The sequence below is a fragment of the Trachemys scripta genome, chromosome 14 (genome assembly GCF_013100865.1).
Source record: "Trachemys scripta elegans isolate TJP31775 chromosome 14, CAS_Tse_1.0, whole genome shotgun sequence".
Lineage (NCBI taxonomy): Eukaryota > Metazoa > Chordata > Testudines > Emydidae > Trachemys > Trachemys scripta.
Window position 1 is genome coordinate 12,104,917 of NC_048311.1, and position 108,667 is coordinate 12,213,583.

The 108,667-nt window shown below is 47.5% G+C and overlaps 2 protein-coding genes across 9 annotated transcripts; both read right to left on the reverse strand.

Moving 5' to 3' along the window:
- Positions 1–16,677: 16,677 nt before the first annotated feature.
- Positions 16,678–99,334, reverse strand: LOC117887331 (bMERB domain-containing protein 1-like). Of its 6 annotated transcripts, none has more exons than XR_004648163.1 (7): positions 99,233–99,334; positions 59,067–59,184; positions 29,766–29,839; positions 25,594–25,708; positions 19,388–19,461; positions 18,393–18,592; positions 16,678–16,911 (listed from the first exon to the last, which is right to left on the reverse strand). XR_004648163.1 is itself a non-coding variant. In XM_034789837.1 (7 exons), the coding sequence occupies exons 1-6, from the start codon at positions 99,327–99,329 to the stop codon at positions 18,474–18,476; spliced, it is 597 nt and encodes a 198-aa protein (XP_034645728.1). In that variant the 5' UTR covers positions 99,330–99,334; the 3' UTR covers positions 16,678–16,911; positions 18,434–18,473. The 6 variants fall into 6 exon arrangements, 5 of the variants coding, with proteins under 5 accessions (XP_034645728.1, XP_034645727.1, XP_034645730.1 ...); XM_034789837.1 differs by having other exon boundaries at positions 18,434–18,592; XM_034789836.1 differs by having other exon boundaries at positions 16,678–16,914; positions 18,434–18,592.
- Positions 93,505–99,319, reverse strand: MFSD6L (major facilitator superfamily domain containing 6 like). 3 transcript variants are annotated; one of them, XM_034789832.1, is made up of 3 exons: positions 99,094–99,153; positions 98,343–98,417; positions 93,505–96,176 (listed from the first exon to the last, which is right to left on the reverse strand). In XM_034789832.1, the coding sequence occupies exon 3, from the start codon at positions 96,144–96,146 to the stop codon at positions 94,179–94,181; it is 1,968 nt and encodes a 655-aa protein (XP_034645723.1). In that variant the 5' UTR covers positions 96,147–96,176; positions 98,343–98,417; positions 99,094–99,153; the 3' UTR covers positions 93,505–94,178. The 3 variants fall into 3 exon arrangements, with proteins under 3 accessions (XP_034645723.1, XP_034645725.1, XP_034645724.1); XM_034789834.1 differs by lacking the exons at positions 98,343–98,417; positions 99,094–99,153 and adding an exon at positions 99,233–99,319; XM_034789833.1 differs by lacking the exon at positions 98,343–98,417 and having other exon boundaries at positions 99,094–99,216.
- Positions 99,335–108,667: the final 9,333 nt, after the last annotated feature.

The window sequence follows — 108,667 nt, forward strand, 5'->3', positions numbered from 1 at the left end:
TGTGAATTCGGAGGTTTGATGAATGCCAGGGGAAAATTTACAGCATAGCGGGTGAGGGATTGAACCCTTCAGAAATAGTCTACACCGCATACAGCCAATTTGTGTAACTCTACTCACTGGTGCCTGTGGTTTTCTTTGTACAGAATCCCGTCCTGTACACCAAACCTCCTACCCCCCCCCCCATCCTAGTGACTAAGAAGGGTGAACTGGTTAAGGTAGGTGAACCTAATACTCAGCCATTCTGCCACCAGCTTTAACTACCATTTTTCACAGTGGTTCTCAAACCTTTGTACTGGTTACTCCTTTCATACAGCAAACCTCTGAGTGTGACCTTCCCCCGCCCTCTTTTTTTATATTTAACACTATTATAAATGCTGGAGGTGAAGCAGGGTTTGGAGCTGGAGGCTGACAGCTCTTCTAGAAAAGCATCCAGCCTGGATGTGAAGACTACAAGAGATGGAGAATCTGCTATAATGGCTCACTGTCGTCATGCCGGGGTTCCCTCAGTCGGCCTGGCACCTTGCTGGGGGAGTGGCTGGGAGTGACTCTGAGAGACAGGCCAAAATCCAAAAGACTCTGTACAGCGTGTTTGGGGTGATGGTAAGGAGCCCACACACCAGGGCTGGAGACTGACTAGATGCTTGGAGAGCAAAGGGAGAAAGAGCTGGGGGTGGAACCCTGTAGGTGGGATTTGAAAATACAATGAGCACTGTGAATGTTTGCTCTTGCCATATCTGAGACCGTAAATATGTGAATAAACTCGACTAGGAATACGATATCCCGAGTGCGGTTTGGCACCTCCCTACAAGGCAATAACTCATCCCAGAAGTACAACTCCTCTTCAGCCATCAGCACAAGGGCAATAATTACTCCTCAACTACTGCATGTGGAGAGAGAATATTCTGTCCTCTGAAAACTTAACATCTGAGAGGCCCTGTACTCATTCTGATATAGTACCATTGCTCTGGGAGGTGAACGGCAGTTTTCAATTCACACACATTTTCCATCATTAAGTTAGTTCTGCTTCAGTTGGTTCTCTCTTCTGTAAAGTGGGGATAACTTCACCTGGGCTTGGGAGCCTTCATTCATTAATGGTTGTAAAGAGCCTTGGGATGCTTCAAGAGAAGTGCTACCATAAGACACAAAGAATAGCTAGACCCCGCCTGAAATAGCTTCCTCAATCTAAACAAGACAGACACAGAGTAGGTAGGCAGTTTTGAGGATACAAGAAGAAAGGGGCATTCAATTAAATGCAGAGGTGAGGAATTCAAAGCAGCTAAAAGGAGATACTTTTTCACACAGTGCTGTAATTACTTTAGACTGTGGAACTCATTGCCACAGGAAATCATGGAGACCAAGAATCTAACAAGATTGAAAAGGGGGCTGGATCATTATCAAGAAGATCCAGAGTTGTTAAAATTAATGACAACACACATTTTGGAAGGGTTAGTAAACCTTGCCCTTCAAGGCATGATCCGATCTCATTTAGAGACCAGGATGAGACCTGTGCAGCAGTAGAGTATCCCACATCTGCTACTGCAGGAATCTTACATTTTCTTCTGAAGCATCTGGCACTGGCGACCATCACAGACAGGACACTAGGCTAGATGGGCCTGGGGTGTGATCCAGTCTGGCAATTGCTATGTTCCTATGTAGAAGCATATCACTGTGATTTCTATTCTAAAAATTATTATTCATGTTCCTGTTAACTCACTTATTATAATGTGTTAGGGAAGCCCCAATAGAAATCAGGGACTCACCATTCTAGGTGCTGCAGATACTCTTAGGAAAAGCCAGTCCCTGCCCCAAGGAGCCTACAGGCTAAACATACAAGAGGTGAGAGGAGTAGGCAGGGACACGGGCACAAAGAGGGGATGCAAACCTGCTCAAGGACACACAGCAGGTAAATGGCAAAGGCCTGGTCTCCCGACTCCTAGCCTAGTTCCCTATTCACTGGAGCACATGGCCTCCCTCTGTGCCGTGAACAGCCTAGAAGAAGTGAGTGATTAGGAGGGATTTTAATGAAGTCAGGCTGTGGGCAGGGGGGAGGGGAGACGGACATGAGTACAGCAGACAACCTGGGCACAGAGGAGGATGTGGTGGAAGGTGTGAGCGGAGACCCAACATACTAGGGCAACAAATGGGAGGCTGTCTATTGACTTCAGCAGGATTTGGATTGGGCCCTAGGCTGGGGCTGTGAAGGCAGAGCTGTGCCTGGCCTCATAGGTCATGGGGGGCCATGTAGGCACAGAATCCCCTGCAGGAAATAATGTGTTGTGGCCATGCAATAGTAGTAATCTCTAGCGCTTCTCCTCAGTAGATTCCAGGCCTCATTTTCTGTGTAAACCCCTTCCCCCCCCCAACACACTCACACCCACCCACCCCGTCTCCTGAGGAGGCGGAGAGGTCAGGGCGGTGATGAGAGACTCAGTAGCTGTGAAGCACTTTAAGCCAAGGAAATCTGATTGCCTTTGTAATGAGATTCACTGTGCAGCGTTCATTTTCATTTTGATGGAGTGACTCACTTATCGGCCCAGAGACACGCAGCCCTGGGGCTGGCCTTCATGGTGAGTCTGGAAATGCTCACTGGCTTGAGAGTTTCCTAAGGAGACAACAACAGGTACAAACTGGCAGAGCTGCATTAAAGACCCTGGAGCGTTCCTGATGTCTTGGTCCGCTAGAGCCAAACACACAGAAAGGAGAGCAATGGCCATGACTGGGTCTCTCTGAGACCCTCCCACGCCCCAGGGCCAGGTGTTCTGGGGGTGCTGTTGGCTCAGAAATGTAGCATTGCAGAATTAGCAACAACAATAGAGCTCCAATCTGCTGTCCGCCCGCCCGCCTCCTGGCTCATCCACGCTGCCGGAGATGGCATCGGGCATGTGTGTCACTGCCTGTGTCCCTACATCCTGTCAGGGCACTGACATTTCCAAAGGGACTGGGCACATTTGCATTTGGCAGGGGAAAGGCAGCCAGGTGACTCAGCCATTCCCCCTTGGAGGCTCCAAGGGCACATTGCTACAGATAACAGGGAAAGGATGGATGCTGATCAGCAAATAACAGAACAGGAATGATTCTGAGCCCCTGAGCTCGTGGCTCAATGTCTAACGTGTCTGAGTCAGTGACTGAGGCTGTCCTCCAGGGACTGGGCCTAGAGAAAGGGACGGAGCACATGCCCCTCAGCACATTGGGTGCTGCTGCTCTGTTTTGGAGGCTGGCACTTGTTTCGGTGCCTAAAGCCTGAGCTCTTCTGAAATTCTGACCCTGATTGCAGGTGTCGAGTGCTTGAAAATCTCCCCTGAGCTCTTTTGGAAAGCTGGCTCCCGGCTGTCACTGTGACCGACGAGAACTCTCCTTAAGGTCTAGTGGGAAAAGCCTGTGGTTTGGGACCTAACGACCAGCATTTGAGTCCTAGCTTCTGTGTGTGTTCATTGGGCAGCAATTGTGTCTGTTCTCGTTAGCGCCTGGATTCTTGTCAGCCTCTGGAAGGGCTATTCTGTCCCAAAGACTAAGGCTACGTGCTCACTACGGGGGGTGGCGGGGGGGGGGGGGGTCGATTTAAGATACGCAAATAGCGTAGCTGAATTCGACATATCGGAGCCGACTTACCCTGCTGTGAGGACGGCGGCAAATCAACCTCCGCAGCTCCCCCATCGACAGCACTTACTCCTACCTCCGCTGGTGGAGTAGAAGCATCGACTCGAGGATCGATTGTCGCATTCCCCCGAGACGCAATAATTTGATCCCCGAGAGATCGATTTCTACCCGTCGATTCAGGCGGGTAGTGTAGACCTGCCCTAATGCACAGTGGAGTTGCCGCAGGGTAATTTACAAGCCGCTGACAAGCATGTGATGTGTCAGAGCAAAGCATTCTCCTCATTTCTGTGTAATATTAGGGTTACCATACGTCCTCTTTTTCCCAGACATGTCCGGCTTTTCGGCAGTCAAATCCCCGTCCGGGGGGAATTGCCAAAAAGCGGAACATGTCCGGGAAAATGGCGGCTCTGTTTAAGAGCCCGGCTGCCTGAACGCTACCGGCTTCGGGCAGCCCCGTGCCTGGAGACCCTGCGCCGCCGGAGCCCGGGAGGGGAAGTGCCCGGCTGGGGGCGCAGGGTCTCCAGGCACGGGGCTGCCCGAAGCCGGTAGCTCTCGGGCAGCCGGGCTCTTAAACAGAGCCTCCAGCGGCTGGGGCTCTGTGTAACTGACACTGTGTCGCCTAGGGCGCGAAACTTCCTTGCACCGGCCCTGCCTGCATGCCACAAGAGCACATGTACTGTTTCTTTAACAGTGTAGTGGGAAGCCAGGCAGGAGAGGGACTCAGGAAGGCCCTAGGCAAGCTGAGATGGAAGGCCCTGTGCTGACCTTAGCTGGGTGAGTTAATACAGTGCATGCCAAGATACCAACCCCAATCCCCTCCAAGGGGCCAAGCAAAAGGCTGACCAAGCAGCACAACAAATAATGGCCCCCCAATGAGAACAGAGAAGAAAAAAAAAAAAAGGCCGAGCAGTGCAGCAATAAGGTCCCTGCCTGCCTGCTTCTAGGACTGGCCCTGGTACATGCTTGAGAACACTAGATGGAACTAGTGAGGGGAAGGGGAAGAGAAAGCAAGATGGTGGCGCTGTTTGTTTCAATACGGAATCCATTTTAATTGTCCAAACTGCTTGTTCTTTCCACTCAGAACATGAGCGAGGAAAGGGCCATTGGCAAACTGGATTTGCCTTAGAAAAGAAGGCAGATCCTAAAGAAGACCGCCATATTGATCTTTGCTCCTGTCTTAGAATATGTCTACACTGCAATCAGAGATGGGATTGCAGCTTGGGTGAGCATACCTTTGCTAGCTTTAATCTAGCTAGCACAGCTCAAAAGAGCAGTGAAGACGTAGTGGCGCAGACCTGGGCTAGGGTTCTGGGTGGGCTGGTACAGCATGTGCCACTGCATCGTCACTGCTCTTTTTAGCTAGCTAGGTACTGTAAACTAGCTACAGTAGCCAGATTAAAACTAGCACAGGTAGGCCTACCCAAGCTCCCATCGCACCTCCCACTGCGGTGCAGACATACCCTTAGTGCTCTGCTGAGAGATCTGTCACTCAGAAGGCATTTCCTTGTAGCTTTTCTATACCTTAGCCCTAGTCTCATCACACGACTTTTATGGAAGCTTGCAGAGGAGCTCATACTCTGGATTTTTGTCATCTGCTTTCAAATTCAAGAGTAAATTTGAAGGAGGCTGGGCAGTGTGGTTGCCCATAGCAACAGCAGCCTCCGGAGTTGGATGAGTCTCCGGCATTGGTAGGCACCCATCAGTTCCCCCAGCCTGCTGCCGTCTTTCTCATTGTCGAGAACTTTCCCTTTTGTTTTGTAAGCCTTGCAGAAAGAAATCCGGGTGGTGATTTGCAGCTGACATCAGCCAGTGAGAGGAGAGAAAGGAGTGACTGCAAGGGTCTGACATTGATGGCTGTCGTTTTTGATATTGCCTTGAGGTAATTCTTGGGGAATCTTCTGCTTGGTTTTCCCTTTTTCCTCCCTCTGGCTGCAGGGAGCCCTTTACACTGGATTTTTCTGAGGGGTTGTGTAGTTAGCCTCTGGTATGCTGTTCGGTGGCACTTTTGGATTCCAGTGAAAACCAGGAATTTCTCCATTTCCACTGATGGAGGTACCTGTCTGAGGAACCTTAAGTCTGGGCAGATCATTGTGACATTGAAGGGCTGGGTCAGAAGCCATCCCTTCCAGTTCCACTTTCCACAGGTGTTTTAGGGAAAAAGTCTACACACAGGAATGCTTGTGGGACATATTAAGCAAATGTTTGCCAATAGATATATGCTAGGCATAGAATCCACCACGTTAATAGGTACTACATGCACGGTGTTAATATAACATGCATTATATATTAGTGTTGGGAAGTGACAAGTAACTGAATGTATTATGCTCTCCACACAGTTCTGTTCACCCACGTCAAGTATCCCACAACACTTTGCAAAGCTGAAGTCAGCTTTGGCAGTAGAAACTGGGAAACTTGTCAAAGGCAAAACACATTAATGTTCTGCCTTGGTGCAAGCCGGGGTGGTACCTTCACCGACCAGTACCTGGAATGCTGGTATCCAAAACAAAGATAAGGAAGGTACAGAACAGTATGTTAAGGAAGTGGTGGGAGCTGGTGGGTTGGATTTTAGTCACATGTAAAGAGTTTTGTAGCTTGTAAAATCATCCTATAAATACTCCTGGCTGAAATGCATCGCTCTGAAGCACACCTGTGTAAGGTGACCACACTGTGAGGATTGGCTTCCCTGAAGGAAGCTGTGCATGTTTTCTTTTTGTCTTGTACTGTTTTGTCTTTAGACTACGTTTGGTTATTTGGTCTCTTGACAAGTTGTGAGTGTAGTCAAACAATTGGCTACCCCCATATAATCAGTACAAATATAAGAGAATATTTCCCCAAATCGTGGCACCTAATTCTTATTTACCCTTATGCACTCATGGAACAGAGGCCCAGATGCTCAACGGCGACTAAATCCCTTTGAGGATCTGGGCCATAAACAATGCTATGACTACTGCAAGCCAACATGACTTATACTGCAGCTTCTCCAGGCTGAATCCTTGCAGTGAGCAGCCCACGAATCACCTGGAGGCCAAGAACGACTTGACAAATGCAGCAAATAAATGAGCAGGACCTGCAAATTGCTCATGGGCAGCTGAAGAAGGAAAAGAGGAGAAAGTAAGTCAGGGAATAAATTATTTGCTTTGGATCGTTCACTCTGCTTTATCATCCGCATGGGGCCACCTTCGACTCCTACCAGCCTAGGAGGGATTTGTGCCTGACCATTTTACTTGCTTCTAGGTTCTCCAGAGTGGACAGGATGGATTTGTCTAGCTGTGGATTAGTTCTGGCTTTAAAAAAGGGACGGAGCTGTTTAGCACCTCTAGGATTTCCTTACCTTTATCACTACTTTCCTCCCCAAAAGAAAAGGGAAGAACTACTTCCCTTGGGAAGACAAGCACCTGCCTGTGATAGGGCTCTGAGGACTCACTCATCTGACATAGCTGTCAGTAACCTCTGCCTGAATTGAATTGCCTGGGTCATTAGGGAAGGCGGTCGCTGGCTGCTCCAACCTGGGCTGGGGCAGGAAATCAGGGAGCCATAAAAAGCTGTTAGTTCTTATGGCTTCCCCTTTCCCCCTCTCCGGGGCTGCCCAGGGTGGCTGTGGGGGAGGGGAGCCATCCTGTGCCAGTGACTGCCCTAGACTCAGGCAGAGCCAGCTGAGCCCTTCCCATCCTAGCAGGGAAGCAGAAGATGTTCTCTCATCCCTCCCTGATATAGAAAGCAGCTAGTTGGGGAGCTTCTCTGACCCTAAAGTTCCCCTCCATAGCTCAGAGAGGCTGCATAACAGGGGTATTATCTCACCCAATATGCCCCGCCCATCCCCACTTCCTTCCTCCCCCATGCACTGGCCTGAGGGAGGAGCATGGAGCTGTGAAGCTTGCCACGAACGGGTGTGTACCCCAAACTCCTACTGCCCACTGCCCTGTTCAGCAGAGACAACTCAGGTCTGCTGCCTGGGAGACCCCCAGAGGACGCAGCAGGACTGACCCCCCTCAAGCAAGATCTGATTGTTGATTGCCATGAAGATGTAATTCCTGGAATGTTTCCTACCAGCGGTTCCTATTTCTGGTGCTGAGTGAAAACAAAGGCTTTAGGCAGCATGATTCATTTAGCCATGGGAAATGAATTGTGGGCTAAGATTACTTAATCAGGCACCTAAATTAAGGATCTATGCTGCTGCGTATAATAAACAGCTGTGGGTTTTAATTGCCTGCCCCCTCCTTGGGAAAATGCAGGGGTTTTACAGATTTCTTTCTTTTGGCAGTGAGACAAGGTGGTTAAAGAACTGGAATAAACCTATAGTTTGTTTTGTCTTATGTTAACAAAAAATCCCCAATATTTTGAAGTGTTGCATTCTGGTTAAAGCTGGAATCTGTCAACATCTCTTCTGAAGCATCCTATTATTCCATCAGCTGTGGGCTTTAACTCATCCAATACAGTCTACACAACTCTCACCTCTGTTATTATCTAGGATTGCTGCTGAGAGCTAGTGAAGTGACCTTACATGTTTCACAGCAATGTTTTTGTGTATTAGTCTATAGTGTAATGAACTAGCTAGTGAGTATGTGGTGCACCCTCACCCTCTCTACCAGCTGTATCAGAATTGCTTGACTGTGTGTCATAGCCCCTGTGACACAAGCAGTGACTCTCCTCTAGCTCATGTGGTAGAGGCTTGTGCTGATAGAGCAGCAGGATGTGGATTCTATCTCCGGTGACACCATCAAATGCTGTGTGGCCACGATGGGAAACATAGCAACATCCATAAAGCACTGATGGCTGGATTTGCTACAGCGTCTATCATGGGGATTAGAGGCCCATTTGAAAGACTAGCCGCACTGAGTGTTTGCTATATGCTACATGTTTATTGGTAAACAGCTGTACAGAAGAGTTCAGACATCTGTGTTTATAACCACCTGATGGTATGGAGCTACGCTGGTGAGCCACAAGTCCACGACACTACTATCGGCTGCGGGAGAGGGGGCATGCCATCTGGTCTCTTGTGCGAACTACAGTGAGGTTGGTGAAGAAATACAGCAGCCCAATGATAATACTGTGTCTGCTACCAATCACTCTCCCTGGCCTGGCCTACATGTGTCCGAGCTCTGGAAATGGCTCTCATTTGGGATCCAGGAGGTCCCTCTGTCCCATATTAAACCTCTTCCTAAGAAGTAGGATATGGAGGTTCTGGGCTGGGGAAGGAGGATCAAAAATTATTTTTACAGTGTTAAGTTGAATTTCCTGCTGGTGGCAGGTGCTGGCTGGACAGCCCTACAGTTTGAAGACCTCTGTTGATCCGCACAATGGAGATAGCATGGGCAGGAGCAATTTATGTCCCCCACTGCCCCACCCTCCATTCTTCTTGCCCCCCAGTATGCCTCAACGCCAACCTGGAGGGACCAGAATTAACCTTCTCATTCTTTCTGGCCTCTCTCATACTACTGCTACCAAGGTGGCCAGCTGGTCCCACTCAGGTAGCCTTCATGGTGCAGATACCGGTCCACTGTGGAATGAGTTAAGAACCTACCCTTTCATTGACCTGGAACCATGGACTGTCAGTTGGCAATGACTTTCTTTGTCTACTAGCCTGGGCTGGATTGCATAAACTATAGATACAAAGTTCTCTATCCGGTTATCAATGACCTGAGCCATCTGGTCCCTAAAATCAATGTATTGCCATTGAAGAAGAAACTTTCACACTTCACTGAATGTTTGCTTTTTATTTTGACATCAATAAACTGTCCCCATTAGGTTATTTATCTAGAGCTTTTGGGAGCAGGGTCCAATGTGTGATCTGGAGAGAGAGCAAAGTCTATCAAAAATCTGCATTGGCAACAAAGTGAAATGAGCTTTAGACTTGGTGGAGAGTGGACATGGTGGAGAGTGCATTCTCCATCTCTGTTTTCTCAGGTACCATCATCTTTAAGTGGAAGGGACAGATCCTCAGCTGGAATATAGTGGTGTAGCCTCACTGACGTCAATGGCGCTACACTGATTTATGTCAGTTAAGAACATGGTCCAGTGTTTTAAGCTGAAATAATTGCAGAGCCCAAGAACAGCTAATTGATTTTCACTGATATCAGACATAGAAGCCCTGCATGGAACGTTGAATGTTGAGACGATATCTGCTCTCAGTTTAGTCCCAAAAGTTTTTAATATGTTTGAAGTTGTTGGCTCTGTAAGAAACGACTCCCCCATGTTTATCATTGCAGCTCCTAGCAACACATATGCCGTGGCAAAATGATTATACCCAGGCAAATGTATCATAGAGGGCTGGATTCTCCACCCTGTTTGGGCGCTGCTTGGGCACAATGGAGGGGTGGTGGGCCAAGATATTGGTCAGAACTCTCTGAGGCCATGTCATCGGGCCCCAGCATAACACACAGCTGTTGACGAGCACTTCCAACTTAGATCACTGGCATAAGGGCTCTCAGTCACTGTATACCTGCGGAGGATCAGGCATTGCAGAGATCTAGCTGCCATCCCTCCCCGCTACGCTCTCTCTCTCCCCTTATGCAGAGGGCCGGGGGGTGTTAGTACAGGAGCAGGGCTGCTTCCTCCAGCTTTCTGCCAGGGAGAGCTCCCCTGTGCAGGGGAGTCTCTGCTGATCATTCCTGGTTAGTTTAAGACCCCTTTGCATGGCAGGAGTGGACCGGTGAATCCGGCCCATACGATGTGCAGTGCAATCGGATCCTGGATAGCAGATGGAGTATTTGGCCACAGGAACTTCAGTGAATGGCTCAGTACCAGGACCCAAGGTGACGGCTCCGTTTCTTAGAGCACTGGGAAATTTTCCCAGTCCCCCATAGGAAAAAAAACTAGCCTTTGTGACGCTTAACACAGGAGGGTCTCACGCCTGTCTATGGTGGGACCCACATCTAACTAGAGACATTGTCTCTTGCAAAACTCCCTCCCATTCGCTATCAGAAAGAACACCTGTCCTCTCATTCGCTATCATGGGGCCATCTCCCCTCCCACCAGCTACCACAAGGATTACCTGCCTTCCTATTGGCCATTGCAGGGCCCACATTCCTTCCCATTCGCTATCATAAAGAACACTTCGCCTCTCATTCGCTATCATGAAGACCTCCTCTCTCATTGGCTATCACAGGGACCACCTACCTTCCTATTCCCCACTGAAGGGCCCATATCCCCACCCATTGGCTTTTGTATACGATCTCTTGGACACCTTCAGCCATTGTGCACATGGCACAGTAGTCTTAGGGGAGTGTTTAATGTATTCATTGCTGTCTTTCATGCCATGTGGCACCTCGAACAAGAGGGAGGCACCCCCACCGCAGGACCAGCCAGCTCTCCAGGGCCCACTAGCAAGCACACAGGGCGCAGTGGTGAGCCGCAAGCCCCAGATTGGGAACCACTGACATAGCACAAGAGGTATTCAAATGACCTTGGTTCCTGTAGGGTCTGAATAGTAGATCACCCCTAATGCAGTTAAGGCTGCCAACCCTACAGGATTGCCCTGGCGTCTCCAGGAATTAAAGCTCAATCTTTAATTAAAGATTATGTCATATGGTGAAACCTCCAGGAGTAGGTCCAACTGAAATTGGCAACCCTAAATGCAGTGAAGGGTGGTTCTCAGCTTGAGTGTTACTGACACAATTGATCTTGCATGGGAATTGTGGGACACACAGTGAGTGACTGGTGCTTGGCATGGAGAACTGGAAGGCGGTAGCTTTCTGCTGGGTATGCTACTAGTTCCAATCAGCACTCATGAAAGCTGCTGAGCCAGATACGTGCCCTGCCCCTGGTGCTCCAGAACTCAGAGGTGCCTGCGTGCAGGGCCAGCTCTGGCTTTTTTGCTGCCCCAGGCAAAAAAGCCTCCCGCCACACCCTGCCCCCGGCGGGGAGCGCCGCAGGGGAGGGCGCCGAGCCGGGCCGCGGCTCCGCTCTCCCCGCCCGACCGGAGCGCCGGGGGAGGGCGGTGAGCCCAGTCGTGGCCCTGCTCTCGGGCCGGAGCGCCGCGCCGCCCCCCCTCCAGGTGCCGCCCCAAGCACATGCTTGGTGGGCTGGTGCCTGGAGCCGGCCCTGCCTGCGTGTGCCTAGCGCTCCCGTCACCGGTATCAATGCTGAGACGGCGATGTGAGCTTTCCAGCAAGACCGCCTGCTCTCCACGCTTGCCATTCTGAGGCCTAGCTGTGTGCTGGGTTGTTATTGTAATAGTAGTTAAAGATCCTCACATTAAAACCCTAACACTCAAGTCCTTGACAGTACTTCCTACAACTGCTCAGTGAGGTAGGGCAGGGTTATGGGTTAGGTGTTACCACCCTGTTCTCTATGGCTTTGCATAGCCTGATCCAGGCCCAACACGGGCATGATGCAGCTATTGTCTGGGGGCTGCACACAAGGCTTACAGTGGGCCAGGCCGGGTCTCCAGCCCCTCTAAAATATTAGACAGCTCGGAGGTGGGGCAGAGGAGGCCAGTTTCCCAGCTGACTACTGAGCAGCGCCCCCCCCAGGGTCAGATGGGGAGTGTGGGGTCGGGCAGTGCTACAGGTTATGTCTGCACTAGCTGGGGGGTGTCTCCACACTCACGGATACATACTCTTGCTAGCTCCATGAACTTCATGCTTTGGTGCCTCAGCACCTTCTGCTTTGTCAATCCATGCCCCTGCACTTCTCCGCCACTGCCCTTCAGGCTTGACCAATGGCCTCCCTGCTAGCCAGTCCTGGGCATGGCATCCGCACAGCTCTGCCAATGCACCTCAGTGACCCTCAGCACCCCCTGCTACCCTAATCCAGGCCGCCACATAGCTCTGCCAATGCACCTCAAGCCCAACTCACAGCAACCCTGGCCACTGCATTAATGATCCGTCATACAGCTCTGCCAAAGGGCTCGGTCTGAGCTCGAGCACCCTGGCTCACGCCCTGAGACTCGGGTCCAGACACCCAGCAGCTCCCATTGCTCTTAAAAATGCTTGGCCCCAGGAAGAGGTTGAAGCAGATTAAAATAGGAGGCAGGGCTCATTGGTGCTGGTGGCTGCCACCCTCTGTGTGACGGGAGCTGTGTTATCAGCTGATGATGGGCAGGAGCAAGAGCAGATAATGGGGAGCTCAGTCCCCGCTTCCCCCACGCACCCCTCCCAAGTCAGCCAAGCAAAAGTGTAAGTGCCCTGTGCAGGGCTTGGGGGAGGGGCATCCCCAGCAGCTCCACCCCCTCGCCTATAAACGGCACTATTTAGACATGCTGAGGACAGAGAATGCAAGATCAACAAATCAAAATGGAGAAGCCGGGGCTTCTTGTCCTGGAGAAAATGTAAACCCTCGAGGCAATTTCCTGCATCTGAGGTGATTTCAAGACTATTTCAAAAGAAAAAAATTCTGCAAAGGAAAGTGAGCAAAGGGACTTGAGCTGACATTTAACTGTGACAGCTGGAGGCTTGCTCTGTACTCCTGCGCTATCAGCAAATGTGCCCCAGAGTCATGCAGGGCAGCGGCCAGAGGATGACACCAGAGCAGGTCCCCACTGGCCTGTCTGTATGGATGCTGGGAGCCCAGCCTTAGCTGCCATCTCAAATCCCTACACAGCCACATCCCCTGGCAGCTCTGTGGGTAGGGCTGTCAGATTTTGGCACCAGGCTTCCCAGATATGTGTATTTGTTTGGGTTTAAATAGAGGCACAGAAAAACAGGGTGCTCCTTTATGCTAGATCATGCTACACCATTAGTTCAAATTACTCTACACAGCCCAACCAGCAATATATTGCCCTCCTCTCCACACCCAAACATAGTACAACCACAGGAAGAAAACACTGATTATGAAACAGATCAAAATCCCCCCAGCCTCCACCCAATCCAGCCACCTCAGCCCTCCTCAGATGCCTGCTCAAAGAGCCAGACAGCACCGGGGGCCCTGAGAGGCCACACATTTGGGACATTTCAGACCAGGTTTGGGTGTGAGCAGCAAGTTGAATGTTTCTTACAGAAACTGCCCTCCCTTGGCAACCAAGGGCCAACGGCTCAAGCAGCTCTACTGATCCCAACTGCAGCATTATGGCATGGGGAGCGGAGCGGTCTCTCAGGTCCCAGTCATTTAGGGCTTTACAGATCAAAACCAACACCTAAATTCAAGAAGGTGTATGACAGGAGAGTAGCCCGGGGCCCATTGGCCACCGCACTCCAGGGATCAGAGAGCAGCTGGGAAGCAGCAATGGAAAAGTCAGATCGGGCCTGGATACTGTAGGTCATGGCCGGCGGAGATGTTATCTTAGTTTGCTACAGCCTGGGCCATAACTCATTGAGTCCAGAGTCACGGCAGCTCGGCGACAGAGTGTTGTATACTCTAGAAAGTGCCAAGCTGCCATTGGAGCAGGCACTAATCTATGTTAATGAACAAGCCAATAAGTAATTAATGCAGGCACTAGGCTGAGACTGCTGAACTCATCTCCTAGGTGAGCCTGTATTTTCTGGCTGCAGACACAGGCAAAACACTGAATGAACCAGCTGAAGAGGAATTTAATCAAGACGGAAAAGCCAGTGGGGCGCCTGCTGGCAAGGTGAGAAAGCAGGGCTGATTAACTGACATGCCAGGGACTCAGAGCTGGTTCTGGAAGGGATGGTGGGGGATTCCCATCTGGGCGGGGCACAGTTGGGATAAAAATGGCACCAAGTGCATGGAGCAGGAAGTGAATGGAGGCTAGTAGTGGTATCTGACCACACAGGCTCCTCAGCTCAGTGTAATACACCCCACCAGCCAGCCTGCAATTGACACACTGACAGGCAAAACCAGATAGGAACTTCAGTGCGTTGCCAGGAAGGCTTTGCTGCAGAGCTGCAGGGCCAGCCTGTCAGTCAAAGCGCTCCTAGGCCACCGTGTGCATGGGAGAGGATGCTCCGAAACGTCTGCCAGAGAAAACCTTTGCCAGTACGAACGGCAGAACATGGGCAGGGTAGAAATGCCCTGAGTAAAGCTCAAACCTCCACTAGCAGCGCTGGGCGGAGCAATGCGGCCCCAGCCTTGCAGGACACATGGCCAGAAAAGGAGGAGGGCATCTGTCCTGCTGAGCTACTACAATAATGGCTCTGGCTGGGATGGCAGCACATTGGCGCAGGATAGGAAGCGTTAAAATGAGCCCTGGATTAACCCTGTGCAGCTCCAGACTTTCTGACCCTCTCCGATGTTTCCAGGTCATCTAAGTTCTTTGTCCAAAGCTGGGATCGGCAACCTTTGGCACGCGGCCCGCCAGGGTAATTCCCATGGCGGGCCGGGCCAGTTTGTTTACCAGCCGCATCCTCAGGTTCAGCCAATCGCTGCAGGAAGCGGCAAGGGGCGAGGGATGTGCTGGCCGTGGCTTCCCGCAACCCCCATTGGCCTGGAGCGGCGAACCGCGGCCAGTGGGAGCTGCGATCGGCCGAACCTGCAGACGCGGCAGGTAAACAAACCGACTCAGCCCACCGGGGGGTTTACCCTGGCGAGCCGCGTCCCAAACGTTGCCAATCCCTGGTCCAAAGGGTGAGTCAATGAAAAGAATCAACACGGGTTCCTAGCCATAGGGCAGCCGGGGCAGCCAGCTACCAGGCAGAAGAATCCCAAGGTAGACTGGCACAAGTGGGTGCTACATCTGGGCCAAATTCTCCTCTCAGTCACCCCACTGATTCCCATAGGGCTGTGCCAGTGTAGCCGAGGGCAGCAGCTGAGCCACCGAGGTTGTCAGTAGGAGTTTCTTGCTGTGCCTTTCCCATCCCTCTCTCCCCCCAGGCGCTTTCTAGTTGTTTTTCACTCTGCTCTTCACCCTGTTTTTCTCTCCTTCCTCTCTGTTCCGTCACCTTTTCTCCTCCCTGGATCACAGACCCAGTAACACTTGGGTTGAGACAGAACCCACAGTGCTCCACTGAGTTTGAAACCAGTTTGCACCACCCCAGTTTGAACACAGCGGGGCCATACTCAGGACGTAAGCTGTTGAGAACATGGGTGGTGTGGCATAGTAGACAGAGCAGCGCACTGGGAGTCCGGACACCTGTTTTCTATTCCCAGCTCTATTGCTAGGTCTCCTTGTGCAAGTCAGTTCCTGCCTCAGTTTCCCCACCCCTAAAATGGGGCTAATGATTCTGACCTCCTTTGTAAATCACTGAGAGCTGCTGAGGAAAAGCTCTGTATAAAAGCTAGGTATTATTATATTATCATTCAAACCCATATGGACATCCCTCCTGGACTTGAACTCTGACCTTTCTCAGAGCATTACCCAAAACCAGGACTACAGGTTTGGCATGGCGGAAACAATGTCCCAGATACCAAGATCTTCCTGAGTCCGTGACTTACCTTTGTGTCTGTGGCTTTAATAAACTCACCCCATAGCAGCAGCTCCTGCCCCGTGGGGCTGGGCCTGGCTCTCTGCTAGGAGGCTTGTGACCAGGCTCATGGGTTGCAGCACCGCTCAGGTTTGGCCCGGCTGCCTCTCCATTATCATGATGGAGGCGTGGCCAGGTCAAACCCGAACAACGCTGAGACCACCAAGTCTCAATGCCCAGTGTGGGGAGCAGGGCCCAGCCCCATGGGACAGGAGCCACCACTGACTGAGGGATAAAGGTGGGGTGGGCTCACTCTCCATCCTAGGGTGACCAGATGTCCCATTTTTATAGGGAAAGTCCCATTTTTGGGGACTTTTTCTTATATAGGCACCTTTACCCCCTGTCCCGTTTTTTCACACTTACTATCTGGTCACCCTACTCCATCCCCAACTCCACCCAGGACCCCTCCTCCTCATTTGTCATGGCAATTTTTATCAAAAATCACAAACCAGTGACTTTTATAACTTTACCATGCCTGATTTGTGATTTCTGATAAAAGATGCCATGACAAATCTGAAGCCCTACCCATAACCACAAAGCCTGTGACAATAAAACAGAGTGCAGATATTTATAAAATCTAGGCTTTCCTAGAACGTGTCCTTTGGAGGCAGCCCATAGAGCAAAAGAGCTGGGAAATGGTATGAAGCTAGAGGCATGCTTGACACCCAGCCACAGCATCACAGCATTTCAGGTGGGTGGGGAGGGGCCCGATGGTCACTGAATGTAAACTTTCCAAGGCCTTTTTTGATCCAGTTCAGTTAAGAAAAACAAACAAACCCACTTCAGTTGCACCTGATCTGCTGCTGTAAAAGCCCCGTCCATACTGAGATCAGATGGAATTTGTTTTTAATGTCATGAAGGCAACTCCCACTTAAGTGGCATCAAGAAAACAGGCCAACGTCCAAGCTTGCACCGGCCTGCTTGGAAATGTCCTTCTGTCTTTGTGCTGCTGTGGGAAGCATGAGCAATGAAGGGAGATTGAAGCTGTCAGGAACCACAGACTCTGCCTGGAGGCCTGCTGGGAAAGGAACAGAGAGAGCAAATGGATGTGACACAGGAATCAAACCATCACCCGCACACGCGGCTCTAGAGCTGTCCTCATGCGCTTTCCCTGGCTCAGTGACTGTTCATCATTCACAGTGGCAATTCGCAGTTCTTCATAAGGACAGCAACTACTCATTGGGCCAGGGAATGCGAGCGAGAATGACGGGACAGCCTGGTGTCTAGGGATCGATGTGACATGGGAGTGGCTCAGGCTAGCTACCCGAGTCCAAGCCCACCTGACCCCCTGGATCTGAGCTCAGGTGGCTAGCCCGAGGGCCCCGATCCTGATCAGAGCTTCTGGGCTCTTCCTAAACACAAATAATCAAAGTTTGAAGATACGGTGTTTGGACAGGACTAGTCTCCTTGGCGTATCAATCTCTTGACAGCATCAGTAGGAATTATGCATATACATACCCTGGGGTAGAGCAGTGTTACAGAGCATTGCCTTTATTCTGTCCTTAAGAAACTCCGATTGTTTGTAAAATAAGGTCTCTAACACCTTGCAGTTGTGCACTCTGTTGTTGCCAATGCTAGGTAATTCCTGTAGATTTTGGTGGCTTATATGTAACCTGCTAATGAGAGCAAGATGGGAGGGACAGGGCTAGAGTGCTTTTTGGGCTGGACAGAAAGATTTACTGGATAGAAAGTCTGGCTGATTTCTCAAGCTTTCAGCATGTAGGTGAAAAAGACAGAGGGCCAGATACATCTGTGCTGTAATGCCATCTAACTCAGTTACACCACGCACGAGATGAATTTAGATCCTTCCTTTCATAGGTGCTGGATCTAGCACCTCCTGGCTTGAAGTGGTTTCTATTATATCCAGGGTTTACAGTTTGGTTCAATGGGTCTCAGTGCCCCCAATATACAAATTGTTCCAGCAGCCAAGCTTTCTTTACATGCAAATAAGTCGAGTGGCATCTAAGCAGGGGGAGGTGAGAGTGTACTGAAGAGGAATGGTCAGGCCAGCACAGGCCTTCCCTTGTTTAGCTGGTCGGGGATTTTTCCATCAGAAACTGCCAAGTTGTCAACACCACAACTTTTTGTGAGACGGTTTTGATGAAGTTTTTTAATTTGAAAATTTTGGGGGGGTGGAGGGGGAAATTTGGAAATTGTTGAAACGTTTCATTTCAAATCTGTAAAATTCTGGTTGGTGTTTAGAAATGCAAGCTAATGTAAGTTAAAAAAATATTTTCATTCTGAAATTTTAAGCTATAGTTTTAAAAAGTTTTTTAAAAAAAAGAAATGTTTTGATCGATCCAAAAGTGGCTTTTCCCCCCCACACACTTTTGGTTTGCAAAAAATCTAGAGATTTTGCTTTTTGGTTCCTGATTCAGGACAGGAATATTTGTTGAGCTCTCAAAATATTTCAACAGGCAGCAAACCCATTTCCTGCCCTATGGTGCTCCCCAGAGAATGACGGAAAGGGCGGGACCATGAGGAAATCTTGCTTGCCTCATGGTTGGCTTCTCTGAGAGCAGGGAGGTCTATGTTACCCATGATCTTGTCCTGTGCAGAGGAGGCCTGGGAGAGAGTCTACATAATGGAACAGGTGAAACCGCAGCATTCCTTGAGCAGGGTGAGGCCTGTTTTGGTCACGTACGGTGTGGAGGTTTGCTGCCCTCTGGACATCATCTTCTTCTCTTTGACAGGGGCTGTTAAAAAGATCTTGTTATTGTAATGGTCAACAACAAAAGAGCAGAAGGAGGGCTAGTGTCAGTGTCACCTCTTAGGGCTTCCCTCACTGGATGGGACCTGGGTCCCAAGAGGTCAGGGCTGGGATGTACCTCCCAAATGATCTGGGCTGAGACATATGTCCCTAGGAGTCATGAGACATGTCCCATGTGATCTCAGATGCGACTGAATGGGCCAGACTGGACTTGCCTCCCAAACAGTTGTGGATGGAACATGTCTTTATTATTGCCAGGGATGTGCACATCTCACTTGGTCAATGATCTGCCTCCTTTGTGGATAAGGAAGGCCCCCAGAAGGAGGAGATATCCTCTGAATGACCACGGATGGAACATGGGAGATGGGCTATGATAAGTGTTTTGAGTAGGGTGACCATGTTTAGATAACAAGGTGATGGGGGTCACATAAGTAGCGGGTAGAATAGCAGACATGGTAATTACCTGAACCACAGAGGGGGCAGCCACCCCAACCAGCCCCCAAAGCACCTTTGTGGAAAAGCCAGGCAAGAAGCAGAACCGTGACATGTAGATCAACCTGTCATCTTCCTAGGATATGACACTTAGGCATCAGAGACAGGCAATAGCCTCTCTGTTGAGTTGCCACTCCCCTCCCCCTCTTTCTTCTGGTGGCATATGGTCCCAGTTTGAAAATCGCTGGTCTGTTTATAGAAATTAATTCTTGGGACTAGCCAGTTTTGTAAACAGGAGAAAGTGCCAAAGAGATGTCTGTGCGATAAATAATACAAATCAGGCACCTACTTGCTTTCTGGAGGCAGCTTTTGGAGAGCTTTGTTTGCAGGAATTCAGCCATTTCCTTGTCTTCTTCTTTTTCTCTATGACAGGTGGAAATAGGTTCTTGCTTAGTAAATGGGCCAGTGAACCACTCAGGGTACATAGCAAAATAACCCCGCGGCAGCCAGTCTCAGACCCCCGGTCAACTGACATGGGCTTGAGGGGTTTGTGCTACTGGGCTGGAAGCAGCAGTGTCACCGTTCCCTCTCGGGCTGGAGCCTGGCTCTGAGCCCCTCCCCCAGCTGGGTTTCAGAGCCTGGGCCCCAGCCTGCGCGGGAACGTCTACACTGCTGTTTTTTAGTGCAAGCCCAAGTCAATTGACCCGGGCTCTGAGATTCACTGCCGTGGGTGTGTTTTTTGCCATGTAGACGTACCCACAGATGCTCGTTTTGAGTAGGGTGACCATATTTCCCAAAGGGAAAATGGGACACCACGTGGGGCTAGCCTGCCCCCACCCCTGCCCCTGTGCGGGACTGGCCCGAGCCGCTTTCCCAAGCCCCCCCCTCCCCACACGGGGCTGGCTCAAGCTGCTAGCCCGAGCGCTGCCTGCCCCCCTGCACGAAGCTGGGGTCGCTGCTTGCCCAAGCCCTGCCTGCCTCCTGCCTGAGCCCTGATTTCCCCCCACCCCACACGTGGGGCTGGAATCACCGCTCACCCCCCCACACACCTTCCTCCACATCCCACTTTTTTGACAAAAGTGGGCATTTGTCCCATTTGCACTTGCCAACTGATCAAGTTGACAAGAGCAAACAGAACAAATGCCCACTTTTGCCAAAGAAGTCGGGACGGGACTGTCCCAGCCAAAACGGGTTGTACAGTCACCCCAGTTTTGAGACAGAGAGGCATTGTCTGGTTGGAGCACAGGACTGGGAGCCAGGAGATCTTGAGTTTTGATCCCATCTCACCATCTGATTTCCTTTGCAATCACAGGCAAGTTTCTTTACTTCTCTGTGGAGCAAGTGTATGAGAGCAGGGGGCGGATTTCAACTACTATCTGTGACATTCAGTGGGGATTGGCACCTAAATCCCCTAGGCACCTTTGAAAATCCCTTTTTTTTTTTGTGACAGCTGCCTTCTTGCCCAATGCACTGGGGATCGAACCAGGGATTTCCAGAGCAGTGGCGTAGCCAGCTTCTAAGTGTAGGGGGAGCAAACATAAAAAAGGCGCCCCCTTGGCTCCTCCTCTGGCCACGCCCCCCTTGGCTTCTCCCGTTTTCCCCCCAGATTAACCCCGGGGCCCAGCTCAGGACTCCTGCGGGCTTCCCGGGGTTGGGGATACCTCCATCCCCCCGCGGTCCCGGGAGAGTCTCTCCTGCCCAGCCCGCTCTGCAGGTGTCCCCCGCCGGGCTGCGCTGCCTGGTCCCACCCGTGGGATCCCGTCCCCCCCGCCCTGGGCTCCAGGCTCCTGCGCCGCGCCAGGGCCCCCCGTCCAGACAGCGCGCCCTGCGCCCCTGCCCTGCGGGCCTAGCCCCGGGGAGCCCCTCACCCGGACCCCCCAGTGCAAGGCACCAGACCCCTGCCGCTCACCTTCCATCCTGCGCCGCCGGGCCAGGCAGGAGCATTGTGCACATGAGAAAACCAGGAGCATGGCTGTGGAGGATCCCGCGTGGGTGTGTGAGCCCAGGTCTATGTGTGTGTGTGTGCATCCCTGCTGGGGGGGACCGAGCCCTGTCCCCGGCCAATCCCGGCCCCGCGCTGCGGGCGGATCCCGGCTCCGGCTCGTGAGTCGCTGGCCGAGCCTCACTCCATGGTGCTGCTGGGCCGGGCCGGGCTGGGCCCTGACCCTCCCGCCGCTGTCCAGGGTAAACGCCAGCCCGGATCCACAAGCTCGCCCCGCTCCCGGCGCTCGGTACACTCCACGCGGGGCTCGCCAGCCAGGCAGCCTTAAAGGCACAGGGGCCCTTTTGCCTCCCCCCACCCGCCGCGATGGGATGCAGGGGACGCGGAATATTTCACTGGGCCGCAAGCCGCTGCCAGGAGATGCTGCTGCTGCCGCATTAGCAAGGGGCGGGGAGCGCTTGGCTGCCGAGCCCTGAGCCGCCGCAGGAGGTGGCTGCGGCGATGTTGGGGCCGCGTCGAGCGTGGGGCGCGATGGCCGAGGAGCTGGCCCCCTCGCTCCTCCAGCCGCGCCTGCCGCCCCCCATGGCTCCTCTGGCCGTGCTGCCCCCAGTGCCGGCCCAGCAGGCACCGCTTTTGGAAAATGTGCTGAGGGGAAGCGGCTGCTTCCCCTGCACCCCGCTAGCTATGCTACTGCTCCAGAGCGAAAAGCATGGGCTGCTACACAGCTTGAGCTAAAGCCTGTGTGGATCAGCTCAGAGGGGCACCTGTGACTCACACGACCAGTGGATTACACTTTGAAGATGGAGACTGCCCTCCAGGTGCTAAAAGCTATTGTTTCCCCAATGTATCATAAACCCCCTTCTGTTGACCCAGCATGAACCTAAGTGATACTTCATCTAGCCTCTGTTCTTTCCAGGTGACCCCCCTTCTCATGTGAGATACTGGGGTCAACACATTAGAATTAGTCCGTTACTTTCACATCTTCAGTTGGTTTCCTTTCTCACATACAGTGTGTTCAATAGTGCAGGGTTCTCTTCCTGTCTGGCGTTTCAGGGTGGGGCCTGGCCCAGCAGAACTGGATGTCAGCTGGACCTCCTGATCAGACAGCTTTAGGACTTGCCTGTCCATGTAGCGGTGGGGGTTAGTGACTGGATCTCCACTTAGCTGTGATAGATCGGCAATACTCCTAACAGCGCACAGAGGAGGGAACTGGATGCTAAAGCTCAGAACTCTGCTCTGCATCTACATGGGTGTGAGTACATGGGCAGAAGTGATGACCTGCCAGGCCCAATTCACATTCAGACCTGAATAAGCATCAAATCCTTTGTCTGCTAAACCTCAAAAGCAAGGTCTTTGTGTGGAGGGGTGTCTTGTGCTTCCCCGGGTTGGCCTTTTGCAATCCTTCATTTCTGCCTAGTGCTTAGACACCTCCACATTCCCCAGCCTCTAATGTTTCCTAGCTAAGTCTCAGACATTCCCCCTCTGAAAACCAGCCTGCAGCGTGACCCCTCTGGACTAAACAGCCTACAACGTGACACCTCTGGACTCTTGGGGTGTCATTCTCCCTCACCCCACTTTTCAGCCATCCGCCCACTCCCACAATAATCCAACAACGTCCCAGCCCTGGACCTCTTAAATGTTTTCCACTTGGCAGGGCGCTCTTCAAAGCTGAGCCCAGTGTTCATATCTGTGTATAGTCCCGGTGGCTAGAGCACTGGGTTGGGACTCAGGAGACCTGGGCTCTGTTCCTGGCTGACCTGCTGTATGAATGTAAAGAAGTCACTTCACCTCTCCTTGCTTCTATTTCCCTTCCCACTCTTTGTTTCATCTAGTTAGATTGTCGGCTCTTTGGGGCGGGGCCTGTCTCTCACCATGTTTGTATAGGTCCTAGCACCATGGGGCCCTGAGTTTGGTTAGGGCACCTCCGCTCTACCATTATACAAATAATAAACCAACCCTCGTGCATACCACCTGCAGTAAAAGGAAACACCTTCCTCTCAGAGTCTACCCATCAGCTCACCTCTTGCTGCAGGTCACCAGTGAAATCTGACCAGGTCACAGGCCCATGCTACACGCTGTGATCTGGTCAGATTTCACAAGCTAGGCAGAGCTGGAGCTGGTGAGCTCTTGACTGAGAGCACTCCACAGTCCTGCCAGAAATGATGTCAGCACAGTACCAGGCATCCTGGTTTACCAGACCTATTGCATGAGAATGTGGATTTCCACTGGCCCTGTACACTCTGGGACCCGGCAGCTTTAGAGCTCTTCAACTGCTAACTGACAGGGAGGCTAGAAGGGTGTTTTGGGGGAAGGGAAGATGGGCTGCCCCTAAAATACAGCCAGTAAAAGGTTTATAGGGAACTGGCCAGCTCCACAAAGACTGTGGGAAAATCAGCCCAGCAATCTGGCACCTACTGGAAGAGATCAGCCTGGGCTTTAGTTAAGTGCTCAGTGCAGACCTCCCCTTTTCCCAGAAGCCCGCCTGCAGTAACTGAAGCTGAAGAATGACAATGAGGGAAGGGGAACCAGCAAAACAAAATTACTCCCCTCCCCCCCACAAATATTTCTCCAAGCAAAAGCCCCAGTCCCTGTGACGGCACCACCTGAGGCCATGTCACATTACATTGTGATGGTTAGCTTGGAAAATGAATCTGATGCCGAGATACAGTGCCCAGCACTATTCATGTGGTAGACAGACAGACATAGATACAATGCCTCGCAGAAGCATGGAGTGGGGAAAGCAGAAGGCATAGTGGCCATTTTGTGATCTAAATCCCCATGGAGGGAGATGAGGGGGGTGTCAGCTGAACATTTCAGGATCTTTCAAAATGTTTGCTTGGTGGGGCAAGGTAGGGTGTGGGGTCATCTCCTAACTGGTTCCCCTATCCCTGACTATCACTCTGCAGACACTGCACCCCAGAGCGAAGGAGGCAGTCCCACCACCCGCAGCGTAACTCCTGCAGGAGTCACCTCCAGCGCTGCCTGTCCCCAGGAGTTACCTGCAGCACCTCACCGCTTCGCACACACACCTGAGCCACAGTCCGATCCTCCCTTCACTTCTCACGGCCAGCTAGATTAACTGGGGCCAGCAGTGCCAACGAACGACCACAGCCCCCCAAGCCCTGAGGCATGCATAGCAGGTGGCAGAATTAAGGAGAAATCTCAGTTTGCCCAACAGGTGGCAAAGCACGGCTCAGCAGAGTGCAAGCAAGGGGCTGCAATGTGCTTTCTAGATGGCATGTTGAACACGAACACCCCAGGCCCCCAGCACAACACCCATGCGACGGCAGAGCTAAAGTGACTGGTGTCTGCAAGCAGAGATGTGTTCCAAAAAATGTATTACATTCTGCTTGAGTCCTAACCGAAGGCTTGAGGGGTGCTGTGCTCGCCGGGGAGGGGAAAGCCAGAAGCACATGCTGCCTCAGCTTTGAATAGGCCTGAATGGTTTCATTCTGCAGCGGCTGACTGGGCCTGACTGACCTTGCTTCCTGCCTGCTGCAGCATGACCCCTAGTGCAGACAGACCTGACTTGCACTTCAGGACGTCTTCTTGCACAGACTCGGCATGTCATCGAACCATAGAATCATAGAAGATTAGGCTTGGAAGAGACCTCAGGTGGTCATCTAGTCCAACCCCCTGCTCAACTTCCATAGCTAGCAGCTGCCCTTCGCTTAAAGCCACATACTTCTCAGCCTGTTTGCCAGAAGTTGGGAATGGGTGACAGGGGAGGCTCACTCGATGATTACCTGTTCTGTTCATTCCCTCTGAAGCACCTGGCATTGGCCACTGTTGGAAGACAGGATACTGGCCTAGATGGACCTTTGGTCTCACCCAGTATGGCCGTTCTTATGTTCCTTCTATCACCACCAGCGTATGTTGCCTTTCCCCTGCTTCTGCCCCATTCTACACCTCCAGGTCTGGCTTATGGCATAAGTACTGCAGACCGTATACCCGTGGTCCCCGTTCCTAGTCCTGCGATTACATCAGAATCTCAGCTTTCATTTTAATAAAGAGTCTGAAGAAAAGCTCAAAAATGTGACCCGAGTGTAATCGATGCTGCATTGTCTGCCTGAGTTTGCAGACATCTTGAAACAATAGCTCTGAGAGGCATGAACTGCCCCATACCAGCTCAATGGGGTATTGACTCCAGGACCACCGCTCTGGGGATCCCCTGCCAACACCTTGCCAATAGAAGGCTCAGCGCATGGCAAGAGGAGAAGAGTGCGGTGGGGCTGGCCCACCCAAACAGATACACCTGGCTGATGGAGTGAGTCCTGGGGAGCCGGTTTACTCCCCCCCTGCTGCTCTGGGGAAAGATAAGGGTATGCCACTATCCCTATCTCTCTGGGAGGTGTCCCCTTGACAGCCACTCCATGTGGGGGGGGGGAGCCACAGTGTGCAGAGGCGGGGCTGTGCAAGTAGTCCCCTAGGGGGCAGTGTTATGATGTGTCTAGTGTCCTGGGCTGCATTAATCCAACCCTGCACAGCTCCCTAGCCTCTGAGCTGTTCTGTGCATTTCCTGCCCCCCAGTGCAAAAGCCGGGAGTCTGACATGCTGGAGCTCTGCCAACCCCTGCAAGTTTCAGACACACTCGAGTTGGCTCATCCAGCTACCTCAGTCTTTCAAATTCCACGTCGTCCACCAGGAAATCCCGGGTTTCCACCAGCTTGTGTATCTGCTGCACCAGCTCCTCCTCCCTCTGCTTCTCCTCGTTGGACTTCTCTTTCTCTGCAGCAGGGAAAACACAAACCACTGTTTGTTCTAATGCACCGAAATATAGAAACCTGCAATTCTATCTGTGCTGCAGACAGGGTTGGCTTCTTAGGATATGTCTGCCCTGCAGTCAGAGGTGTGACTGCAACACATGATGTGGACACCCAAGCTGGCTTTGATCTAGCTAGCTTTAACAATAGCAGTGAAACTGCAGCAGCGTTTGTACAGCCTGAGCTGCCTCCCATGCTGCACAAGTCCCATTGACTTTCAGTGAAAATCCATAGATTCAAAGATATTAAGGCCAGAATGATCCATTATAATTAGTCTGGTCCCCTGCATAACGCAGGACATCGAATCTCTCTCAGTGATCCCTGATTTTCAATGGTGCTAAAGGGATCTGGATGCCCCCTCTCCCATTAGAATGAACAGGGATTGGGTATGTCCATCTCTCAGGCAGTTTTGAAAGTCTTAGCTAAAATCCTCACTGAAATCCCAAAGGGTGGCCTGACCTTCAGCACCCTGGATAACCGCCTGCGTCCCTTTCCACTGTGCACAAAATCTGGGCAACCTTCAAGTCCCATGTATATAAAACACTGGTAAATACACAGAAATGTGGAGATGATTTATGCAACATTAAAGATAAATTACTGAAAGACTGAGATTGGCTGTATGCAGCTGTGTTTTTTAAGACCACCCCAGAGTTCAGGCAACCACTTCCAAACACAATCCAGTACCACATGGCTTTCCATTGGCAGTCCTCCTCCAGCTAAGTAAATAGGAAGTGCAGTCTGCGATTGCAGCAAACCTGTAGGCTGGATCCCAGCGGCGCCTAAACTGGGTATTCACTTGCAGTTTAAAGCCTTCTATATATCGACCTGAGACGCCGCTGCTAGGGGCTGAATGGGAGGAATTGTCATCATTATTCTATAGTATTAGCAGCCTCTGTAGAGCACAGAAGTTTGTCCTACTTCTCAGGTGAAATTTACCCATCAGCACAGGCCTCTCTTACATCCTACTTCAGTTCAAAGGGTAAACCACAAACATGTGTGTCCTGGAGGAAACATATGTGGGGTTTCCAAATTAGCATGTCTCTACAGAGAAAGGGTTGTCCAGTGTGTAGGGCACTAGCCTGGGTGTTGGGAGGTCTCCAGTCAACTCTCTGCTCCACCACAGACTTTTTGTGTGACCTTGGGCAAGTCACTTAGTCTTTGTGCCTTAGTTCCCCAGCTGTACAATGGAGTTAATAGCACTGCCCTACTTCACAGGGGCATTGTGCGTATAAATGATTCGAGTTTGTAAGATGCTCAGATACTCCAGTAATGGGGGCCATATTAGTACAGTAGATAGACGTCCAAACATGTTAGGTAATCTGAGTTAATTGACAGTCAATTAACTTGAGTTAAAAGCTCTTGTGAGGCATATTCACTTTTAAAAATATGCTTCTTGTTTGTAGTTTGAACTTTGATGGCTTCAGCTTCCATCTCGACCTTGATATGCCTTTGTATGTCAAAGATATCCTGGCCATGTGAGCTTTCTAGACTAGAGAGGTTTGGCTAAGCCCTGGGCAAGCACTCATATGTTTGGGGTTCTTATCTGAACCTAACCTCTGCTGGATTTGTCTTTTGAAGTTCTACTGGGAGTCTCACAAGTTCAGTGTTTCTCATGAGATTTGCAGCACGTCCTGAGTTGACTCGCTGGATCCAAATTTTGCAAATATCCCCCAACCCCAGTCTGAACATCCCTCAGTTACAGGATCAGGTTCAAAATCTGAATCGGGATCTACATTTTGTGGATTGAGCCCACTTCTAACCCAAATCAATCTGCATGTTCCTGGTTTATAGCCACACCTGGAGCAGCAGCGATAGGGAACTAGAAAGACTCCGGTTTCAAGTCATCCTTGATCTCAAGCTGCCCTCCAGGCAGAGAACAAACAGAGTCTTGTAAATGAGCTGAGATGCTGTTCTAGGAGATGAATGTTCAGACCCTTCCTGCTTCAGGGATCCAAACATCACAGCACCGCGCTCTCTAATGCTCCACTGCAGCTCCTAGGACCTGTCAGATCTGCAGAGTGAGACTTGTGGCTGGAACAAACTTAAGCCCAGACCCTACTGGTTGCAGCCCCAATACAGGAAAACACTTCAGCATGTATTAGGCCCATTCCCATCCAGGAAAGCATATGATGAAGTGGTTTCCTTAATTGTGACCTGAATTAGGAACTCCTGGCCAGAGCTATTTCCTTAATGACAGTGACGTGACCAGCTCTGCGATGAAGTTATTCTTACTCATTATGATTTAAGCACTCACAGTGCACTGCTGCTGTTTGTAGCCTAGAAGATCTGGCTGCTGTCCAAATTGGATTCAGTCTAAAGAGATGGACAACACACACAACATACTGGGAGATGCAGGGGAAGGTCCTGCCTTTGGACCTAATTCCCATTTACTTCAATGGGCTTTGGAGACGCCCTTTAGAGAGTGGGGTGTGGCTTTGTCTTGCTTTGTTTCTCCCCCAGTGCTCTTTCCCTCTGTGGAAGGATGGCGCATCTGCCAGAGGTCAAAGTTTTGAGGAAGGATTTGAAAGGGGGAAATCAGGGCATCCGGGGGTTGGAAAGGAGTTCCAGATGGCAGGGCAGAAAGCTTGAAGACCAGAGTGAGAGAAGGGGCGAAGGAAGAGGTGGCGTGCAACTTGGCAGCGTGATGGGGACAGGGAGACGACACCGTTTTAAGGTGCGGCATGATATAGGGAGCAAAGGGCAGAATTTCCTTTCCGAGGAAGTTTTGATTTTCTGTTTGGCTGGTTTTTCTCTTCTCCAAAGAGCACCTGAATGTTGGGTACGTCCGTATTGGGGATCTCGCCACACTGTCTGGATTGGATCCTCATGCACATTAGGGCCCGGTACTGCACTCTGCCAGTATAAACAGGCTTTAGTGTAAATGAATATAAGGCCCTCTCCTTTCAGCGGACGCACTTACTCCAGTTACCCAGTGAGATGCTTTTCTGAAATTGTCAAGCTATGAATATGAATCTGTTAGACGTAACCCTTATTTACAAAGAGACTAGCTAGATTCCCAGGACATACCTGCCACAAGGTGAGGCTCTGGTGGTTCTGTTATCTCCGCCTCTCTGAACTTGGGCTGGACCAGAGGTTTTAGGTGTTGAAATGCACAGCCCTCCCCAAGACAGAAGGGTGTGTGAAGCTCCTCACATGTGCCAAGTTGCTCACTGTCTCTAGCCCCCCTGTGATTTCTGGAAGGCTTCCTCCTCCAGGGCTTGCAGCATTTCCTATGAACTCGAGGCCAGCCTGCCATCTGCCCCATCCCCTCGCTGTCAAAAGGCTGGTGTTAAATTTCTGCTGTGTTTTGTGGTAACACACAAAGAGGAAAGTTTTCCCCAGCAACACCAACATCTGATGACTCTAGATGCTTGGCCCTGCTTTTAAAGGCCTCCCTCCCCTCCCACCACCAATAGAAAACTTCCAAAGGGGCCCTCTACCAAGGGATTCCACGAATTCTCCCCCTTCCGCTCCTAGGGTGCCATTTGGAGTGGTTGGTGTGAACTAGAAACGCTGCACAATGTGGGAGGGTAGCTGGGCCTGTAACAGACTCATCTGTCCTCTGTGGATCAGGCACAGAAGAGGATCCTGTAACACACACTCACCAGTGGCTTACAAAAAGATTTGGGTAACAATTTTTATTTCCTTATTTCTTTTCCTTTTCTTGTTTCTCGAGATTTCCTTGTTTGGACCAGGACAAGCAGTGGAAGAGGCAAAGAGCCACAGAAAGAGATGATCTGGGGACAATTCCAGCCTAGCCAGGAAAAGAAAGTCCCAGCAACGTTGCAAGAAGGGCTGCTTTTGTGAAAGAGCCCCAGGCCAACTTTGCAGACTCAAGAGGTTCAGAGTTGGATCCAAATGTCTGGTTACTCATCTGACTTGATCGCCTGAACCTTTGGAGTCCTGCCTGTTACCTAGTAGGAGCACAACCAGGAATAAAGGGCCTGATCAAAAGCACTCCCATCGATTTCAAGGGCTTTGGGATCAAGCCGCAGAAGCTTTCCAAAGTATCTGGGCCTTACCTGGGAGTGCGATGAGTTTCTGGAGCTCCTTCTTCAGCCGACTGATTTCTTTGCAAAGCTGAATGTCATCCATCCTGCAGAGACACAAACAAAACCACTTAGGGCTGGTCTACACTACACAGGTCAACGTAAGGCAGCTTATGTCAACCTAATTATGTCAGTGCAGTGACGCTGGAACACTTTTTCACTGAAACAGCACTGGGATATTGCGTGGTGTCCAGCCCGAGGGCCAAATGATCGAATTGATTACTTATAGTTTCAATGATTTTTCTCACACACAGATGCATAGATTAGGCAGCCAGAAGGGACCATTGTGATCATGTAGTCTGACCTCCTGTATCACACAGGCCAGAGAATTTCCCTGAATTAATTCCAGTTTCAACTAGAGCAGCTCTTTTAGAAAAACATCCCATCTTGTTTTTAAAATGTCCCATGATGGAGAATTCGTCACACGCCCTGGTGAGTTGTTCCAGTGGTTAGGTATGGTCACCGTTAAACATGGACTCTTTATTTCTAGTCTAAATTTGTCTAGCTTCAACTTCCAGACATTGGCTCTTGTTATACCTCCGTCTGCTAGACTGAGAAGAGCCTTTTATTATCACATTTTTGTGCCCCATGTAGGTCCTTATGGACTGTGATCAAGTCACCCCTTAACCTTCTTTTTGTTTAGCTAAACAGATTGAGCTCCCTGAGCCCATCCTTATAAGGCCTGCTTGTATTCGATTCACCTCTTTAGACTCCTGCACAAAGGGCTCAGGCTCAGCATCTATCCACTGTGGAGGTGTCTTAGCCTTCAAGGTTATGTTTGCTGTGACCTCTAGAATTGAAACTGCAGAACATAGGCACCAACTTTCCAATGTGCCGGGGGGTGCTCGACCCCTGGCTCTGCCCCAGGCCCTGCTCCCACTTCACCCCTTCTCCCAATGCCCGCCCTCCGCCCCACCTCTGCCCATCTCTTCCCGCCCTTTTCCGCTTCCTCCCCCCAGCACACTGCACCCTCGCTCCTTCCCCTCCCTCCCAAAGTCTCCTGCATGCCACAAATCAGCTGATCGCGGTGGGTGGGAGGCGCAAGGAAGGGAGGGGAAGGTGCTGATCAGCGGGCTGCCGGCAGGCAGCGAACACTGGGAGGAAGGGGGGAGCTGATAGGGGGGCTGCTGGTGGGTGCTCAGTACCCACCATTTTTTTCCCCTGGGTGCTTCAGCCCTAGAGCACCCACGGAGTCGGCGCCTATAGCTGCAGAAGAATGGCCTTCAGCCAAATGAGTCTCCCTCTGTGTGTTGGGAAATGCACAGCCACCATAGGGGAAGGCCCCCTGAGAGTATCCTCTCCTAAAGCACCTTTTCTGGGCCCTCTATAAAGCTGTGCTTGTGTTATGTCTCCCGCACATAAGAGAACCCCATATATTCCTGTCACCATGACTCTTATTTCAAATTAAGGAAACCAACAAAGAAAGAACAAACATAAAGTTGTTATACAATTGAAAGATGGAGACATCACAGCAACTCCCTGTGTGACATTCTGCACCTGACCTGAACCACAAATGCCAGCTGCCTCACAGCTGTCCCTGCAGCAGGTAGACTCCTCTACTGTGCAAGGTGTAGTGCACAGAAGCCAGAAAGATAACATCTCTTTTCAGTTGCCTAGCTACACACAGTTATCAGTTCTCAGGCTCTTCATTTAATAGCTATAAAACAAACTAAACAAAGCAATAACCGCTAACGAAGACCAAAGAAGAATCGATAACCAAGCATTGGCAGTGGAAGACTAGAAATAAAAAGTTTCAGCTGCTTCTTGAAGAACAGCAGTATCTCAGATCTTAAGCCTCATGCTGGACTCAAGAAGTGGGAATCCCAGCACACAGCAGGAGCCAAATGACTCAGTGGAGAAGGGGGCTGGAGGACGCAGGGGAAAGCCAGTGTTCCTGTAGCTCTGCACTGTAAGTGCTGTGCGGGATGGAAGTGGGGCTGCTCTGTAATTTATGAATGCTCTATGTGCTATATGACTGTCGGATTGTTGAATGGGATGGTACCTGGATGACTGTATAGGGTTAAATCAATAGGACTCGTGGGAAGCAAACAGGAAGGCAAAAAAAAAACCTCGAGATGAGCCATCCCCCCGCAGCAAACACTGAGGGGTGTGATGCAAGATGATGGGGAAGCAATTGGCCTGGAGAAGGCTGGCTCGAGCTCCCATGGAACTCACCAAGCTGGCTTTGGGCAGCAGGAGCTCAGCCCACGCAATTGACTGTGGAAGGACTTCGGGCTGGATAAGAAGAGACTCACGCCATAGGGTGGGGGGAGCTGTTCAGGGCACCAGACTGACCCACACAGATGGGGTGTCTGAAGAAGTCAGGCCTTGCTAGGCTTCTGGCTGGAGGATGGGAAGCCATTAGGTAAGACAGACATGCACGTAGATCTTTTGCTATTTTAAAACCTGTCTTCTCTTATGTTATGCTTTGTTCCTACTGTTAAGAGTAAACAATATGGTGCTGTAAGCAGGCTGACCGGTCACCAGATTCACCACTGGTCACAGACTCCCTAGGAGAAGAACTACAGATGCAAACCCCAGCTGGGTTTGCTGACTAAGAATGGCTGATCCACAGGGTCTCATAGCACAGGGCCTGGTCTGAGACTGTGAGAATCGCATGATTCCAGCCCAGGAGAGGTAAAGTCCCAATGCCTGATACCTGTGGGGGTGCACTCAGAGACCAGTGAGAGGACAGAGATGCAGCTAGCCGTGACACTGTGTGTTGTACTAATCTCAAGGGCCAAACGAGTTAAAGGTGTTTCTAAACCCTTTCACTGTCCAACATTACAACAGTGATACTTAGGTGTGAGGGGTGGGGCTTTCTACAAAGGCTTTGGTTTTTCTCAGTTCTTTGGCAAACATCCAAAAGCATTCATTGTGAAGTTGAAAAATTATGGACCAAACACAAGAAAGAACAAGAAATTAAAACAAGCATTTATAATAAAACTGATATTGAATGATTGTTTGTTTTGTCAGGTGTTTCTCCTTTTGGAGGCAAAATATCAGCGTCTTTTATTTTCAGAACAACCTTCATTTGATGAAAAGGAAAGTGGGTTAATTTTAGATTCAATCCTGATGGGTGAAAGGTATTTATTTCTCCTGTTTCTAACAGAGACACTCACACAAAAGGTGAAGGAGAGGTAGGATCGAAAATGTGGGGGAAATACAGCTTTTGTTGGTGTCTTTGGAACACTGGATGGCAGATCAGTTACGAATGGAAGCTTTGGCTGGCAGATCAACCACAGCACCTGTTGCTTGGTCCCTGGTTCCCCTTCAGGCCAGGGATGTCATCCCGTTGGGGTTTTTTTCTCCTTAGACAGGGCAAGATTATGGTCATCTCATCTTACTGTGCCGATGCAATGCAGCTGATTTCAGGATTGGACGGAAAGCCGAGAGAATGAGAGACAGAACAGGCAGAAGGGAAGAGCATGAAAAGCAGCCCAAAAGCAAGGGAACAGAATTGGATCTTACAAGACTCTGCAGTGCTGGCCATTAGGTATCCCTGCTGATGGGCTGAGGACAGGATGTCATGATGATGGGATGATTTTCAGAACTTATGAACGAAAAACAAAGTTCTTTGAACAAGAGCAAGGCTTAATGACCTCCCTGTCGGAGGAAGAAAGCCTTTCAGTCTGGTCTGTTCCTCCTGTCCTGGGGTCAGAGAAAATGAGACAAGATGAGCGGAGATGCCAGCTGGGGCGGGAGATGGGAGATGAAAAAGTGTTTTTTTTCAAAGTCTCTTTTTAAGAAAACCAGAAAAGGAAAAAGTGGACAGCATAGCTCAGCCCCTCAGTATGTTGCCCATCGTGCCAATTTTGGTCCATTAACTTCTGGTTCCACATCTTCTGCTTTTATCAAGCATGATTTCAACAGTTCTTGAACGATATTAGCAGGCCCTTTTTGTTTGCACTAATCCAGCTTCTCTGTCTGTCTCTTGCACTTGTTCATAATATCCATTTATTAAAAACAGCCTGACCATATCTTCCATGGCTGATTTCCAAACAAGCAAAAAGTTTTACATTATTGGGACATCTTATGAACTTGCACATATTTTTTATATTTAAGCTTATAATTGGGGTGAATTTTAAAGTCTAATAATCATAACAGTGCTCCTCCAGCGCTCCCAGCTTCTGCTTTCTCAAGACCACATCTCTTCATTGCCTGATCCACAGCCCACAGAAATCAGTGGGAGTCTTTTCGTTGATTTCAGTGGCCTTTGCATCAGGCCCTATCTGTCCCAATGGTATTTCTAAGGCACCTTTCTTTCTTGGCATCTAAGCTCCATGGCATCTAAGTCCATGAGTTTCACTGAACATTTATTTGTATGGATTTTTCAAATCTGCAAATATAGATCAATACTAGAAAACGTGAATCCTTCTTGCAGTGCTTCCAAATTACAGGGCAGTGACTCTTCTGATCGGCATGTAACTCGTGGTTCGGGGTCGGCACGCAGGCCTGGGAGTCAGGTGTCTTGGTTTTGTTTCCTAGGTCTCTGACTGGCCGTTTGTTACCTTGGCCCAATCACTTAGCTTCTCTGTACCTCAGTTTCCACACCTGAGATGTCAAAACTGAGCAGCATCTATTTTCCTCCATGATTTGCATGTAAAGTGCTGTCCCAAACAGTACAATGTGTTTTTTAGTTTTATGATAACAAATTAAGGAATAGCAAGTTACAGTTCATTTGGAGCCCAGCTCCCCTGGGAATTTCCTTGGCCAAGCAGCAGTGATGCTGACTGCATATATATTTGGCTGGGTTTCCATGCCTATCTGAAGATGTGCTTCCAAAGACATTTCCCTTTAATTAAGAACTAGTTGATAGACTTTGACAATTAGAGGGTTAGTTCCAATTCCGCACTGAACTCTTGCTGAATGACAGACGAATTCCCCAGGGTTGGTTAGTTCCATATTCACAGACCTTCAGGCCTGATTTCCCATCAAAACAGCTGTCAGTTTTTTTTCTTGCATAGCTCCATCTGCCATATTGATCAGTTCTTTCTCTGAGGCCAGATTGGGCGCAGCATCAGAGGCGGTGATTGCAGAGGAATGGGAGAGCCATGGAACAGGGAGGGGTCGCATTCTGGTGTGACAGGTGTCACAACACACATGCACACCAGGGACTGTTCCTGGGGTGCCTCAAGGAGCAGATCCCTTCCCCCACAGGCCACTGCATAGCTTGGTTCTTGTGCTCTTAATGTATGTGGCCCCGAGTAGTCCTGTGCTGATAAAGGGACTAGAAAGCCCACTACAGTCAGGGAGGGGTTGCTCAAACTCTGAGCAGAGAACAACTCCGTCGGCAGAAGGAATGTAGTCCTGTGTGCCGGGCAACCCCCAGGACCAGATATGGTTCTACTCTAATGGAAACCATCACTGTATATTCCCCCAGGGCTCCCAGCCTCGCCAGCCAGGCAGTTGCTCATAGCCACAATCTATCACTATGGCCAGATGGCAAGTTTGGTTAGCAGAAGAGCTGACTCAGACATTCACCTGGGAGGTGAATGGAGCCGAGCTGCCTCCGCACTGCGGTTGGGGGTTTTCGCTTGTTTGGAGTATTTTAAAAAATTGTATCCATGTCCCTGCACTTCATGCAGGACAGGAAATGAACATATCCAGGTATAATGATGATGCTTCTCTTGGGGTACCCAGAACTGTGAGCCACTGTCTTACCCCTCTCGGCCTCAGCAAGGAAGAGCTTTGCTTAGTTATTAAGTACACAGTTCACACACCAGCCTATTAGGTTAGCTGAGAACTCATTCTCCAGTTTATACATTTTATAATAAAACAAGAATCGGTCTGTTAGGAAAGAAGAGAGATGTAAGGGATAATAGGTATGGGTGAAAGAGAGAGATATGGTTACAAGTAAAACAAAACAAAACACCCTTTCTAGCGACTAAAACAATTTCAGCAAGTTACAGTCTCTGTCTAAGCAGGTTTCTCACTTATAGTCAGTTTACAGCTACTTTTGCCTCTCAGGCCAAGAGGATCCACTTTTCAAGAACTCAAAGGGGGCTGCTCCCCTTTGTGCCATAGGTGATGGATGACTCAAATGTCTCTTTGCCCCCCTTAATATTACTCCAAAGTTCATTCTTTCTGTTTCAAGAGCCAGGAAGGCTTCCTGGGGGTGCAGACTCCATCCCCTGTTGAGGCTGTTAAGCATTCATCTCCCCCATTTTCTAGCTTGATGGCTTTGTTTACCTTATATGTCCTTTGGGATCAAGCTGCTCAGATAGGTAAACAGACATTCCTTTGTCTAGGTCAGGCTGGGCTTTATACGCTGCCTGCCAAACACATTTTAAGAACATTTATAATTCTTTGTACACATCCCGTACATATGTCACGCAAGTGTGTTACCAGTGTGCATAGGATACTTTACATAAGACTTTTTACATACCGATTATGAGAACAGTGAGTTGGGGCACTGAATGTGTTAGGCCTGATGTGAGTTATGGTCTGGTGTGCCCTCTGCCAGTTGGCACTGAGGGACTCCCGGGAACACAATGAACTACATGGTATTGCAGACCTGGCCAGCGTTTGGAATAATTGCTAGTAACTGTATGGTTGGCTGCTGTTCTGCTGCCATTATTTCTACTGTGCTGTTGGTACTCCTGGCATTTCACTGACTCGTGAAGAGTAGATACGAGCCCAAACTAAAACTCATGATCTGAAGACACACAGCCTTTGGGCAAGCTTTAGAGGTCAGACTAGATGATCACAATGGTCCCTTCTGGCCTAGCAATCTCTGAATCCAGGTCTAAAGTTTGAGTCTTGTGCCTGTCTGTAAGAAAGCAGTCCTTGCAAGGTTCATGCCCCAAGAAGCATACAATTTAAGGGCCTTATCCTCAGAAGTGCTAAGCACCTGCAATTCCTATTCACTTAACAAGTCCACTATCACCTCAGAGACACTTGTCACCAGGGCCCATCTCTGCCTCAAAGACACCTGAGGCCTGGGCCCACCTCTACCTCAAAGTCCCCTTGCACTGGAGTCCACCTCAGAGACCATCATGACCGGGGCCCACCTCTTCTGCAGCTACACCCAGGTCAGGGCCAGAGCCCAACTCATGAACACCTGAGTTGGGGACCCAACTTGACACAGAGGAACCTGAAACTCGCCCCCTCCTCCACAGCTTTGCTCAAACTGGGCAGATGATGTGTGTTAGAAAACATGTTAACTAAAATATTTTAATTAGCAGGATGTTAACCAACACCTAGGATAGCCAATCCAGTCCAGGTAGCTGCCTTTGTCTGCACTACAAAGTGATGTTAAACAGTGCTAATAAAAGGGTGTGAGCTGACACATTTACTAACACAGCTCGTTTTCCCAGTCTAGACAAAACCTGAGCATTGTAAATTTTGCAACGTCCTACTGATGCCATAGAATCCTATCATGGTTTGGACTCACTGGAATATGCTCAAGCCCATTAAATGTTTTGCAAGTCCCCCAGAAAAGCCTTTAATTGGTGAGAATGCTGTTGACATTTCTAGGTATCCAGGCCCAGTGCTCTGAGTGACAAGCAGCTGTATAGATTCCGCTACTTATTAGCTTGTGCTGCCTTCAACTGATATGTCTTTAGTTCACTTTAAAGTGTGGGTTGCTAAGCATCCATTCTGCAGTTCAAACAACCCTGTCGGCTGTGATTCACCATCCTTCACCCCTTTGGGAATGAGTCATGTTTGGACAGAGCTGTCTGAAGCTGCAGCATTGTCAGCTGAGCGGAGAACACCAAAATATTAATTAAGGAAGGGAAAATAAATAAATAGAAAGTAGAAGAGCATTAGTGGTGCCTCTACAGTGACAGGGAGCTGCACGGTTCTGCTGCTCAAGCAAAATATACCAGCTGCAGAAAATATATATATTTCCTCTGGACTCTGTCATCTTCTGCTGAGTCCAGCAGCTCGTCGATTTCTTTGGCAACAAGCTCAAAGCAAATAATGTATGTGTGGGGGGGAGTTAAGCGTGTTTTAAACAGTATTCTCCAGCTGCTGTGCTAGCCATTGACTAGCTGCAGAGGTGCTAATTTCAGAATTGTGCATAGGTTGAGCAGGAAGCCAGCTCTCTATCATCTCTCCATCTCATCCCACTCATTTACGTACTAGCTAAGCACAGAATTCGGGTTGCATGAAAAAACTTTGCATTCCCATGACCACTTAATGATGACAGGTGCCTTCAAAGTACTATCAATAGATCAAAATGCACAAAACATAATTGCTGCTAGGGAAAAACAAAGAAACAGACCACTGGAGGTGGGGGTGGGAAGGAGGACATTGCACAGAGCTACCTTAACGTAGGAACTGCCAGAATGGATCAGATCTGGGGTCCATCTAGCCCAGCAGCCTGTCTCCGACAGAGAACAGTACCAGATGCTTCAGAGGCAGATGCAAGGTAGTAGGCAGATACGGGATAACCTGCCTCCAGGGAAAATTTATTCCAGTCCCCTTAGAAATTAGCTTGTGCCCTGAATCTGGTGTGTATATATCCCTTCTAAAATTCTTGTTTTTATTATTCCTTACTACCAAAACCCAGGATGTTCTCATTATTTATATAAATTCTGTGGTTGAATCCTGGTAAGCTAAGGGCTGGTCTGCACTAGGAAATTAGGTTGGTATAACTGCGTCACTCAGGGGTGTGAAAAATCCAAGCGATGCAGTTAAACCAACCCCAACCCCCGGTGTAGACAGCACTAGGTCAACAGGAGAATTCTCCCATCAACTTAGCTTCTGCCTCTCGGGGAGGTGGAGTAGCTCTGCTGACAGAAGCCCTCCGGTTGGCACAAGTAGCATCTTCAGTGAGGTGCTACAGTGGCACCACTGCAGCATTTTAAGTGTAGACAAGCCCTACGTACGCTCATAACCTTATTTCTCTACCCCTTGCCCTCCTTTCCTGTATTTCCCCAAGCCTCATTGTTTGCTTTCCATGTCTTGTCACATCGTAACTTTTATTTAGGTTGCAAGCTGTGGTGCCAGCTGGCAAAAGGGGTCACTGTTCTTTACAAGCAACTCTTGGCTCAGACCCGACAAACTCACAACAACCAATACACCACTTGTGTGGTCTTTATCCATGAAGGGTAGCATGTGAGGGCTCTGCTGAACGCTGTATTTTCATTGCAAAACAGGATGAAAAGCTGAAATTTCAAAAGTTTCCTTGGTACAGAAATTCTGAAGTATTTCAATTCAGAAATGTCAAAATGTGTTGTTCCGACATTTTCAACATAAACGTAAAATTTTAGCATTGCAAGAATCAAGGTGTTTCATTTGGGTTTGTTGAAATAACTCAAAATGTTTCATTTTCAGTCATGTCAACATTAAACTCCATCTTCGTATGGTGATGCATCATGGGAGTCACATGAGTCTGGAGCCTTATGGGAGTTGTCAGGACCCTGATGCCTCCAGTTTCCCCTATGGGCCACACCCCCAGTCAGACTACAAATCGCATAATGCACCCAGAGTCATGTGATACCAATGATTCACCACACCTCTGTCAGAATGAAATCAGCACATAGCCTTATGGGAGATGTAGCCCTCCAGGGAGACTGGCCAATAGGTGAGAATGGGGGACAGAACTACAACTTCCATAAGGCAATGTACCATGAACAGTAAAATGCAATTTAAAGTTTTGTTAAACTTGATTAGAAACTAAACATTTTGGGTCACTTCAAAAAATGAAATATTCTGATTTGTGTCAAACCAACCCAAAATGAAAAAAAATCATTTGGATTTCATAATTTTTCAGCAAAATCAAAATTTTTCTGTCTGCTGGTTGTGTTGCTGTGTGGATGCTTGTATTGATTTGTGTGTGGGTTGTGTGGTTCTGGGAGAGTTGTCTTGATTTGTGCAGGTGGTGAATGAGGAATGTATGCTGTGGTGAGGGGCAGTAACCCCAGACATCACTTGATAGCCATTCTAGTCCTCTGAGTCAGCATGAAGCAATAAAAACAGCTGCAAGTTGGCTGAGAGCTCTTTTTGTTCGGAATATCACCACGTTCAGGCATCACTGAGATTCACATTCTCTTACCAACCAATTTTTTAAGTTCTCCGCCATTTTTGGCTGCATGACTTTATGAATTACACCCATGTGCCAGCACAGGGTTTCAGCTCCTAGTTCATTTTAACTTTGCTGAGCATCCCTGTGTACAAATGCCCATAAGATCTAAGGTCAATGCCCAGCTCTGTCAGAAGTGACCTTGTCAAATCTCTCAGTTACCTTATTTGTAGAAGGGATGAATGATACCTGCAGGGCTGGGACGGGCACACATTTATTAATACCAGCCAGCTGAGGAGCTGCGACTCGAAATCATGGTTTCCTACTGAATCCCAGTACAGTGTTGGCTGCTGCTGGTACATGCTCCTGTCTGGGGCTCTCGTGCTATGCCTATCATGTGTGAGGCTCTGACTGTGGGGCTCAGATTTCTGGCTTTGATCTTCCACAAAACTACTCCGCTACTCCTGACGCAATTATCTGGCTTACCCACCTAAATGTAAAATTATAGTTGTTGCTCTACATCTCCATCAGCCAGAAGAAGAAGAAGAAGTGGGGGCAGGCTGTGGGGCTGGAGCACGCTCAGTGCAGTCTTTTTAATTTTTAGAACCATGTATTTACAGTGGGAGGGAGCTATAGATGTTTATCGTCCCCCATAAATGAATTCTTCCAGCGCTTTTCTCAGTTCCCTTTTATTAGTTTATATATTTCTAGTGATGAGGACCCAGATCCTCAAACGAATGGGCAAGGCACTGAAATACCTTTGAGGATCTGTTTGTTGCTCAAGACGGTTTACCTGGGGCAATCTCAACAGAGCTAAACAGATTGGCGCTATTTCCTCCTTCCTCCATGATTCTGTGTCTAGCATACATGGCCCAATTTCATACTGGCTTTTTTATGATCTTTAAGCAGGCTCCTTATAGCCCACATGCTGTTCCCAGTTTCTGAGCCACACTGGTAGAGGTGACCTTGGATTCTTAACCTCATTGTAGCAAAATTAAGTCGAAGAGAGGGTGACTATTGATGGAAATTCTCCCATGTTCTGCATCGCTGTATTTAGTCCTTTAGAATCAGGAAGGTAAGTGCTCAGCGAGATTATTTCTGTACGTAATGTGGCGTTAAGGAGATTCAATTACTTTTCTCACAAAAGGAATGATTGTTGTTTTGTACCATTGGCTGACCCCTAAAGGGACATGAAGGCCGAAGAACTAATGCTACTCTGGGAGCACAATGAAGGGAAAAGCGCTTTTATCTTTTATGTTCAATAAATAACAAAGGAATGGCTCAGTGCATAATGTATAATTGTAGGCACAGTTTCTGAGACTGTGCAGGAAGATCAGACCCCCAAGGCTCTTTTCAACATATCTATGAAAAATGTTCTTCTGTCATTCTAGGTACCAGCGGCTTTCCATTTCTTTTTTGATCGGTGATGCATTAACCCTTTTAGTTCTGCAGGATGTAAACGGGCATGGCCAGGAAACGTTCTCCCATCCCACCCCCAGCAAACATGACTGGAATTTAACTTGTCGCCTTAAGAAGTCCATGTGTAAACTTCTGCTGATTTCTAGTGTGATTTGCAATCAAGGACCAATGAGCATGACCTGGTCTCTCACTCACACTTGTGCAAATCAGGAATAACTGCCTGGAAGTTGATGGACATTTGGGTTGAGGGAGAAGCCAGGCCCCAATCATACGTATAATAAAGGAGCACATCAAATGCATGCAATTGACATGGCACTTAAAATGCTGGCAGCAACCTAGCCACGCTAGGAGCAGTAAACCTCCTGCAGCGCTTGCTTCAGCACAGTCTAGTCCAGCCAGTAATTACCCAGGGTTCTGGTGGGTTTGTACAGCCTGTGCTGAAGTACACGCTGCCACAGCTTCACTGGCCTGGGACCTGACCTCGCTCTATTAAAGCTAGTTCGGGTATGTCTACGTGAGCTGTGATCACATCCAGTGATTGCAGTATAGACATATTCTTAGAAGAACGGAGGTCTATTCAAATGCATTGAAACAAGTATTAGCAGGTTTTCATGATAACAAAGTTCACAATAAGCAGTGATATCACTGCCTAACCCTGCTCAGTATGGAATGCTCCAGTGTGACTGTCGATGGGGGAATTTCTGCAAAAATTTGGGTAAATCTCTGGGTTCTTTAAATGAAAAATTAAGACACCCATTGGTGCATTAGTACTGTATAGTCATTGCTGGAATCACCTGTCATTTCAGGATTGTCTGGTTAAACAAAGAGCCGTGTCATTGTTGGTGTAGCTGAGCCAAAAGTCCTTGGGTAAAATTTTCAAAAGCACCTCAGTGGTTTAGGAGCTCAAGTCCCATTTTCAACAGGGATTTAGTCACTTAGGCCCAGATTTTTAAAGGTATTTAGGTGTTGCTCTACTCAGCATTGGATGGCCTAAGTGACTTGGACAGCTAAGTCCCGTTTTCAAAAGTGAGTATACACTTAGGCCCAGATCCTAAGAGATATTTAGGTGCCTAACTCCCATTGAAATAGGCACTTAAGGCACTTTTGAAAATGTAACCCCTTGTCTTCTCTTTACAGCCATTTTGGTCTCACCTGTCCAACTCACACAGCAACTCTATAATATACACAGCATCAGGTGTAACAAACCATTCTGAAACAATGTACATACAATATCATGGCTGAGTGTGTACATGCCCAAAAGTCAGGAACCCCAATGTTATGGATTCCATAGCAACCGTAACATGCCCCTCTTGCTCTTAGGGAGCATTGTCTATTACTGCACATTGGGGCTAACTTTTCTGCCTTCATATGTTATTTGCAGTGGGGCTGGCATACTTTACCCATGTGGGACTCAGTTCCTTTTTCCTATGGTGGTGGTGTTGCATGAGTTTCATCATCACCTGTAACAGGACTTGAACCCTCTTCCCCCTGAAGTGAAAGGTTTGTACCTACCTTTTATAATGGAGTGCCTCTTGGGCTGGAGGATCCTGAAAAAACACAGTGGTCCCCCTACACTGCTACAACAGCTTGGTCTTCAGTATAGTTTCACCTAACTCTGTTTTAAGTATGTCCTTGCAACACGATAGAGGCTTGGACATTTACATGACGCTAGTGGATGGTTCTGAAACATGGTTAAATTAAAATGCTGTCCAGTCTCCTACACTGCCAAGGAAACCAGGCTCCAACCAGAGTGGGAGACTACCATGGTAATAACTACACAAGAGATAAGACTTTGACCTCCCCTAGAATCATGCTGCTTCTGTTTTAAATACTGCAAAGACTTGTCCCATTTTCACCTGCGTCCCTGGTGCTGATTATGTTGGCCATTAGCTGTTCTGGTCATTCCCTGCCTAGGTGATGCTATAGGTGACAGATTGCAATGACCAAAGCTTTTAGAACATCTTTAACTTCCTGGAAATGTCTTCTCAGAAGAGTGTGTCTAAGTGGCAGCTGCATTGGGAAGTTGTTCAGTCAGTGTTGCTTAATCCGGTGCTGTACAGCTTTTGCAGCTAAGGAGCACATTTTTGGATTAGACCTAGAACGAAAAGACTTTGTAATGCTTCAGTGCACTACCGCAACCCTCCGTCCCCCACACTGGGCTTTGCTTCAATGTACCAGAGAGCTATACACACAGACGGCACTGTGGCCAGCTTCCTACAACCATGCAGAAGAGGGAAGGGAGTACATGGAAAAAGGGAAGCAGTATATGGGGAGGACACTGCCACCCACAAACCTCTCAAACAGCTGAGCTACAGAGGAAATGCTATTTGCTGTCACTGAAATCCATTTTTCTGGCCGGTAAAATACCACGGAGCAAGACACAGTCACAAATAAAGGGCCTGGCCTAGAAGTTTTGTTGTTGACTTCCACGGATGCAGAACCGGGCCCAAACACACAGTCAATAACATTCCCTCCATTGGAGGGCAGGGTTGCACACTGGCACATTACAGTCCTGATAGGAATGGTGATGGGTATCTTGGTAGTATATATGCCCATATGCTGATCACCTCATGGCTACAGAGCTGTGCCCAGTCTGCTGACTTCTTTATCATATTCAAGCCACTGAAGCCCAGCTTATGCATAAGGCTTGTCCTTAACTGAATGGTAAGCATGATACAAAGACGATGATCAGATTTTCAGCTGCAGGTATGCCCATGTAAGACAATGGCAAAGTCTGTATTGCATCCCCTTCTAGTGGCTAGTCCACTAGAGGAAAACAGCCTACTACTGCTATCAGCTAATGAAATTGTTCCTTTATCTCAAGTGGTAGACGTCTGTACTGCAGCACTGAAAGTCCCTGGTTCAATCAGAGGGTGGTTGTTGCCCCTACATAACTGCCTGCACCCCCACTGTGCATGCCACACCCTGTAATGCAGAGACTGGGGCATTGCCTAAATGCTTCTCACCACAGAGGTTCAGTTCTCTTTTAATACATCTCATTCAGCCAGAGTGATGAAACGAGGCTGCTGGGGTTTCCTGCTCTAGTAAGTGTTGCTTCCTAACTTTCCTGCACTAGCACAAGGTATCTTCATCCAGGATCCCAAAGCTGCAGCAAAATGGCACCGTAAAAAACTCTTTTCAGTGGAAATAAAAATTAAACCACAAAATCCTGGTGGGTTAAGTCCTGTCCTGGCTCAGGCCCCATTCAGGCAAACGTACTGGCCCAACGCTCCTTGTGTTGTATGCAGTCAGCAGTGCACTGCTTCCTGGGAATAGACCTGGAGATGGCCTCTCCAATGCAGTTGCCCCAGAGCAGGGGGTGGTGGGGAGGCAAGGCCATCATCACCCCGCTCTGTGACTGTGCTGACTTTCGGAAGTTTAGCTGGTTATGGACTGAGAGGACACATTAAGAGGGCTTCAGGATTTGGCTCCTTGCATTCTGCTCCTGGACTACATTGACTTTTTCCCTGTGAATGCCCCATAGAAACCCTCGCTTGACTGCCTGGCCCGCAGGTATCGCAAGAGGCTCTTTCCATGATGGCAAAGCACTGGGAGCCTAATTGGCATTTACACTATGGCACCTTTACACCACTCAGGCAGTAGAGATGGGCACAAATTAACCCCCCCCCCGAGATCCCCCCCTAAACTGCCAGAGTGGTGTGAAGGGGCCTTAGTGTAACAGAGAATCAACCCTTGGGGGATTAGAACTCACTCTATGGTAAGTATTTATTTTACAAATTCAAATCTGAAGAAGTGAGGTTTTTACCCACAAAAGCTTATGCCCAAATAAATCTGTTAGTCTTTAAGGTGCCACCAGACTCCTTGTTATTTCAGCCCAGTGAGTTATTCTGATAATCCCTAGCTCATATACAGCACTTTTCATCAGTAGAGCTCAAAGTGCATTACCAAGGAGGGTGGCATCATTATCTCAATTTTATTGATGGGGAAACTGAGGCATGGAGAGATGAAGTGACTTGCCCAAGAGCACCTGGCCAGCCAAAGCCAGGAATAGAACCTCAGTCTCCTGAGAGCAGGGTCAGCACTAGGACACTGCCACAACATCCTCATCTAGGATAGATTGGCGTAGCTCCACTGAAGTCGATGGGGCTACACTGGGAAATCTGGTTCATAGTGGTTGGGCTTGTTTTTAAGTCCACTGTCACTCCAGTGAGATGATCACAAAGGAAAGTCATGGAAAGCACGAAAGAATGTGAGATCTTTGGAAGTGGAAATAAATAGGAAGAAATGTAAGTTGATTTGGTGTACAGGTCTCTAATCATGTTCTGAGCCAGCCAAGGCCAATTGCCAGTGTCATGCACTGGGTCCTGCCCCTCTTCATGACAGAGTGACAAAACCATCAATTACACCATTAAAGCTAGCGTTGGCACTAATGATTTAAAGAGACTCAATTGTCTGTACTAGATTAATGGCTGAGCCGATGGGTCTGTTGGCAGATCAAGGTGGAGAGTGAAGGAAGCAAACGTTCTTGGTCTCTCATGCAAACATGAAAAGTAATGGAACAGATGAGTCTTTAGTTTTCCTGGCCACAGTTTTCAAAGTTAGGCCAAAGTTTGCGTGAAACACCCCTCCCTGTTAGCAAGCGCTGCTCTGGCTGGAAAAGGGCAAGTGGGTTCTGCTAACTCACTGGTGCAGTTAGCTCGTTAACCCACCCTGCTATAAGGGAGATAGGTACAGCCTTCAGGGAAAGGAGCTAGGGTTTAGGACAAACATCTCTCCCAGCCTTTCCCCTTAAGCTTTGCCCCAATGTCCATCTCCCCAACTGTGACAGAATGTACCCTGTGTCCACACCCTATACGCTATTGTAATAATCTCTGTATAAAGTATGCCTGGTCAGGTATCATTTGAAAACTCATAATTTGCTGGTCATTATTGTCTTGATAAAATGCATTCGGCAATATTGTATGTGAAGTTTTACGATTCCCCTCTATGGTGTTGTAAACACATGTTCCAAACTGAGGCTGGCAAACAGGTTTGTCTCAAACAAAGGAATGTGTGCTCTGCTTAAACTGCACTTAAGAAGTAAACTTAGGGCTTGTCTACACAGGCAAGTTTCTGCGCAGTAAAGCAGCTTTTTGCGCTCAAACTGCAGATGTGTGCACACTGCCAAGACACGTTGTGCGCAGAAACTCCTCAGTTGCAGCGCTGCAAAAAAAACACCTTGACAAAAGTCATAAGGCTATTTGCACAGAGACTCCAGCGCTCTATTGCCAGAGTAGACACTCGATTGCTTTCTGCGCTGTAATTGGCCTCTGGAGCTTTCCCATAATGCCTCAAGTGACCGCTCTGCTCATTGTTTTGAACTCTGCTGCCCTGGAGACATGCGCCCCTCCCGTTTCAAAGCACTGTTTCTGACAGCCCTTGCGTGCGGTGCTGATCTGCTCCTGGACACAAAGCAAACCATTAATGTAGAATGCTCGTGCTGTTGAACATAGAGGCAGGTGTCTCTCTCTCTCACACACACACACACACACAGAGAGAGAGAGAGAGAGAGAGAGAGAGATTGCTGTGCAGATAGCCCAGGGAGGGGGGCGGGGAGGGCTGATGTCGTCACCCTGCCTAAGGACTGGCAGGGTACAGATTATTTCTACTAAAGCAAGAACAGACTTTATATAAACCTGCATTGTCCAGGAGAGGGGTGAGGCAAATCTAGGAGTGGAAGTGTGTTTTGGTCACTCTGCAGTATAACTCAGACTGATAAGAGCCAAGGTGTAGCTGGCTGGTTGCAGCACACCCAGATGTAGCTGCTGGAGATTGTTTGGGAGAAATCCAGGCTGGAGGCTACAGCAGTAAAGGATTATAAAGGGCATCCCAGGTCAGAAGGCAGGGGTGACACAGCTACTCACTAGTCTAGGTTGTACCATGGTATGTCACACCTTTCCTCTCCCACTCTTGCGACGTGCTAAACTGCTTCCTGCTTCCATCTCATCTAGCCTTACCTCCTCTTTGCCCCGTTTCTTCTCCATCCTCCCTGTGCTGTCCCCCTACGACTCCTCCGCCTCCTCCTCTCCTCTCTGACTGCTGCTGTCACTGCTTCTAGCGACAAACAGCAAGCTGAAGAAAACATTGAAAAAGGCCAATTCAACATATTAACACCATGTGGCTTATTTCAGGGGCACCGGCAACGAGCCTCCTGTGATGGCAAGGAGCTTACAAGCCGAGCAGACAAAATGCAGAGGGATGAAAGGTGGGTGAGGGAGCAATGGAAAGTGATGGGACTGAGCAAGGGTCTTGTTGGTTTCGGGAAGGAGTTCTGTTGGTTGGGTTTCGGTACTGGGAGGTGCGGGGCACTGTAATTTTCATAAATGCCCCACTGATGGGAGGCTGGGGTTTAAAGGTTTTGTGGAGATGAGGTGGAAGCGGTCGCCTAGAGAGTTGCTGGCGTGGGCAGCTGCATGGGAGATTTCAGCTCTGATTGCAGATGTCATTTTGGAAGGAAAAGGCAACTAAAACCCCAACGATTGAGGCAGAAATGTGGTTGAAATCTTGCCAGCACCCACATGACCCTTCGGCAGTTGCAGGCCTTTGTGCACACCATGCCATGAGCCTCTGTTTGGATGGTGAGCCGGAAGATGGCAGAGTTTCTGGGAATCATTACAACTTGGAGTGTCAAAATGGAGGAGGGATAGCAAAATGGTGTACAGTGGATTCAAATGAAACCCAAAGGATCACAGGATTTTGGTTGTGCCCAGGTCCAGTCTGATCTGGACCTTTCCTCACACAGGGACTTTGCCTCACCCCACCCCACTCCACCTCTTCCCCCAAGCCCGCAACCCCGTCCCACCTCTTCCTGCCCTCACCCCTGAGAATGCCTGGCCCTCGGTCCTCCTCCCTCCCCCCCCCCAGCACCTCCTGCATGCCGTGGAACAGCTGATCGCGGCGGGACAGGAGGCGCTGAGAGGAGTTGATCGGCGGGGCCACCGGTGGGAAGGAGGCGCTGTGGGGTGGGGGAGGCTAGCTGCTGGTGCGTGCTGAGCACCCACCATTTTTTCCCATGGGTGCTCCAGCCCTGGAGCCCCTAGAGAGTCGGCGCCTATGGCTGGCGGGGCTCGGGCTGTAGGGCTGTCTCATTGCAGTGTAGATGTCTGGACTCCAGCTAAAGCCTGAGCTCTGGGACTCTCCCCCTGCACAGGGTCCTAAACCCCGGGCTCTAGCCCAAGCCCAGATGTCCACATAGCAACGAAACAGCCCTGCAGCCTGTGTCCCCTGAGCCTAAGTCGGCTGGCACGGGTGAGCCACAGGTGTCTAGTTGCTGTGTAGACAGACCCAAAGTGATTTAGGCACCTAAAAAAGCAGATAGGTGCCTAAGTCCAACATTTAGGTGCCACTGATATCCTCTAAACCCCTGTTCAGCTATCACCTAATCCTGTAGGCACCTACATCCAGCCAGTAAAGTCCCCCATGCACTTACATTTCCACTGGTGAGCATGTGGAAAACTACCCGAGATTGGCAGGTTCTACACAGGCCAAACAGCATGCCACAGGTAGAAATTGCACCGCTCTGATGTGCACTGCCACATCACGTGGCCAAGCCCTGAGTCCTGATGCCACTGAACTGCTCAGTGCCCTTATTCATGGCAAAGCCCGGGCAGGATTCAGAACCTAGGCATTCTCCTGCCTATCTCGCCTGCAGGGCCTGCTCCGATCAGCGTGCTCTGAATACACAGGACAGTTGCCGATGCGCAGGTCAGGAATTTGGGGGGCAGGCTGGGTATGGGTCTCATTCAATAGCCAGTGGCCAGGGCACTCACCTGGGAGGTGGGAAAACTAGATTCAAGTCCCTGCTCCAATGAATAGTTATTTATGCAAAGTGGAACTGCTCCAACAGGCGAGATTGAGAGAGCCCAGCCCGGAATACCCAGCACTCTGGTGTTTGAGTGCTCCCTTAGAACTGGGGAGAGCTGGGTTCAGGGTTCAAGTCCTTGCTCCAAATTAGGCAAAATAGGGCTTTGTACCCAGGTCTTCCATCTCCCAGATGAATCCCTGAACCACTAGGCCAGGGGTGGCCAACCTGTGGCTCCAGAGCCGCATGCGGCTCTTCGGAAATTAATATGTGACTCCTTGTATAGGCACCAACTCAGGGGCTGGAGCTACAGGTGCCAACTTTCCAATGTGGCAGGGGGTGCTCACTGCTCAACCCCTGGCTTTGCCACAGGCCTTGCCCCTACTTCACCCCTTCCCCCAAGGCCCCCACTCCTTCCTGACCCCTTCCCTCAGCCTGCCATGCCCTCACTCCTCCCCCTTCCCCCAGAGCCTCCTGCATGCCGCAGGAAGCATGGGGAAGGAGCGGGAGGTGCTGATCAGCAGGGCTGCTGGCAGGTCGGGGGGAGCTGCTGGGGAGCTGCTGATGTATTACTGTGGCTCTTTGGCAATGTACATAGATAAATTCTGGCTCCTTCTCAGGCGCAGGTTGGCCACCCCTGCACTAGGCTCCTGGCTCTGGCCTGCCGTAGCCTGACTCCAGGAGAGGGTTCCTGGCTGTGAATTCCAAGCAGAGGGAGGTGCCTCCCTTCAGTCCAGATGTAGGCACCCAGCTACCTCTGAGGGGCAGAGCTTAGGCTGCTCCTCCTTCCTCTGCACTTCACTCCTGGATAATTTCCCCCTCCCCCCGCACATACTCCGCTTGCCAGCTTCTGTGAATCCCATTCCTAGTGACTGACTCCCCAGGCACTGTATGGGGACCTGGGGGCCTCACTCGAGGCTATGAATTCCACTGGGCAGCAGGGATCGCGCCCTGGAGCCCCACTTTCCATTGGTCCCTGCTGCTTTAGAGTGTAGCCAATGAAAGCTGCTGAGATGCCACGCCCTGTTTCCCAGGTAATCTCTGATTTTAGGAGCAATCGTCTGTGCTGAAATTAACAACAGAAATAGAGACACCAGGAGAAAGGCCCATTCTCTGGCTGCCTTTTCCTTCCTTCCTCACTCACAGGCCAATTAGCATTGCAATAACCAGCTCCCACTCACCGTGGCTGTTGTGAAATGAGGGCTGTCAGCTCTGTTTTGGGTCACAGGCATACATGCAAAGGAAACCTCCTGGGCTGAGTGGAAGAAACGTTTCATTGCCTCTTCGCTTAGGGTGGAGATGAGGGATGCTGCAATGGCAGCCTCGTGCAACCAACTCCATCGGTGTTCTGGGGCTCAAGCACCCATGGAAAAAAAATAGGGTGTGCTCAGCACCCACCAGCCACACTGGTTCCAGCCCCAGGGCTGGCAGCCAATCAGCTGTTCGGGGGGCAGAGAGGAGAGAGCGGCGGGTGGGCAGGGGGGTGCCTCGGGGGAGGAGCAGGTTTGAGAAGAGGTGGAGCACTCACCGGGAAAAATGCAAGTCAGGGCCTGTGACCCCTTCCCTCGCTGCACTGCCAAGATCCGTCTGCACACGGAATTAGGACTGCAACGGGATAAAGTCTTGCAGGTTGTGCCAATACAACCATGGTCATGTCCTTCGTTTGGCACATCCTGTTGGTGGCGGGTGCCTATCAGGCACCTTCAGCGCTTTGTTTAATGATCTGTCCACAGGGTGTAGAACAAATCCCATGTCAAGTGGCTTTCAGGCAGTCAAAGAAACAGCAGCAACTCTGATCCTGCCTGAAGCACCCAACTAGAGACTAGTGTAAGCTGCAAAGTGGCCATAGGGCACACTGGGTAACGTGATTCGTATGGCTGATAGATCGCACCATTAAACGGGGTCCTCATGAGCTGAAAAGCAGGTGTTTGCAATGAGGATTCTGAGTTCACCTTTTAGTCCAGTCAAATTGCAGGGCAGTTTTCAAACACAGCGGGAGGGATATGATGTCCAGATCCCGCATAAAGATGCTGATACTATCAGTGGCATTTACACGCCCATTGGAACACCCCAGGGTGGGATCCGGGCTGCCGTGTCAGCTCCAAGTCATGTGGGGTTAGTTCATTACTTGGGAACGTGTCTGAACGAGCCCTTGGTGCTCAGCTGGGACTGCCTGGCCGTCTGCGGAAGTCCAGTGGCTGGTGCTGCTTTGGAATTCCCTAGTGGAACTGGTACAAGTGTGCGACACAGTGTGAACACTGGATGCAGCAGGGAGTTTTGACACTATCACATAAAAATAGGGGAAGCCAGTGTTCAAACACGGGCTGCTGCATTATATACCTAAATGGGTGGTGTCTGCACCCCTAGGACCCTGCATCACACAGGCACATAAGCAAATAAAGTCACAATGAAATGCATTGACCTTCCTCCCATTCATAGTCATGTACCATTCATAGCTGTTACTTCAGTGATTCCTGAATGAACATAAGGTTATTTTCTACTGGATCTAGGGCCCAATGCTGCAATCTTCCACTAGCAGGATGAGCCTGTCTGTTAGAATTTGGATAGTGAGCAACTCTCAAACCAAATCAAATGAACTCAGACTTATTTGCGCTTCTGAGATAGCAGAGAAGCCACACAGGAGATGCCACTGTTTCTTGGGGAGTTAGTTCAAGTTTTAAAACCCACTGAGGAAGGGAGTATGTTTACTGGTTAGAGCAGAGGGCTTGTATCTAGGACTCACTTGAGTTCTATTTCTGACTGTCATTGACATGCAGGTGACCTGGGGCAAATCACATCACCTCTCCGTGACTCAATGTCCCTATCTGTAAAATAGGGAGAATTATACCTATCCTACAGAAGAGTGTAGGACAGCATAACTAGATTGATCATTTGTAACGATGTAGTTTGAAGAGTGCTTTGAGATCCTTGGATGAAATGTGCTGCAGAAAAGCAAAGAAAATGAAAGTAAAGCTAAACTACAGTGAAATAACCAGCTTTACACAAGACATCAAAACCTGAGTGGTTCAGACTGAGGGGCTGGTATCCTTCCGTGACTCCAACTTGTGCTTACTCAGTTCCTGTGCTTGGGGCAGAGATGGAGTTAAGGTGGGTGGGTTAAGGTGGCTTCAAACCACTTTTGTGCTGCCCATATCCTGGGGCCATGCTCAGCCTTTGATATAAGTTAGAACAGCCTAAAGGCTGCTCTAATATATAGTCTATTTTCCATGGTCCTCTAGGAGTGGGGAATAAATGCAGGGCAGCACAAACCAATTATACCCCCTCCCTAACCCTGCTCACTGCCTCCCACTTCCCACCTCCAATACCCATTCTGTGTGAGCGGTGGGGAGCAGGGCTGACACAGAGAGGCCTTTTTCTTAGGGAACTGTTTCTGACCTCTGTAAGGCCCCTGTACACTGCTCCGATCAAGTTGGAGCATTGCATGCTGGGACCTGCAGTTTGCATAGGCCACACCTCCCAAATAAAGATGTGGGCAGCTACCTCAGGTGCTACAGAACTCTGTGCATTGCAGTTCGGCTGTCTCAGTCATGACGTGACTCAGGATTTTGTTCTAACAAAGACTGTTGAGTCCAGCAGTGAAATCAGTCCCAGGGAAAATCCCCTTCTTTGGTTTCTGGCTGCAAAGGCTGCAGCAGTCACTGTGCTGAGTCAGGGAGGAAAAGGCGATGGCACAGGTGGGGATCAGGCACTGATGCTAATCAAGCCTTTCATGTGCAGTGTTTCCCCTTTGTCTTGATTTGATCAGAGAGGATTCCCCAAGGAGGCCCTGGGAAGGGGAAGCATAGGAGAGTTTTAGGAAGAGGCTTTACAATGACGCTACAGGTCAGTGCAGAAACAGCTATATCTGAGATGTGCGGCTATTTGAGAGCGACATGTAGACAGACACGGATATCTGGGAGTGTCTCTTTCTTGGCAGACCAGTAATGCTCTGCACTAGATTCAGGTTCCCGTCCCAAGCCCCAGCTCATGCTCCTCAAATGACAGCAGCCAGGGTCACTGTGGACATGCCAACAGGGTGGGGACATTTTGTTCCTCATCACCGGCCAGTTCAGAATATCTTTCTGCATCCCACGGGCCGGGGCCTCATGGAAAGCTCCCTCCTCTGGGGAAGGACTTGAAGAAAGGGGAAATTATACTCTGAAGCACTGAAGAGACCAGTGGAGAGGGGAGAAGGGGGAAATACCAAATATATTTACCTACCCTTTTATATGTCCCCATGATCCATTGCTGCTGTAAAGGACCATGCATCCCAGTAAGGGGTTAAGGGCTGTTTACATGAGAAAGTTATACTGAAATAACATGAACTGGCCTTTAAACTGATAGTGTTAAACCAAAGGCTGTATGCGCACTTTTATTTTGGTGTAAGAATGGCTTATATTGGTTTAATTAAACTTGTTCCAAATCAACTTAAGCTAAATAGTATCCCATCCTACAGCAAAATGGGTAGTTTGTGGGGAAAAAATTCGGTCTGAACATGTAGTTTGTCAAAATCAAAACATTTTGCAAGAACATGTCAAATTTCACTGAAATTTTCAAAGAGAACAATTTTGACTTTCTTGTTTTGTTTCAGTGATGTCAACCATGTCATTCTGATAAAGTAAAAATGGTTTGTTTCAGCGTTTATTACAGTAAAACATTTGTTTTAATATTACATTTCATACCCCACATAATCTATTAGATGTAATGTTTCAGTATAACATAAAAGTCTAAATTCAATGTTCTGACATTACTGAAACAAAACACTTCAGTGATACCAAATGGAAATGTTTTGATTTTTTTTCATTCCATGGGAAATTTCAATATTTTGGCTTTTTGTTCCAATTTGGAATTATATTTTTTAAATTTCAGAATTTCCCATGGAATGGAAATTCCGCCTTCTGACAAGCTCGAGAAATAAGCATGTCTCCTCAGCCTTTTGCACAGCTTTAACTATATTGGTTTAAATTCTCAACTCACACTATAGCAATGCAACTTTCTTGTGTAGTTAAGATCCTGTCATGTGAGTCATGCTTCTGAAGTGAAGGGTACGCTCATCCCTGCTGTTAGCCAAGTCATATCTCAGCTTCCAGCTGTTGTATCTCTGACACAGGCAGTTTAAATTCCCCTTTAGTGCTCAGACACCAAGCGATTACATGAGTCATAGTTACAAATAAAGTTACAGGGAATCTCAGCAAATCTTCCAATGACCTTGGGCTAGGTCAGGGGTGGGCAAACTTTTTGGCCCGAGGGCCACATCGGGGTTGCAGAACTATATGGAGGGCCCCCTATAGGGGGTGGGGTCCCTGGGGTGTAGTTAGGGGCCTCCCGGGATCCCCTGCCCCTAACTGCTCCACGGGACCCCACCCCCTATCCAACCCCCCCTTCTCCCTGTGCCCTGACTGCCCCAACCCCTATCCACAACCCCACCCCCTGACAGGCCCCCCGGGACTCCCATGCCTATCCAACCGCCCCCTGCTCCCTGTCCCGACTGCCCCCCCCCCCAGAACCCCTGTCCCCTGACTCCCCCAACCCCTATCCACACCCCCACTCCCTAACAGGCCCCACGCCTATCCAGCCCCCCCCTGTTCCCCATTCCCTGACCGCCCCCCCACCAGAACCTCAGCCCCATCCAACCACTCCCTGTCCCCTGACTGCCCCCCGGGACTCCCCGCCCCCTTACCATGCCAGAGCCAGCACGCCGCCCCGCTGCCCAGCAGGAGCAGCGTGCCAGAGCGCTGTCAGCACAGCGACTGAGGCTGAGGGGCCGGGCAGGACAGTCCCACGGGCCGGATGTGGCCCACAGGCTGGGCTAGGTAGTGGGTTCATTGTCATTTCAGGTTCTGAAACAAATACTTCTCGTTGCTCTAGTCACAGCCTGCCAGGTTCAGCTGGATCATGGAGTATCAAGGCCTTGGGCCCTCAGCAGAACCAGCCTTAGCGTTTTGAGAGGCGGGCCTGAAAAATTGTGTTGTTTACCATCCTGCACCTCCACCAGTCAAAACTGATTCCTGGCCACCTTGATCACATTGCTCTGCACAGGCCTGGTGTCAAGGTTCTGGGCCTGGTCACCCCACATTTAGCTGACTCCATTTACATATGAACTGTGTGTGTGAATATTTCACTCCCCACACCAGCCTCCTGCTGCAGAAATAGGGCCCAGCTGCTTGTTCCTTTCAGTCTTAGTGACTGGTCTACATTGCTTTGTGTCAATGACACGCTGAAGGATCTTCACAAGGGGAAGAGCTACAAACTTATGTAAGCAGAGTCTGAATGAGCTCTCCCCTGACATCTAGTGGTGAGCTGTGGAAAAGAACTTCAGGAGCTGCTCTCGTTTGCATGGACACACCCACCCTGCCTAGGTGCTCAGCGTGATGGGATTGCTTGCCCAAATGATCACTTGTGGCTGGTGTTGGATCCCCAGTCTCCTTGTTATTGGGGCTAGCCTCCCCGGCCGGGAGCTTAGGGGCCAGGCAGGACAGTCCCACGGGCCGGATGTGGCCCGCAGGCCGTAGTTTGCCCACCTCTGGGCTAGGAAGTGGGTTCATTGTCATATCAGGTTCTGAAACAAATACTTCTCGTTGCTCTAGGTTGTTATCCTTGTTGTGTGAACCGAGGGCAGCAGAACTGTACCTGGCATATCCGGATGGAGAGACTCACCCTCAACTTAATGGCCGTCGCTAGGCAGGGGACATGGATTCCAAAGCCCAATGCATTGAGAGGGGGTTGGGATAGTTGTACTTGGTAGAGTGGGCCCTGTTTAAGGGTCTTAAAAACCATCTGACCCTTTCTCTTTCCACAGTAAAATAAAAGAGCTAATTTAGGCTCAGTTGAGAGTCTTGTTACATGCTGCAGAGCTGAAATCAGTGATACCTAGGTCTAAGTATTAGATCTACTTTGGGACAGTGTCTCTATTGCAAGTCTCCAAGGTGCTACAGGACCCTCTGTTGCTTTTTACAGATTCAGACTAACACGGCTACCCCTCTGATCTATTGCAAGAAACTGCCTAGTGTGCACCAGCAGTGAAGCTCCCCCACTAACAATCACTGAGAGGTGTGTTAAGTGGGGGGGACCCTGACAACATCTTGGCCAGGTGGGCAGCTGGTGGAGAGGCACGGCCAGCAGGGTGGTTGGTGGAGAGGGCCAGAGCAAAGTCCCACAGAGATGCATGGCAATTGGCCGTTGGGGCAACGAGTGAGTGCCCGAGCAGCAGAGCATGTAAGGTGCCTCCTTACCCCCTGTTCCACCCAGGGTGGAAGGTGAACTCTGCGGATGAACCTCTGAACTCTGGGGCTGCACTGGCCAAGGACAGCAACTGTGAGGGGGGTGCAGAAAAAAGACGGGCAAGTTAAAGGAACTTTTGGGTTGCTGGACTTAAGAACTTGAGGTGAAAAGGACACTGCCCAACTTACTTGGGGGTGGGTCTTTTGCTCATGGTTTATGTTTATGAACCCTAGTTGCGGTGTTTTCCCAAATTAATGCTGAGTTACTTCCCTCCTTTTATTAAAAGTTTTTGCTACACTCAGACTCTGTGCTTGTAAGAGGGGAAGTATTGCCCCTTAGAGGTGCCCAGGGGGTGGTGTGTCATTGTCCCAGGTCACTGGGTGGGAGCTCGAGTCGGTTTTGTGTTGTATTGTTGAAAAGGAACCCCTAGATCAGGCCTGCACAACATGCGGCCTGGGGGCTGCATGTGGCTCGCGTGGGCTCACTGTGCGGCCCGCTGGGGGTGAGTAGATGGGCTCATTGTGTGGCCTGCGGGGGGGTGAGTAGGCAAGCGGCAGGCGAGCGGGCGGGCAGTGGCGGGGAATGAGTAGGCGAGCTGGGTGGGTGGAGGGCTGAGGAGGCGAGTGGGCGGGCAGTGGCGGGGGGGCAGGTGAACCGGCGAGCCGGAGGGGTGGGGCACCGAGGAGGCAAGCGAGCAGGCAGTGGCGGGGGGTGAGTAGGCGAGCTGGGTGAGGGGGACTGAGGAGGCGAGTGGTGAGTCGGTGGCTGACCTGTTCTACTGATCTGGTCTGGCTCCCATCCCCTCTCCCAAGGCTGGCACCAGCAAAACAAGCAGGTGCTTGGGGCGGCACATTTCTAGGGGCGGCATTCTGGCGCCAGCCATCATAGGTGCCGACTCCGGGGCATGGGGAAAAAGTGCCCTCGCCACCCCAGCTCGCCTCTGCTCTGCCTCCGCCTGCTCCCCTGAGCTCGCTGCCGCTTCTTCGCTTCTCCCCCTTCCTTCCCAGGCTTGCCACGTGTGAAACCGCTATTTCGCGCAGCAAGGCTGGGAGGGAGGAGAAGCCGAGCGGTGGGCGCTCGGGGGAGGCGGTGGTGGTGGAGCGGAGGTGAGCTGGAGCGGGGAGCGGTTCCTCTACCCCCCCATTACTTCCTGCGCCCCCCCCCCCACCCTAGCTCACCTCTGCTCTGCCTGCTCCCCTCAATGCGCCGCTGCTCCGCTTCTCCCTCCTCCCTCGCCTGAGAGGGAGGGGGGAGAAGCAGAGCGGCGGCACACATGGGGGAGCAGGCAGAGCGGAGGTGAGCTAGGGCGGGAGGTCACAGGGGGCCCGCAGGAAGCAATGGGGGGGGGGAGAAATGCGGCAAGCCGGGGTAGGAGGCGGTGCTGGGGATTTGGGGAAGGGAAGGAGTTGGGGTGGGGCCGGGGGCAGAAGGGCATGAAAAAGAAAGGGGAGGCAGCCAAAACATTTTTTGCTTGGGGCGGCGAAAATCCTAGAGCCGGCCCTGTCCTCTCCAAGGGTTGCAGCTGTCTAGAGGTGCCTGCCTTCCTCATTCACACCTCATTCATTCACAGGGCAATTGATTACAAAGTGGGGGGAAGATCTTATTCTACTTCTAGCAAAAAGACATTTTTCTTTTACCTTAATTATACTACCTTAGGGGCCTGCTATAACATATTACCGAGGTTCAATACTGCTGTTTCGGTGGGGCGGCGCTGAGGAAGGAGGGTTTGTTTCCGCGGGGCAGGTGGCGCGCCGGGCGGGGGGGTTGTGTTTCAGGGGGGCTGGGTGGTGCTGGGGGGGGGGGCGTTGGCGATGCTCGGGGGGTTTCGGCCCTCAGCTGTTTTCTTTGGAGTAATATGGCCCTTGCTGCTTTACGAGTTGTGCAGGCCTGCCCTAGATACTGAACCTAGCCCCTGTTGCTGCTGGCTCCATCTGGCAGAAGGGTTACACTTAAAAACGAAAGATGAAACTCCCTTTTACCTTCCTTGCTCCTGCAAATCAAGGGGAACCAACGAATGGCTCTAGCCACCAATACTGTGATGTATGAGTTGTGGCAGAAACAAAAGCACCCAAAACACAAAACATCTAGTCTCATGGGGATTCTAGAGTTTGTGTCCGGAAGCCAAAATTCACCCCTAAGTTGCCAATTTGGATGGCCTATGGTGGATGCACTCCCTCAATCAAAGGGCTGATATGACCTCAGCCTTCTCCTCTGGCTGCTTTCCCCCAACTCACCACCATCACCTCACCAGGGATGTGGTGTTTTCTCCACCAGTTGACGTCTTTAAAGCAAGATTGGGTTTCTCTTTCTAAAAGATGTGCTCTACCTCAACCTGAAGTGGTGGCCTTGATGCCTGGATTACTAGGTAAAATTCTACAGCCTGTGTCAGGCAGGACTAGCTTACCATAATGGCCTCTTCTGGCTTAAATCTATGAAAACCTCAGTCACATGTGGATTGAGCTCCAGAGAACTTGCTTTCACTCCTGCTCCAGTCTGCACCAGGCACTGGCTATGGCACTGAACCAATCACACGAGACACAGGTGGGAGAATTTTTCAGTGACATTTTTCACCAACTCCGCTGGGTGTTTTTCACAATGCAGGAATCTTGTTAATTTTGACAAAATGGCTGATTTTGTAACAAAACCTGTTCAAATGGGATTGCTCACAAGTGATGAATGTCGAGCCAGATTCGCTCCCAGACAGGCTCCTTTTCAAGTGGGGAAAAATCCCCTGAGCTGTGATTCATTCTGCATGTCCCTGGGGATGCTTTTCACTCTAATGGCTGATGCACCACCCAGGGGCCAGAAGAACTCACAGGAAAATCCAAAGGAGGAGACAGGAAGCTGGCAGCCTACTCACATGTATCTCAGCTCTGATTCTCTTCTCACCAGGACCTCTCTGATCCTCTCGATTTTAAAGAGCTCCCCTTCTATGTCACCCACGGTTGTAGTCGAATCAGCCATGGAAACAATTTCTTCTGCAAATGAAACATGAAATGAATTGAGTTAGAAAGCAGGAGACAAGAAATAAAAGTGACTTGTTGATCTAGGGGGTTGATTCTTGCTTTGGATGCACAAGGGTTTCTTGTTCAAATCCCAGAAAAGCCCTTGCAAAGACACGGAGAAAGTTAAGGGGCCACTTGATCACAGTCTGTAAGTACCTGCATGGGGAAGAAATATTTGAAAATGGGCTCTTCAATCTAGCAGACAAAGGTAAAATCAGATCCAGTGGCTGGAAGTTGAAGCAAGACAAATTCTAACAGGAAATGAGGTGCATTTTTTTTACAGTGAGGGTAATTAACCTTTGGAACAACAACGTACTGAGGGTCGTGGTAGAGTCTCCATCACTGACAAGTTTTAAATCCAGATTGGCTGTGTTGCTAAAAGATCTGCTCTAGTTCAAACAGGAATTAATTCGGGGAAGTTCTCTGGCCTGTGCTACACAGGAGGTCAGACTAGATGATCACAATGGTCCCTTCTGGCTGTATCTATGAAAACAACTCAAGGAGAGACTGGGTCAGACGCTGATCCCAGGACACCCAAGTACAGGCTCGATCCTGCAAAGTGCAGCGTACTCTTGCCCAAGCCAGCAAAGCACATGTACGCACATGCTGACTTCAAGCTCATTGGGCCTGATTCTCAATGATGCTACGGCCCCTTTGCAATGTTCTGTGATGTCAATAGCATATATTGCCATGGGAAGCCCCCTTTACCCTGGCAGAGTGTTGCAAAGGAGACCAACCCTGGCTTCGCACCAGTTTTTAAATGGCGAAGTGACATTCAGTCAACTTGACCCCAGTGCAGTGGAAGGCACACAGGTAAACAGCCCAGCCAGTCCTGGCCTCATGCAAAGCAGTGTGGGATAGCAGTTGGAGGATTGCCAAGCGAGCATGAACAAGCAGTGTGTGCAAACAAACATGAGTCTGCACTAACTCAGCACACAACAAATTTTCTACACTTTTAAAGTGGACTAAAGAAGGCGTATCAGCTGGCCAGTTACTGCACAATAAACCCCCTGTGTAGACAAGCCCTTAGTGTAACTGAGAATCCGGCCCATTGCTTTCAGTGGAGCTCTTTATGGCTTCAGGTTCATTGCTGGATTGGAGCAAGAGAGTTCTGAAGCTTGCAAGCCAGAGTCCTAAATCTAGTGCTACTTCAGTGATGCCACTCTAGATCGTGATCAGCTTCAGGATCAACGTACCCATGGAAAGCTGCTGGGCGGCTGGATTTCTCCTTTATTTCTATTTCCTGGACTTTGCCTGATGTTCCCCTCATTGGAACGGTTCTGCTCAGCACCCGCATTACCATCAAGGCTGGCTCAGGTAGCTATTCTCTCCTCCTAACTAGCATGCAATATGCATGAAGGGCCCACTGCGACAGAACGCTTCTGAAGCAGGCAAGCCAGAGAGGCCGAGCATTAAGTAAGCTCTGTCATTTCCCCTTCTTTCATTAGATTCGCTAATTATTCTTTCAAAGCCAATGAGTCACCAGACTTTACTCTGACGATAAATCCTAGAAACATCAGAGACCTCATCCTCCATAAAGCAGCAAGAGAATAAATGAGATAAAAACTGCTGGAGGGGGAAAATGAATCTGCATCTCTGAGTCTTCTGATAATTCAAAGGTGCTTGTGTTTTGCCTGCTGGAGATAAGGCAGGCGCATAGACCATGTTTTTTGCCATGAAACATGGTAAGAGCAGGGACACACCCCGCCTTCAGTTATCTGCTTAGATCACTGTTAGGGCATGAGGAGCGTTTGAGCAGCTGTATACGCAACAGAAAGTTTAGAGAGGGACAACATGAAGAGTTACTTACTGTTCCAAGGACTAAACCTACAAGTCAAGGTGAAAAACATCTGCACATTGCAAGACCCTCCCTCCAGTTTAAAGGTCTACATCAGTTGTGCATTGTTTGTTATGTACATGTCGTTAATCAAGTTCTATTCAACATGCTGTTTTTACATGGGAACATAGGGACTGCCAGATTGGATCACACCCACAGACCAGTGAATCCAGTGACTGACAGTGGCCAGCACCAGATGCCTAAGTGATGGGCCCAGCCCAAGATCCTAGCTCCAACCTCTCCCCACACCCCCAAACTCCTTCCTTCTGGACTTTGCTAGGTCTGAACTCCACATCTTGGGCCCATCTTTAGTGGCAAGTGGTCTCCTAATGCCAGGGTAGGGATGTGGTGAAGAGTCACCACAGGTTTCACTGTTGCAGCATTGCTCAGCTCCAGAGCGCAGCTCAGAGCCCTGGCTGGGTCTCCTCATTCCCGGCTGTCAAGCGCCTTGTGACCCCTCTAAGAAAACCAAAAACCCTTTCCCTCTATTTGTCTCCAAAGTGCTCAGCCCCCGAGTGGAGACCTGAAAGGCTTTTACCTGCCAGGATCTGAGCCAGAATCAGTTGGTGCCATTGCTAACCCTCAGCCCCCAGTGCAGGGTGCTGCTGCCTTCCTCACAGAGAGGACTCTGCACTGATTAAACTTTCCCCCACCCCACTGCCGTTTTGTGCTCTGGCTGGAGAGGGGCCTGGGCCTGCCAATAGGGATGCTTACATAACCCAGCCTCCCACTGTGTTCCTCCAATCTCGCCTCCTAACAGCGCCCCGCCGAGGGTGCAGCTAGCTGGAATCTGCCATTCCAGGACAGGAGGGCCATCGGGGGTGCCTGGTGGAGACTCCCTCCCAGCCATCTTGCAGGCCCAGACCTCAACTGTTGGACAATTTATATTCTGCATGAATCAAAATCTCTGTCCCTCCCTGGGGACTCCGCTGAACAGGGGATGCAGAAACGGTCTGGCTATGGGCGGACACCACAGCTGTATGAAGTACTCCTGGGGGAATTCTGCACCACTGCGCAAATGCAGAATACATGTCCCCTGCAGAATTTTTTTTCTCTGCAGAAAATACATTCTGCCAGAGAGGTGCTGCAGTTACGCCTTTTTCCCACTAGAGGATTCTGTGGTGCCAGAACAGAGGGAAGCCACTCCTGGGTGGGAGCAGCAAGCTGCAGATAGGGAGGAGGAGAGGCTATGTACCCCACAGCATCCTGTCCATGGGGCAAGTGAGGAGGCACGGGATATGGGGGGGACGGACAGCGTGGGGCACACAGGGCTTCTGGAGGGCACACAGACTGTGGTTCAGAAGAGTTAGTGGGGGGGACAGACTGGATCAGGGGCTGAATGGGAGTGGGGGTGCAGGGACATATGGGGAAAGGGGATGACGGTGGCTGAGTGGGTGTGCAGGGCCTCTTGGAAACAGGGGCAGATGTGCCTGACTGAATGGGAGAGGCTAGAGGGTCAGCCAGTGTCCGAATGGGGGAGGCTCCCCAACTCCCTAACAATCCCTCCTCCTCTCAAAAAACAAACAAACAAAAACCTGTTCCATACTTCTCCCATCAACACCCAACAACCCTCCAGGTTCACTCCTAGCCTGCTTCCCAGCAATTACTTCCCTCTCCCTCAGCTCCTCTGTTACCCCTGACTTCCCCAGTTCTTTGCACTGCTTCTGTATTGCAGTTTAAATGAATTATTACTCAAAGTTCTGTATTAATTCCTAGTAAGGAATCTATTAATCAAAAACATTTTCTGAATCTTTTTTGGGGGGGGGTCTGTCTTGTTACAAACAGACTTGCTGACAGGTATTTTGAAACAAATTACCAAAATAATTGAAGCTGGCTTGATTATATTGTGTTATTTTGACAAATAAACTGTGCAGAATTTTAAAATATTGTGCACAGAATTTTTAATTTTTTGGTGCAGAATTCCCCCAGGAGTAACGAAGAAAGCTGGAGCGGATCCGCCCTAGCAACATTCCTGCAGAACAGGTTAGTAACTTTCATTATCTGACATTTATCAACTAAATCCTCGTGCTGTGCATGAGATCGCAGCCAGGGGGTCCATTAAACCTGGCTTGCACTCTCTCCCCATCTGTTTATTTTGCTGCAAAGTGGCAAAAAAACAACCAACCATCCCACCAGAGCCAACCCCCTTTGATGAAGTTTTGATTCACTGTGTTCAAGAACCATAATTCAGGAACCAGTATCTTGGCAGTGCACAGTGCACAAGATAAAATATATCAAGGGTTCAGACAGGGTCAGAACAGCAAAGCTACAGTGTATTGCAGTGTCTTGGCTTTGTAAGTGAGAATGAGTGATGATGCCCTCTGGTGCTTGAGGCAGACAGACTAAAGCACCTGTTTCTACAGCCAGCTAAAGGAGTGCTGGCATGGGAAAGGCTTGATTTGTCAGAGCTTCAGGACAACGGTTCTAGTGTCATATCCCCATGTATGTAAGCTCTATGGTGATAAGTCTGTTGCCTGCAACACTGGGTATATAGACACTGCAATGAAAGACCTGTGGTTGGCCTAGGTCAGCTGATTAGGGCTTGGGCTACAGGGCTAAAAGTAGCAGTGTAGATGTTGAAGTCCAGGCTCTGAGACCCTGTGAAGGGGGGTGGTCTCAGAGCCCAAACATTGACACTGCAATTTTTAGCTGGAGTCAGCTGAGCTGGGCTCTGAGACTTAGTGCTGTGGGGTTTTATTGCAGTGCAGCTAGACCCACTGAGATCAGCCAGTCCCCTGGTTCTTCAAAGTTTTCTCACAGCCCTAATATATCAGCAGCCTCATTATAATTCACCTTCATTATCAGAAAATCTAAATGAGACTGGTGAGTGGCTAGGAAACAGCTGTCTCCTCCTGGGACAAAAGGGCACCAACACGATGCTAGCTCTCCCTTGGGGACCACTGAAATGAATCCTTATTTGAATTGCAGGAGCGACTAGCAGCCCCAATCAGAGCACCATTGTGCTAGGCGCTGTACAAACATAACAGAAAGGCTATTCCTTCCCTGAAAAGCCTATAATCTGATACTTCATATGGTTCATCCAAGGTTCTCAAAGCACTTTATAAACATTCGTTGAGCCTCACGGCGCTCCTCTGGGATATGTGCGTTTTATTATTCACATTTCCCGGGGGGTGAAGTGCCTTCCTCAGCCATTCGGTGACAGAGCTAGGATCAGAATCCAGCAATCCTGGCTTCCACTTGTCTGCTCTACTCACTAGACAGCACCTCCTCCCTGCCACTTTACCTGGAAAGACATCTCATTGATTTAGGCTGTGCAACAGAGCCTGAATCTCTTACCACGGCAGACACTTCCAATCCATTTTTTATGTGGTGTGTCAAAGTTTTCTTTTCCAGTTCCAGTTCCTATAACCTTCCACTTCAAAGCTCTCTTTAGTTATCAGACGTGCGTCACTTTTGCTCACTATCAATGATACACAGTGACAAATGTATGGCAGGTTCAATAATCCATCTTTCCAACAATGTACAAACAGTGGGAGAAGTGCCAGGAGCTCATGAGTGATAGCAAGGCCAGACTATATAAGAAACATTTAAAAAGCATCCAGTGTCAGGGACAAATTCTGCTTTCCGATCATCCACGGGCAGATCCCAATTCTGATACCCTGCTCTCCCTACTCTCTGGGAGCTCTGTCCATGCAGAGAAAGCAGAAAATGAAGCTACAATCCACAGGCCAGATCGGAGAGTAGAATTTTGCTCTAGAAGTAATATTACAGGGCATCTGCACTAGCTGCCGGTGAGGCTTAAAGATGGATTATTAAGCACACAATTAGCATTAGCAAAACACTGTGAGATCCTCAGGTGGAAAGTGCTAAGTATTATCATCTGTGTGGCCTCAGCAGATCTGCTACTGGGAGGGACGCACCTGCCTTTTTTTAAATTTCAAACCCATTGAACAGGAGCTGAATGGATAATGTGTCATGAAGAATGGATCATCCACTTTTCCCCTTCTCTCATGTCCCACAATCACCTGCCAGCAGTTAAGGATTTTCTCAGCCCTCCTTGTGTATTCACAATTATTCTGTGACTAACCTAGGAGGATAATTCTTGGGGTGTGGACCAGCGGCTGGCAGGGCTGGATATCTGCAATGTGATCAACCTGAGTCGCTCTGAATGGACACATGACTCACATGCTGTTGTCCCTGTTACCTGGGACTGTTCCAAAGCCTACTCATGTTAATGGGAGTCTTTCTACTGGCTTCAGTGGTCTTTGGATAAGGTCTTAATGGAGAACGACCCTCATTCTTCAGCTCTGAGATGTGTGTGTGGAGGGCAACAGCACTGCTGCATTGAGAGTGAATATGCTAGACATGTGCCTCGCCAGAACCAAAACCCGTTCAACCCCATGGAAGGCTTTCCATTGACTCCAACAGGCTCCAGGTCATGCCCTTGGTCTGGAGTGTCATGACGAGGGCGGGCTAAAACATGGAGACTGGCATAGGAGGTTTTTAGGGCCCGGCTTGACAAAGCCCTGGCTGGGATGATTTAGTTGGGAATTGGTCCTGCTTTGAGCAGGGGGTTGGACTAGATGACCTCCTGAGGTCCCTTCCAACCCTGATATTCTATGATTCTATGATTGTATTGGCTGAGAATGTTGCCTTGTGATTTCCTGGCCTTTTACCGCCTGGGTGGCTGTGTGGAAGTACATGTGAGCAGCCTCAGGTGTAAGTTAACAAAGGGTTTGGTGTGGGTGTCTGCAGCATGATCTGCAGAGGTTTCGCCTCCACTCTCACTCCTGATTCATAAATACGAAGTGCCGCAGGAGAGCCCCACGCAGTGTGGAAAGGAGCTGGATTGTGAGACAGCATGGGCTAACGTCCCCCTGTACCAACAGGAGTCCTCGTCTCTAGTTCCCCTGTTCCTCCTTAGACACCCTCAGGCTCTGGTCTGTCACACAGCTGACTGCTAACATCACCTCTCTACGAGCTGATTGCTCAGTCCTGGGATTGCTGCACAACCAGGGTTATTTCTCTAGTTCCTCTACCATGTCTTGGCTTTGCTAATAGTGAGCTACAGCTGTAACAGCTTTTCCCTGCACTGTGTTTCAGGGGTGCTGGCTCCAGGCATGCCTCTTAAAGGCACATTACCACAGCAATGGGTGTCAGAGCCTGGGATGTGGGTGGTCATCCCTAGTGGTTAGTGCAGGAGTCAAGCCCAGTGGTTAGCACAGAAGTCAGGAATAGGAGCCCAGGGTCAGAGCCAGGTTACCTGGAGTGAGGCAAGGCAGAAGCAGGGTTGGGGCCAAGGCGGGCAGTATCACAGACATGAGCAAACGCTTTGAGCATTCACCAAACCACTGCTGGGTTTAAGAGCCGGTCTGCTGACTCTTCCCACCAATCAGGCTGTGTAGCCAAGCAGGAAGCCTTCTACAGGCCAGCTGTGCTTGTTAGGTTGCTCAGAGGCTGGCTCTGCTGCTGGCCATGATTCCTGACAACGGGCAGACCCATCAGCCCTAAGTATCTGGGGCAAAGAAGAGATTATCTGTAATCCTGCTATATTTCACCAGCAACTGGGCACAGGATTCCTCATCACTTCCTGCCCTAACGTGCAGCTCAGCACTGTTAATGCATAATGACTGCCACGTTCCCCCTTAGAGATGAGTGTACCAATGTACTGTAAGGAATTGGTTAGTCTGTCTGTGAGCCATTTTCCTCTACCGGATGGAATCAGAAATGCTCCGCTGTGTACGACAGGCCCTCTACCACTAATTCCTAAGGGAGATCTTCCTTTAGCTCCGTTGCTAGGGGCCTTCTGCCCATGGTGTTAGGATTACTGACCACCACAAAGTGATAAGTGACTACCGATTTGTTACAATGCAGTACACATGCACACTGAGTCAACGTCGGGTCTTGTTCTTTGCAGGACATGTGCTATCTAAATGTAATTACTCTTATTATGATGCTCCAGCCGAGCCTGCTGCTAATTTCCGCTTTCACCAAATGGTTTCACTGCACTGCCAGATAATGGGGCGAGTAATGAAAATAATGGTATGAACGGCTTATCCACTTCGGCTGTCATTCACTCATATTATAGATTTTAAATGCAGCCCTGAATCAGTCATGAAACCCTGCATTTATTTAAGTGTCACTTCTGGCACCAGACTAAAAGGACAAGGTTGATGGTTTTATAGCTGCTCTGATAAGTAACGACTTGGACTTAATGCAGGTTTTATTAGCTGAGGACACAAGTGTCATGGCCAGAAACTGGAGCTACTTCTAGAGTGAAAAGTTTCAAGCTCCAAAGTCCATGAAAGTCCATGGGAGCCAGGCTCCTAAGTCACTTAAGTGCTTTTGAAAATCTTACCTATGGCCTATTGATCTGAGCAGAGCACTGGAAGGCAGAAATTCCTGGAAAAAGAACCCCCTGCTCTGATGAAAACTCCCTCTGTAACCTTGGGAAAGTCCCACTGATTTCCATGGGAGACAGATGCCTAAGTAGCTTTGAGGATCTGGCCCTTAGCCACCAGTTTTCCAAACTGGCCTCTGCTTTGGCTGAAAAGTTACAGTTGACTGGATGTTGTGGTAATAATAATAATAATTAATTAATGGAGATATCCCATCTCCTAGAACTGGAAGGGACCTTGAAAGGTCATTGAGTCCAGCCCCCTGCCTTCACTAGCAGGACCAAGTACTGATTTTGCCCCAGATCCCCAAATGGCCCCCTCAAGGATTGAACTTACAACCCTGGGTTTAGCAGACCAATGCTCAAACCACTGAGCTATCCCTCCCCCTTGGGTGGGTGTGTGGGTGGGGGGTGGAGGGGTGAGAGAAAGAGAGAGAGATGCATGTAGCTGTATGGGTTTTTCCTGGTTGTTGTGCTTTAGTTGGGCATTACACTGCTCTACAACCAAAATGCTTCTGAAATAAATGTAGTCAAACTTTACTAATTCTGGGTCACTGAGAACGAAAATGATGCTTAAAATTGTTGATTGGCTCTAGTTTTCAAGATATGCTATTGGGTCAGTACATACGACCCTTGACTTGGGAATGGCGGAGGATAAGTGAGTTATAAAGGGAAGGGATCTCAATTTAAACCAGAAATGACTAAAATACATCTTCGACTGGATCTATGAATAAATCTATGACTGGGTTTGGACAGTACTTGCTTTTTAGGCAAAACAATGAATGATGCAATTTGAAGCTGGTATTTTGTCATACATGATATGAATTGCATTATGTTATTCCTAGAAGTCATGGATGATGCAATCATAACAAAGCTTACATCACTCTGCTGAACAAATTGCCCTATATCAGCTCTAGAAATCATACAGTGTCGTGCTCTCTTATTTGTCAGTGTTTGATTTTGCAAAGGGACACATTTCTGTTTAGCTAAAGTGAGCAGAGATGCCTCATACTTGTGTGAACAGTGCAGATAACTTCTGCTATGTTTGTGGTGAAGTGACTTTTGCATCACAAAAGCGCAGTATAACCATTATGGTTAAGAAAGCCTATCACCTTTATTTTGGCTGCAAAATTGGAGATCAGGACAAGAGGTGGGCCCCACACATATGCTGCAACACTTGTGCAACAAATCTTCGCCAGTGGTTGAACAGGAAAAGGAAATCTATGCCTTTTGCAGTGCCAATGATTTGGAGAGAGCCAACAGATCATACCAGCAATTGTTACTTCTGTATGGTGCCTCCAGTTGGGAAAGGTGTGTCAAAGAAGAAAAAGTGGACTGTGCATTATCCAAACATTCCATCAGCTATACGCCCAGTACCCCACGGAGAAGGACTGCCAGTTCCTGATGCATCAGAATCATTCTCACTTGAGTCAGATGAGGAAGTGGAAGAGGATGAAACTTCTGGTCCTGAACCATGAATGTCACAGGACCCACATTTTCTCCCATCCTCCTCCTCTGAACCACACCTCATAACACAAGGTGAACTGAATGACCTTGTCAGGGATTTGGAACTACCCAAGAGTAAGGCAGAGCTGTTGGGCTCCAGACTACAGCAGTGGAATCTCCTGGCAGGTGATGTTAGGGTTTCCATGTTCCATGACCGTCAAAAGGATCTTGTCCCATTCTTCTTCATGGAAGGTGATCTTGTAGCCTGCAACAACATTGATGGTGTGATGGCAGCCCTCAACATCGTTCACGATCCAGATGAGTGGAGACTGTTCATTGATTCATCGAAGACGAGTCTTAAAGCTGTTTTACTGCATAATGGCAATGTTTTGCCATCAGTTCCAGTTGGTCATGCAGTCCATATGAAGGAAACCTATGACAACATGAAACAACTTTTGAGGTGCATAAACTATGACCAACATCAGTGGCAGCTTTGTGGCGATTTGAAGATTGTTGCTCTCTTGCTTGGTCTGCAGACTGGATACACAAAGTACTGCTGTTTTCTCTGCGAATGGGATAGTCGTGCAAGAGATTCCCACTACATCAAGAAAGATTGGCCACTCCGACAGTCATTGGAGCCTGGGAGGAAAAGTGTTCAGCATCCACCACTTGTTGAATCAAGGAAGATCTTGTTACCACCCTTACACATCAAGCTGGGTCTGATGAAGAACTTTGTCAAGGCCATTGACAAAACACAAGCAGCTTTCAAGTACCTCCATGGAAAATTTCCAAGGTTAAGTGAAGCTAAGATAAAGGAAGGTGTCTTTGTTGGTCCTCAGATTCGTGAACTTCTTTGAGATGATGCATTTGACCATGCATTGCGTGGCAAGGGAAAGACGGCATGGAAAGCCTTCCAGTTAGTGGCAATACATTTTCTCGGAAACAACAAGGCAGACAACTACAGGTTGTTGGTGGAAAACCTCCTCAAGGCATACAAAAGCCTTGGTTGCAACATATCACTAAAGATACATTTTTTGCACTCTCATCTAGATTTTTTTCCACTGAACTGCGGAGCAGTGAGCGACGAGCACGGTGAGCGATTTCACCAGGACATTGCAACAATGGAGAAACACTATCAGGGCAAATGGAGCCCATCAATGCTTGCAGACTATTGCTGGACAGTGACAAGAGATGCTCCATTTAATGAATACAAGAGACAAGCCAAGAAGCGCCAAGTAGACACTGAATAGGACTAAACTAGGTACATAATAGTTTTTTGCCTTTTGTTTCATAATAAATTTTATTTATATAACCCTTTTGCTGATTTTTAAAGTGTTATATAAACAGGACAGGTGAAATATTATCATATAAAGCAACCATAAACACATGAAAAGACCTAGGTTTACAATTTATGATTAAAACTCTACTATCTACACAATATACATAGACATAAAATGTAAAAACTTAAATATCTTAGAAACAGTAGCCAATCAGTTGTTTTAATTGTCATATTTGAATTCAGCACATCAAAATACATAATAAATAGTACATTTTATCTCTGAAGCAGACGACTTCTCAAAAATTGTAGGCCAGAGTTATTTGTCTTTAGCAACCTCCACTGCATTTAAGAATGTATATACTGCAGTACTGGTCAGAGTACCAGTAATTTCGCATCCAGCAACGTAGCCTGGCTGGCAGGTTCATGGTTTTTTTAATACGTTTCATTTTGTTCCTATATGGTGCTTTGTTCGCCCTCCGATTCCCTGTTATTTAGTAAAAAGAACAGGAGTACTTGTGGCACCTTAGAGACTAACAAATTTATTAGAGCATAAGCTTTCGTGGACTACAGCCCACTCATATGCATCCGAAGAAGTGGGCTGTAGTCCACGAAAGCTTATGCTCTAATAAATTTGTTAGTCTCTAAGGTGCCACAAGTACTCCTGTTCTTTTTGCGGATACAGACTAACACGGCTGCTACTCTGAAACCTGTTATTTAGTGTATCTGGAAAATACAGAGGTGACATTCACTAGCGATGACATACGGAGGAACAGGGCTGCTTCATGGAGCTCCAGACACAAGAATAGCCCATTTCTCACCTCATTTGAAAACACTTTACTTTAAAAATTGTTCCAGTCAGCCCCCAACCTGTCGCTCCTGGCTCCTGAGAGCATTAGATAAGGACCAAGGGATTGTAAGTCCCCGTTGAGTTGTGCCAGTACTCTTTGGACAGTAAGGGACACAGAGAAAATAATTGTCCAGCAAGATTAAGTGTCCATTACATGGTATTGCAAGCAAAGAATTTCCTTTTGGCTCCAAATGATGGGAAGGGGGGACCCATCCCAGGGGAATGGAAAGTAGAGCTGTGGATGAGAGGACACAGACCCCTGTTATTCCACAAAAGTCTCCTTGTGCCATTTAATTGTGATTCAGTCAGGAGAAGCCAGTGAATATGTACGGAGGTTTAAAATAGTGGAGTTAGTACTGGCCGTGGTCTAGGCCAGGACACTGGACTGGAGGGACCCCGGTCTGATCCCACTGGGCAGTTCCTGTGTTCCATTTCTGATGGGAAAAGAGATGGCCCCATCAGCGGGCCTGTGATCACACCATGCTGCTCAGACAGCCAGGCATCCCAAGGCACTGTGCACATGACAACCGAGCTAGACAGCAAGATCAATAATGTATTATTGGAGCAAAATGACCTCTCAACAGGCCCCATTTCAACCATGCAACCCACAGAAGAGAACAGAGTGTTGATTTAAACTCAGAGACAATCTGATCATCACACACTGTCCTGGGGAAGAGAGCATCACTAATGAGGAGTGTAATAGCTACAGACTTTCACTGCATACAGCTTTGGTGGAAACATTTAGACAGCCATCAGCCAGCTGGGTGTGACTCACAACAGTGCTGGGAGCAGATCTGTGTTTCTAGTGAGCTACGTCATAGAATCAGAAGACTGGAAGGGACCTCAAGAGGTCATCTAGTCCAGTCCCCTGCACTCATGGCAGGACTAAGTATTATCTAGCCCATCCCTGGCAGATGTTTGTCTAACGTGCTCTTAAAAATCCCCAATGATGGAAATTCCGCAACCTCCCTAGGCAACTTATTCCAGTGCTTAACTACCCTGACAGGAAGTTTTTCCTAATATCCAACCAACGTAAACCTCCCTTGCTGCAATTTAAGCCCATTACTTCTTGTCTCCCTAATGCTTGTAACAACCCTTTATGTACTTGAAAACTGTTACCACGTCCCCTCTCAGTCGTATTTTCTCCAGACCAAACAAACCCAGTTTTTTCAAATTTCCCTCAAAGGTCATGTTTTCTAGACCTTTAATCATTTTTGTTGCTCTTCTCTGGACTTTCTCCACATCTTTCCTGAAATGTGGCACCCAGAACTGGACACAATACTCCAGCTGAGGCCTAATCAGCATGGAGTGGAGCTGAAGAATTACTTCTCATGTCTTGCTTACAACACTCCTGCTAATACATCCCAGAATGACATTTGCTGTATTTTGCAACAGCGTTACAATGTTAACTCATATTTAGCTTGAGATCCACTATGACCCCCAGATCCCTTTCCACAGAACTCCTTCCCAAGCAGTCATTTCCCATTGTGTATGTGTGTAACTGATTGTGAGTACTTTGCATTTGTCCTTATTGAATTTCATCCTATTTACTTGAGACCATTTCTCCAACTTGTCAAGATCATTTTGAATTTTAATCCTATCCTCCAAAGCACTTGCAACCCCCTCCCAGCTTGGTATCGTCCACAAACGTTATAAGTGTACTCTCTATGCCATTATCTAAATCACTGATGAAGATATTGAACAGAACCAGACCCAGAACTGATCCCTGTGGGACCCCACTTGATATGCCTTTCCAGCTTGACTATGAACCAATGATAACTACTGAGAATAGTTTTCCCACCAGTTATGCCCACCTTATAGTAGGTTGTGTTTCCCTAGTTTGTTTATGAGAAGGTCATGTGAGACATTGTCAAAAGCCTTACTAAAGTCAAGATATACCACATCTACCACTTCCTCCCATCCACAAGCCCTGTTACCCTGCCAAAGAAAACTACTAGTTTGGCTTGACACGATTTGTTCTTGACAAATCCACGCTGACAGTTACGGCTACTGGGGTCATGATGAAAGATGCCTGATTGATTGGCAATCCCAGGGATTGAGGTTCTCTCTACACTGTGAGCTGCCGAGAGTTGCTGAGTGCTTTCAATTCCCATTGCAATCAGTAAGAGCGGAGACCTGGCGGAATCAGCCCTTTATCCACATCCACAGGGAGCATAAGCAGCATACATTCCCCTTCCCCTACAGTGTTGTGCCACAGCCTTGCCCTAGAGGAACCATGGGTAGGAATGGTGGGGGGGAGAGGGTGTCAGGCAGCCACTGAGAGGTCATTGCATGCATCCCTAGCTGGATGGCCTTGTGGTTTTGGCAGTGGATTTGGATACAGGTGACTACAGTTCAGCCACAATTTCCCTGTCTGACCTTGGGCAGGTCATTGCCTCATTCTGTGCCTCAGTTTCCCCAATTGTAATATGGGAATAATGATGCTTCTTTTTGTCTATTTCAGCTGTAAGCTCTTCAGGGTAGGGTCCATTGTTCCCTATGTGTTTGTACAGCACCTAGCACAGCCGACTCTGATCTCCGTTGGGGCTTCTAGGAACTGATGTAATATAAATAATCATAAGGGGGAAGGAGTGATGTACTTCAGTCACAATCCCACCACTTAACCGTGAGAAGAGACTGAGAAACCCATAGGGCCCAATTGTGCTCAGCCCATCACAGATTTGGCCTCATAGAGACTTCCTGGGATGGGGAGGCCCATCATAAGGAGCACAGGTGGGACAACCCAGTTGTCCAGTCATCTACCGGCGACAGCTGTTTGATTTCTGTGGTTCTTTGGCATCGCTTCACCCTCTGCTACCGTGCCACAACTCCTGGGGTGCAACCCATCTGCCACCCTGGATCTGTCACACTGCTCCTATTGAAACCCCAGGGAGAGACCATGGAGGCTGAAGGCAGCAACCAGGGAATCATTGTCCACAACCAAATGCTTGCAGCAAAGGCTAGTGGATGCTTAAGGACCAAAAATGATGAGGGGCAAAGTTTTACCTCTCATCCTTTGGTAGCACAGCACCCCCTAGAGCCCTGCAGGGGCATTACCTCCAGGTCTGATTCAGCAACCTGGGTTTTCCTTAGAGGCCTCCTACCTAACAACAGATCTACAGCCCAAGCTGGACACTCCCACACATTGATGCAGGAACTCCAGACGCCTCTACTTAAAACAGCCCCGGTGACATGTGACTAAGCCTACACCAATGTCCCAGGAGGTCACACATTCTATCGAGGGTGGAATCAATTGCAAAAGCTGAGCTTTTTCAAGACTTTTCAAGACTTCTCCAGAAGTCTTGAGAGCTGCCAAATTTAATAATTTTTGTTGCTCAGCAAGCAATCTCTTTGCCAGAGCCAGTGGTTTGTCAGGAAGGGTGAGCATGTGTGTGCTGGGGGCCGGTGCCATGGCACTGAGCCAACAGGAGCCCGCAGAACAGTCTGAAATGCTGGCACAGTCTAGGCAGGCAGAACTGCTACCCCAAAGCTACTGTGATTACATATGACTAGAAATATGGGACCCAAAAGGGCTAATGCAATTCTTGGATGCATAAATGGAAATCTCAAATAGAAGTAGAGAGGATATTTTACCTCTGTGTGTGCACTGGTGTGATCGCTGCTGGAGTGCTGTGTCCAGGTCTGGTGCCCACAATTCAAGAGGGATGTTGATAAATTGAAGAGGTTCAAAGAACAGCCACGAGAATGAATAAAGGATTAGAAAATATGACTTATAGTGATAGACTTAGCTTAACGAAGAGAAGGTTAAGGGATGACTTGATCACATAAGAATGTAAGAATGGCCATACTGGGTCAGACCAATGGATGGCGTTTTGGGGGCTGAAAGCGGTCAGGGTTGAGGTTTATTGGGAAGAAGGAAGGTAATGTAAGTGTTTGGGTTTGGTGCAGAAGGGGGTCATATTTGGAGTTTAAGGGTTGAGGGGGTATCAGTGTTGGGAGAATTAAGGGGAGAAGGGGTCAGTTTGGGGGATTTGAGGGAAGTAGAAGTGGTCAGTGTTGGGTTTTGGGGGTAGAATGGAGGTCACTTTTGGTGTTTGGAGTAGAAGGGGGTCAATGTTTGGGGCTTATTGGGTAGAAGGGAGGTCAGATATGAGGTTCATTGGATAGAAGAGGGCTCAGCGATGGAGTGTAGATATAGAAGGAGGGTCAATGTTGGGGTGTATTGGATCAAAGGGGAGTCAGTCTTGAGGTTTGGGGGTCATTGTTGGGCAGAAGGGGGGTCAGTGTTGAGTTGAAGGGGGTCAGTGTTGGGGTGTAACGGGGTCAGTTTTGAAGGTTGGGGTGTAAGGGAACGTCAGTGTTGGGTGGAAGGGGGTTAGTGTTGAGCTTTGGGGGTGTATGGGAAGGTCACTTTTGGGGTGTGGAGTGGAAGGGGGTCAGTGTTGAGGTTTGGGGAGGAAGGGAAGGTCAGTGTTGAGGTTTGGGGGGGAAGGGGATATCTGTATGTGAGTGTTGGTCTCACAGTGCAAAGGCTTTGTTGAGGAGAAAGGTTTTGGAGCATTTTCTGAAGTCAGTCAACCTCTGGATTCACGTGATCTCCTCCGGGTACTCGTAGCACAGCCAGATCCTGTGATCTCTGCGACAGAGTGCTAGCTGTAGAACCCTGGTCACTTGTGTAACAGAGAATATATATTGGCTTAATTGGGAGAAATTAACCTATTATGGTGGAGATTGTTGACACTTGGGGGCAATGGCTGGGCTAAGGAGGTAATTAGTTCAATAAGGGAAGATATGTAATTGGCAGAAGACAGAAGTGGGGAGCTCAGAGAATGGCTGGATGGAAGGCTCCAGAGAAAGGAGCAAAGTGTGAGCCAGGTGTGATATCAGGATTGAGAGAGGGAAAGTTAAGACGAGTCAGTCAAGAATTTTGCAGAGATACATTTTTTGCTGGAAAATGCTGATTCATCAAACCAAAACTTTTCAAGGAAATACATTGGTTGCGATGCCACTTTGGTCAGGAAAGGTTTATCAGGTCCAAGGGGGATCTTATGGTCAAAACCAAACAGAGACCTGCCCCAGAACAGCCTGGTGGTGTGAGTACTATCTGGGATGTGGGAAACCCAGATTCATATCTCTGCTCCAAATCAGGGACTTAATCCTGGCTCTACTACATTCCAGGTGACTGCTCTCACACTGGGCTATTGGCTATTCTTGGGTGTGTTTCTCTGACTCACAAAAAATTTCAAAAGGTCTCTGTTTTGTTCTAGTTGGAACAGAAACAAATGTCAAAACCTCCACATGTTCCACAAATCAGAATTTTTGTTTTCTGGTCAGCCCTAGATTTGGGCTCCACTCTCTGCCCATTGCTGAGGTAGAGAAAGCACAATATGAACAGTACAGCATTACCACTGTAGGATTGCATCACCTTCAATACAAGGAAAGCATGAATTAATTAAGCCTCAAAAGCCCACCTGCGCCCCTCGGGAGGGAAGATTTCTGACACAGTCCCACATGACATTGTCATAGACAAACTAGGGAAATGTTGTCCAGATTAAATTACTATAAAGTGGATGCAAAACTGGCTGACAGACTGTACTTAAAGAGTAATCATCAATGATTGGCATCCACTGGGAGGGTGTATCTAGTGCGGTCCTGCAGGGGTTGATCCTGGGTCTGGTACTATTCAATATTTTCATTAATGATTTGGATAATGGAGTGGAGAATGTGTTTATAAAATCTGCACAGCACACCAAGATGGGAGGGGTTGCAAGCACTTTGAAGGACAGAATTAGCATTCAAAATGATCTCAACAAATTAGAGAATTGGTCTGAAATCAACAAGATGAAATTCAATAAAGAGAAGTGCAAAGTACTTCATGTAGGAAGGAAAAATCAAATGCACAACTACAAAATGGGGAATAACTGGCTAAGTGGTAGAACTGCTGAAAAGGATCTGGGGGTCATAGTGGATCACACATTGAATATGAGTCAATGTGATGCCGTTGCAAAAGAGGCTAATGTCATTCTGGGATGTATTAACAGGAGTGTTGTGTGTAAGACATGAGAGGTAATTGTCCCATTCTACTGAGCACTAGTAAGGCCTCAGCTGGCGTACTGTGTCCCAGCTCCGGCTGCCACACTTTAGGAAAGATGTGGACAACTGGAGAGTGTGCAGAGGAGAGCAACAATGATAAAATATTTAGAAAATGTGACCTATAGGAAAGGTTGAAACAACTCAGTATGTTTAGTCATGAGAAGGGAAGAGTTCATAACAGCCTTCAAATATGTTAAGGGCTGTTATAAAGAGGACAGTGATCAGTTGTTCTCCACATCTACTGAAGGTAGGACAAGAAGTAATGGGCTTAATCTGCAGCATACAGATTTAGGTTAGATATTAGGAAAAACTTTCTAACTCTATGGGTAGTTAAGATCTGGAAAAGGCTCCCAAGGGAGGTTGTGGAATCCCCATCATGGGAGGTTTTTAAGAACAGGTTGGACAAACCCCTGTCAGGATGGTCTGGGTTTACTTGGTCCTGCCTCAGTGCAAGGGGCCAGACATGATGACCTCTCGAGGTCCCTTTCAGCTCTACAGTTCTGTGATCATCCCCATTTCACAGGGGGAGAAACAGGTACAGAGCAGGGAAATGAGGTTCCTGAGAAAACAGAGCAAACGAGCAGCTGCATCTGGAAGAGAACCTTGGAGTCCTGCCCCCTCCCCTTGGCTCATTGCTCTAACCACTAGCCCACACTCCCCACACTGTTATGTAGCAGCCGATAAAAGAGCTGCTGCTGTGTATCTGAAGCCCAGCTACCTCTCCCAGGATGTAGATTTCTGTGGTGGCATTGATCACACAGTTGCGTACTTGAATAAATAGACACCATCTACTCAGCATAAATATTCTGGATAAATGGATAACCATCAATCTCCCCAGCACAGCTGTTGCCGGAACTGCCAGCCCTGAGACGCTCACTTGGGGAACTGTAAAGCAGAAACTAATAATATTTAGCAGCATCGTGAATGTGTAAATTCCTGAATCTTGCCCTCATCTTCATTATTCACCATGATGTTCTCAAGAATCATATTAACAATGAGCCATTGGAGCCAGGAGGGGATCATTTTTCAAAGGCAGTCACAGCTTTGGGGGGCTCTGGGGACTGATGTGTTATCTTTTAATACTTTCTCCACCCAGAGAGACAAGCTAGGACGTTTCTCATTTACTCTAACCCTGTCATCCATCCCTTCCCTCATCTGCGTCCCCAAAGGTGCTGGAGTTTTGCCACCTCTGTGCTCTCGCAGCACAAACTCCCGCCTGGAAGAGCTGGTGTGAGTTGATTTTGTGAATGAACACAGAACTCTTGGTTCCCAGCCAAGTTTTCCTACTCATGAGCCTGATCACCTGCTTTCTCCAGTGCCTGCCACTATTATGTCCCTGCGGCTGAGCAGAAAAGGACTGCTTTGAAAATGCCTATTGCCTTCACCCTGCCAATGAGCTATGCGGGCACCCCAAGACCCTCCCCCCGTGCCACCAACAACCCCCTAGCCCTAGGGGGGGAGGAAGGCAAAGTCCCTGACTTAACCTTGTAAAACTTTCAAGGTGATGAGAAAAACCATCAGAGGCACCGAACATTTCTAAACATCCACCCCCTCTGATTGCTGTGTACCCCCATCACAGTCACTAGCAGGGGTGGGCGTAGAGAAGGGAGCTAGGAGACCAGTCCAACTGAGGTCCAGCTCAGACGGTGTGTTATTCATCAGCAGGCTCTGCAGGCACTGAGTGCGGATTTGAGTCCGTTGCCTGGAGAGGTGGCTGAGCTCTCTCATCGGGCAGGGATCTCAGGGGATGCCTGGCTGCTCCGCATGCATGCAAAGCGCTCTCACCTTTGGCTGGGTCTGCAGCTGTCCACTTGGTTGACTCCAATGATCCATACCTGGTAGGCGTCCTGCTCTCCTTTTCCATCCTAGCACCTTTCTTATTTTTAATAAGACCCTAAGAAAAGGTGTTAAAAAAAAAACAACCCAAATCCTCCTGAGCCCAGAATTCCTCAGGCAGATGCACTTCTAAGGAGCCAGTTCCAGAGGGAAGCCAGAGCCCACCCTCTGAAAAGAAATATATTAAAAGAGAGAGAGATCAAATCAAAAAAGAAAAGAGAAGCCTGACACCTGCCTGGCAGCTGCTGTCTGATGATTAGCCGTTGAGATGCTTTTGCAAAGCTGCACGAATATGAAATAGACCAGAAGCAGCAGGAGGTGAGATATAAGTGTTCATTATTGGACAGAGGGGCTCCCTCTGGTGGAAGCAAGGACAAGAAGTTTTCTTGAACACTGTTAGTCCTTTCTATACATATACCGGTAGGACTCCTGTTACTATAATGCTGCACCTCACAATCTTTAACGTACCTGTCCTCACAACATCCCTGTGAAGTTGGGCAGTGCTATTATCCCATACTTTAAAGAGTGGGAATTGAGACACAGAGAGACAAAGAGGGAGATTTTTCAAAGGCACAAATGGCACTTGCCTCCCATTGAAAGTCAATGGGAATTTAGTATCAGAGGGGTAGCCGTGTTAGTCTGTATCCACAAAAACAACGAGGAATCCGGTGGCACCTTAAAGACTAACAGATTTATTTGGGCATAAGTTTTCGTGGGTAAAAACCCCAAAGAAGTAGTTTTTTTACCCACGAAAGCTTATGCCCAAATAAATCTGTTAGCCTTTAAGATGCCACCGGACTCCTCGTTGTTTTAATGGGAATTTCATGCTCAAGTGACTTTGAAAATCTTCCCCCCACCTGGCTTTCCCAAGGTCGCACCCAACCCTGTAAAAGAGCAAGGACTTGAAGCCAGGTCTCCCAATATGCCAGCTAACCTAACTACTGGGCCATCCTGTGCTCCTACACTTCTACCACTCGCCTCAAGACTCATCCAACAGAGGCCGAGTTGAAGCAGTAACCATTCTGCTATCAACTCCAGAGTTATCTCCTCCCTGGACAAGACCACACTAAATATGGGAAAGTCACTCAAGCTGTCTGTCTGTCTCTCTGACCAGAAATTTCATTCCAACTTGAGGAAACTTTTATCCAAACTGGTATGACAAATCAGCGCCTTCCAGCCACAATAAAAAAAAGTTTTGCCCAAGAATTCCCAACCAGCTCTAACCACGACACAAAAGCAAACGTGCTTGGTTCTTAGTCTAGTGCTGATCTGCAGGCAAGCCAGGCAGTTCTGTGTGGAGAGTCAGGCTGACACACAAACAGGGATTTTTGTAAAGGGCAGAAGGAAACCAGAGAAAACCCACCACGAAATTATCTGTTCCCTGTTGCTGTACAGTAACTCTCCAGTCAGAGATGACGAGTTCACTTGCCCCACCCATCACCCTATGGCATCGAGGTCTCTCTGTGACTTTTCCCACCCCAACTGCTCCTCACAGCATGGTGACCTTCATTTATTGTTGTTAATTAATAGGCATCTCAGCCACAAACCAACCTCACTGCACTAGGCACTATACTGACACAAAGCAGTCCCTGCCCTTTATTTGTGAAATTCCTGTATATCTGTTAAGTGCCCAGTGCCCCTCATATACCCTCCCCAAAAGACCCTGAGTATCGAATACCCCAAGTGTGCTGGCTTCTGTACCCATGTCTGTTGACTGCTCCTTCCATCTGCAGCTCACAATCCTTCCAATCCAGCGTTTCTGAATCTGGGGTCCCCAAGGGTACTCCAGGGGGTCCACGGGCCCGCTGATCAACCCCTCCCACTCCCTTCCTCAACTCCTCCCGGCAAGTCCAGCGGCCCAGCGGGGCTAAGGCAGGCTTCCTACCTGCCCTGGCTCTGCACTGCTCCCAGAAACGGACGGCACATCCCTGCGGCCCCAGGGCGGAAGGGAGGGTGGCAGGGGGTCTCCACACACTGCCCCCACCCCGAGAGCCAACTCCACATTGGCCAGGAACTGCAGCATGGCCTGTGACCTCCCTCCTGGAGCCTCTCTTCCTCCTCCCAGTGCCTTCAGCAGGTGACCAGTTTCTGGTGCCTCTCTGGCTTGCAGAGCACAAGACTCAGGCTAACTTAAAGGTCAGCTGCCTCCCTGCAGATTCGTATTTAACTTGCTGGTCCCAGGCCAGATTCTTACACTTGTAAGTTTCCCAGCATATCCCCAGAGATTTCCCATTTGAGTTCTCTGGCCCCAGGCTTCCTGTTGCTTCCGAATGGGATCTCTAGGTACTGAGCCTGCTGCCCAGTTCCTCCCCATGCCTCTACAGCAAGAAGGCTCATGCCACTTACAGTCCCTCCCCTGAGCCTATCCTGTGTTTTGTGTAATAGAACTATGGGCCTATTACGATTTTGGCACACCACACCTTTATAAATCTCCTCTAAGTCCTTAAACCCCATTGTGCCTAGGTCCTGTAGGACATGGTAGGCATTAGGGGCTACCAAAGGCACCTTTCCCAGCACAGTTAGAAAAACAGATCTTTTCATGCCACTGTCTTCAACAGCATCTGCATGGAAAGACAGCAAAACTCTAGCCAGATTCTTCTTTTGCATTAAACTGGAGGCCCTTCAAAGTCCCATAAGTGGTCATTTTAGCATTCGTCTGCTTTTAAGTTCTCTTCTCAGAGCACCAACACGAGGTCTCTGGTTATACTTTAACACGAAAGAAAGAAGTCCCTAATGTGTGGGTCTCCTGTGGCACATGCATCTGAACTGAAAAGAAAATGGCAGCTGCCTCCTGAAGACAATGGATTCCTAGAACTGTAAAGGAGTGTTACACAGAAAACAAAGTAGCAACAAGTACATACCCAAGCTTGGACCTCAGCCCTCTCTGTCTGGATGCCCTGTAGCTTCAAGCTACCACATATGTGAGCTAAGAAACTTCAATGAGAGTCTCTGAGGACTTCAGTTCTCCACCTCTTATCATACACAAGGATAATCATCCTGGCTAGAGCTGGTGTGATGAACATTGGAGATATCTGTATTATATTTTATAAATATTGTATGTATTTCTGCCTCTAGGATTACTATTGTGCTGTCTGGTGCATTCAGGCAAAGAGCTAACTCAATTGTGGGTTGTTTTACACCTCTGCAGTGTTATGACCACAGCATACACCTAGAGAAGTGAGTGAGGTTTGCAGCATAACTACTGGATTTTGTAAAATTGAGAATGATAACAAACATGAACCTCGAAACACAGAGAGAAAACAAGCTGCTCCCTAAGGCAGAGAGGGAGCTTAACTGATTTAAGCTAATTCTTTCCAGACTGATGCTGCTCACACACTTTGATACAGAACCACCTGGGCCTGCAAGGAGCAGGAAACCTCCCCGCCCTTAAAGTGATAGCTTGCAATCCAGGACTGCAGAGTGATTCTCTCTCAATTGCAGGTCTTAGCAAACAAATTCACTGCTGGAAGGCTGCCTCTGACCCTCTTGGAGAGATACATAAATCAGATTGACCAAGTTCAGGGGTCCCAGGACAGGCAAAGGCATTTTGATATGGATCAAAAGACGGTGTTGGAATTCAGTGGGTGAGACACTGACAGAGAATCACACTGAGACCATGGCAGCAGCTGCAGGGGCACCATCTTGCCCAGCTCTAGTGCTGTGGGGTGCCTAGGACAAGTGGACCTACTGAAACTGGAAAAGGTTCAGGTTTAGGTAAGATAATGTGTGTATAGAGCTCTTGTTGTTTTAACCCTTTCATCCCTATGTTCCTATGGATAAATATATACTTTATTTTGAAGAGACTGCATTTTCATACTGCAGAAAGGAAGTCTATGACAGAGTCCAAAACCCAGAGGACACAGCACTGGTGAATATGGGTGCTGTGACTTAGGGACTCAAGTCTAAAAGTGGGATGAATCATGGAATTCGACCCTAAAAGAAATATAGGTGTAGGTCCTAGTCACTTGGAAGGGTGCCCATGGACAGAGGGAATGAATGTTCAACTGTAAAACTCACGCTGGAACCATAACAGCTGGTCAAAAATTTTCCATGGAAAATGGGGCTTTCTACAAACCAAGTTTTTTGGCAAAAAGCATGGGCTTTCTGGAAAATTCTTTTGATTTTTTTTTTTGTAAAACTGAACTGATAACCAGAAAAATGTTGGTTTTTTGGCCCAAACCCCAAATATTTTTATTCCAAAAATCACATTGCAGTGCCTCATGGGAGTTGTAGTTCAGTTGCCTCATTCCCCCATTCTCTATAGGCTGGACTCCCAAGCTGAACTCCACGTTTTATGATGCATGGCAGCCACAACATGGGAATGATGCACTATCTCCCCTCACCAAGAGGGAAAACCATGATGTATCATGGGAAATGTAGGCCAAGTGGGGAGCCCAGCCTAAGGAGGAGAATGGGAACATGAGTACCCAAACTACCACTCCCATGAGGCATCACAGCAGAATTTCAGAATCAAAATATTTCAATTTTAGGCAAAAAGATTGGTGATTGATTTTTTGCTCCAAATTTTTTTCCACAAGGGGGAAAAAAAATTTTCAACCAGCTCTAATTCTGGTAAAGCTGTGTTTCCTACACTTGCAGAAAGCAATGAGAAAGACCAATTTCCTGTGTAGACTGGTAGAGACAGCCTGACATGTTTACAATTTAACTCTGGGTTTCTAGACTACAAAATGAAAGCCTGAACCTTCCATTGCCACAGTTGGGCTGGACTTTGGCTTGCAGAGGAATGGTTAGGAGTTAATTGTGATACAGGAAAGAGTTGTTTAGAGATATGGATGTGACAGTCTGCACTCCTATATTTACCCCTTTTGCAGGACAATGATAAATTTCGTACAAAGTATGCCTTCTGAGGTTTCATTTGAAAACTCGTAATTTGCTGATCATTATAGTCCTGGTAAAATACGTGTGGAAACATTGCATGTAAAGTTATAATATTCCTTTGTATGGTATTACTAAGACATGTTTCAAGTCTGGGAGAGCAGCCACAAACCAGTTTCCCAGAAACGAAAGTCTAGCCAGTGCTTCAGCCAGATGTCAACAAAATCAAATGGACCATCACCCAATTAAGTGGCCAATCTTTGTCAGGAAAGAGGATATGGGCAAAAATCTACTTCTTGACAAAGAAACAGCTGGAGGTTCCCGTTCACACAGACTTGCTGCCTCCTGAACCTCAGCTGGAGATTATTCTCAAACTATAAGAAGGGAGAGCAGACAACCCAAATTCTCTCTCCCTTTCTCTCTACCCATAGCATCAATAACACTTGAAGAACAAAGGAAGCAGCATTGGACTGGGGAGGGATTCTGAATGAAAGAAATTCAGCCAGTAAGACTGCTGAAACATGTGGTGAGAGATTTTTTTCTTTGAATTCACTTAGCTTGTTAAGTTAGGTATTAGTTTTGCTTTATTTTTATTTTCTTGTAACCAATTCTGACTTTTATGCCTCATTACTTGTAGTCACTTAAAATCTCTTTTCTAGTTAATAAATTTGTTTTATTGTTTTATCTAAACCAATGTGTTTGGACTGAAATGTTTGGGAAACTCCATTTGGGATAATAGGATTTCTGCATATCATTTTCTATTAATAAAATCACAGATTTTGTATGAGCTTGTATTGTCCAGGAGAGAGCTGGGCAGTACAAGATGTACATTTCTGGGGAAAGTCTGGGACTGGGAATTTACCGGTGTTGCTCTGCAGTGTAATTCATGAGTGGCTGGCCACAACACTCATACAACGTAACTGGGAGTAACACACATGCTGAAGGCTGTGTGAAAGCAAAGCAGTGTAAAAGGCACTCCAGGATGGAGAACTGAGGGGGGGAAACTGTTCATTGCTCCAGATCATACCCAAGGTAATGCCACACTGGAAAGGATTTTTTCTTACACTAACTTTAGGAGTTTAGGAAAGACCCAATATTCTGTTTGGACAATGGAGGACAAAGTAAAGCTGAGCCCAAAAGATGAATTTAAAATGAAGGCACATTATTATTATTAATATTAAAAACAGGAGACAAGGGAATTCTGCTTTTGTGTCCCAGCCAAGTTCAACAAGGGGGGCTCTTTTAATCAAATGCTGGTGTTTACATTTACAATGCACCTCAAAGGCAGGTGTGTGTATGGGGAGTGTCAATAGGTAAGCTGGTGTTCTGGGAACCATTCCTTCCCAGAGGCACATGACCGTCAGTACAGGAGACAGGGAGATGTGCAGAAAGAAGATGTGTCAGCATTTTATAAATATTCTCTAACTTAAGAGTGAGGGAAAGATGATCTGGCACTGGACTGGATCTCACAAGCCGTGGGTTTAATTCCAGGCTTTGCCAGAGACTCCTTGTGTGGCCTTGGTTTAATTGCTTCACCTCTGTGTGTCTCGTTTCCTCTCTGTAAAGCACGGAGAATATTGACCTAGCTCTCAAGAATATTGTGAAGCTAAATCCATTAGTGTTTGAAAGGACTCAGACAACAGTGAGGAGAGTGCCATAGAAAAGCTTGAGTGAATAAATGGGTAGATGTAGACAAGAAAACATCCATTACAGCTAAATTTCAGGCATTTAGTATCAAACTCTTTTTTATTACAATAAATACTTTTGTTTAGTTCAATGTAAACTGAATTGTAATGGATTGTTTCATCTGGGGAAACCACTGGATGGGGGCTCTTGAGGAAAGTGACCTCCACTCTCTTAAGGGAGGCAGAGAAAGATGAACACGACAGCAGCACATGTGCAGGTCAAGGGGAAAGAGAAGGCAGTGTGGTCTCCCCTCTGACACAGTGCTGCAGAAGGCGCTGCAGGTACTGCTGGGGCACAAGAGGGTGAAATGATCTGTCCTACAGGTACAAGGCCCCATCATAGGAAAAGATTCAGTGATCCAGATGCAGTGTTACCAAGTTAGGCACTTGGGTTTGAAAATATTGGTCCTAAAAGTCACGTATCTAAAGACATATTTAGACACATAGATAAGTGTCTACATTCTCAGAGGTGCTGCACACCCATTTGTGCTAATAGGAGCTGCAGGGGCTTGAGACCTCCTAGTTAGGTGCCTACATTTGAAAACATTGACCACAGTTGCCATTGGCTTCAGTGAGATTTTGAAGATGAGAGCGGTCATGGGCTGGGATTTTAAAAAGCATCTTAAGTGACTTAGTTAACAGGACTAGTGCGCCTTACACTTGACAGGGAAAGTCATGTAGGTGCTTTTGATAATCCCACCCAGGGGCTGTACAGCTCAGTATGGGATGGAGTGGTGCCCAGTGCCAGCACATCACTGACCCTCTGCTCAGCTGGAAAGATGGATTTTTTATTTATTTTAAACATTACTGTGAATGAATCAACAATACCACGAGTGAACTTCACCCACAGAGAAAACACAACCCTGCAATGATAACCATTAGGAGTCATGAGGTGGTCACAGGTTCCAAGGGCACAAGTCATGAAAGTAAACCAGAAATACCAAGTCACCCATAACTAAGAGCAAAGAGAAACAGCCTAGTCTTGAGTCAGTCAAGGATTTTAAACACCACAGCATTTCTGATTAATTAAAAGGTATTTATTCTGCTTGTAAACTCAGTGCAAACAGAGGTTGGCAGCAAAAATATACAGATGACAAATGAAGAGGTGTTTATGAAAGGCAGAGGATTCTGGAAATGTTGATTTCAAATTGAAAGACAGCAGCAGAACCCAGCATGGATGACCAGTGATTATTCACAGCAGTTGACGTGAATACCTTTTCCCTCTCTTAATAACCAATGATTTGCAAATACAGTACCATCACCTGCACTGTATTAATGCCGTAATTTAGGGCATTAAGGAATGCAGTATCTGGCACTTGACGGGATTGTGTTTTTTGGAAAATATATAACCTCAGTATTTTCATGAGCTGTTCAGCCCCAAGAGTATTTTGGGCTTCCTAGTTCATGCACTAAAAGTTTTTAGAAGTTGCACTGTACTTTTCAACTTTTGGTCAAATCATTTATTTTTAATGAGGCAAACAAAATCTCTGCGGAGGCAGGAAATGGCTGTTTCCTGTACAAGTACAAACACCTGTTGGTTTATTTATACTTCAATTTGTTTTTAAAATCAAGCAGCTTATTATTGTACCTCAATTACACATGTAAAATGTAAAAGAATCCCAGATCTGACTGTGACTCAACTCATTAAATGAAGAGCATCTGCCATAAAACCCATTTGTGAGCTCTCAATGAAAATCACCTCAGATTTGTTTTCACTGCTCTGCATTGCAGGGAAAAACAACAGTGTAAGCTGTTTAATCAACAGAAGAGTTGAATATTTACAGGAATATTCTCATCTTCAGGAGTGTAAATCACTATTGGCCAAAATGAGAATATTTTAGACATTTATATTGTGCTATTAAAAATACAGTATTTAATCTAGCAACAGTTAAAGGATCACATGGCTGAGTTTATGATCCAATTAAAGCATGAAGGTCAGTTTGCTCCACAGTCGTCATCAAATAAAGTTCCTGCAAAATGGAAGGCAGAAGTAATTTCAAATGAAAAAGATGCATTCAGATGTGTTGGACGTTCCACATAGTAAGGTTGGAAGTTGAGTAGCAAGCAGGCCAGCACATTTATGTTCCAGTCAGCATGCCCTGTGCAAATCAATTCTCAAGTATAAATGTGTATGTCTGACTACATGCACAGCCTCCCAAAGTCCTAGAATTCAAGACTAAAAGTCTTTAATGGGCCCTATTCTAAAAGGATTTTTAGATTAGGCTGCATAAGAACAGATTTACTAATAGCAATACTTCCAGTGTAACTGAAGAATATGTTTTAAAAGCCTAACTATTTCTCTGTACATAGTTATTTCTATAAAAAGCCAAAAGGTGCATGTACATTGATATCCAGTAGAAAGGGTACATATATTAAAAGCTTAATATTAAAGTGCATTGCCCAATTCAAGAAAACAGTAACACAGTCTCTATGGTATTTGAGATATGCTGACAAATGCCAAAAATATTAAACTGCACGTGGGAAAATATTAAGACAGATACGGTGATTTAGAGCTCTTTAAAAGGCAATTATTTGAGTAGACAATCAGAAATTTCATACAACTCCAAGGCGCACACAATACACAAGAATCAAAGCCTTCAAAAATGTTTCCAGGATGAAGCAAGGGCCATGTGCTGTCAATTAACCACCACATTGTTAAACTTCTGCCTATCATCACATTCAAATACATCACTGGGCAACATAAGGCAGTGATGGCTACCTGCAAAATCTAGGTTCCTATATCCAGGTTTTACCAGCTCTGTTTGGCTTGGTGAACCTGAAATCCTATTCTTGTGGAAGAACTATAAAATGAATGTTTGGCTCCTGATTGTTTGATAAGTCATGTGATAATTCAGCTGTTTTCTATCGCTTAACTCAATAGGGATCAACAGTAGGGAACTCTGGAATCATCGTTAATACACCTCTACCTGATATAACACTGTCCTCGGGAGCCAAAAAATCTTACCGCGTTATAGGTGAAACCACATTATATCGAACTTGCTTTGATCCGCCGGAGTGCGCAGAATCGTCCCCCCGGCGCACCGCTTTAACGCGTTATATCCGAATTCGTGTTATATCGGGTCACGTTATATCGGGGTAGAGGTGTAATTAGATTGCATATGCAAACAACAGCAACATGTTTGGCTCAGAAGTCAATTACAGATGTTTTTTAATTCATCCTATGTCCAATCAAATCACACATACAAAGTTCTGTTACCTGGCTGGCTGGATCACATGACTATACTTTTTCACTAGCCATCTAACATTATCTCCCCGGTAGACTGCTGTCCCAAATAGAAGGGAGTAGTTTTAGATACTAGAGTGATCGTCACTATAAACACCCTAGAGGAAGGAAGTTAGAATAGATGGAGAAAGCAAATTGTTATACTAGAAATCCACAGCCATAGCAGAAACATTTCTAAATATTACAGATGAAGATATTAAGATTAAATTTGTAAAGGTGCCTCAATCTAGCCTCTATTTTTGGGTTAAAAACTATTAGCATTTTAGGCGTTTCTTTACCTAATTTGTATGCATCATTGACTTTGGGCACAATAACAGTATTTGTATTACAGTAGTGTCCAGAGGTCCCAATGAGGAATGAGGCCAGTTAAGCTAAGCAGTGTACACACACATAGGAAGACTTAGTCTCAGCCCCTGAACAAATAGAAACTGGGTTGAGGCTTCTTTAAAAATGTGTCCATTTGAATGAATGTAGCAATATCTACTGTACGCTGTATTCATGGTAAAGTAATATGGAAAGTCTTAGTGGTGTTTGAGAGAGTGCACATGATGCCTGAAAGGCAGCATATTCCATGATAAAAGAGGACAGATTCAGGAGAGCTCCAGTTTTTAAGTTTTGGATCATGCAAATATTCCTATTTGTAATATAACATTGCTGAAAATATCTACAAAAACAACAAGGAGTCTGGTGCCACCTTAAAGACTAACAGATTTATTTGGGCATAAGCTTTCATGGTAAAAACCAACCTGCATCCAAAGAAGTGAGGTTTTTACCCACAAAAGCTTATGCCCAAATAAATCTGTTAGTCTTTAAGGTGCCACCAGACTCCTTGTTGTTTTTGTAGATACAGACTAACACGGCTACCCCCTGATACTGAAAATATCTGACATTCTTGTGAAGTTACAGCTAACTGGAGCCACCCTAAGGAAATGGACTAGAAGAGATGTATTTGTTACAAGCAGAGCTGGGGAAAGTGTTCATTACAAAACCTGAAATCCTTTCTAGAAACTCACCTGGCTTTATATTTCATTACAAACTCCAGAGTGAAAAAAGCTTTGTGGAAAGGTTTGCTGAGTCCAATGAATCTTTTTGGAGCACCCAGGACAATCCTTACAATTCTGAATCAAAGGCATGAAAAATTTACAATTTCACCTGAGTTTTGCTTTGAGATTGTAGTTCTGTTGGAACCTGCAACTGTAAGGAAATCTCAAAGAATGTGAACCACACATGAATAGAAACTAAGGGAAAAGTCTGCAACGTCACACTGTGAAATGAAGCCACCCTGCTGCACACAGCTCTGGTTACAATGCTTGTATAGGACACAGATGAAAAAGCTAGAACCTAGAATGTTGTAGAAGGTAGTTTTCTTAGGATTCAGTGATAAAAATCAAAATGTAAGATGAAGCAACCAGTTATTTAAATTCTGGCTATTTGAATCAGAGTTGTGTAGTGTTCTGCAGCGTTTAAAGATTAGTTATGGTCAGCAAAGTGACTATGTTGGCACTTTCTCACACAACCAATCTGCTAATTTTAGTGACTGAGGCCTTGCCTACTAAAAATCAATCTAATCTGCTCTTAAAACCTCAAAAAACAGGGATTCCATAATCTCCCTTGGAAGACTATTCCAGTGCTTAACTATGCTTATAGTTAGAATTTTTTTCTTAATATCTAACCTAAATCTCCCTTGGTGCAGATTAGGCCCATTACTTCCTGTCCTACCTTCAGTTGCCATGGAGAACAATTGTTCACCATCCTTTTTATAACAACCTTTTACATATTTGAAGACTTATCAGGTCTCCACAGCCCCCGCCCTCAAGTCTTCTTTTCTCAAGACTAAACACATCCAGTTTTTTTAACCTTTCCCAATACGTCAGGTTGTCTAAATATTTTATCATTTTTGTTGCTCTCCTCTGTACTCTTTCTAATTTGTCCACATCTTTCTTAAAGTGTGGTGCCCCGAACTGGACATAGTACTCCAAGTGAGGCCTCTCCAGTGCCAAGTAGATCACAACAATTAGCTCCCATATCTTACATACAACACTCCTGTTAATACTGTAAATAATAATAAATGATAGTGCAACAGGAAAACATCCATGCAGGAATTTCATTAAAAATTTGGGGCTATTAGTAAGTGATCTAAGTACATGTTGTTGATGTGGGTGTATTTCTAAATCCACTAAGCATAGCCATTCATCACTTATTTTACAAGAGACTGAATACCTACTCTACACAATGGCAGTTTAGTTGATATGGGGTTGTTGTTTTTTCAGTCCTAATAGCATTAAAAGCCTTGACAAGATTCATAGTTGTTAAAAGAATGCTAGGGATATGACAGAAACCAACTAAAGCAAATGTAATTACAGCTAGAAAAAACAACTAAAAGGAGTTAAGTGAATGTCAAGGACAATTAAATTTTGCCCCTTGCTCTGCTGGGTAGAAGGGCCTGGGAATGCTGTTGAACCAGCAAGTTGAGCCTCTAAAGGGCAGGAGAATCACCTATTATTCTGCAAACAGCCCCTCACTTTTCATTGCTGGGGCTGAGAGTACTGCAGAGATAGAGACAGCCTCAAGCAGAGAAAGGGGTGAGGAAGTGTCTACACAAGGGTGTTGCACAGATTTAAGTAGAAACAGACGTAGTTAAGGTCTGTTGTAGAAGAGCACTGAGTCAGTTTCACTTCCAGATTTTTTGTGCTGTAAAATCTAGAGTTTCAACCACTGAAGGGGACTGTTTCTGATTAAAAAAACCTGTTTTCACTGGACTTTAAAAATGTACATTTCCATTGGTCTGAGGTTTTACAAAAGCATGTTTTTACTAAATTTGGGGCCAAATTTAAGTTTTCTCACTTTTCTAAACATCCCCACATATCAGAGTGTTTAACAGCCACTGTCCCTTTAAATACTGCATTTACAACTTCTTTATTTTACTTATGGTTGCTGTCAGATACCTTTTAACTTTTTAAAAATAAGTAATTAGTGCTAAACCAGCTTGTTTGGTTTGAATTCCTATGAGACAGTAACATTTTTTTTCCCTTCTGATGAACAAGATAAAAATAAGTTTTATAGCTGTTTTTGGCACTAGGACAATTCTCTATATAAAGCATTTCAAGTAGAGTATACTGCAAGGCAAAGTGGATTTGTGCCAGCAAGTTGAAGGCAGCTTGTTGGGCTGAAATGATCTGACACGCAGATCAGTTGTTACTGATGTGTAATTAGCAATAAAATACCATTCAATGGTATCCCCTTTCCTTGCTGGTCACTTCTGTACCACTTCCTACTGAATTAGAAAGGTGTTAGGTCAAGCATTCATTAAGCCAAGTGCATATTATTTTATTTACAGCTCTTTTATAAGCCCTGCTTCTATTGCATGTTAAATGTGCCAAAATATTTAGTTTGCTTGCCTAGCTACCACTCTCATGGTTTGTAAAACTTTAAGCCTGAACTAGCAAACTATATCTGAACACCCACTAAGTATTAAACCCCATTCCTCTGAAAAGGAAGGATGTAAACTTTTGAAAGATGATATAACTTAGAGAATTTTTTCACTTGACCCTACACTGGCACTACACTCAACCTTAGCCTGAAGGGCAAAAAGACTTACGGCCCATTTTTAATGAGGTCTAATATGGACCTTTTGGTGAGGTCAGCCAAATCATTTTTATTTTGTAAGTGCCTATGAAGAAACTATGCTGGAATTTACATGCTTTTGAGATTATAATTGGACAAATCTCAGGGACTCTTTAAAGTTACTCGTTTACCAGCCCCTGAGAACTGCAGATATATTCCTGTCCAAATGCACTGCATAGTGTATTCTAAAAATACAGGTTGCCGAAACTTACCCCAATCAAAGGGGCGTAAAAAGTGCCATGTTTAACTTGCACAAAATAAAACAGGTAGCAGCTATCTTTTGAAAGATATAAAAGATGGTGCTCTATCCATCTCTATCCTTAATATGGAGATGCAGTCTGCACAGAGCCCAGGTAGAGGAAGGATAGCACTGTGGTTATAGCAGTGTGCTGGGACTTCGGAGAGCTGGATTCAGCTCCACCACAAACACCTTGTGTGACCTTGGGCAAGTCAGTCCATCTTTCTGTGCAGATGATGCTACTTCCCAACCTTACAAGGATGATTTACTAAGGTTTGTAATACTCCAGTGATGGGGACTATATGGGTGGGATTTTCAAAAGCACTCAGCCTGGGCCTAACTGTGCTCCCACAGAAGTCAATGATCCTACTGATTTAAATGGGAGCAGTTCAGTCAAGTGCTAAGCACTTTTGTGAATACCATGCTACAAGTATACACATAGATCACCAGCATTACTGCATATTGATCCAAGCAGAGGCTACTCAGATCAAGATGAAATAGATGGTCCTCAGAGGCCCAAGGACACATTATATTAAAGATAAGCCACATGATGCTTTGTTGAATTCAGTGAGCCAACATTTGGGAGTGTACTCCAGCCATCCTTTTTAAAAATACTGACTATAAGAAAGCCCAGTTATTTGTCAACATTGTCTTCACAGCCACCTCAACAATTACACCCCTAGCTAAATAACAACCATAAATACCTAGCTCTTTAATCCATAGACCTCAAAGCCCTTTACAAAGGAGGTCAGTATCATTTACAGATGGGGAAAACTGAAGTGCAGGAAGGGAAAGTGACTTTTCCAAAGTCATCCAGCAGACCAGTGGCAGAGGAAGCCAAGTCTTCTGAGACCATCTGGTGCTCTATCCACTAGACTACACTGCCATCATAAACATGTGCAGTCTATGGCTATGTCTACACTATGGACGTTATGCCAACAGAGCTCTTAGTGTAGATGCCGCCTATGCCAACAAAAGGGGGTTTTCTGAGCATGTAGGGACAACACTTCCCCTAACATATTAGCTAGATCAATGGAAGCACTTCTGGTGACATAGCTGCATCCACACTAGGGGTTGTGCCACCAGAACTATGTTTTTTCACACCCCTGACTGACACAGCTATGCCAATATTATTTTTCACTGCTGACCAAGCCTATAGCAAGACTGATTTTAGAGGTCAAACTAAAGCCAACACGGTGTTTCTTTCATTAATAATCCTTGTTTGTTGAAGACTGAGCCTGGGAAGGATGGTTCCTTACTGACTTTAGTGCACTGTAAATATTTTTTTTTTAAATTGATTCGACTGTGCTAAGGTACAGCTCCCAATGTCAGCAGCTATAGCTCTGAGAAATGTGCATCAAAATTCTGCCTTTGGATTAAAAACTTAACTGCATTTATTTTAGCAAATGCACATCTCAAAAGGCCTTCCACTTGGATTTGGGAAACATAATGATTAAGTTAAAAAATGCTACAAATATTTACTATAAATTAATCTTAAGAAAATAAAAGATTTATAAAACATGGTCTTTATACACAGCTTTCCAGGCAAGTATGTACACTGTATATTCCACCACTTAGGAATTATTAGTCATTCCTGGGCATTTCTTTCCCTCCTGCCTAATAATTTTACCTTTGTACTCTGAATTTGTTCTACTGCAGAATAGCTGATCAAATATGATTATGTTACCAATTCCTACTGAAGTTCTCATCTTTCATAGCTTTCACTAGCCAGTCCCTTTCCTTCTCCTCGTCAGAGTCACTCTCATCACTAGGATCTGCAGCCAGGAGACGAGAATAATTAATTTTTTTCTGCCGAGGCAACTTAGACTGGACAATCAGGAACAAGATTAACCACAGTGCCAAACTTATAGAGCATGCCCTGTACAGAACTGCCAAGCCAAAGTTGCTCACAACAAATCCTCCTGCAAAGCTTCCCAGGCTAGCTCCACAACCATATGAGAGGCCCTGGAGGACGATGTGCAGAGCTCTCTCTGTCCCAGGACTGGCTACATCGTCAACCAACATATTAACTGCCCACCATAAGGCACCGTTGCTGAAGGCACACAACATCTGAATAGGCAGTACTGACCACGCATTCCATAGGAACGAATAGTACAGAAGCTGTGCTGAAAGGCAGCTTAAACTCAGTGCAACAGTACCACTACTTGAAAGAGCCCTTAGTAACTTGCTTTTGAAGATATAAAGCAGAATTTCAGCAATCAGTCCGATAGCCACCGAGAGACCCATGTATAATTCACTGCTGCCTCGGTCCTGCATTTGCCAGAAGAGAAAATTCTGCACAGTAGATCCAATGACTCCTGTAAGGAAGACGGTGACAGCAGAGAGAATTGTTCGGCCATCACTTCCAATGAGGTTCAGAGCTTTGACAGTTTTGTTCAGATGCTCTGTTTTCTTGGAAACATGGATAGGAAGAAAGACACTGATGAGCAATGTGAGTGTGATCAGTACAGCATAGCCATAGAAGTGCACAGCGAGACGAGAGATTTTAGCACTGAGGAAGCAGTTCAACTGATCTACAAATATGGTGATACTGCAGGCTCCTCCAGATGCACCCAAATAACTCCAAATCCAAAGCTTCCCATATCGGTCAGTTGCATCAACAAAGTCAAGATATTCATAAAGACTGTCATCAACCATCCATTCAAGAGGTGCAGCCAACAGCTCCCAAAACACAACAGCACCTAGCACCATGAGAAAAATCTGGTGCTCACGGTCAAGAAAGTTAATATCTTGTAAGAACTCAAAGTTGACATCCCGAACTTTCTCCCAGTGACTCGACAGATTTTCAAAAACATAAGAAGCTCGACCAGCAGGGTGATTGTTTGTTTGAAGTAAAGAAAATTCAGTACTTCCACCAACAGAAAGTTTTTTCTCAGGATTACTATTCACATTCAACAGCCCAGCCTCTGGAATTTTGGTTTCCTTCTCAAGCCTATGGATTGGTGTTTCATTTGAATTGAGTGTCTCAAGTTCTTGTATCATCTGGTTAATTGCATTCACTGAAGAAACTATCTTGGCAGAAGACCTATTATTGTAATGGTCTGCAGTTATACCCACTTCACCAGTTAGTTTACCATTCTTCTTCTGTGCATCTGTAAAGAAGGTAAACAATTCTTGGAAAGCTGAACTCGGTAGCGGTGGCTTTCCACTTGTCACCAAAACATTTGTAGCTGTTCTTAGCGTTTCTGCAGACACCATTTCTTTATTGGTAACAGTACTAGGATTTACAGCACTCAAATTGTTTAGACTCATGTCAGGGACCTCTACTGCATTCAGCAAGCTATTTGATTGCTGGCTTATATTACAATATTTGTACATGACATCCTTGCTCAAAGGTGGGACAAGTGTAAGCAGCAAACCGGTTCCCACTGAACACAGCAATGATCCAGTAATGAGAACTTTCCTTTTACTGTGGCTCTTTGCAAAGTAGGAGCATAGTGGTGCCCAGAGAGATGATATTAAGTGCTTAATTCCAATGATAATACCTACTAAAGGGGCAGTCAACCCCAGTTGCCGGAAGTAAAGAGTTAAAAATGGAATCACACAGGCGTTTCCTGCACTGTAAAGAAAATGGAAGAGGCTGGCAACAGCCAGCGCTTTGTTAACATCCCACTGTTTATTTGTACTCATGGCTTCAGTTGCATGCTTTCCAAAAGGGACCTGAAAATAAATAAGACAAAAACAAACCCTTTTTGAGTATTTCATAAATAACAGGTAAGAAGTTAGAAGAGAAACAGACTTTTCAGAAAGTGTCAAATATTTCACTACTTATAAGCCTGGCAGTTCAAATGCCAAGCTCCGAATGTTTACATTGAAAAGTTTAAAAATGAAGTGCGCTCACAAAAAGCGATTAGACTCAGACTTTAAAGTCAGAAGAGACCATCGTGATCATCTAGCTCTAGGGTGACCAGACAGCTAGTGTGAAAAATAGGGACGGGGGTGGGAGGTAATAGGAGTCTATATAAGAAAAAGAACCAAAAATCGGGACTGTCCCTATAAAATTGGGAAATCTGGTCCCCCTATCTAGCTCTAATCTGACCTCCTGCACATTGCAGGCCACAGAACCTCCCCTCTCCCCTACTTAATAGACCCCTAGCCTCTGGCTGAGTTACTGAAGTCCTCAAATCATAATTTAAAGACTTCAAGTTACAGACATTAGAGATATTAGTCCAAATGAAAAGGCTGAACATAAGAATGGTCATACTGGGTCCATCTAGCCCAGTATCCTGTCTTCCAACAGTGGCCAATGCCAGGTGCTTCAGAGGTGAACAAATAGAACAGGCAATCATCAGGTGATCCATCCCCTTGTCCACTCCTTGCTTCTGGCAGTCAGAGGCTAGGAACACCCAGAGCATGGGGCTGTATCCCCGACCATCTTATCAAATAGTTGGGCCCCACCAAATCCACAGCTGTGAAAAATGAGTCACGGACCGTGAAATCAAATCTCTTCCGTAAAATCTAGCTATTGGAGGGGAGGAGCAGGGGGCACCCCAGCCGGGGACTCCTACCAGGCTCTAGCTGCTAGTCTCAGCAGGGCTGGGGAGGGACAGGATTTCCTCTTCCCTGCACAGCCGCTTTCGGGGGGGGAGATCAGACCCAGCTCTGGGTACCTCCCGCAGCTGCAGGAAGCTCCGTGGTGAGATGCAGAAGTGAGGGTGGCAATCCAGTGATCCACCCCCACAACAGCTTTGCAACCCTCTATGGCCCCCTTTGGGGTCAGGACCCCCATGGTTACAACACAGTGGAATTTCAGATGTAAATATCTGAAACTATAAAATTGACTAATTTTAAAATCCTATGACAATGAAATTGACCAAAATGGACCTTGAAATTGGTAGCGCCCTAATAATAGCCATTGATGGACCTGTCCTCCATGATTTTATCTAATTATTTTTTGAACACCATTGTATTTTTGGCCTTCTCAACCTCCCCTGGCAATGAGTTTCACTGGTTGACTGTGCATTGTGTGAAGAAGAAACTACTTTTGTTAGTTAGTTATAAACCTGCTGCCTATTAATTTCATTGGGTGACTCCTGGTCCTTGTGGTATGTGAAAGAGTAAATAACACTTCCTTATTCACTTTCTCCACATCATTCATGATTTTATAAACCTCTATCATATCTCCCCTTAGTTGTCTCTTTTCCAAGTTGAAAGTCCCAGTCTTTTTAATCTTTCCATATTTGGAAGCTGTTCCATACACTTAAATCATTTCTGTTGCCCTTCTCTGTACCTTTTCCAATTCTAACAAAACAGCACAAAGTTCAGGTGCTGTTCCCATTCCTCAGTTTATTGTAATAGAGATAAAAGACACTTAAGAAATGTTATCACCATATCTAGTATTTGTGATCTAGCCAGTTTTGCAGCTACACTTTTGAAAAACTCCACTAACTGTACTTTGTTCTACATCAATGAGGAGGAAAATCATCTCAAATTCATTGTATTTTGTGCCAGAAGCACTTTTCAAACTGTTTATAGATTTATGATACCTGGCGCTCCATGTAAACTCAAATTTCCTTTAACAAATCCTCACTGTACACTGTCTTGAATTTTCCTAAAAAAGGAGACAACATATTTCTGTAGCTCTGCTGGGGATTAGATGCATCTGGAAATGTTTTAAAGTCTCCACACCCAGCAGCTAGTAGGGCAGAATGATACTATAGAAGGAAGTATACTTAGATTTCAGAGTACAGAGGATTATTAATATAGTATTTACTATTTTTTTTTTAACAGTGGCAGCTTGAAGGTTTCCAAGGCAAAATGGTAAATGAATGGCACAAAGACTCTGTACTGGTAAGTGATAAGAATGCATGTGAGTAAGCAACTTACACAATATTTCTATGGTGCTGGGATCAGGAAGCAGAGTGTGTGTGACAGAGTCTGAACCTGGTGACACTTACATCACTGTGAATCAGAAATAATTCCATTAATCAAAGAGTTATACAGTTGTGTGCACAAGAGAGACCAGACTCAGGCCCAGATGTACTCCAAGACTATTGCTGCTGGATACTGGGAACACAAATCCCTAATCGGTTTCCTGTTCTAAGGAGAATTATACAGGGATACGGCACACAGGTAAGCACTGGACCAAGGTTCCCTAGGGAGGCTGGGGAATCTCTGGAGGTTTCTAAGAACAGGTTGGACAAACACCATCAGGGATGGTCCAATGTCACTAGGCCCTGCTCGGCGTGGGGGGCTAGACTAGACAACCTCTCAAGACCCCTTCCAGCCCCCCATTTCAGGTTGTGAGATGCTGTGTGATGGCAGCTCTTCCCCACAGGTCAGGGCAGGGCAGGGCACGTGGCTGCCCCCCATGTCCCTGCTCTGCAGGGACAAATGCCCATCGTCAGCCCGGCCACTGGGCCACGAGGTCGCCAGGGAGAGCCCCGCCAGCCAGCCAGGCCCTGCAGGGCCCTGCTCTGGGCTAGGAGCAGGGGGCTCTGCCAGGCCCCACGGGAGGGGCGACTACCTGGGTGGGGTTGGGACTGGGGGATTCCCCCCACGGCTCCTCATCCCTGGGCGACCTCCCCTCCCGGCGGGCAGCCACCTAGAGAGCAGCCCCCCACCCCCGCTCCTGTACCTGAGGATTGGGGCCAGCTCCTCACGCGCTGCGCCGTACGGGCTCACCCCGGCTGCGCACGCGTCACCTGCGCGGGCGTGGCCCCGCCTCCTGCACCTGCGGAGGGCGGGCCCTCGCTCGCGCCCCTCCCGACACCTACCCAGGGGGGCCGGGCCCGGCTGCCGCCCGACCCCACGGACAACGCGCGGCGGCCTTGGCAGCGAGGGGGCTGCTGCTAGGAGACGGCAGGCGACCATCGAGCTGCACGGCTCCCGCGGGCTGGAGGGGCCGGCAGCGTGAGGGGCACGGGAGAGCGCAGCGCCCCCTGCTGGAGGGGAGAGCGAACTGCAGCCCCCCCCCCCCTTGTGCCTTCCCCCCCCCCCCCCCCCCCTCCCCCCCCAAGCCCTTCCCCCCTCACACCACCCTTCCCCTTCCCTTCCCCCACAGGACCTTCCCCCCCCTCACATCACCCCTCCCCCACAGGACCTTCCCCTCCCCATCACATCGCCCCTTCCCTTCCCCTCCTCCACAGGCCTTCCCCCCTCACACCACCCCTCCCCCTTCCCCCATAGGACCTTCCCCTCCCCATCACATCGCCCCTTCCCCTCCTCCACAGGCCTTCCCCCTTTCACCAAAGGACCTTCCCTTCCTTATCACAGTGCCCCCCCCTTTCCTTTTCCTCCCCCACAGGACCTTCCCCTCCCCATCACATCATCCCTTCATCCACAGCCCTTCCCCTCCCATCTCACACCTCCCCGCCCTTCCCTCAGTCCAGCTGGGGCCTGGTGCAGAAGGAGGTGTTGCAGGCCATCATCACCCCCACCCCAAGCCAGCTCAGAGGACGGTGTTTGCCCCTCTCTCGGCTGGGTCACCTGTGTGTCCCGTGGCTGGGGGGAGGTGCTGGAAGGGGCAAGCACCAAGGGCAGGAGTGGTGCCACAGGCAGGCCAGTAGTGGCTTTAACCCCCTTTGAACTGGGACTGTCCCACTGGCTTCAAGCAGGGGCAAGGCCAGGAGCTAGCCTGGCCTATGCTGAGGGATGACAGGGAACCATACCAAACTCAGGGGAGAGCAGCAGGTACCCACCTCTGGGGTATGGCAGGGTAGCCTGAGTGATGATAGGCCCAGCGGTCACTTGCAACCTTTTTGTGGGGTCAGCGGGTGGCCCCCCCTCCAGGGGCGGAGATGACAGGCTCACCAATGCAGCGTGGCCAGTGCTAAAAGTGGGATGCCTGTCAAAATCTAGGAGCAGCAGTTTTGGTAAGATAGTGCTTACAGTGCAACCTTCAGCAACCTGGCTCAGTTAAAAAATATTTTTTTGCTGGGTTTGTCACCCTTTGTGCCTCTTCCCTCCCATTCTACACACATATTAAGCACTGAGCGTGGCCTCTTCAGAGACAGCAGCTTTGTGTATTCCACAGACACAACAGGTCCCAACACTCACTGAGACCTTATGATCCATACTATATGTTTAATAAATGAGGGTAACCCATAAGTGACAGCACGCAGACCATCGCATGCAAGGACCCACTGTCTCTGCATGGATCAGCATGTATTCTTGAAAAAAGAAGAACAGGAGTACTTGTGGCACCTTAGAGACTAACAAATTTATTAGAGCATAAGCTTTCGTGGACTACAGCCCACTTCTTCGGATGCATATAGAATGCTAGTGCTGGTAGGGAGGATTCTGTGGGTTAGTATGCTGTTCAGAGGTATGTTGGAAATATTCTTTGAGTTGGAGACGTCGAAAGTAGGATTCTAGGTCACCGCAGAACTGTATCATATTCATGGGTCTGGAGGGACAAAAGGAGAGGCCCCGAGATAGGACAGACTCTTCTGCTGGGCTAAGAGTATAGCTGGAAAGATTAACAATATTGCTGGGTGGGTTAAGGGAACTACTGTTGTGGCTGCTTGTGGCATGTAGCAGTTTAGATAGTTTAGTGTCCTTTTTCCTTTGTAGAGAGGCAAAGTTTGTCTTGTAAATGGCTTGTAGAGAGGCAAAGTTTGTCTTGTAAATGGCATTCTATATGCATCCGAAGAAGTGGGCTGTAGTCCACGAAAGCTTATGCTCTAATAAATTTGTTAGTCTCTAAGGTGCCACAAGTACTCCTGTTCTTCTTTTTGCGGATACAGACTAACACGGCTGTTACTCTGAAACCATGTATTCTTGCATAGTGGGACCTCTAGCGGCTGCAGATTCTACTTCTGGGTTAAAGAGGAGGGGCGTCTCTGTAGGGCCCTTTCTACAACTTTGTCGACTATAGGTTAGCCACCCCTACAATAGACAAACCCATCATGTTAGACAAGCAGCGCTGGGGAGAGACCCTGCTACTCTTACTTATTTACCTGCTTATCTTTTGATCTCTCCATTTTCCCATTGCTAGGATTAGCGCTCCTAAATTGTATTCTTGTTTAGCAGCACATGTCCAAAAACTGGGATTCTAGTGCCATTAGGCTCTCTTTGGTTTGGGAACATTTTATCTAGAGCTGGTCAAAATTTTTCATTTAGAAAATGAACTTTTTTTTGCTTTTTAATTTTTTCATTTAAGATGAAAAGTTGATTTTCAAAAACAAAATTGAAGCTGAATTTTTGAACAATACTTATAATTTTCTGACCAGCTTTTTTCACCCTTTTGGAGGCTGTATTTGGCTGGCTTGCTGGATAAGGCCCAGGACTGGTTAGAAAACTAGGTGGCCTTTGGCAAGTCACTTAATCTTTCTGTGCCTCAGTTTCCTGAACTGTATAAATGGGGATAATGACACTTATTCAACACAGTTAAACACATTAAGATCTTATTTGAGGTAGTGCAAATAGTGATGCCTATAGTTAAAGGTGGTTTGACGCATTTGATTATAAAACCTGTTTTCTGTCGCTTATAACTTTGCCCAACCTTAACCATTTAGCTGAAATTGTGAGCTGACTTTTTCCATGCTAGCTGTCTGTCTAAGACTGAAGATTTTTTGGAAATTTTTAGCAAAAATAGTTCACCTATTTCTCAGAAAGAATTTAGGGGAAAATATTATTTTGCCCATGTTGAAAAATTCTGAAAACTGTTTTGTTGAGAAATCCTAGTGCTTCTATTCTTTGGAGCAGGGAGTTGGAATTTGTCCAGAGGGTCACCTTGGTGTCAGGGATGTTCCTTTTGCTGTCCACCTGAAAAAATGCCCAAGGTCGGCAAGACACACACATGCACAAGCATGTTCCAATAAGCAATTTTTTTTTACTTTGGAACTTGGACTGAGTTGCATATGCTGTGCGTGTTCAGGTCAAGGCCAAAAAGCCCTAAACCCCCACATTTTATATGTCGTGTGAATATGAACAATACTACTCTGCTAGATCCTACAAGCCTGATTCTGGTCTCACATTATTTTTACACCAGAATAAGTAAATGACGTTACTTCTGATTTATGCCGTTATGAGAGGAGAATCAGGATTTATATTCCCCCTCCCACACACCTTTTCACAAAACCATTGTAAAGTTCCAACACCCCCAGGTTTGCTTTAGGTTCTATACTAGTCCTCTCCTCCACAGTGACTGAAATGCTTTGACACAGATATGTCTGCTGTACACAGCAATCACAAATGGAGATTGCTGGACAGAACACAGAGTTTATCAGCTATAGGCCAGAGATTCTGATCCTATAACAAGGCAGACTGGGCTTTGATCTTACCTGACTCCCTGAAAATTTCTCACACTCTCAATCTCCTCCCCGCCTGGATGAGGATAAAAAAACCCCACAAAAGCAAGTATTGCCTTGGCCAACAGAGGGTAATTCTGAAGTCTAATTAAATATTTGGCATAGGATAATTGTGGAAATCATGTCACAGGTTAGCTGGATGTGCAGCAAACTTCTTTCAGCTTGAAGGTGTGGGTGGTGGGCTTCCATCAGAGCCACTTACCCCTCTACACACTGATTCATGACTCACCCCCACATCCCCACACAGTGTTTGCAATGTAAAGAAATCTCAGATAAATGGAATTATAATACATTTCACCCAAAGACACTTGTATCTTTTTTTTTTTTATTTGAGAGAATGTATTTGCAAAACTGGAAAATACTTTTCATATAGGAGCCTTATTTTTGCTACTATACGCTGCGTATTAAGAAAGTGATCTTGCATTTTTACAGTGCTTTCCATCCAATTGGACCCCTAAGTGCTTTGCATATTGTGCTGTTTATACAAAACTGTATTTACAAGAGTAACTTTATCCGCTGTTGAAATGCAGCTACCTCTAGGATAGAATTTCAGCTACTGTTAAAAAGCACAAAACAACACAATCTAGCTGTTTAAGACAGGAAACAAGGAATAGCCTATCCAATTGAAATTACAGAGGGAATTAAGACAGACAGAATATGGCTACTCCAAACTGAAATTTGACCAGCATCCCAGGTTTAGTGCTATGGAATTTTCAGTTACCACAAAGAGTCACAGAACAGCATTCTGTAACAGCTTGCCCGTGTTTTGAACCAGCACTGACTCAGAGGGAAGTACCTGTCACCTTAAAAAGAAGAACCACAAAAATCACATGCCATCCCTCATCATTGACTTGCAGCTTAGAACCCAGCAGAACATCAGAATTGATTGAGTTGGAAATGAGGCGGTGGTGGCATTACACTTTCACTCATTTTGAGAGACCATGATTATCTTCTGTTCTCTTTAGGGTCTTCTGCTGAGCTCATCATCATAGTATTTGACTGTTCTTAAGGTGCCTGTTGAACGGATAGGTGCAAAATTGTCTGCTTTGGGTGGTGTATGTACGTAGCAAGTTCAGGCAGCTTCCCTGAAATAGGAAGGAGAGTTCTGGCTGAGTAGGAGAAAGCTGAGCATCATTTCAGTGGGAGTATTAAATATTGATGTGGGTTTTTTTAACATTGATGTCACTGATTTATTTAAGGAGCTGTGCAGTATGCTGCTGGTGATAAATCTTTCAGATGCCAAGCTCATCCAGCTATAACCATGTTCTGGAACTGCAAAGTCTTTTACTACATGTATTTCTGCTGGTAAGTCCAGTTCACATGTGGAATGTCACAGCTGATGGAAAACATGGGGCATGCTTGAATTCTCCACCTCCGCTGTGAAAATGTTCTACGCAATAATTTGTATTGCCTTGTGTAATTTCTAACATGACTGCCTCAGTGATTAGTTTATCTCAGGAGTGAGGCTTTTGGGGGCAGGATGTTCTATGGGAAAGAGATGACTCTTTCATGTGTTGTTTAATAATTCACAGTTCATGAGCCTGTGCTTTTAGTTTTTCAACCAACCAAATCTGTCCTGTCTTAAAGAAGGCACAGGGGGGTTTTATGAAATAGGAGGGATAGCTCAGTGGTTTGAGCATTGGCCTGCTAAACCCAGGGTTGTGAGTTCAATCCTTGAGGGGGCCACTTGGGGATCTGGGGCAAAATCAGTACTTGGTCCTGCTAGTGAAGGCAGGGGACTGGACTTGATGACCTTTCAAGGTCCCTTCCAGTTCTAGGAGATGGGATATCTCCATTATTTATTTATTTATTTATTTAATTACAGAAGGAATATTCAGATTCCAGACTAATTGTTCTGATGGACAGCAGGGGAATTACACTGGTGGGAGGTGAAATAAAAATCACAATACTGATGTAACTGTTCTATTTATCGAATAATCCACTCTGAATGAACAACTAAGAGTACTTGTGGCACCTTAGAGACTAACAAATTTATTTGGACATAAGCTTTCATGGGCTAAAACCCACTTCATCAGATGCATGGAGTGGAAAATACAGTAGGCAGGTATAAATACACAGCATATGAAAATATGGGAGTTGCCTTACCAAGTGGGGGATCAGTGCTAACGAGACAATTCAGTTAAAGTGGAAGTGGGTTATTCTCAACAGTAGAATACCAAGGGAGGAAAAATCACTTTTGTAGTGTTAATGAGGCCAATGTAATCAGGGTGGCCCATTTCAAACAGTTGACAAGAAGGTGTGAGTAACGGTAGGGGGAAATTAGTATGGGGAAATAAGTTTTTGTAGTGACCAATCCTCTCCCAGTCTTTATTCAGGCCCAATTTGATGGTGTCCAGCTTGCAAATTAATTCCAGTTCTGCAGTTTCTCGTTGGAGTCTGGTTTTGAAGTTTTTTTGTTGAATAATTGCCACTTTTAAGTCTGTTATTGAGTGTCCAGGCAGATTGAAGTGTTCTCCGACTGGTTTTTGAATGTTATAATTTTGACATCTCCCCCTACTGTTACTCACACCTTCTCGTCAACTGTTTGAAATGGGCCACCCTGATTACATTGGCCTCATTAACACTACAAAAGTGATTTTTCCTCCCACTTTCACTTTAATTGAATTGTCTCATTAGCACTGACACCCCCCACACTTGGTAAGGCAACTCCCATCTTTTCATGTACTGTGTATATATACCTGCCTACTGTATTTTCCACTCCATGCATCTGATGAAGTGGGTTTTAGCCCACGAAAGCTTATGCCCAAATAAATTGGTTAGTCTCTAAGGTGCCACAAGGACTCCTGGCTGTTTTTGCTGATACAGACTAACAGGGCTACCCCTCTGATACTGTACCTTGTCCTGCCTTGTTAATCTTCATCTCTAGACAAGATGCTCATGCACCACAGTGGTGAGCATGGTATAAAGTTCTAAACAGATAGGTAGGAGTATAAAAGGCTGTTTCTCTCCCAGCTGAAATGATAGGAACTCCTGGTAGGTGAAACTCTAGGATCAGCCATCTCAAGCAGTAATGCACTTTGAGGTTTATGTTTGTAAGTACAATCCTGCCTCAGGGCTTTATTACATAGCTGGTCCATTAACTAAGTGTGTGTGTTCACCATTTGTTCCTGCTCACCTTCCAGTAATCTGGTCAGATTCCTATCTGCTACTAGAAGACAAGTAGTTGCAATAGCTAGGATTACGCTCTACTATGAGCCTTGCAACAGTCATCCATGCCTTTGTCACCATGCAATGTGCTCCATGTTGGTCTTCACCTTAACACTGCCTGGAAACTGAAGGCAGCAGCTTGCTTGCTAAGCAGAGTATATTGCCATAAGCATCTATGGTACTGATGCTCCAGAATCTGCACTGGCTGGCTGTGGTTTCCAGGCAAAATTTAACCTATAACCCCCTAAATGGATTAGGAGTAAAGGTGGTCAATCTTCTGACAGAACAGTTTTCCATTAGAAAATGCTGATTCAACAGAATCAAAACATTTTGTGGGAATGTATTAATTTAATTAACATTTGTATGGGAAATTATCAATACGTGTCATTTATAAAAAAGTGAAAGTGACAAGATCAAAATGAAGTATTTTTAGTAAGGCGCTCAGTCTCTCACACTTCCCTAACACACACACACACACACACACACACACCGTCTCTCACATACAGACTGGCCCTCACACACACAGACTCTGCCTCTCACGAGTCACAGTCCCCCCAACACAGATTGTCATACACACTCTCACACTCCCCAACACACTGTCACACAGTCTCTCTCTCACACACATACACATTATTGTTGTTATTACTGACTGGAACTTCCTGTCAAAATGCTCGTGGTGAGCCAGGAGTGACTAGGGGCTGCAAGAGGGCCGTGGGCTCTGGCAAGATGCAGCATCCCTGTGACAGCGCGAAGCCTGCCTTGAGCCACTGCCGCAGCGTCTGCTGCATACAAAGCTCTGTGTGCGTCAGCAATGGGGGTGGGGGAGAGTTCTGGGGGTCCACAGGCAGGGGTGGTGGCTGTGCCCCTTCAACACACCAGGGCAGTGGTGCCAGCTGCGGACCGCCTTCAGTGAAGCATAGAGGCACCAGTTTAATAATACTGTGTAGGGCCCCATAAATCCTAAGGACGGCCCTATTCAGTATATTTTGTTTAGTGAAAAATACTGAGATTGACTTTTTGTTCTGATTTGGAACAAAACAAAAGTTTGAAATCTCAACATTTCCCACAGGACAGAAGTTCCATTTTTCATCCACCGTTAATTAGGTGCTATGTACCAGAGAGTCGTTTCTCTCTGCGGTGTTAGCACAGTTGAGAGCCACAGAGGCACTTGAGCTAATGCCCTGTTGTTTAAATGAGAAGGGACTGCTAACAGGATGTTCTCTTTGGGTGCCCTATGAGTGTGTAAATAAGTTAAATATATGGGTGAGTTGGGACTATAATCCATTATATGTGTGTGCTGCATTGGGAGCAGGATATGGACTCGTTCATTTACATCTTTGTATTTCCAGGGCACCAGTCTCCAAGATATCCAATCTTACAGCCTTCTGTAATGTCTGAAGGGAACATATGAGCTTTAATATATATATATATATATATATATATATATTCAAGGCCACTTGTACAGAGACCCCTAAGGCATAAATGAAACAGTCTTCATACGTAGCCTGGTCCTTCTTTGGCAGTGTAGTCTTCGCTGCCTGCATGTTGCAGAATTTGCAAGCAAAGATGTTGAGCAATATTTTCAAAACTATTTAAGGGATAGATGCACCAAAGGACTTAGGTGCTTAACTCCCACCTTAGGTGCTGAAATCCCAGAGTCAGGCCCCACTGGAATTCACGCACCACCACCACCCACTCCCCCCTCACACTCAGCTGCTGCCAAGTCTGTAGGTGCCTAAACTTGCTTGGAACCTACATTTTTGCAGTAAAAGATCCCTAGGCACCTATGTTTGTGCCTCTGTGCGTGTGCAGACATCTGGATGTCTAAATCCTAGAGCGAAGTAAAACCCAGGGGAAAGATAGGCATTCCTCCGCTTAACTCGCCTGCAGGGCCCTAGCCAGTAAGCATGCTTAGAGCTCACCTACTGGATCAGCCCCCTATAGGCGAGAATACACAAAAAAGCAGGGCACGGGAAACTCTCTCATATCTTTTAGCCTAGTGCAGAAGTTCTCAAACTTTCATACTGGTGACCCCTTTCACACAGCAAGCCTCTGAGTGAGAACCCCCTTTTACATTTAAATCACTTTTTTATATTTTTAACACCATTATAAATACTTGAGGCAAAGCAGGGTTTGGGGTGGAGGCTGACAGCACGCGCCCCCCACTCCCACATGTAATAACCTCACAACCCCCTGAGGGGTCCCGACCCCCAGTTTGAGAACCCCTGGCCTATTGGTTAGAGTACTTACCTGGGATGTGGGAAGCACCCAGTTCTCCCTCCCTGTGAGGGAGAAGGTATTTGAACAGGAGTCTGCCACCTTTCAGGTGAGTGCCCAAGCCACTGGGCTATGGGATATTCTGGTGTGTGGTCCCTCAGTCTCTCCTGTCGAAGCTTTGTCACACTAAATAAATTTCAGAAATTCATTGGAGCAAGGGGCCTGGATCCTGGGTTCCCAGTTGAGTGCTCTAACCACTATGCTCCAGAATCACTCCTGCTTGTGTTCTCTCTTTCTCCAAATCATTCTTTCATTATTTACCCACAGGAGAGCTTGAGGGAGCCCCACATTGGAATATCCCATAGCTCAGTGGTTCGGTCATCCTCCTCCTTCCCCTCCTTCCCCCCAGGCTTCTTGCAAAAACAGCCTAGGCACCTAGCCCCAAGAGAGGGTTGAGAATCCCAAGCAGAGGGAGGTGCCCCCCTTGCCGCCCAGATTTAGGTGCTGAACATT

Bases quoted from the DNA above. Each gene is read 5' to 3' on its own strand.
- MFSD6L (XM_034789834.1), bottom strand. From the start codon at position 96,146: ATGAGTACAAATAAACAGTGGGATGTTAACAAAGCGCTGGCTGTTGCC.
- LOC117887331 (XM_034789837.1), bottom strand. From the start codon at position 99,329: ATGGTCGCCTGCCGTCTCCTAGCAGCAGCCCCCTCGCTGCCAAGGCCG. The intron at 29,840-59,066 runs GTGAGTAGGCTG...GTGTCTCTGCAG, and splicing joins GAATCAGAGCTGAGATACAT to GATGGATGACATTCAGCTTT. The intron at 19,462-25,593 runs GTAGCTGGATGA...CACCTGTCATAG, and splicing joins GTGGAATTTGAAAGACTGAG to AGAAAAAGAAGAAGACAAGG.